The 108,052-nt window shown below is 44.4% G+C and overlaps 4 protein-coding genes and 3 non-coding genes across 7 annotated transcripts; 2 read left to right on the top strand and 5 right to left on the bottom strand.

Moving 5' to 3' along the window:
* Positions 1–13,195: 13,195 nt before the first annotated feature.
* MPZ (myelin protein zero) lies at positions 13,196–17,113 on the bottom strand. The gene is made up of 6 exons (XM_032397292.1): positions 17,017–17,113; positions 14,447–14,613; positions 13,980–14,193; positions 13,615–13,750; positions 13,415–13,475; positions 13,196–13,297 (listed from the first exon to the last, which is right to left on the bottom strand). Exons 1-6 carry the CDS (start codon positions 17,111–17,113, stop codon positions 13,196–13,198), a joined length of 777 nt encoding a protein of 258 aa, XP_032253183.1.
* Positions 17,114–21,602: 4,489 nt separating this feature from the next.
* Positions 21,603–57,322, top strand: SDHC (succinate dehydrogenase complex subunit C). Its single transcript, XM_032397238.1, has 6 exons — positions 21,603–21,661; positions 27,617–27,673; positions 29,478–29,579; positions 39,118–39,179; positions 52,050–52,213; positions 55,390–57,322. The coding sequence occupies exons 1-6, from the start codon at positions 21,642–21,644 to the stop codon at positions 55,492–55,494; spliced, it is 510 nt and encodes a 169-aa protein (XP_032253129.1). The 5' UTR covers positions 21,603–21,641; the 3' UTR covers positions 55,495–57,322.
* Positions 57,323–57,795: 473 nt separating this feature from the next.
* CFAP126 (cilia and flagella associated protein 126) lies at positions 57,796–60,980 on the bottom strand. Its single transcript, XM_032397244.1, has 5 exons — positions 60,797–60,980; positions 59,720–59,782; positions 59,435–59,515; positions 58,754–58,930; positions 57,796–58,443 (listed from the first exon to the last, which is right to left on the bottom strand). Exons 1-5 carry the CDS (start codon positions 60,821–60,823, stop codon positions 58,129–58,131), a joined length of 663 nt encoding a protein of 220 aa, XP_032253135.1. The 5' UTR covers positions 60,824–60,980; the 3' UTR covers positions 57,796–58,128.
* A 19,901-nt stretch (positions 60,981–80,881) lies between these two features.
* Positions 80,882–81,399, bottom strand: LOC116627480 (60S ribosomal protein L32-like). Its single transcript, XM_032397245.1, has one exon. It carries the CDS (start codon positions 81,347–81,349, stop codon positions 80,942–80,944), a length of 408 nt encoding a protein of 135 aa, XP_032253136.1. The 5' UTR covers positions 81,350–81,399; the 3' UTR covers positions 80,882–80,941.
* A 10,936-nt stretch (positions 81,400–92,335) lies between these two features.
* On the bottom strand, positions 92,336–92,408 carry TRNAV-CAC. Its single transcript has one exon. It is a non-coding gene; the product is annotated as a tRNA-Val (tRNA).
* Positions 92,409–97,262: 4,854 nt separating this feature from the next.
* On the top strand, positions 97,263–97,334 carry TRNAE-UUC. The gene has a single exon. It is a non-coding gene; the product is annotated as a tRNA-Glu (tRNA).
* An 801-nt stretch (positions 97,335–98,135) lies between these two features.
* Positions 98,136–98,207, bottom strand: TRNAE-UUC. The gene has a single exon. It is a non-coding gene; the product is annotated as a tRNA-Glu (tRNA).
* Positions 98,208–108,052: the final 9,845 nt, after the last annotated feature.

Genomic DNA, 108,052 nt, shown 5'->3' with positions numbered 1-108,052 from the left:
TAACAAAAAGAATGCAGAAGCTGAAACCATGTAGCAGCTGGGAGTAGGAAGCAAGGGACAATATCCCTGGAAGGCAACCTATATCCCAAAGTTGATCCTTGCCTAGCAAGCCCGGGGCTACAGGATATTCCATGGACATGAGATGGGTGTTGGCCGGGACTCAGCTTGGTCTGCCCCTGTGGACGTTGAGGTAAGACAGGTGCTCCCTGTTCCCGGTGATCTGGGCTTCCGAGAGCGGGGGGTGCTAAGCCAACGGCAGGGTTTGCCACCAGCCCTCTCCTATTGACTCCGCTGCTTGGACGGTTATCTGCCTATTGGTTTTTTTGCCACATTGATCTGGAGCACGGTGCTGAAATGTTTTTCCCCTTCACCATTTCTTGCTCTAGAAGCATTACACTTGCCCTCAGACGTCTTTTAAAAGAAAGGGCATTGTAGCAAAAATACCGTCTGTAGATTTGGGAAAGATGGTTCTAACCAGAAGCGTTTGGGCATCTTTCGCGGAGCCAGTGGTAGTTCTCAGTAAAGGTTCTCAAAGCTAGTTTCTCTCTGCCAGTCCTACTTCTACTGCGCGGCGCTCGAATTGACCCTCTTCTCCTGTAGCTCCTCCTTGGGACCCTGGGCTTGGGCTGGGATCTCTTGCTTAGGGCCCTAGAGCCCTGTTTCTCTTCCCTGTCCCTCTGGTTCCTGACGCTGGAGACACAATCCTGGAGTATTGGTCAGTAAGGAATTGTTCTTGGGTACTTTGTTTTGTGGAGCAAAGACTGCAAGTCTTTGGGGACTGGTGAGTGCTCTTCTAATACGTGGCTTAACAGAAGAGACAGGCAGAAACAGTCAAGGGGAAAAAAGCAAATTCAGTTATCACATGTCTATCACTGACATGCCTTTCGGTGCTTTTCCATCTGTGTAGGGAGGGGTGTCGAGCTGGGAGGATAGCCCTGATGAAAGTGGAAGAGGTCTGGAGATCTGAGCAGGGGAAATACTTCGGAATATGTTCCCAGAGCCCAGACTTGAGGGTGAAGGTTTTGGGAGAAATTCAGGCAGCTAAAGGGGACAAGGATTCTGCTTCCCAGGACAACCCACTTTCAGGGACTTGAAGTCCTTGCTGGGAAGGACTCTTGACCTCTCCTTGATCTGGCCCTAGTATAGAGGCAGCTTTCCCATGTCCGTCTCTTTCTCTTGCACTTGACTCCTGCTCTAATGTCCTTTTGGGGAGCTGCCCTTCCTGCCCACTTCTGCCTCTCTCTGCCCCTCTTCTCCTTGCTGTGTTTCCTTTATTTCTGGGGTTGTTTGTGGGGGTGGGGGGTGTGTGGCTATTCTTGGGAGCGACTTTGTTCCTGCTGTACTTGGTCCCTGAGACTCAGCCCTTACGGGAATCACTCTCCAGTGAGCTGTTCCTTCCTGTTCTTCACCATCTTCTCTCCAAATGCAGCACCTCTGCTTCCTGTGCCTCTGAAGACTGAGGGTTTGGAGGTCAGGAGGTTTGTTTCTTTTCTGGTTGTTCGGGTAGCAACTAGACTTGAGATCTACAAAGGCAGAGACTCACAGTCCATAGATGGTCAGAAAGTAAGCCCTTTCTCAAGGCTGCAGGAAACGCTTCCTTATTCCCTGCTTGACCACGTCCCTCCTCCATCCAGCATTGGCATCCACAGCCCTCCCTCTTCCATCCAGCATTCTATTTTTCGCTTAGTGTGATGATGATGATGATGGTGATGATGATGAGGATAGTAATTGGCCTTTCTTACCTAGTCACCTAGATCTTATCACCTAGATCTTACCTAGTCATCTAGGTCTTACCATCCTAAATCTTACCTAGTCACCTAGATCTTACCAGCCTAGATCTTACCAGTCACCTAGGTCTTACCAGCCTAGATCTTACCTAGTCACCTAGATCTTACCAGCCTAGATCTTACCAGTCACCTAGATCTTACCAGCCTAGATCTTACCAAGTCACCTAGATCTTACCAGCCTAGATCTTACCTAGTCACCTAGATCTTACCAGCCTAGACCTTACCAGTCACCTAGATCTTCAAGAATGAAACCAGGGAGCCATCTCTGCTAGATTAGCTGCAAGTATTCTTACTCACACGTAACTCTGTCAGCTTCAGTTTCATCATAGTGAGCGTCCTTAGGAATGCTCATCCCCCAACTTGGGGTAACTCCCTAACCTAATGCTCCCTCAAGGGCATGAATGGTGATGACTATAATCATATCTAAGATTTGCAAAATACTACATGCCAGACACTGTACTAAGCACTTTTATATAATTAACTCATTGAATTCTTAGAACCATATAACATAGATACTATTATCCCCATTTTACCCATGAAGAAACTGAGGCACAGAGAGATTAAATATCCTTCCCAAAGCAAAGTGAATGGTTGAGCAAGGACCGGAACCCAGGCAATCTGGCTTCAGAATCTGTGCTCCTTGTACCACCTTGATAAGGGACAGGATGAGTGAAGGCAGACAGCTTGGAAGGCACTGATGTTGTCCAGCCAAGTTTGAGAGCAGAGATTCCCTTAGCTGAGCTCAGGCATGCCTACTTGGTCTCCTGTGGCCCACACAGGTAAGATCTGGATCCTCTCTGGCCCCCCTCCTTCCAGGGAAGGACCAGATCTGGCTTGACCTGCCTGCTCTGCCAGACTCCTCCTAGAATTCTACTGGTGCCTGATCTCATCCACTGCCTCCCCTGGTGCTGGATGAAGTGGAATGGATAGAGAAGTGGGCCTCAGAACTTGGGAGGTAGGGTTGATATGTGGGCCTAGAGGGAGGGTCGATAGACTCACATGAGGTCTAAGGCTGAGTAGATGCGGGCATCATGAAAGGAAACCAAACTCTTCCTTAACTCATGGGAGGGTTCCTGGTCACATTTAGTCCCCTCAGCCACTTCTCAACAGGGAGACGTACTGCCCTCTAGGGGATGTTTTGGAAATCCGTGAGGGTAATTTTTGGTTATCTGCATACGTTGGGGGGTTGGGTGGGCATGGAGGAGGGTCTCCTGGTATTATTTCATGTCTTGGGGCCAAAGATGCTAGGCGTACTGCAATGATCAGGACAGTGTTGCACAAAATGTCCCACATCCTACATGTGTTTTCAAAAGTCCCACCGGATACCAATGTAGATGAAAAACCTCTTAATCAAGGGAGCCTAGGACTCCGCTTCATTTTACATACGAACACAAAGTATTTTTTGAACCATTTCAAACACTGAATCCCCCAGAAATGCAACTAACACGTAGATTGAAGGAACTTATCATTTGCTTTGTTCAGAACTTCCACCAAGAGTTGCTTACCATTTCAGAAACCCATGTCGTCAAAGACGCTGCTACTTGGGGTACCCGAGCTGCCGATACCCGTCCACGTGCAGCTCTTGCTGTTGCGCTCACAAGGATTCTGTACTAAGTTCAAGGCTCTGACTACTATATGATATGTGTAGTCGTACCTGACATTACATGTTAAAATGCTTTCCATTTTAGAGGTGCCTGGGTGGCTCAGTTGCTTAAAATACTTTCCATTTTATTACAAACTAATCTTTTATTTCACCTTTACAATATAGTTAGAGAGAGCATTAGATTCACTTTTCGAAAGTAGGTATCTAGTTTATATTGCATATGAATATTGTTCAGGAGGGAAAAAAGGGGCACTGGACTGAGGGCATTAGGAACTATTGCCCTAAGCCTTTGGAAAGCCAGGCCCAGCACTAGCCTGAAGATTCAGGACTCTTTCTTCTGCTTCCACACCTTTTCTCTCTAAAAGAGACCCCCAAAGCTTCCAGCTAAGCTTTAAGTCTTTACCATGTGCGGGGCACTCAGAGAGGGACCACAAGATAAATAGCAGGATTTGGGGGGGAGGGGGGCTCAGCTGGGAGCCACATTTAATGCCTAGGAAGGAAAGCCTTTGCAGGACAAAAGGACCATGTCTGCCTTGTGATGGTGTCTGAATTGTGAAGCAGACAGCGATAGACTGAGATCCAGACCAGCGCACAGTAAGTTAGGTCCTTCTCCCCGAGGGTGCTGGGGGAGAAGTTCCTCTACTTCCTTCAACTGAAAAGAGAGGAAAAGGGAGGGAGGTAGCGAATGATGAGGCACTGTCATGGATAGGACTTCTACTCTGTGCCAAGTGCCTAGTGACATGGCTTACACATATTCTCAATGTCTTCTTTGAAATGCACCATAGGTTAGATATTAACTTAACCAAACTCAAGGTTTTGAGGTCAGGTCATTTGTCCTAGTTCACAGAGAGCTACAGCAGGAATTAAAACCAGGTCTGGTTTGATGCCTGTTTTAGGTCTTGCCAAAAACAGGGGTGAGTTCCTTCTCCAGACCATTCCTAACTTGTGGTTCTTTTAGAATAAGCAAAGAGATTTAAGTGAGTCAGATTCTGCTGAATCATTGTTTTACCTTAAAGCAATACTAGACAACATTCACACGCGAGAATCAACCCTCTGCTTATGAGATTGCTCTCTGTCTCTCACTGTGTGTGTATGTGTGTGTGTGTGTGTACAGACACATTTGCTCAGTCCCAGACATCCTACTTTTGTGGGGGAAGCATACCCATTTGGCTTCTTCTACACTGGGTAACTGCTTCCTAAGGAAGTGTTCTGATCCCTTTTATTTCCTGAGCATGACTAACCAGGAGTGAGGAAAGCCAGTGAAAACTACTATCTTGATGGAGCCTGGCTCAATGGACAAGACACTGCTCTTTAGCTGTAATTTCTCACAAGGACTTTGCAAGCATTTCATGTTCCATTTATTTCAATACACAAAAACTGTCTTCTGGAAAGGAATATAGAACATAGATTTTGATTTAACTTCCTTTTTTCCAGCTTTTTTGGAGATATAATTGACCCATAACATTGTATAAGTTTATATAAGAGTATACAACCTGTTGATTTGAGACATTGCAAAGTGATGAGCACCATAGTATTGGCTACATCCTCTTCTCATTACATAGTTACCATTTCTTTTTTAATGGTGAGAACATTTAACATCTATTCTCTTAGAAACATGCAAGTATATGATTCAGTATTAGTAGCTATTATCACTATGCTGTACATTAGATCCCCAGACTTGTTAATCTTATCTTGGTATAATTTTTTTTTAAAGTAGGCTCCTTGCTCAGCATGGAGCCCAAAGTGGGCCTTGAACTCACAACCCTGAGATCAAGACCTGAGCTGAGATCAAGAGTCTGATGCCTAATGGACTGAACCACCTAGATACCCCAGTATAATTTCTTAATAGTCATTTTGTCAATTTCATTTTTCTAAGAGAAGAATACACTAAATTACATGGTGAGTATTAGGAGGGCTTCAGGACTAGAAAGAAAGATCTGATTTAAAATCTTCTAGATGACCCCAGGGGCACCTTGGTGGCTCAGTTGGTTAAGCATCCGACTCTCGATTTCGGCTCAGGTCACAGTCAGTGTTGTGAGATCGAGCCCTGCATCGGGCTCTAGCTCGGTATAGAGTTTGCTTAAGATTCTCTCTCCTTCTCCCTCTGCCCCTCCCCCACCTCTCTCTCTCTCCCCCTCTAAAAAAATTAATTAATTAATTATTTTAAAAAGGGGGTACCTGGGTGGTTCATTCAGTTAAGCCTCCAACTCTTGATTCCGGGTCAGATCTTGATCTCAGGGTCATGAGATCAAGCCCCATGTCAGGCTCTGCACTGGGCTCACGCCTGCTTAGGATTCTCTCTCTCCCTCTCCCTCTGCCCCCCACCTCCCGCATGCTCTCTCTCTAAGAAAAAAAAAAGTAAAATCTTCTAGATGACCCCAAAGCACTTTATAAGGGAGGAAGCTGTTATTGAAGGTTTTTCTGAATCAGCAATAACTCTTTTTATTCTAACTCCAATCTAATAATCTGACATTCAGTATTTCTCTTGTATGGGTTCAGCTCCTAATTCCAACTTGTTTGTGTTTGTGTGTATATGGTTTTCCCACACCACCAAGCAATTCTCTAACACTACATGGGTGTCCTACAATTCAACTCAATTCTAACACTTGGGGATAATGTCAGACCCCCCAGGTTAAGGGTTTAATCCTATAAGACTGCTCCCCACCCCCTTCAGATGTCCATTGCTGGTCCAGGTTTTCACTTGTGCTTCTGACCAACTTGCTATAGGTCATAGGTTTCAACCCCCTCCTTGGATTTGATTAAGTTGCTAGAGCAGCTGACAGAGAAACATTTTACCTACCAGATTACTGGCTCATTATGAAAGGATAGACCTTTAGCATGGCCAGATAGAATATAGAGGGCAATGTATGGGGAAAGGGCCAGGAGCTTCCACGCCCTCTCCAACTGCACCATTCTCCCCACATTTCCAAGTGTTTGCCAACCCAGAAGCTCTCTGAACCCCATCCTTTTAAGTTTTTATGGAGGCTTCATTACACAGGCATGATTGGTTAACTCATTGGCCATTGGTGATTGATCCAACCTCTAAGCCCCCCTCCCCTCCCTGGAGGTCAGGGGGATGGGACAGAAAGTTCCAAATCTCTAATCACACGGATGCTTCTCCTGGCATCCAGCACCATCTTTAGGTTATCTAGGGGCTTTCCACATGTCACCTCACTAACATATCAAATGACATCTTTATTGTTCTCATCAATTAGGAAATTCCAAGAGTTTTGGAGCTCTATGCCAGAAACAGGATGAAGACCAAAGATGTATTTCTTAATATAAATGTCAAGATCACACCTTGATTCTCATTAACAATTATACAATATCACACCCATTTAATAAATTGAGAGGGGTTCAGAGGGGTTAAAAAACTCCCTTAAAACTTTAGGCCCTTCTGACTCCCTAACTCACATTTTATTCTGCTCCCCTAATTTGTCTCCTGCCTTCAGAAATCATGTGTGATCCACAGCCCTGGCTTATGGGCCAGGGTGGAACGTTCAGCTCCCTTGAGTGAGCTAAGCAGGAAAAGATTAGAGAACATCAGGTGACTATGGGACCTGAGCTTCCCATCATGGACCAGCTGTTGTTTCATCCACCTAGCGATAAGACTGGGTATACACAACAGCATTTTACCGTTAATGGAAGCTGTATATAAAGAACCAAGCTTGAACAGGTCCAGAAGGTAACTTGTAAGAGCAGGTGGCCCAGGATCCTTTGACACTGCTCCAGTTGCATTGCCCCCTCTTCCTCGATGCACGACCAGTCAACGGAATTAGAAACAAACAAACAAACTTCAGTCTGGTTTATATGCTGGTACCACCCCAAAGTGAAGAGCTAAAGGGGCACCTGGCTGTCTCAATCGGAATAGCATGTGACTCTTGATCTTGGGGTTGTGAGTTCAAGCCCCACATTGGGTGCAAAGATTACTAAAAAAATAAATAGGGGCACCTGGGTGGCTCAGTCAGTTAAGTGTCAGACTCTTGATCTCAGCTCAGGTCTTGATCTCAGGGTTATGAGTTCAAGCCCAGTGTGGAGCCTACTTAAAAAAAATTCTTTTTAAATGAATCAATAAACAAACTTCAAAAGTGAAAAGCTATAGCATTATGGCTCCCTCAGGAGTGTCACTGAAGGACAATGGTGAAGGAAACTTCTCTCATTGAAGGAAAAAGACTAGTCTTAGTGGGTAGTACATTTGGTTGTCTACTCTTTGGAGTGAGAAATGGCCAGACGTACAGACTACCCTGCTTCAAGGGCAGTTACTAACGGTTTGGCTGGATGGTCAGAGACCAGAAAGAACAAGATTGGAAGACTGGTGGCAAGGAAGTCTGGGGAAGAGATGTGTGAACAAAATGCTGAGAATGGGCTCAGATGGTGAATGCCCACCAAAGGCCTCTTTCCCTGTTCACCCCAGTGCTTGCTCAATGGTCTCTTGAACCAAGTGGTCATGTTGGTAGGCCTGGAGGCTGTGAATGAGCTCAACAACATAGATTTCTCATCAAGGCCGATCTGGTTAATACAATTGCTGAATGCTAACATCTCAGCAGCAGAGCCCAACACTGAGTCCCTGATATGTACTATTCCCTGGGAGAACCAGCCAGACATCTGATGGCAGGTTCATTATATTGGACCTCTTTCATCACAGGGGGTGTATAGATTTGTCCTCCCTGGAATAGTCATATTCTGGACATGGATTTGCCTTCTTTTTTTTTTTTTAAAGATTTTATTTATTTATTTGACAGAGAGATAGACAGAAGAGCACAAGCAGAGGGAGTGGCAGAGGGAGAGGGAGAGGGAGAAGCAGGCTCTGCACTGAGCAGGGAACCCGATGCGGGACTCGATCCCAGGACCCTGAGATCATGACCTGAGCCGAAGGCAGACGCTTAACCATCTGAGCCACCCAGGCGCCCCATGGATTTGCCTTCTTTGCTCATAATACTTTGCCAGCACCACCTTTGGTGGATTCACAGAATGCCTTACCCATAGTTGTAGCATTCCCTATAGCATTGTCTAATCAAGGAACTTACTTCATAGCAAAGAAAGTGCAATAATGGGCTTGTGCTCATGGAATTAAGTGGTCTTACCATATACTCCATCACCTAGAAGCAGATGCCTATTTGAAACATGGAAGGGCTTACTGAAGACTCACAGCAACAGTTGGGAGACAACACTGGAAGAACGGAGCTCTGTCTTACCAGATGCCAATAGATGCTTTGAATCAGAGACCATTATATGGTGTCGTCTTCCCCACAGCCAGAGTATAGGATTCAGATGTCATGGGGTGGAAGTAGCGTGGCTCTTTCACTATTACACCTAATAACCCCCTCACAGAATTTTTGTTTCTCTCAGCAACTTTGAGCTCTGCTGGTTTGAAGGACTTATTTCCCAGAGGGAGAATGTTTCTACCAGCGAACACAATTGTTCCATTGAACTGGAAGATGAGACTATCACTTGGTCATCTGGGAACCAAGAGGTTCAAGGATTACTCAGCTGGCTGGTGTGATTGATCCTGATAACCTAGAGGAAATTTGGGCTGCTGGTGCACACTGGGATTGGAGAGCTATTTCTGGAACCCAGGGGATTCTCTGGGCACCACTTAGTACTTCCATGCCTTATAGTAAATGGTAATAGAAACATGTAGCACCAAAAAAAAGGTGGGGCAATTGAGAACTCAGACCTTGAGTCAGAAATGAAGTTTGGGTCACTTTACCAGGTAAAGAACCTTGACTATCTGAGATTCTGGCTAAGGGCAGGGGAAATACAGAATGAGTAGTGGAAGCAGTTCCTAAATATCAATTATGGCTTCTTGTCCAATTTCAGAAACAAGGACTGAATTGACATATTTTCTATTTGCTTGTTTTAGACAAACAATTATGGCTTCTTTTTTTCTTTTTTAAAGATTTTATTTATTTATTTGACAGACACACAGCGAGAGAGGGAACACAAGCAGGGGGAGCGGGAGAGGGAGAAGCAGGCTCCCCGCTGAGCAGGGAGCCTGATGCGGGGCTCGATCCCAGGACCCTGAGATCATGACCTGAGCTGAAGGCAGACGCGTAACGACAGAGCCATGCAGGCGCCCCTCTGGCTTCTTGACCAATCACAGAAACAAGGACTGAATTGACATATTTTCTATTTGTTTGTTTTAGATATGTTTATTTGTCTAAGTTAAGCATTTTATTCATCTCTTTCTTCTCATATTTATGTTATCATAGAAGTTGTTAGACATTAACTTCACAATGTAGTCTTTAGGTAACAGAGTATTCAGTGGGACTATGGCTGGGTTTGAGGAGTAAACAGTGTAGCCAGAGATGAGCACCATGACTTGTGGTCTGGTTGAGGAGCTGTGAGAGCTCTGTGTGTGTAGTCTGACCGTAGCCTCCCTACCCCAACCTCACTCCCACCCATAAATATTTGTCCAATTTCTTGGATGTTTTAAGGCAGGGTAGCAAATTCATACATTAAGAGTGGTCAGGCAGGTAAGGAAATGAGTAGTGAGAATGCAGGTCTCACCTGGACGGGGGAACAATATTCAGCTTAAGATGATTGCTGCCCTGTGACAATCAAATGTAGCTTTAATTTAAATAAACAAATACACATCATGTGGGACAAACAAAAGATGTCTTCTAGGTTGTTTCAATCTCTACTTTTTTTTTTAAGATTTTATTTTTAAGTAATCTATGTTCTCTGTCTCTCTCAAATAAATAAATAAATAAATAAAATCTTTTAAAAAGGGTGGGGGGAGGCTCCTGGGTGGCTCAGTCAGTTAAGTGTCTTCCCCCCCCCCAGCCCCTGGAAACCACCATTCTACTTTCTGTCTCTGTGATGTGACTACTCTAAGTACATCATATAAGTGGAATCATATAGTATTTGTCTTTTTGTGACTGGCTTATTTTACATGGCATAGTTTTCTCAAGTTCATTCATGTTGTAGCATAAGTCAGAATTTCCTTCCTTTCTGAATAATAGTCAATCATCCATTGATGAACATTTGGGTTGCTTCCACATTTTAATTATTGTGCATAATACTGCTCTGAACGGGGGTGTACAAATATCTCTTAAGATCTTGCTTTCTATTGTTTTGGGTATACATCCAAAAGTAGACTGCTGAATGATATGGTAATTCTATATTAAATTTTTTGAGGAGCTTCCATATTGCTTTCCACGGGGGCTGCGCCATTTTTACATTCCCACCAAGAGAGTACAGGGTTCTAATTTTTCTACATCCTTGTTTTGTTTTTTGATAGTAGCCATCCTAATGGGGGTGAAGCGGTAGCTCATTGTAGTTTGGATTTGCATTTACCCAGTGGAATCTATTAGCCTTTATATTAAAATGAATTTGGGTTAATTTTTCTTTTTTCTTTTTTTTAATTTTTCTTTTTAAGAAAGTGGAAGACACCTCTTGAAGTAAATGAAAGCACTCTGGTCTTTGGCAAAGCTGGTGTTTAAAATCTTATCTTTAGGGCACCTGGATGGCTCAGTCGGTTAAGCGTCTACCTTCAGCTCAGGTCCTGATCCCAGGGTCCTGGGATTGGGTCGGTGGCATCGGGGGCTCCCTGCTCAGCGGGGGGGGGCGGGGGGCGGGGGGCTGCTTCTCCTTCTACCCCTCCCCCCTGCTTGTGATCTCTCTCTCTCTCTCTCACTCTCTCAGGTAAATAAAATATTTTAAAAAAATAAAATCTTGGGGCGCCTGGGTGGCTCAGTCGTTAAGCGTCTGCTTTCTACTCGGGTCATGATCTCAAGGTCCTGGGATTGAGCCCCGCATCGGGCTCCCTGCTCCGCGGGAATCCTGCTTCTCCCTCTCCCACTCCCCCTGCTTGTGTTCCCTCTCTCGCTGTGTCTCTGTCAAATAAATAAATAAAATCTTTAAAAAAATTAATAAAATCTTATCTTTAACCTCTTAATAAGGTGAAGAGATGACTTGTGGGAGTCTTGTTTTTTGCCATCAGTGACCCCCCCGAACCCCCCAGGGAAAATGATATATATATACGTCTTTCCACAATCATCTAAGTATTTCAGGATATTAATGGTGTACCTAAATTAGCATACCAACAACCTAGGTAATGATTTATTAAGAGCATAGCTCAGATAGTGAACCAACTACAGTTGTATGTGTGTGTGTTTATAGGTCTGGGATTTATGCTAGTTTGTAAAGTGTAATCCTTTAGGCAGGATATAGAAACATCTCTAAAGGACTGATCCCTAATATCTTCATTGCACATCAGTTTATAGTTTACAAAGGTTTCTGTATACAGGATCTCATGTGGTTCTCATAAAAATCCAGGGAATTAAGCAGGGCAGGTATCATCTGAATTTACTAATGCAGAAACAGACTTACCAAAATCAAAGAACTAGCCATGGGCCACACAGCTAGTCATTGGCTGACATATTTTCAAAATTAAGATCCTGGCAAAGAGGGAGTCCGTGTTTTAACCCGTGTAATAGCACATAATGTAAGCTCACTGGGTATTTGTTGAATGTGTCTTGTCAGCTGATTTCAGAGTTTTTTTCCACTCTACTATGGAAGTCCATACCATAAAGCCAAATTCTTAACTGAAACCAGTAGATGAGGAAGAAGAGTGGGAGAAGGAAAGGATGGGAGAAGGTAGGAGGTTGGGGATGGAATAAGGGGCGGGGATATTCCCAGGAGAATGAGGAAATTGGAGATGGAGGCAGAACTTCTGGAAATGTCAGTGTTTATTAAACATTTAAGGACACTGGGAGTTTGTGAAGAAATATACAGAATGTAGAAAAATCCTAACAATCCCCTATGGCTGGGAGTGCAGCCTCTCCCCTCCCCCCCCCATTTCCCATTTGTTTCTCCTTTCTCTTTGGTTGTTTAAAAGCCATTTCTTAAGGGTTATTTGGCCCCTCTTCAATCCTCTGACCTGTGAGGATTCTTTGCCTCTCTCTGTCTCTCCTTCCCCATGACCTTGAGTCCCAGAACAGTGCTCCAAAGTGGTCAGGGGCACCAATCCTGTAGTTGAGGACTGAGCATCAGGGGCCCCTCTGCTTGGGCTGGCTCTCCATTAAGGATATAATGGGGAGTGGGGAATTGCAAAAACCACATGACGTCATTGGTACTCAGTCATGGGGGGAGGGTACAGGCAAACAAACAAAAAAGAATGGATTAAAAAATAAAAAATAACTAACAACCTAAATAAACCCTGAAGGAGAGTCTGATCTGGACGATCTGGATGTTAGCTAGCTGGGAGGACACAGTATGGAGCTGGGCCACCTGATGGAGGGGAGGGAGGGTCAGAAAGGAAAGCCGGAGGGAGGGACACGCTGGGTGGTGCACGGGATGGAAAGGCCAGGTGGCCTGGGGTTGAGGCACAGGGTATCAAGGTCCCTTTCTTCTCGGTGCCGGAGAGACAGGCACCAAACACACAGTCCTTGGGGCTGGTGAAGGGTAGGGTCAGGCCCTGGGCTCCCAGCAAGCCGGGGAAGGAAGGTGGGGGAAAATAGGAAGTGCGGGGGAATGAAGTTTGGAATGAAACTTACATCTCAAAGGCTGCTGAGGGCAGGGCGGGGGCTGGGGAGCTAAGGAGGAAAGCACCTAGACAGGGGCTAAGAGGAGCCCAGGTCCCCCTGCTCTGGCAGGGCCCGGGGGGTGGTCACTTGTCTGAGTCCAGGCCCATCATGTTCTTGAGGGCGTTCTTGAGGCTGGTTCTGCTGGGGGACTTGACCGCAGGCCGGAGTTCCGAGCTCTGCTCATCCTTCCGTAGCTCCATCTCAATGACCACCACCTGAGAACCTTTGGTGGACTCCGGACCTGCCCCCCGACCCCCCGCCCGGCCCGCTAACCGCTATTTCTTATCCTTGCGAGACTCCCCCAGCCCCTTGGACTTCTTTTCACTGGCCGCCTTGGTGCTTCTGCTGTGATCCAGCATGGCATACAGCACTGGCGTCTGCAGGGAGGGGTCGCGCGTCAGCGGCCGGGTCTGCTGGGGCCTGACTCCTCCCACCCCACCCCTCACTGCTGCCCCGCAGCGCCCCAGCTCGGCCGGGCCCCAGCTCCCACTCACCTGCCGGCCACGCTTCGACGAGTCTTTCGCGGCCTTATGCAATTTCCCCTTCTCCATGGCACTGCAGGGAAAGGGGTTGCTGTCGGTTTGCCCCCCTCCAGGCCGGAGCCCCCTCCAGGCCAGCTACAGCCTCCTCTTCCTTTTGCCCCCCCACCCCCACTGGAGTGTCTCTGTCCAGATGGGCAACAGGCTCCCCTTACCTGAGCCTCCTCTGCAGGGCCGCCTGTCTGCGTAGCCAGCAGAACCGAATCCCATAGAAAAGCAGGAGTACCAACAGCACGACCCCTATGACTCCCCCGATCACGGCTCCCAGGACTATCCCGTACCTGGTTGGCACTAGGAGGGGAGGGAAAAGAAGTAAAGGAGTGAGCAGGGTCATGCCCCTTTGGGTCTTAGCCCCACACCTGTCGCCTGCTGTTGGGGATGTACAGCTCTCAGCCAAGGCTGCCTTCCGCCCACCCTCCCAGAGCCTGAAGGACAATCGCCCAGGCATTTTGCCCCTTCCCCCAGCCCCCCAGTCCTCCTCGATACCCAGCCCATTGCGTATTCCCAGACCCCCTCACACCTTTTTCAAAGACATAGAGTGTGACCTGAGAAGTCTTGCCCACTATGTCTGGTGGGTTTTTGACGTCACAGGTGAAGGTGCCATTGTCACTGTAGTCCAGGTTGTGTATGACAATAGAGCCATCCTTCCAGCGAGGGTCCCCTACCCACTGGATGCGCTCTTTGAAGGTCCCCACCTCGTCAATGTAGGGTTGTCCCTTTGCGTAGTGGAAGATCTATGAGGAATGAGGAGAAGTATGTGAGTGTAGCCTCAGGGTAAGGGATCCTGAGCTGGAGAGGGTAGTTGGGGGTGGGGAGAGAGTGTAGATAGGCCCTAGTCAGATTGCCGCTGACCTTGCCAAACTTAGGGTTATGGCTCCTAAACGATTTCCCCTCCTTTGCCCAAGTGCTCTTTTCTATTGTTCTTCAAAGCCAGCCTTTCGTTATCCAATCCCGGGAACCCCCCCCCCCCCCCCGGCAGGCACTCACCGAGATGGCATCACGGCCCCCTTCGGGCTGGTAGCGCCAGGTAAAGGAGATGTCATCTGAGACCCACTCGCTGGACCAGAAGGAGCAGTGCAGGGTCACCCGGGAGCCCACAGCACCGTGGACCTCCCTGTCCGTGTAAACCACAATGGCCTGGGCTGGGGGGAGCACTGCAAGCAGAGAGGGGAATCAGATGCACAGGTGTGCTCAATGAGGCATATAGAGGAAGTGACACCAATAGGAAGTCAAGAGCTGAGTCAGAGGCCATAGCAAAGCTGGGGAAGCAATGATCAACTCTCAAGCCCAAATCTCTCTGGGCTGACCGAATAATTGGGTGGGAACACTTTGTTGGTTCAAGCTCTTTAGCATGTTCATTAAAGGAAATGAAATTAGCAGTAACAGACCTCTCTTGAGGACTTCCAGAAGTTGGATTCTGTCTCCACGTCTCACTTTCCCTTTGGGTCAGTATTTAACTCTTAAGTCACCCCTTAGATGTAGGCTTTAAGGTTTTTAAAATTTATTATAAGTTAAAAAAATAAAAAAAATTTATTATAAGTTATACAGTACTACATTTTGCATTCTTTTTATAAACTATTCAAACCATAGAGATAAAGCTAGAGTTCCTCTTAACACCCCCCCCCAACCAATTCCTTTCCTGTAGTCCCCTCTCCCAATTGACTGTTAATCAATTTAGTGCGTAACCGTTTTCTATGTATCAAGTGTAATATAAACTCAACAAACTCAAGATGTACATGTGCTTATATGAAATAGTTTTGTTTTATGGATCTTTCTTTTCTTTTGACATACATTGCATCATATTCTACTTGGTTTTTTTCACTTAAGAATATTTATATAGTATCTATCTATCTATCTATCATCTATCTATCTATCTATCTATCTATCTATCTATCTATCTATCGATCGGTTGGTCGATCGGAGCTTCCCATGTTGATTCATATAGATTAATCTTATTTTTAACAGCTGTATAGTATTTCACAGCATCACAAACTCAAATTTCTTGCAAAAAAATGAAAATAACTAAAGAATGTTTTTTCCTGGCTCAACTGTCCTCACTGCTGAATCCCTAGTTGCCATACAGCTTGCTATTGACTGGGAGGTCAGGGAGAGAAGGATCTTGTACCCCTCTCAGGGGAAGCTGGGTACAGAGGAAGACCCCTGAGCCCAGAGCTCAGATGACTCTGCATGTGAGCCCTCTGTGGTTTGACCCTCCTCACCCTCCTCTTGGCCATTCTGGCCCAGTGCCACTCCCAAGACTCACCCACACAAGGAAGGCCATTCCAGGGAGATTATGTGTGTGGGCTGGCCCTGGGTGGGGGCAACTGTAGACCCTTTTGTTCTATGGGAGGGGGAGGAAGCAACCAAACAAACAGGGACCCATTGTCTGACCAATGTTGGGGGCTTATGCCACCCCCTACCCCTTAGCCCCCCCACTCCTGCTCCATAGTCTCAAATCTCCCACCTCAGCATGCAATATCAGTGACTCACTTCTTAGAGCTCTCTTGGGAAACCCAAATGCAGCAACGAAAGTTATTCATTGGATCTAACTTCTATTCCTCCTGTTCTAACATCCACCACTGCCCTTCAGTTCTGCTCAACGGTTCTATGGGTGGGACAGGTTCTGGGACAGAACTCTCTTCCTTATTCTCCAAGACTGCCTCTCCCCATTTCCCTCACTATAACCTTCTCTAACTCCCTATCTTTAACATTTTCTCTGGGTGTCCCAGAGTAGTCCGGTACAACACCCAGAAGAGTATGGGTTCTGGGTTTAGGACTCAAAGAGCTGACAGCAGAGAACCTTGGATATTCTGAGCAGTTCTCTCTCACCCTCAGTTTGCCTACTGCTTATCTATGGTACTAGGCTTTGGGGCAGTTTGGAGAAGGGAAGCATCCATTCGAATAACCCTACTTTGACCTCCTCTTGCTCACCCAACATCTGCCATGGGGTAAGGAAGGGGTTGATCAACTTTTGAAGGAAGACAACTTTAGATGGACAAGATCTTAGAATCTCATAGAATCTCCCTTCTATTCCACTCACCCACATAATAGACAATGGATCCACAGGGAGAAATGCAGGCACCAAGAGACAAAGGATTGGAGGAGTTGGAACCACAAACCTTGGGCTCCTTCCTTAGATCACATTCCCTGACTTTTCTATTGAGGGAAACTAAGGTTAAGTACCTCACACACTACTAGGGAATGAGTAGGGACCAGAACCCAGGTGTCTGATCCTATTCCCTACCACGCGATAACACCGCTTCCCACCAGGCCCTCAGCATGGCTCTGGGGCCATGTTACTACTTTCCAGTCTGGGTCCAGTCAGGTCCACCTCAGGGAAGTTCTCTACACTCTTTTACCTTCTCCCTTCACAGAATACCTTTATTGCGTCCCTCCAAAATATATATATATATTTCCGCCACCCCCCTGAGTATAATATCACCTTCCTGCTCCTGCTCAATCTTTGGTTGCAGTGGGGACTGCAGCAAAGGCAGTGAGAAGGTTGCTGAGAGACATCCTGAGCCCCAGGGCCCCCAGCCTGGGGCGGCTCCACTTACCCAAAGAGGAGAAGAGCAGCGCAGCCAGGATAGGACTGGGGCTGGACGAAGGAGCCCCAGGAGCCATAGCTGGGCGAGGGGCTAGAGCCCGGAGCATCTGCGGGGTTGGGAGAGTGGGGGACAAGTAACTGAGCGGGGTGTTCCTGGAATCCGCTTAAAATCCCCTGGGGTGCCAGTATGAGGGGGCTGTCCTGAGCCAGTAACCAATTGCAGCCTGGCATGTGCAGTTAAGAGGTGGTGGGGAGGGGGGCAGAGCACAGGGAGCAGAAGGGGCATTGTGTCCTCTGGGTCGAGGGGTGGGGGGGACACATACCACCCCATACACAGAGGGCTTTGTGTCTGCTGGCCTCCCCCTGCCCTGGGCTGGAATGCTGGGGTGGGGGGGTTGAGAGGGAGAGGGACAGAAAGAGGGACATAAACACACTTCTCTGAGGGATAGATGGGCAGGGGAACCTAAATCCTAAGGCTCAGGGAAGGGATTCCTCTGTAGCTTCCTTACCAGAGAGTGGGTCCCCCAGAGGACTTGAAAATGGGATATCCCTTGTTTTTTTGTGTTTTGTTTTGTTTTGTTTTATGACTATGGGTTGCATTACAGGCTCCTTGAGATGACCAGGTCATTTGGGAGTCCATTTTTTTTTTTTTCCATTTCCCTGCATCCTGGGTGATTCTTCCCTGATAGAGCTTTTCCCCATTGGAAAATATCCAGGGAAGAATCCCCTGAGCTTTCCCTCTTCATCAGAGAATTTTTCAATGCCTCACACTGCAGTTTAAGTCCATGTCAATTTAGAACAAGGCAACAAAATTGTATTGAGTGCCGGCTGTATGTAAAGTATGGGTATGTGGGTAACAGAAAGAGGAATAAAAATTAAGTTTCTCCTTGAAAGAGTTTAAAATCTAGTTGGGAGGGTGCAGAGAAGGGAGGAGCAGAGGATGAACCCATCAATAACCCAATATGATAAACCATGATGCTTGCCATAGCAGAGAGAAGAACAAAATGCTGAGAATACCAAGGTGGGCTCAACCACGTCTGCTCGAATATGCCCAATACTTCACAAACGTCAGGGAGATTGTTATGTAACAGAGATTAAAAACAAAAGTAAACTGGGGCGCCTGGGTGGCTCAGTTGGTTAAATGTCTGACTCTTGATCTCAGCTCAGGTCTTGGTCTCAGGGTTGTGAGCTCAAGCCCTGTACTGGGCTCCACGCTGGGTGTGGAGCCCTAAATAAATAAGGAAATAAAATAAATGAAGTTCAGAGGAAGGGGGAGTTGTATGTAGAAGGCAATATTAGATATGGAATGGGTAGTGAAGGTATCTAGGCAGAATAGCAAAAGCAAAAACAAAGAAGTAGGAAAATGTGTGTGTGTGTGTGTGTGTGTGTTGTGTGTGTGTGTTGAGTAAGTTTGTGAAATATTGAGCATATTCAAGGCAGATCTTGTGCCCTCCACTTTGACTTGATTTGGGGGAACTTGAAACAAGTCTGTACAGGAGAATTGAAGCCAATTCGTTAAGGGCACTAAATGGCAGACAAAAGAGGGTGGGTTTAATTGGTATATCATAATGTTACATGATTTTTGTCCCCTTAGTGCTTGTGGTTCTTCATCATGCCACTTCAAAGAATGAAGAGGTAGACCAGATGAAGAGTGGTGGGCAGCAAAGCAAAATTTATTGAGCAGTAGTATAAAGCTCCCAAAGAGGGAGGGGGGCCCGAGAGGGTTGCCCTCGGAGTGTCTAAGTTTAGGGGTTTTTATGAGCTCTTTTGCAGAACTGTCTTAAGCAATCAGGGTGTGCTGAGTCATGCCAATCAGGGCCTTGGTCATGTATCTGTCTACCTATTAGGTTAACGTCTCTGTGCTGATGGTCTTTTTTTGCTGACATCTGGGGGTTTAATGTCTTAACTGCCCTTTGCCCTGTGATACTGACAAATGCTTTGTGGTTAATTGCCTTATTTTCAGACATTTTGCAGAAGTCATTTCTGCAAAGGCTTCAAAGCAGAACGTTAGTGTGGTCCTGTCTAAACTGCAAAACAGGGTGTTAGTGCTGTTTTATTTTAGCTGTCCTGACTCCATACTTTCTTGCTGGGGACCCTGGCCCTGACTACCTAACTGTCCAACTAACTCCTAACAATAAGAATTTCCTGAAGGAGTAATGTGTGGGGTTAGGGATGTCTACATGGTCAGAGCTGAGTTTTAAGACAAATCCAGCCAAAAAATCATTCAGACCAAAGCACTGCAGATTGCTGCCTCCTTTGTTTCCCTCCTTGGGATTATCTGAAATGATTTTTTTTTCACTGAAACTCTCATACTCCCATTTGAAATGTTTTCCCTTCTTTCTTCCCCTTTCTTTCTCTGACCTCAGGCCTTGGCTAGACTCTGCTTTTCCTCCTGCTTATTTTTAAGATAAACCCTGGTGATAAGGGGCTTGACTTAATGTCTTGTTTGAATTTCAATGTGATTAATTTCCATCAATTACGGGCCCTACAGGTTACTTTGAGGAGAGAGGCCACTGTTGTTCCCGCAGTGGGACCATTGCAGGTTCACCCGGAAAGCCCCAGGCTCCTGGTACCTACCTGTCATCTCCTTACATAGGGGATGGTGGGTTCTGTGATTGGTATTGGGTTTGGATTGTGGAACTCTAAATACGGGACTTGATCATAAACTCCACAGGCAAAATCATCAGTAAATGTTCACAGCATGTTGTTGTAGTCAATTACACCTCCCTAACCCCACCTCCCCAGCTGCAAATAATCACTTTCTACTTTCATCTACCCACCCGTTTTACCTATACTTTCTTTCATGGGATTGCTACTTTCTTTGTTGTATTTATTTATTTACTAATCCTGCTAAGGCTATAAGCTTCTTGAGGACAATTACATGTTTGTATCTTTGAATCCCCTATAGCACTTTCACATACTCTGGCAGAAGGTTATATATATATATATATATATATATATATATAAATATATATAACTATTTATATATAAAACTATATATATATAGTATATATTATATTTTGTTATATATATAACTTTAAAGTTTTATATATATATAAGTTATATATACAAAACACTTGTGACTTAAGGAAGAAAAAGGGAATGAGAATTAAATATTATATATATAAAAATATATATAAAATATAAAATATATATAATATATATAACTTATATACATATATAAAATGAAATTATTTAAAGAGCTAAGTGAAAGAGGCATTCATTGGATTTGTTAATGTGAAATGCCAGAGGGCCACAGTGGGATCAATGACGGGAAGTTCAATAGCAGAAAACTGTATTTTATTTTCTTACTTTTAAAGATTTTATTTGTAAATTGTCTCTACACCCAACGTGGGCCTTGAACCCACAACACTAAGATCCAGAGTCGCATGCTGCACTGACTGAGCCAGCCAGGTACCCCCAGAAAACTATATTTTAACATAACAACTTTCTAATGATTAAGCTGTTCACTAAATGAAACTTGAGTTTTGAGGTAACTATTACTGAATGTGTCACAGCAGAGTCTTGAACACTAGTGGCCCTAAGTGTTGCCGAGGAGATCCCTGCACTGGATAGAAAATCAGGTCTGAGGGCCTCTCTGGTCTCTTCCAGTCCAAAAGTCTATAAAAGTGCTTTCATTGTCAAGTATTATAGAAATGCAAAATAGTATTTTCATTTGATGAAGAAATAAGTGAATTTGTGCTATTTAAATCCTGAAAGAAGTGCAGGAGTGCTAAATATAAATGAGATCTGAATATTAATGTAGCTGAATGTTTTTTGTAGGAGTTGCTCTAGGCTGTCTCCTTCACTCCTACCCCCCACAAAAAAAGAGACTCAAGAACTTTTTCATTTTCTATTCCTTTCTCATTCCCTTTTTCTCCCTTAAGTCACAAGTGCTCTGCAATTGACTGCAGTGCTTGGGTTCCTCAAAACTATATATATGTACACACACACGTGTGTGTGTGTGTTTAAAAATCAAAGCGAGCTTTCCCCCACCCCGGGTTCTTCTAGCTGTGGGTGTCATCCACATAGCCTTGAAACAAGGAACAAAAGAGCGTTGTGTTTGACTAGTGGGCGTCCAGCTCAGGCGGCAGCTCAAGCCCAGGAACTGTAGGGCACAAAGCTAATCCAGGTGGTTAGAGGAGGCTTCCTGGTCTTGGGATGGTGGTCTGCATCGTTCTCACGCTCCTTCCTCAACTTGGGTCTCAACTTGTGTATCTCTGCATTGGCGAAGCTTCCCACTAGAACGGGATGGAGCCGTTTCCCTGGGTGCCTTGGCCGGCCTACGGGGGAAGGAGGTGGAGCGAAACTAGACTGAGGAGTGCCTGGTGAAGAATCAGGGCAAATCAGATGTTCAGTAGTGCGAAACAAAATGAATTATGTTCACAGGTAAAATGCACACTGTAAAGTCTGAGTCAGCGCCATTTATGCCGAACCCCTGGCAAATTCTGGTGGAAGCCAGCCGAAGGAGACCGGGCAGAGAGGAGTCGACCAGAGAAAACCAAGAGTCTGAACAAAGCTGCAACACAGCCACTCCCCATCCTTTATAAAGAGCTGGTGTTGTCACGTGATAGAGACCCCGCCCTAAGGCGGCGGGGACGTTGGGCGTCACTTCCGTCCAGACCGGAACTCAAGATGGCTGCGCTCTTGTTGAGGTGACTTTAGCCTGGGGCTGGGAGTCGGTGTCCGCGGCCCTCGGGAGGCCTGCGCTGCCCCTTACGTCTTGCTGACGGCTGTGTGTCCCGTGCCTGGGCAGGGAAAGGGCCCACGGGTGTGCGTGCCGCGCGCTGTGGAGTCCTAGGGCCCCTTCTCTTTCCCCAGTCGCTCCCGTACTCGGGGTCACTGGCCCGTTATCTCGTCCCTACTCCCTGCCGACGGGTCGCGCGGTTGTCGCCCTTTCCACTTCCCCCCACTTCCAGTACTTTCACCCCAGATGGCTCTCGGGGCCGCACCCAGAGCCAAGCTCCGAGAGAGGAAAGTTACGATTTCGAGGTCAGCGGATCATCCGCTAGGACTTCGAGGTCTTATTCAGGAATTGGGCCTCGGGGAGAGGGATCTTGGTGTGCTTTGTCTTTGCTTATAACTCCTGCAAACGCTAGTTGCTGGCAGTGAGTGTGCACTGAGTTCCTAACGGGCCCCGGGCGGACGGGATCCCTATCGCGCTGGCGATTAGCAATAGCGCTCGTAGCGGTCGCTCTAGTGCCCCACAGCAGCCCAGGGAATTCAAGTTTAGTTTCTCTTTTTACTTGGGGAGAGAAGGAAGGGGGAGCGGGTGTCTCAGTTTTCCTATACGAGGTCATTCACTGTCCGGAGAAGTACCCTAGATTTTCTTCCATTCTGAGCTGTCCTCTTTCTAGGCTCCATTCTCTATTCAGAGCCTTTCTAGACACAGCATCTTAAGTGACTTTAGACACTCCTGGTACAAATGCCGGCTTAGTTTCGTGCCAGGCCTATTTTTGGAAACTATTTGTTATGGAAAGTTAGTTTTAATGTTGTTGAGATTTAATTCCTGATTTCCCCAAATGTCTTCTCATTTCTCTTTCCACTTCAGTCACCCAGTATAAAAATAGAGGGACTTTATTTAGTTTTTCTCTGTGACAAAACGATCTCTCTTGGAGTTGAGATCAGGAATGGGTTATCTTAATCGATCATTTTTCTCCCTGTCCCTCCTTTTCTTTTTTTCCTAAGGTGAGCCAGGGCCAGTCTTGCCAGAACTGCATTTTTTATTCCAGGTAGTTTTACCATAATTGAATGATTTTGAATTCTTTGATATATCACATTTTGGTAGATGTCAGGGACTTTTGGTAGAATTAACATTTAGCTTGAAATGATCATATTGGTTCTAAACAGTTCATTTTAGGAGTTTCAGGATTATTGTTTAGAAGCTGACAATTATCGTACTCATTAAGTATGTCCAGACAGTGTCATTTTGAGACGTGTAGTATGGTCACCACTAGGATTCAATGCCAAGAAATAGACTTCTTTTTCATTAGAAGTAATCTGAAGCTCATGGGAAGGGTACCTCTCTCTTCTTGTCTCACAAGGGCTTTCTGAAGAGGGGACATAGGGAATTAATTTTTTTTTTTTTGTAAGATTGATTGATTTATTTTAGAGAGAGAGCAAGCACGTGCGCGGGAGGGGAGAAAATCTCAAGCAGACTCCCTGCTGAGCACAGAGCTGGTCGAAGTCCCAGGGCTCAGTCTAGATCATGACCTGAGCTGAAATCAGTTGGATGGGAGTTGGGAGTTAGACGCCCAACCCATTGAGCCACCTAGGCGCACCCCCCCCCCCCAATTTTTTTTTCTGAGTCAAATTCCATTTCACTACAGGGATTTGGAACTGTTCATAATGTGCTAATTTAGCCTCAAAGGAAAATGCCTTCTAGGCAATTCTAGGAGCTGGTTTCTAGTTCTGGCATTGTCACAAATTCCATTTATTTTGGACAAGTCAAGGTCACTGATTCCATAATTGTGGTTTCCTCATTTGTGAATGAAAATAGCAATAACTTGGGCCCACTTAAAAGAAGTATTGGTTAAACATTTTTAATGCTTGGCTAACTAAAAATTATTAGTTCTCAGAGTACTGTATGTCATGGCTTTTGAATAGTGCTCTATAATTTGTATACTCCCTAAACAGTTCACAGACTAGCCAGGAATAAATAACCTGCTGAGTAATGCAAGCTCTGTTGGCACTCACTCAAGGAATGACTTGCCAAAGCCAAGACAGATAGAGAACTGAGCTAAGAACAGCTAGGCTTCTGTCTAATAAAGTTCATGCTGCTTAAGCACAAAGTCACCAAAAGTCATTAACTATCTGCACGTTGCTCATCATATAAAATGCTACATGTGAAACACCTCTAAAAATAAGGTCTAACTTTAAATATATAAGACAGCTTTTTAAAATAAGCATATTCATTTACAAACCATTTTTTGGAGCCTCTTCTATGTGTCAGACATTATTATAGGTGTTCTAGACACAAAGCATTCCAGTCCTATCCTTGAAGAGCTCAGGCTAGCATAGGAGATAAGTAAATAGATTAATTATTAAGCAACATAATAGGTGTTGATATAGAGTTAGGAAGAAGTGGTGTAGAAGCAAGGCAGGTGCAAGTAAGGCTAAAGAAACGGTGAAGTCGCCATCTAGGAGTTGTTGGGTTTTGAAGGATGAGTTTATCAGAGAGGGAGGTTCCACTCTACAGCACAAGCAAAGGCATGTGGTCCTAAGAAGGCATCCTCAGTCTGGGTGTATGTAGTATAATACTGGGTGTGGTAGACATATAAGGGGCTGAAGGGAATTTGTGGGATAATGGGTCCAGAGAGTTGGTTTGGGCTGTGTTGAGAAAGGCCTTGTTTCGCTATCATATGGACCTTATACTGCAAGCAGCAGGGAACTGTTAAAAGACTTTGGGGTAGAAGAGCAATGAAATCAGCTTTATTTTTCAGTAAGTTAGCTTTGGTAATACTGAATGATAGGGAAGAGAGAGTTGCTAGGGAGATCAGTTGAGGAGCTCCTCTTATAGTCCTCTTCGTGAGAAATGAAAAGGATAAGGACTAAAACAATGGATCGAAGTTTCCTGGATAGTACTGATAGGATTGGGTGATGCCTCGCATATATATGGGGGGTGAGAGACAAGAAGAAATCAGGGTGTCTTCTGTTGTAGCTTGGGAGTAGGTTGGGTGCTAAGAGCCATTAATGAGAACTTTTGTATACAAAAGATTGCTCGTCATCCTGTCCTTCAAAGTTATACATCTATTTTAGTGTTGCTCTTACCCCAGTTCTTTCTTTCTTTTTTTTTTTTTTTAAGATTTTATTTATTTGACAGAGAGAGACAGCGAGAGCAGGAACACAAGCAAGGGGAGTGGGAGAGGGAGAAGCAGGCTTCCTGCCGAGCAGGGAGCCCGATGCGGGACTCAATCCCAGGACCCTGGGATCGTGACCTGAGCCAAAGGCAGACGCTTAACGACTGAGCCACCCAGGCGCCCTTACCCCAGTTATTTCTAAAACTTTTTTGGCATACCATCAGATCAAGTTTAGAGGTCGTATAAGAGAAACTCATTATATTGTAGTCACATCTTGTTTTGGACCAAAAATGGTTTTATTTAGTTTGATTACATAGACTTGGCTTTGAATAACTTCTGTTTTTTTCCAAAAGTCAAATCCATTTTCAGCAGATGAATATTTTTATCACCACTGAGGGTTTTAAAAAGAATATGATGTGAATTCTAAAGACCTTGGGGAGACCAATGAAATATTAGTAATATCTTATGTATATGGGCGATATTGCTGAGATAGTGAGAATGCCTTTCTGTACATATTCTTATGTAATCCTCCCAGCGACCAATCAGGTAGGTCTTATCAATCCCATTTCATAAATGAAAAAGCTGCAGCTCAGTGATTCTGTAAAGTTACACAACTTATGCAGAACTAGAACTCCAATCTGACTTTTTTATTTTAATGTTCTTTCTGCATCACTTGTTGCCCCAGTCCAGGGAAGAGTTTCAGAAATGATTTGAGCAGTGCTTACATTTTTGGGTAGACATGTGTATTGTATTTAGAAGGGAACAATACTAATGAGAATGATACATTCTGGCTTGTTATTTAAAAATAAAGTACTGTTACCTTGTAGCTATAACATATAAAGCCCAAGTCCTTGGTAGAACTTTTCAGAGTTCCTGGTTTCACATGAAAGGCAAGGATAGATACCTACTTTTGTCATGTTTCAAATAAGGCTATGGAGTTGGTGCAGCTAGTTTCTGTTAGGGCCTTGTGGAAAGCTTACATTGGTATTTGTCTGGGAAACAATAGAACTAGACAGAGAGTGCTGTAGATTCCAACCCACATCTGCAAACTCTTGCCGGGTAGCTGGGTGACTGGACCTAGCCTGGTGTGAGGAATGCATGCCCTGCAACTCCAGAGCCACAATTGCTTCAATTGATTGAAGACATTTGTTCCCACTTCTCCTTTCTGGGAGTCTTGGGTACACAATGTCAGTATTCACCTCTTGCCTCCAAAGCTGGAAAGAAGGAAGAGCTGAAGGAAGTGTTGATTGGATTATTTTGCCTTCAAATAGTGGACCCTTCTACTGTCCTAGTGTAAAGCATAGGGATTTTGAACTGTTTATGCATCTAGTATCAGTGGTGTGGGGGACACCATGAGCTTTTTTTAGAAGATCATTGGATCTCAAGGAGATTTTATATCGCACAGTGCCTTACATATAATAGATATATGTAAACTTTTGTATAATCGATGTATTTTTAATTTTAATCCCACTTGCGTAACTTTCTTAAATACTTTTGGAAAGATTTTATATAATAATGTGAATAAAGGGGTGTAGTGGTCGTTTTTTCATAATGCTGTGTGAACTCTGGATCAGTTAAATTCACTTTCCATAGAATGCCTGGGCACGTCTTAGTTTTAGACTTGAAAAGCAGTTTTGGTACTGATGTATATCTTTCAAAAATAGCAGCTTTTTGGTAGAAAACGTGTATCCTCCTCACGTAACTCTTCACTGGTCAGGGGAATCTTTGCGTTCCCATGCTTTTTGCATGATTAGAGACTTTTTTTTTTTTTTTAATTTATTTATTAGAGAGCGAGCGAGAGAGAAACAGCGTGAGAGGGGAGAGGGTCAGAGGGAGAAGCAGGCTCCCCGCTGAGCAGGGAGCCCGATGTGGGACTCGGTCCCGGGACTCCGGGATCATGACCCGAGCCGAAGGCAGTCGCTTAACCAACTGAGCCACCCAGGCGCCCCATGATTAGAGACTTTTTGACTTGAAGTTCATCCAGCTTGTCTGGAACTTGATGGTAGTTCCTAAAATGATAGCTTAATATTTAGAACCCTCTTTCCACAAACTCCTTATTCTTCTTAATTCATCCATTTGTAGCAGTTAACTAAGTGTATTCTTATTCTTGTTCTTATTTACCCCTGTCTTTTACTTATTTATTTATTTATTTTTAAAAGATTTTGTTTATTTATTTGACAGAGAGAGAGACAGCCAAAGAGGGAACACAAGCAGGGGGAGAGGGAGAGGGAGAAGCAGACTTCCCACCAAGCAGGGAGCCCGATGCGGGGCTTGATCCCAGGACCCTGGGATCATGACCCGAGCCGAAGGCAGACGCTTAACAACTGAGCCACCCAGGCGCCCCTACCCCTGTCCTTTAACCATCACCTAACTTTAAAAAAAATGACATTCTTTGTTGAACATTATCAACTGATTATTCTTTTATCTTGTATTATTCATGTTCAGCTAAAACGTTATTTTTATTTGTAGGTTATATATGTGATTATTCTCCAGTTATTTAAAGTTGTAGCTTTCCAGCTAAAAAATAATCTCAAGGACATTGATACTGTCCTTGTTTTCATCTCACTAATTTTTCCCTCCAATCCTAAATCTAACATGGTACAGAAATAGAGAAGTTGATAAACTGAGGTTGATCTCTAAATGTGTGTTGACTCTTCATTCTCTCTCTCTCTCTTTTTTAAAGATTTTATTTTTAAGTAATCTCTACACGCAACGTGGGGCTTGGGGGATACAACCCCGGGATTCAGGGTTGCAGGCTCTACCCACTGAGCCAGCCAGGCGCCCCCCCATTGACTCTTTATTCTCTTGCAGACATGTTGGCCGTCATTGCCTCCGTGCCCACCTTAGTCCTCGGCTCTCTATCAGAAAGTAAGTTTCTAAATTTGTGGAGGTCGTTATGACTTAACTTTTCTTCCCTCAGGGAACAGCAGTGGGTTGTTGGTTTGGATTTTGGGGGTACGTATGAAAGAAGGAAGTTGCAGATGGTTGGCTGAAAATTTAATGATTGTGGTCACTATTTTTCTCATCTGGTAATAGAAGGATGGATAAGAATATTAAACTTTAAATTTGAGAAATATTTTATACTTTCAGAAAAGTTGGAAGAATAGTACAATGGAGTTCTATATACATTTCACCTAGATTCATCGGTTTTTAACATTTTGCTGTGTTTGCTTAGAGTTTTATGTATTTTAGGTTGTGTCTTATGAAATTGTTATTTTTGTTGGTCAAACCTGGTCTAATATTGACAATTTAGTGTGGTCAAGGCTGATGTATATTTAATTACTGTTAGTATTTTCTCTGAATTCTTTGAGATGAAATTGCAGACACCATGATGCTTTACTTCTAAATACTTCTTCTAAGAACAAGAACATTATCTTATATAACAGTATAATTATACAAACACAATTATCAAATTCAGGAAATTTAACATTGAGGTACTTTTATCCAGCATACAGTTAGTTTTCAGATTTTCTTTTTGTCCAATATAATGTACTTTATTTTTTTTTTTCTTTTTTTTTTTTTTTTTTAAAGATTTTATTTATTTATTTGAGAGAGAGAGAATGAGAGAGAGAGCACATGAGGGGGGGAGGGTCAGAGGGAGGAGCAGACTCCCCGCCCAGCAGGGAGCCCGATGCGGGACTCGATCCCGGGACTCCAGGACCATGACCTGAGCCGAAGGCAGTCGCCCAACCAACTGAGCCACCCAGGCGCCCTATAATGTACTTTATAGAAATACAGTCTTCCTGTTCCCCATCCAGGAGCTAATTAGGCTCACACATTGTATTTATTTGTCATATTTCTTTAGTTTCCTTTAATCTGGAACTGCTTCTTAGCATTCCTTTGTCTTTTATGACACTGACATTTTGAAAAATACAGGCCAGTTTTTTGTAGAGTGTCTCAAGTTGGGTTTGTCTGACCATTTCCTATAATTAGAGTCAGTTTACCCATTTTTGTCAGGAGTAATACTTAAGTGATGTATATTCTCTGTTACATTCACATCAGGGGGCATGTGATCATTTGAATAAGGGAATGTCTGCTAGGTGTTTTTCTACTATGAAATTACTGTTCTTTTCTTTGTGTAATTAGTAAGTAATCTATGGGTAGGTTATATTTTCTTGAGGAGGATGGAGTCATGTTTAATATGGGTACATAATAAATTGTTGAACACAGCTGTTCAACACTTAGCTGCAACCCAACCCAGTGACAAGGGAAACCAAGAAACTGTTCAGAGGTACTGAGCTGATCCAGTTTTTGATTTTTGAGAACGTGAAAGGGAGTCCTGACAAAACAGATGAGAGCAGGTGGTGATGTAGGAGACAGCACCCGTGGCGTGGGGAAAGGGTGATCCATTTGTGTAAATGGTTTTGAAATATTGTCCTTGCTCTGCTGTGCAGCATGAAAGAAGCTGAGCTTCTGTTGCAGGACCTGTGTGTTTGGGGATTAGAAAGAAGAGTTCTCTCCTCTGATATGACCTCACTGGGTGATTGAGGTTATTAATAACTGAGTCAGACTTGGCATAGGGACAAGGGGAGTGGACGAACATGTTTTCCTTCTGCAGTGGGCTCATCCAGCCCAGCTTAGAGCTTAGCTTTTTTTATTTAACTTTTTGTTATGTAAAAACTTAAGCCAAGTTTACTTTTAATCATTTTAAAAGCTTCTCGTTTTATTTTAGTGCTGTTCCTTTGGGAACCACAGCCAAGGAAGAAATGGAGAGGTTCTGGAATAAGAACACTGAGTTAAACCGTCCTCTGTCTCCTCATATCACTATCTACAGGTAAGGTCTCTGGAACTGGGGAGTCTAGAAGTAATGGGTGAAGGTTCTGGAGGTTGGGCCATTGCGTCTCTGACTATTTCTATTTCCCTCAGGCCTTTTATATAAGAAGACTATTTTCTGTCTTCTGTCCTAGAGGGTAATTTATCCTGTAGAACTACCATTTGGAAAATTCTGGTGGGTCAAAATGTAATTCCCATTAATTGAAAAACATTATTTTGAAACAGTTTCAAATTTACATAAATGTTATAGAAACAATACATTGAATTCCTGTATAGCTTTATGCACATTCCCAACTTGTTAGCATGTCCAGATGATTTAAGATCAAGTGCAGAGATGATGTTCCATCAGTCCTATAATGCTGCTGTAACAAGTTAGCACAAACTTTGTAGCTTAAAACAACACACTTACTGTCTTATAGTTCCATAGGTCACAAGTCTGACACAGGTCTCACTGGGTTAAAATTAAGGTGTTGGTAGGGCTGCATTCCTTTCAGAAGGTTCAAGGGAAGAATCTGTTTCCTACCCTCTTCTAGCTTTTAGAGGCTACTCTGAGTTCCTTGGCTTGTGGCCTCCTTCCTCCATCTTCAAAACCAGCAATGATGGGTGGTGTTCTTCTCCCTCCCACCACTTCGACCCTGCTTCCATTGTCACATTTCTTCTCCATTCCCTCCTGTCAGCCTCTCCCACTTGTAAGGACCTTTGTGATTATGTTGGGACCATCCGGATAATCCAGGATAGTCTACTTAGCCTAAGGTGAGCTTATTAGCAAACTTAATTTCATCTGCAACTTTAAATTCCCCTTTGCCATTTAAGGTAAAATACTCACAGGTTCCAAGGAGTAGAATATGGACATCTTCAGGGAGGTCGTTATTCTGACTACCACAAACCCTTAATACTTGAGTGTGTGTTTCTTAAATTCAAGGACACTCTAGGGGCGCCTGAGTTGCTCAGTTGGTTAAATGCCAGACTTCTGATTTTGGCTCAGGTCCTGATCTCAGCCAGATTGTCAGTCAGGGTCGTCGCATCGGGCTGTGTGCTGAGCATGGAGGCTGCTTGGGATTCTCTCTCACCCTCTCCCTCTCCCTCTGCCCCTCCCTGCCCCCTCTCTCTCTCTTAAAAAAAAAAAAATTCAAGGACACTCTGTAGTACAACCATCACAATCAGAAAATTAACTTTGACCCAGTGTCACCATCTAATCCTCAGATCCCATTCAAATGTTGTCACTTGTCCTAATAATGTCCTTTATAGGTCCAGGATCCAAGCCAGGATCATGTATTGCATTTAGTTATCTCTTTAACTCTTTGATCTCTTTCAGTGTGGAACAGTTTTTCAGTCTTTCCTTATCTTTCATGACCTTAACATTTTTAGAATGTTCCTGTTTGGGTTTGCCTGACGTTTTCTTGTGATTTATTCATTTTTGGTAGGAATACCTCTGAGGTGATGCTGTGCTCTTTTCTGTGCATTGGGGCGGGGGGGGGAGGTAGCTACACATGATAATGATTTATATCCCATTACTGGCGATGTTGACTTTTATCATTAGTTAAGATGTGCCTGCTTAGGTTTCTTCATCTATAAAGTTAATGAATAAAGATACTGTGTTTATTAATTGTTAACTATTTTGTGGTGAGACTTCTGCCCCCCATCTGTTGATGATACTTACCATCAGCATTTATTAGTTATTACTAGGAGTCAGTTATTACTATGATGGTTGCCAGATTATATTTTTTCTAATTCCATCATACCCTCTAGATTTATTTATAAATTAATTAATTAATAAATAGGCTAAAGCTTGCTTTCTTTATCAGTACAGACTCAAGGATTCCTAAAAGGAAAAACTCATTTCTCCTCTACTCTTATGACACCAGCTAAAGGAAAAACAGCACTGTTTCCTCTCTGCTTTCAGTACTTCTAACACCAAATGTATGGAGGTTTTTCCCACACCAGCCAGTTTTCCAACTCTGTGGACACCAGTTGGGTGTGCAATAATTCATTTAGGACACTTACTATCTGGAGTTAGTGCAGGCCCCACAGGTTAGGGGCTCAGTCCCACAGGACTGCCCCCCACTCCAGATGCCAGTTTGCAAGTCCTGGGCTTTTGACTGACCAGCTATAAATCAAGGGTTCTTTCTACCCCCTCCTCAGGTTCAATAATTTGCTAGAATTGCTCACAGAACTTGGAAACATTTACTTACTTTACTAGTTCCTTATAAGGGATATTACAGCTGATACAGATCAACAACCAGGTACCCTTTTAGGTACCTCTGGGTCAGGAGTAGTTCCCAGCACAGCAGCTCTGTCCCCACGGAGTTGGGATACACCACCCTCTTGACATGTGCACATACTTACCGACCTGGAAACTGAATCCTTCACTTTTGGGATTTTTATGGAGGCTTAATCGGTAGGCATGATCAAATATTAACTCAATCTCTAGCCCCTCTTCCCTCCCTGGAAAAAGAGGGGTTGGACCTGAAAGCTCCAAGTTTCTAATCATGGCTCAGTCTTTCTGGTAACCAGCCCCCATCCAGAGTCACCTCATTAGAACAAAGGACACTCTTACCACCCAGGAAATTCCAAGGGATTTCGGAACTGTGTGTCAGGAATCAGGGTCAAAGACCAAATATTAGAACAAAAAATATACCTAACACTCCTATCACTCGGGAGATTTATAAGGGTTTTAGGAGCTCTGGTGTCAGGAACCAGGAACAGAGACAATGTATATACATATTTTTTATTATTTCACAGTTCCTATTTTTCCCAAAAGGTTACACTGTTACTCTCCTTTATTTTGACGTCCAAACTGTCCCACACTCAGCCAGTGGGAGTTCTTCAAGAATGCTCCTGTGCAGTCAAGATCTGGGTGCTGGATGTGCTCATTGCTACCAGGATGTCACGGCTTCCAGGCCTTTTCAGTAGCGAGAGCTGGGATGTGTATGTCCGCCGACGCCGGGGCGCACGTAGGTACGAGCGTACGCGCGGGCACCGACGCCGACGCCGGGGCGCACGTAGGTACGAGCGTACACGCGGGCACCGACGCCGACGCCGGGGCACACGTAGGTACGAGCGTACACGCGCGCGCATCGATGCCGACGCCGGGGCGCACGTAGGTACGAGCATACGCGCGGGCACCGACGCCGACGCCGGGGCGCACGTAGGCACGAGTGTACACGCGCTCGTCGATGCCGACGCCGGGGCGCACGTAGGTACGAGTGTACACGCGGGCACCGACGCCGGGGCGCACGTAGGTACGAGTGTACACGCGCTCGTCGATGCCGACGCCGGGGCGCACGTAGGTACAAGTGTACACACACGCGTCGACGCCGACGCCGGGGCGCACGTAGGTACAAGTGTACACACACGCATCGACGCCGACGCCGGGGCGCACGTAGGTGCGGGCGTACACGCGCGCATCGATGCGTCTGTAGCTGCTTCTCGGGTGTTCTCCGAGGTAACACTGATGGCGGCTGTGCTGGTGTTGGCAAAGAGAAACCCCTCTCGAGCTGCTCCTTGAGCTCCACTACCCGCTTTACTTGGGTTCTTGCCAGGGAGGCTGGCCATTTTTTGACCACCTCCACAAATACCGCAACGCTTCAGATTTTTTCCAAGCCAGATTCCAGAAATAATTCTGATTGTAGAAAGTGGACATTCTACTGAAACAGAAGGAGACTAATAAGTGATCTTAATCCTTGCAACTTTATGATAAAACTTTTTTTAAGAGAGAAAAGATTTGGGGAGATTATAATGGTGAAGAACTTACTATTATATTATTCTGAGTCTATATTTAAATCCCTGGCCTAGGGGCTCCTGGGTGGCTGCCTTCAGCTCAGGTCATGATCCCAGGGTCCTGGGATCGAACCCCATGTTGGGCTCCCTGCTCAGTGGGAAGCCTGCTTCTCCATCTGCCCACCCCCCTACTCATGCTCTCTCTCTGGCTCTCTCCCTCTCAAATAAATAAATAAAATCTTTAAAAATAATAATAATTAGCCCTGGCCTTTTTTCTTGAGTCACATAACGAATGGTAGTAAGCAGTGGGCTTGAGTCTTTCATTACCTTGTTTGCTCTTAGAGTTATGAAGCTCTAGACACACTTGTAGGGAAAAAAAAAAAAGCATCAGGGAGCACAGGGCTGTTTCCAAGGTGATATGTCCACGAAAGATGGCTGATTTATGTTTTATGGAATCATATTTTCTATTACTAACTTCTAGAGTTGTTTGGAGGAGGCATGAAAATAAGGTTAAGTTAGCACCATATGAGATACTCTTTATCTCTTTTTTTTTTTTTTTTAAAGATTTTATTTATTTATTTGAGACAGAGAGAATGAGAGAGAGAGAGCACATGAGAGGGGGGAGGGTCAGAGGGAGAAGCAGGCTCCTTGCTGAGCAGGGAGCCCGATGCGGGACTCGATCCAGGGACTCCAGGATCATGACCTGAGCCGAAGGCAGTCGCTTAACCAACTGAGCCACCCAGGCGCCCTGAGATACTCTTTATCTCTTAATAAATGGGGTCAGTTTATCAAAGCAAAAATGTATGCAGGGTTTAAGTTATCAGGAAAACAAGAGTCACTGAAAAGGATGTTAGAAAACTTTCAGGGGCGCCTGGGTGGCTCAGTCGTTAAGCGTCTGCCTTCGGCTCGGGTCACGATCTCAGGTTCCTGGGATCGAGCCCCACATCGGGCTCCCTGCTCAGCGGGAAGACTGCTTCTCCCTCTCCCACTCCCCCTGCTTGTGTTCCCTTTCTTGCGCTGTGTCTCTGTCAAATAAATAAATAAAATCTTTAAAAAAAAAGAAAAAAAAACTTTTTCAAGGGGCACCTGGGTGGCTCAGTCGGTTAAGTATCTGCCTTCGGCTCAGGTCATGATCCCAGGGTCCTGGGACCGAGTGTCGGGCTCCGGAGCGGGGAGCCTGCTTCTCCCTCTCCCTCTGCCATTCCCCCTGTTTGTGTGCTCTCTCTCTCATAAATAAAATCTTAAAAAAAAAAAAAATGAAAACTTTTTAAAACTTAAGAGTTGGAAGGGTCCATTAAATTTAATTTCATCATCAACTTCATTGGTTTTCAGAGTGCTCCCTGGGGCTTTGGATATTCCACTAAGCTCCTGTGGATAGTTGTCTGGGGGCTGGCCAACATGCAGGTGAAACTATAGGCCGCCGGCCCTGGGTAACCAAAGCAACTTTACTTTGATCTGTTTAATATATTGCGTTTTGCATTTCAAGAAAGGTGCTGCTCACACACACACACACACACGCACACGAAGTTAAAAGTCACGGTTGTACCTAATGAGTAAATATCTTATGCAGTATTTTCTTGTGGTTGTCTGCCTATGCTTGTATACTTCTAGTATACAAGGAACTCACTACCCCACTTTTCCAGTTTGGGAACTTCTCTTATCATCAGAAAGACCCTTCTTTTATTGAAGTTGCTGCAACTTATATTTTCTAGTCAATGGCTCTAATTTTAACTTGAATTGTATAAAATAAATGTAAGCGCACTGGTTCTCCGACATCTGTTTATTGATTTTGAATGTCTTTTCATGTGCTTATTGGCCATTTACATATCTTCTTTGGAGAAAGGAATATTCAAATCCTATGCTCATTTTTTAATTGGGTTGTCTTTTTACTTATTTTTTTTAACATTTTTTATTGTGGTGAAACGTGTAATATAAGACTTTCCATTTTAACCATTTTTAAGTGCACAATTCAGTGGCATTAAACATATTCACCTTGGGGCGCCTGGGTGGCTCAGTTGGTTAAGCGACTGCCTTCGGCTCAGGTCATGATCCTGGAGTCCCGGGATCGAGTCCCACAATGGGCTCCCTGCTTAGCAGGGAGTCTGCTTCTCCCTCTGACCCTCCTCCCTCTCGTGCTCTCTGTCTCTCATTCTCTCTCTCACAAATAAATAAAATCTTAAAAAAAAACAAAACATATTCACCTTGTACAAACCATCTCACCACTACCCATCTCCAGAATCCTTCATTAAACAATAATTCCCATTCTCCTCTGCCCCCAGCACCAGCCCCTAACCATTCGATTTTCTCTCTCTATAAATTTGACTACTCTGGGTATCTCATGAAATGGAATCATACAATGCTTGTCCTTTTGTGCCTGGCTTATTTCACTTGGCACAATGTCTTCAAGGTTCATCCATATATTTTTTTTTTTTTTAAGATTTTATTTATTTATTTGACAGAGAGAGAGAGAACAAGTAGGCAGAGAGGCAGGCAGAGGGAGAGGGAGAAGCAGGCTCCCCGCCGAGCAGGGAGCCCGATGCGGGGCTCGATCCCAGGACCCTGGGATCATGACCTGAGGCAAAGGCAGCCGCTTAACCGACTGAGCCACTCAGGCGCCCCAAGGTTCATTCATATTGTAGACAGTGTCAGAATTTCTTTCCTTTCTAAGGCTGAATAAATGCTCTGTTGTATGTGTACGTTACATTTTGCTTATCTATTCATCCACCCGTGGACGTTTGTGTTGCTTCCATCTTTCGGCTCTTGTGAGTAACGCTGTAGTGAGCATCGGTGTACAGGTACCTCTTTTCGGTTCTTTTGGGTATATATCCAGAAGTGGAACCGAACTGCTGGATCATATGGTAATTCTTTATTTAATATTTTGAGGAACCTGCCATACTGTTTTCCACAGGAGCTGCACTGTTTTATGTTCCCACCAACAGTGTACAAGGGTTCCAATTTCTCTACCTCCTCATCAACACTTGTCATTTGTTGGGTTTTTGGTTGTTTTTTTTTTTTTTTAGGTTTTATTTATTTATTTGACAGAGCGAGAGAGAACACAAGCAGTGGGGGGAGTGGCAGGCAGGGAGCCCAATGCGGGGCTCAATCCCAGGACCCTGGGATCATGACCTGAGCTGAAGGCAGTCACTTAACCAACTGAGCTACCCAGGCGCCCCATCATTTGTTGTTTTTGTTTGTTTTTAGTAACAGCCATCCTAAGGTTAGGTGTGAAGAGGTATCTTGTTCTAATTTTGATTTGCCTCTCCCTAGTGATTAGTGATGTTGAGCATCTTTTCATATACTAACTGGCCATTTGTATATCTTCCTTGGAGAAATGCTCTTTACTTTGTCGATAGTATTACTTGCAACATGGTTGTTAAATAACTTATTGAAATTCATATATCCTATGTCTCTAGCTTTCCTTGATTAACATTCCAGTAACAATCAAAAAGGAAATAAAATTAATACATTTCAAATCAGTGTATTTGTTGATTGCTTATAGTGTGCTTGATACTCTTTTATGAGTTGGAAATACAGAGATGAATAAGATCTAATCTGTGTTCAAAGGGATCTCATTATGTCCTGAAAAAAATTTTTCCTGAGGGAAAATTTTAGTGGCTCTTAGTGATTACCTTTTCTGCAAGTGAATTAAAACAGTCTTGATTTTCTATACTAGACTCTTACCTAATGTTCAAACAGGAAATAGTGGGAATAAAATAAAGGAAGGAAGGAGATAGTGGGAATGATTTGCCTTTGCTCTGTGATGTCTAGGCCTCCGCTAGAAAACACAAAGGCTGGGGCTGAATTAATCTGAAGATCCATTTACTCACATGACTTGGGTTGATTCTGGTTGTTAAGGGGCACCGTCCTTTTCTCCCCGCCTGAGCCTTACAACCTGAGCTCTCTGCTTCAGGTTCTATTTGGGCTTCCTCACAGCCTGAGAGAGTGTGATTTGGAAGTCATGCCGTATCAGTTCTGCTACATTCTCTTTCTTGAGGCCATCAATCATGAAGTTCTGCCCAGGTTCAAGGGGCTCAATACTTAACGTGCCTGATAAGGAGTGACAAGACTCTGGAAGGTCATGTGGGACTGGAAATAGTACTGTGGTTGTTTAGGAAATAAAATCTCCTTACCACCTCAGCACTCAGCTGACCCAGGCTGTGGTTGTAACCATATTTGAAAATTAGGGTCACATTTGACTCCAGCAGTTTCTCATCTCACCCCCATTTTCACTTCAGTATTTCTAAATATCCAGAGCTGTGCACGCGCTTCATCTGGTAGCTCTTCCAGTCATGGGATTTCATTCGCTGGCCACGAGCCCTAAGTCCATTTGGAATGCTAAGCAGTGTCTTACAATTTCCCCACCTCTGTTTTTTTCAGTTCTCTCAAATCAATATTTGTTCTTTTTCAGTCTGATAATCATTCTCTTTGACAAATAAAATAGTTGAGCAATCTGCTTTGTACTCTGTCATCTATTAACATAAAATTGTCCATCCTGGTTAGGAGGCTTTCTTTCCCTGAATACAATTTTAAAAGCCCCTTTTTGTTGTCCTTGACATTTTTTGCAAGCCTCAGCTTATTCTGGGTTTTAGTCTCCTCATTTATCTAACCAAATTATGTCATTGTTCTCTGCTTGTTCTTTGTTATGTGGCTCTTCTTCTGCCTTTTATATTTATCCTGTTAAGTCTGAGGTAAGCAGAGTGGGGTCTAGTCAGTTTTTTGGGTTTCTTTGGACATAACTCCTTTCTTACTGTGACCATTTTCATTACATAGTTAGAATTTCTTTTTGAGATTTTTTTCAGCCTACTTGAGTAGCTTGTTGAAAATATGGTCTGAGTAGAGTGTTGAAAATATGGTCTGATTATGCTCAGCTTTTCCTATCTAAGCAGACTTTCCGAGATGAATGTTAACTTTATCCATAGACTCCCGTTCTTTCCATTTCACTAACCAATCCTCTCGAGCACGAGAACTAGGTCCAGGGGTGCCTGGGTGGCTCAGTCGTTAAGCATCTGCCTTCGGCTCAGGTCTTGATCCCAGGGTCCTGGGATCGAGCCCCGCATTGGGCTCCCTGCTCGGCGGGAAGACTGCTTCTCCCTCTCCCACTCCCCCTGCTTGTGTTCCCTCTCTTGCGGTCTCTGTCAAATAAATAAATAAAAATCTCAAAAAAAAAAAAGAACTAGATCCAGAATATAGCAGTGTTAGTTGTCCTTCTACAGAAATGCTCTGGCAAATTAATGATTCAGAACATGATTTAGAAAGGGGTTTGATGACAAAGTATTTCGAAACGACCATGGATTAAACATTTACTAAATCCAGGAAAATTGGATTTAAAAATTTGGGATAGGTAGTTTATTAGGGAATAAATGGTATGCTCAATGTGAATATTTATGGGCACATAATAAGAAATAAAGAGTCCAAGGGTGACTGTATATTCTATGAAACTAGATCAACAAAACTCACTTCGTTTTCCTTTTACTTCAGTCTTGTGACTGGCACAAGGAAGGACCCAGGTGGTTGTATTCTAGTGATTATTTTCTATGTAGATGCAACTTTAATTGGTGTCTTTGACCCACTCACGTTGTTTCTTCTTATGAAAGGAGGAGTTTGAGTTGTGATTGATTCCTTCTGGTAAAAGGAGGGATGCTTCTCCTGAAATCAGTTTTCGTATATTCAAACTAGAAAGTGGAAACACAAGAATGCAAAAGCTGTTTTGTTTTTATGTGTAAATAGTGCCTATTTCCAAAGTGTATAAACCAAAATGGAGTCTCTCTTGTGGTGTCATATTTTCCTTTTTTTAATTGCCTTTGTGTATTTCTTTGCAGTTGGTCTCTTCCCATGGTGATGTCCATTTGCCACCGCGGTACTGGTGTGGCCTTGAGTGCAGGTACGTACATGTGTATTTATGTGCACGTATGTGTGTGCGTGCACGCACACACACCCCCTTTGAAGAACTTTGCTGTTTCTGTGGCTCTTAGCACCGCCTCCTCTACAAATCAGCAACTTGATGTAAAGAAAATGATGAGTCCTTTTAAGCTTATTGTTCATTCATTCCTTTAACAATTCATTCTGAGTTCCCAGTGTGCACACGTTCTTTTCTTAGACAGTTTTTTTTAAGTTTTTTTTAATTTAAGCAATCTCTACACCCCATGTGGGTGTTGAACTCACAACCCTGAGATTAAGAGTCGCATGCTCTTCCGACTGAGCCAGCCAGGTGCCCCTACTTAGCGAGATTTTACATCATCCCTAGCACATCCTGATGTTATATTTATTGAAATTACAGAGAGCAGAGGTAGAAATGTCATAAAGATGGGCTAGCTGACTAAATGTTGACCAAACATGGTCCAAGATTAGTCATCAACCTTATTCTTACAGAAACTCCGTTTTAGCACCCATTCTTTATCACCTAGAATTGATCAGGCCCACAAAGATTAAGTCAATCTCCAATCTCACAAAATCTTCATTTACAGCCCAGAATGTCTATTTATTTACTTATATAGTATGAATTGTATGCTGGTCCTAGATAGTGCGTCCATTTCAGGTAGTAAAGTTTATTACAGGTAGGAAGTGTGCAGATTATAATTAGGTTTTGGGATCTGATGCATCTTTCCACAATAGAGAGATGCTTCACAAGAGGATCAGCTGTATTTAAAAATTTTCCCTGGCTTGTCCTGGAAACATGGACATATATCTGTGTTCTCTAATATTTTTCAGGGCCCCCCTGGGCTCCTGTAGACTCTGTTTTTACTGAAGTGGTCATCAGCAGGACTGGTGGCTCAAGTGGAGGGACCCTGTATTTAGGGAGCTGCTGCTGAGACACTGGCAGAAATTATCTCACATCACGTCTTTGCCATTCAAAATCAGATTTGTTTTGTTGATAATCAAGTAGCGATAGGAACTCCTATCCAAGACCTGATGTTATCATTCCTGTATTATCATTCCTTTGGTTGGTAAAGGGATGATGGAATCCAGGTATAAGGATGATTGCTGTTGCCTGGGAGTGTGTGTCTACTTTCTGGTTTTTAACCCACTTGGACTGAAATAATACGATACATTTCAGGATTAGGCTCTTCTAGCTGTAAATTCATAGTTACTTTATTTCTGCTTACTTAGAATCTTATAATTGTTAGATTGATACTTTATGCTTAGTTTGGTGGTATTGATGAGCAGATTTAATCCTAAAAATCATTGAGATAACAAGAGTAGTTTATTAGGCTTTAGATTCCCCCCACCCTTTTTTTTTAAGATTTTATTTATTTGAGGGAGAGAGAATGGAGCAGGGGAAGGGGGAGAGGGAGAGGGAGAAGCAGACTCCCCACGGAGCAGGGAGCCCGACATGGGGCTCAATCCCGGGACTCCGGGATTGTGACCTCAGCCGAAGGCAGATGCTTAACGGACTGAGCCACCCAGGTGCCCCTAGATTCCTTTTTTATGTCCGTTTATTTATTACCACTGAATGAAAAAGGGGATATTGACTCTTTCATAGACTATAATGACAAAAAAGTATTAGTTTGCCAAACATAGCTGAAGTTGATATATTTTTTTTCACAAGTGTACTTAATAATCATTTATTTTTTCTATCTTAATCCCCTTGAATGACCTTGTATTCATCAGTGTTTATTCAGTTTTTCCCTAACCTTGTCCCCTAATCCTGTGATGGAACGTAGTGGCTGTTGTTTACATATGGTAGTAGTTCTCATGTTTCCCTCGAATGCTGAAGGTCCATTCAGAACTGGAAGGGAACCGGTTTTTGCTAGATGGCTGACATAGGCAACTTAGTCAACTCTCTGAACCTCGGCTTATTCCTTATAAAGTGAGCATATTAATAATGCCTATACCAGAATTGATGGAATTTCAAGAAAGTATATGTTGGATGTTGACTTATGAAAACAGGGATGAGAAGCACAATAAACTGAATGGCAGCAGTCTCTTAGAAGATTATGTGCACTGGACCAAATGGTGAGAAGAATTGGATCATTTGGCCTGAAATGAAGTCAATCCCAGCACCTGTGATCTTTGCATTCTTGCGGCTCTCCTCCAATCTCTTTTTCACATAACAGCAGGAAAAACAAAAACCTTATGAAAATAAATTGAATCATGTCACACTTAGAATCATCCTATTACTGTGTTTGCCTTTGCACTTAGATTACAATTCAAATCTCCATTGTGGCAGAAAGTGTGCTGCCTCTGATCTGGCCTGTTGAGCTCACCTCTGCTTTGCCTCCCCTTGCTTCCTGTGCTCTGCCGCCCTGGTCTTTGAATTCCTTTGAACGAGCAAAACTCTTTCTCACGCCAGAGCCATTGCATGTTTTAGTCCCTTAATCTGAAATGTCTACCCCTACCCTTTGCTGTGCCGTGCATGGTTACTTCCTTTTTATCCTTTAGATCAGAACAGAATTGTCAGCTTAAACAGTACTTTGCTTACCACCATCTCTGAAGAAGGAGTTTCTGGTTCTAGTTCTTTTGTTAATTTTCTGTGTCACAGCACTGTTCTTTCATTGTACATTCATCAGTTCTTATTGTACTGGTTGTTTATTTCAGAGCTTTTATTATATATTTATAATTGTTTGTTTATAAATCTGTCTCTTCTATGAGACTGCAAACTCTTCAGAGAGTGGGGACTGCATCTATCTTCTTTACTGTTCGTATCCTCTAGTGAGCACTCAGTAGGTACTTGGATCTCTGTTTACTAAATGAATATGCCCATCTAATTCATTTTGCTCATGGTGGTCATTTCAGAACTGTTCATTCTTCCTGCCTTCTAATTAGTTTCCTGCTATGCATTAAAAATTAGATAGTGATAGTAATAGCCTCTACCCTCGAGGGCAGAGGAGTCTAAGGAGTAAGACAAATAAATATTTATAATGCACTATGATAACTTTTTAAAAAGATTTATTTATTTATTTTAGAGAGGGAGAGAGAGAGAGTGTGTGTGCAGTGGGGAAGGGCAGAGGGAGAGGGATAGAGAATCCTAAACAGACTTTGCACTGAGCGTGGGGCTCAGCGTGGGGCTCGATCCCACGACCCTGAGATCACAAGCTGAGCCGAAATCAAGAGTTGGATGCCCAGCTGCACCACGCAGGCAGCCCTGTGATGACTTTTCACTAGAGGTGAGGGGTCCCTGAGGAGAGACCATCTCTGAAGGAGTTGGAGAGCTTGAAAGAAGGCTGAGTAGGAGAATTCATCAAGAGGAGGCAGAGGATGCATTCAACGGAGAAGCTGCCTTGTGCAAAGGCCTAGGGCTGGGAAGCGTCCAGAGTCGCTGGATAGTGATGACTGGGTCTGATTGTTTGAGAGTAGTATTTATGGGGACAATGGCAGAAGGTAAGGCTGAAAAGTGTGCCAAACAGTAAAGGACTTTGACTGCCCCACAGAGAAGTTGGAACTTGATCCTGTAGACCGTTGGACGTCATAAAAGGCTCCTGTTCCCAGGGTGCCTGGGTGGCTAAGTTGGTAGAGCACACGACTCTTGATCTTGGGGTCATGGTCATGGGTTCAAGCCCCACATTGGGCATAGAGATTACATTAAAAAAAAAAAAAAGTTCCTGTTCTTATTTGTTCCAGTAATAGGATAGGCTGCCAGGACAAATCCGTGACAAGGTATTTATCCAGACTGTAGAGATTTTGCAGCCAATATATAAATTCTGAAAAACATGTTGAACCAAAAAGTTTGATGACACTAGTTTGACTTTAAAATAGAATTTAATCAAAAAGAACTTTATAGAGGTGCCTGGGTGGCTCAGTTGGTTCAGCATCCGACTCTTGATTTTGTCTTAAGTCACCATGTCAGGGTTGTGAGATTGAGCCCTGCATCAGGCTCTGTGCTGGGTGTGGAGCCTGCTTAAGATTTTCTCTCTACCTCTGTCCCCCCCTCTAAAAAAAGAAAAAGAACTTTATGAACAGTCCTTTAAAACATGGAAAGAGATGGCCAGTAACACTCTTCCATTGCTTAGGGGCTGCAGGGATTAAAATACTCATGATTTTCCACTGTGACTAATGGTATAACAGTCTAAATGAAACCAGGTAATTACCTTCAGAAAGGCAGGGGACTAAGCTGCAGTGTGAGTGAGGCTGGGGCGGGGGGAGGAGGGGCAATGACCAAGATGCCCCGACATACAACAGTAAAAACAAGGAGTTTAGAAAAAGCACAGATGGATGCTAAATAGCAGGTATTTTAGAGGAATGCAGCTATAAATGAAGTGTACAGTGCCCTCGGGTATAAGAATGGTCCTGAATGTTTTGGATAGTCATTAAAAACAGGTCAGATTAGAGAATCAGCCCTTCAGTGAGAGATGGCCTGAATGCATAGGCAAACCTTCTGCTCAGGCAGTCAGCTTCTTTTCTAGAAAAGCCACAGGCCTTATAGATTTATAAAGGAACTAATGGAACTCTAGAGTAACTGCTTTTCTCTTCTGGGCTTGTCATGAGATGAGACATTAGTCACTGATTCTTAAATGTGTTAGAAATCCTGGTCACTGAGGCAGTGGAGAAAAAGTAACAAAGCAGACTTTGGAGTAAGGCAGATCTGAGTTCAGTTCCCACTCTGTCACTAATCAGCCACTGTATCCTCACTTCCTTTTGTGCTTATGATAATGCCTAGTTAGGATTGTGAGAATTAAATTAAATACTAGATCTGAAGTACCAGCTATAAATCACAGTTTTTATGACCCCTTCCTCAGGTTCAGTAATTTGCTAGAATAGCTCACCAGAGCTCATGAAAACACTTTACTTACATTTACTGATTTTTTAAATGAAGGATGCAACTCAGAACAGCCAAATGGAAGAGAAATGTAGGGCAAGGTATAGGGGAGGAGAGGGGGAGTATGCATGGAGCTTCCATGCCCTTTCTGGTGTTAAATAATACCAGAATGCAGCTGTGTAAATATGAAGATCTAATTGGTTTTATTCATTGATTCATGAATTGGCAGCATCCCATCTAGTGAGGAGAGAGATGCTCTGCTGAGCTAAACAAAAGAAGTTTTTAAAGGTAGAGAGAAGGCTTAACAACAATAACAACAACAACAACAAATAGGGGCACCTGGCTGGCTCAGTCATGTGGCTCTTGATCTTGAGGTTGTGAGTTGGAGGCCCACGTTGGGTGTAGCGATTAGTTAAAATCTTTAAAGAAAGAAGGAAGGAAGGAAAGAAGGAAAGAAAGGAATTTATTAGCAAGGAATGCATTGTTTAGGCAGGGTTGTCCTCCTAAGGGGAGTGGAAGATATCTATCAGTAAATGTCCTAGCATTGAACAGGAAGTTCCATGTTGACTGGTTAAAGGTTACACTCCTGGGGAGTTGAAACTGCAGTTAGGTTAGGCATTAAGTTAGGTTTGCTGATTTGGCCTAAGTGTCACCATGTTAGGCCTGTGATTTCTTTTAACACCACCCTGTCAGCACCTTGATGTGTTCCACAACTTGAAAGCTCTCCAAACCCTGTAGTTCAGGGGTTTTTATGGAGGTTTCATCACCTAGGCAAGATTGCTTAAGTCATTGACCATTAGCTCAATCACCAGCCACTCCTTTGCAGATATCTGGGGGGTGGGGCTGGGGAGGAGGGGATGGGGATGAAAGTTTCAACCCTCAATCATGCCTTGGTCTTTCTGGCGACAGGCCCCCATCCTGAAGCCATGCAGAGGCCCCCATCCACCAGTCATCCCAATAGCATACTAAAGGCATTCTTCATCACTCTAGAGGTTCCAAAGGTTTCAGGATCTGTGTGCCAGGAACTGGGGGAAAAGACCAAATATATATTTCTTATCGTATCACATCTTTGAACAAGGAATAGCAATCAGTTTATCCCATCAGAAGTGACTGGCCAAAGCTTTCCTCATTACAAGTGAAAAATATATGAGAGGAAACCAAATATGCGATTTCCTAAATTCTCCTCTGATGTCTAGGATACTGGGAAGCACGCAATAGCCTCTCCTACAACCTCAGCGCCTGAGGAGGGACCCCTCTAACAGCTAAACAACGTAAACTGGGAAAACAAAGTCAACGACCCTGTCCCGTCTAATTGCCAAGACAAATTAAATGGTGCTTTCACTTGGCTGCCAGGACGAGCTCCAGCCTCCTCCATGGCAGTGAAGTGCAGTATACACAGCACTGGGCGGGTTGTCGGGAAGCCCTGCGGCCACTTCCAGGAGCCGCCATCAGCTCTCTCAGACACTTCTTCCCAGCAAGCCCCTGCAGATGTCACTGCAAGTGAAAATGAAAACGTGAAAGAGCCTTGGTGGAGCTGTCCAAGTGATGATTAAAACTTGGGATGACGGCACCTGATTGCTCTTTTAGCTGAAGTGTCCTCACAGTAATCCCACCGTGTTAAGTCATGCCTGTGGCTTCCCTGCAGCCTCTGGGGGTGGGGGGGGAGTGGGGGGTGGGGGCGGGAGGGTTCCTGCTCTGAGAAGAAGTAGAACGGTTCTGAGACGCACTTTCTCTTCTGGCGACCGTCAGCCTTGCCAGGCCGTGTCATCTTGGTAATGCGAGGACGGAGCTGTCGTACTCGTGGAGCAGGAGAGGCTGAGAGCGAGATTTTCAACTACGAATGATCAGACATTTACTGAATGGTATAGAAGTAAATATTCCAAGCATTAATGTAAATCGTAATCACTACCAGGCCTGTATCAGGAACTTCATATCTAGGACTTAATTCTCACAGTCCGAACAAGGCATTATTAATATAAGCAGAAGAGGAAGTGAGGAAATAGTAGCTGGTTAGTGACAGAGGGGGAACTGAACTCACGTTGCCTTTCACCAGAGGTGGTGTTCTCACCACTTTCTCTACACCACCTCAGTGACCAGGATTCCTAATGTATACATAACACATCACAGTTGAGAATCAGTGACTAATGGCCCATCTCATGAAAAGTCCAGAAGAAAAACAGCCACTTCGGAGTTCCACTAGTTACCTTATAAGTCTGTATGGAAGGCCTTCAGCTTTTCCAGAAAAGACGCTGACAGCCTGAGCAACAGGTTTGCCTGTGCGTCCCCACAGGCTCTCACTGACGGGCCGATTCTTCAGCCTGGCCTGTATGAAAGTCAGTGTGGAACAGGGAATGATGCTGATGTTCAGTCTGATACTCAGGGTTGGATATGTTCTCTATCCAACAGTGTATACATCTCATTAGTAAATAATTGTGGTTATTTAAGAGTGAAATTTTAAAAATTTTTCTCTCTATTATGGGGATGATTTTTTCTTTCAAATGGCTACTAAATTGTTAGGACATAAATACTTGAGTTGCTTGAATCAAATTACTTAAGAAACAACCATTAGGTATTTCTTTTGGCTTAGGGGCACCCTGAAAAAAAATTACTGAAAACACTGAGGTACCATGAACTGAGCTAGTTTGAGAAGATTTAGGAAGAAGATATGACCCAAGAGGATTCAAGGATCTTTGACAGTCTGGACAGATAGGAGGTTAGGGGGCCCCTCCACTGTTCTTTGAATTTCAGTGCAAACCTGCAGCTCCGAAACTTCCAACAGCCACACATGTGCCTTAGATATCTGGACAGACTCAGCCCCCATCTATGCACCCAACGTGACAGCAGTCGGACCTCTGAGTCCCAGGGAGGGCCACTCATAGCAACACTAACCTCTTAGAAGACCAGACTGATAGGACTGCCTCATCTTAGAATAACACCACCTGCTCTCAGATAACCTTCCAGAGTCAAAACTAATGGAAATCCCGGGATGTGAACAGCAGTGTCTTCAGCCATTGCTTCTATGAATGTTATGGAATTTTGTCAGTTAAATCAATTCAAAAGCAAACGAATGTCTCAAAATAAATCAGATGTTCTTGACACCATTCTGCTACACCAGTTTTTTCAAGATCGGTATTTTTTTAAACGATGGAAACACAAGCAAGTCTAAAAGAACAATTATGAGTCAGGAGTTTATAGGTGCTTAAGAAAAAAGTGTGGTGTTAGTGGAAAGAATCTGAGTTTTGTGTTCGAATCCCAGCCCATTCACTTAATGCTCAGTAAACTTGGATACGCTTAATGTTTCTGAACCTCATTTCTTCAGCTGTTAATGAAATGAAGGTGCTACTAATTTTTCAGATTGTTAGGAAGATTAAATAATTATGTAAGTTTTAAGTAAGTGGTGACTGTAGCAATAAACATATTTGAAATAGGTAGTATTTTTCTGATCGGTTTGGTACTTAAAAACATAAAATGACACAGTGTCTCTGGATGTACACAAAATGGTTTATCTCTGAGCGGTGTGGGATTATGGAGAACTTTTCTAAACCATACATTTCTATAATGTTGTAGTTCTTTGCAGTGTTTTTATAATCTGAAAAAGTAAGTGATGTCTCTGGGAGGTCAAGGAGATCTGGGGATCATTACACAAATTCCAATCCAGATGTAATTAGAAGAGAGACCGTATTGGCTGCCCTGTTCTTTCAAAAAAGGCCCTTTTCTGAACTTTTTACTCAACACTTCTGACACCAAATGCATGTTTTTCCCATCAACAACAAATTTTCCAATTCTCCAGGCACCAACTGGGTGTCTCCAATTCGGTGCAGCGCTGATACTCACTACTCAGAGTTAGTGCAGACCCCACAGGTTAAAGGCACAGCCCCACAAGATGGCCCCCCACTTCAGTCTCCAGTCACAGGTCCCACGTTACCAGCTGTACTTCTTGACCCAGTAGCGTTGAGAACCTGTTTTGTGTTGCTCTCTGTGTGAACTGTGGTGCTTCCAGAAATGAGGAGCCATGGCCCTTGCCTTCGAGGACTTCACCTCTGCAGTTGCCCTATCCACACTTCAGACTTCACTCATCGCTTACATGCAGGTGGCCCTCAAATCTGTGTCTTTAAGCCAGAGCCCAGTTAGCTTTAGGCCTTTAGCCAGCTGCTTATTGCGTATCCTCCCGTGCTGTTCCTTAGGTACTTCCAACTTAGCGGTACTCTCGATTGATCAACATGCATCCTCAGACAAATCAAAACTGAAACTAAAAACAGCCTGCATTTCCTTCATTCCCTGTGTGGGTGAAGGGCATTATCTAGTCAGTAGCCCTTGCATACCACCATCCTTGACTTACCTCATTTACCCCAAATCCCCAAATTTTACCAAATTTTCCATTCTTTATTCTCCCTGTTACTGTCTTCAGTCAAGCCCTCACCTTCGTCCACTGGAGACTTGGAATTACCACAGCATCCTTTTCAGACTTTCTGCCTCCACTGACTCCTCTCATCTATCCCCCTGTTGATCCCAAGTTGACGTTTGCAAAGGGTGTATCTGACCATATCACTGTCCAGTTTAAAACTCTTAATGATTTATCAGTCCCATTAGGAATGGCAGTATTTGACCCAAGTAACCTTCCCCTCCTTCTGAGGCCAGGGCAGGTCATTGTTTTTGTATATGATACAGCCTAAGAATCCTTCCCACTATAACACCTTTTTTTTTTCTTTTAATTTCAGGTATACAGTATATTGATTTGACAACTGTATACATTACTCAGGGCTCAGGATAAGTGAAGTCACCACCTGTCACCATATAGTGTCTTTACAATATTACCAACTATATTCCCTATGCTGTACTTTTCATCTCTGTGATTTATTTCATAACTGGAAGTTTGTACCTCTTAATCTCCTTCATGTATTTTACCTGTTCCCCCACCCCCCTCCCCTCTGGCAACCATGAGTTTGTTCTCTGTATTTAAGCGTCCATTTATTTGTTTTGTTTTTTAGATTCCACATATAAGTGAAATCATATGGTATTTGTCTTTTTAAGGTTTTATTTTTGAGAGAGAACACGAGCACATGTGGGGGGCAGGGTAGAGGGAGAAGCAGATTCCCTGCTGAGCAGGGAGCCCAAGGTGGGACTTGATCCCAGGACCCTGGGATCATGACCTGAGCCGAAGGCAGACACTTAACTGACTGAACCACCCAGGCACCTGGCATTCGTCTTTTTCTAGCTAACTTATTTCTCTCTCGGCCCATCCGTGTTGTTGCAGATGGCCAGATCTCATTCTTTTTTATGCCTGAGTGATCTTCTACTGTGTACATATACCACATCTTTGTCCATTCATCTACTGATGGACGCTTGGGCTGCTTCCATATCTTCCATTGTAAATAATGTTGCCATAAACATAGGGGATTAGTGTTTTTGTTATTGTTGTTACTTATTTTTAGTAATCTCTACACCCAACATGGGGCTTGAACTCACGACCCTGAGATAAAGAGTCATGCTCCTCCGACTGAGCCAGCCAGGCGCCCTGAATTAGTGTTTTTGTTTTCTTTGGGTAAATATCCAGTAGTGGAATTACTGGATCATATGGTATTTCTGTTTTTAATTTTTTGAGGAACCTCCATATTGTTTCCCACAGTGTTTCCACCAATTTACATTCCCATCACCGGTGTGCAAGGGTTCCCTTTTCTCCATGTCCTTGCCAACACTTGGTATTTCTTCTCTTTTGGATACTAGCCATTCTGACTGGTGTGAGGTGATATCTCATAGTGGTTTTGATTTGCATTTCCCTCATGATTAATGATACTGTGCATCTTTTCATGTGTGTGTTGGCCATCTATATGTCTTACAAAAACACTTTAGATAGCCATTATTAATTGATATGGGTTGGCACTGAGATGAACTGTGTTTGATTGGCACCGGGGTGAAATCTGTCATCCTTGACTGGCAGGATCGAGTTTAAAATCTGTAGTTTAGCGTATCAGGCCCTCTTTGATGTATCTTGCCACTCACCACTTCTCTGCCCCCTCAGCTCTTTTCTCAAAACTTAGCTTAAATACACCTCTGAGAAAAAGCTTTTCAGGATACTCTCCCCCCTCCTGCCAGATGGATTTTGATTGTTCTGTGTGCTCCCGAGCACCCCATGCACACATATGCCTTTGTACAGTGCTAGTGCCCTCCAGCACCTTACCTTGGACTATAGATTGATTTACTTAAGTGTCTCCCCTACTAAACACCATAAGCTTCTTTTTTGTTTTAAATATTTATTTACTTCAGAGAGAGAAAGAGTGCACAAGAGGGGGGAGGGTCAGAGGGAAAAGCAAGCTCCCGGCTGAGTGGGGAGCCTGATGTGGAGCTCAGTCCCGGGACTCCAGGATCATGACCCAAGCTGAAGGCAGACACTTAACCCACTGAGCCACCCAGGCGTCTCTAATTCTGTCAACGTTTTGAGAAACTGCCAAATTGTTTTCCAGAGTGGCTGTACCATTTCACATGCCCACCAGCAATGTGTGAGATCCTAATTTCTCTACATCCTTGCCAACACTTGTTGTTATCTGTTTTTTTATATTTATGTTATTAAATATAAGTCAGACATATTTGAGGGGCATCTGGGTAGCTCGGTTGGTTATGTGTCTGGCTTCATTTAGCTCAGGTCATGAGCTCAGGAGTCCTGCACTGGGCTCCATGCTAGGCTTAAGATTCTCTCTTTCCTTCTCCCTCTGCCCCTCCCCCCTGCTCACTTGCTCTCACAGTCTCTCTCTGTCTAGGAAAAAAAATTAAACACACTGATATTTATATAAATGTGTATATTTTATATAAATGCACATAATTTTATATTTACATATTATAACATCCTAGTAGGTGTGAAGTAGCTTCTCATCATGGTTTTTTTTTTTTAAAGATTTTATTTATTAGAGAGATCGGGACAGCACAGAAGGAAAGTGAGAGGGAGAAGCTACTCCCCGCTGAGCAGAGAGCCTGTTGCAGGACTTGATCCCAGGACCCTGGGAAAATGACCTGAGCCGAAGGCAGATGCTCAACTGACTGAGCCACCCGGGCTCTCTCTCATTGAGGTTTTGATTTGCATTTCCCTAACGGCTAATGGTGTTGAGCATCTTTTCGCATACTTATTGGCCATTTAATTATCTATGTTTGGAGAGATACCTATTTAGATCCTTTGTCCATTTTTAAATTGGGTTGTCTTTTTATTATTGAGGTGTAAGAGTCTTTAGTATATTCTGGATATGTGTCCCTTACAGACATATGATCTGCAAATATTTTCTCTCACTCTGTGTTGTCTTTTTACTTTTTTTTCCAATTTGAGTATAGCGGCCTACCGTGTTACGTTGGTTTCAGGTGTCCAGCGTGCTGGGTCAGCTGCTCAGTACACCTGGCTGTGCTCAGCACAGTTGCAACCAGCATCTGTCCGCACGCGCCCTCGCGCACGACCATGGACTGTGTTCCCTGTGCCGGGCCTTCTGTTCATCTTGTTACTTTCTTAATGACATTGTTTGCAGCACAAAAATTTTTAATTTTGATAAAATCCAATTTATTCTTTTGTTACGATGGTTTTGGCACCGTATCTAAGAAACAGCGCCTAATATAGGGTCGTGAAGATGGACTCCTGTGGTTTCTTCTCAGAGTTTTAATGTTTTAGCTCTTACGTTCAGGTCTCCGATCCATTTTGCGTTACATTTTGTGTGTGTGTGGTAGAGATTTGAATGATTCTTTACCTTGGACTGAATTACTGTTTTTACTTTTTCTTACGGAGATGATAATGTAGGTACAGTCAGAAGGTGACTTCTAAAGTGGCAGGTGAAGTTTTTGTCGAGAGGAATGTTCGAAGGAGGAATAATCTGCTAACCTGTATGGCAAATTTAAGAGATTAGGGTCAGGTCCCAAGTGGCCTACCTCCCACTACAGACATGAACACTAGTTTAAATCTTCCCCATTTCACAGTGGGTCAGAATTGTATGAGGTGCCAGGGCCTGTCAGAGAACCCAGTTTCATGTGTTTCAGTAGTGGTAGCAGGTGGACAGCTATAATGGGCTTACTTGGTTTCCTCCTCAGGGGTCTCTCTCTTTGGCTTGTCGGCCCTGTTGATCCCTGGGAACTTTGAGTCTCATTTGGAACTTGTGAAGTCCCTGTGTCTGGGGCCATCACTGATCTACACGGCCAAGTTTGCACTTGTCTTCCCTCTCATGTATCACACCTGGAATGGGATCCGACACTTGGTAAGTTAATTGTTGGTTTATACATTTTCTGGGTGAAGGGAGCGTAGGGAAGTGTGGGATTCTCTCCTTCATTGCCGGGGTTTAGTGCTACCCCTAAAGTTAGTTGTCTGGACCTTTGCTCAGGGGCTCCTGGGGAGAGCTAAACCAGATCCGCGTGCACTCCTGGCAGCCCTGCTGGGGATCCCACTGAGCTCTGGGTGTCGGCCTGGCAGATACTTGCAGTGTCTCGGTGTGAACTGTTCTATTTTTAAGGGGTGTGTTGCTAAAAGAGACCCCTGAAGCCAGGTCATCCCTCTGATGTGTCAGGCCCTATTCTAGACCTTGGGGTTTCAATTCTGAGCTAGATGGTTGCTGCTTTCAGTCTAACATTCCTATCAACCCAGGGTGACAAGTTCACTTGGAGTTGAATATGTTAACTTTAGTTATCTTGACATTGGATTGCGTTAACTGTTTTTTGGTTTTTGTTGAGCTCTTGGAGAAAATGAGACCAACTTTAACAGTAACTGGATACCTAGGATCCCAGATTTTAATATTGGGGTTAGGAATCTTTTGATGGCCTGAAAACTGTCCATGCTTCCTCCTACATGACTTTTCTCCTTCTCTCTCTCTCTTTTTTTTAACTTTTGTTACTATTTTTTAGTTTATTTATTTGAGAGAGACAGAGTGCATGCACCTGTACTCAGGGCACACTCACGAGCCAGGGAAGAGCAGAGGGAGAGGGACAGGCAGGCTCTACTGAGTGCAGAGCCCAACATGGGGCTCGATCCCAGGACCCTGAGATCTGACCTAAGCCGAAACCAAGAGTCGGACACTTAATTGATTGAGCCACCCAGGAGCCCCTCCTTCTCTCTCTCTCTTTCTTTTTTTTTTTTAAGATTTTGTTTATTCATTAGAGAGAGAGAGCACATGCACAGGAGAGAGAATGAGAGAGAGCAGGAGCAGGGACGGGGGAGAGGGAGAAGCAGGGGGAGCCCGAGGTGGGGCTCGATCCCAGAACCCCGGGATCATGACCTGAGCTGAAGGCAGACGCTTAACCACTGAGCCACCCAGGCACCACCTCCTTCTCTTTATATAATGGAATTAAAGCTTAATCATGCCTGCCCCAGGTCAGAGATCAGTCCCTCCTCCAACATTTTAGGATTTCATGTTTTGTGGTCTCCCTACCCCTAGTATTGCTTTCTTTCCCAGGAAGACAATTATGATTCCATTCTTTCTTGTCTTCCAGTTCCTTCCTAACCTGAGCCATCTGTCAGATGGATATTCTTGCCTTAATCTGACCTTTATAATTTCCACATCAGAATCTAGAGGCACGCACTCTCTGAATTTCAATATGGTCCAATAGACAGTTTAATGGAATCAGAAAAGTGAGAGACTAAATGACCTATTAAGTGTATCTATCAACTGTTCCCTGGGGCAGTGTTCAGTTTGATTCACAATGAATTCACTTCCCTCCGGGAGGGGATAGAGAAGGAGGGCATTTCCATTAATGACTTCTTATTCCATAGAACCAATCTCTCTAATGAAAATCAGCTGATCAGCTTCCTCTGTTCACATCCGGGCTCTTAGCAGGGCTTACCATATATTTGCTTTTGTCTCAGTATGTGGGGAGGGAAGAGGAAGAGGTTTTGTAAAATCTCAGAACTCAGTCAAGGTTTTTCTGCCCTGGTTCCTGCCTGTAATGGTAAGCTCTTCGTTGAGAGAAGTGAGGAGCCTAAAGGCTTTTCTTACCCCTTAAATCTGCTTTTATTTTTTCTTGTAGAAAGTACTGGCTCTTGAGTGTGGGACAGGATTTGATCTGTTCTCCATGACAGACAGCCCTAGCTCTTGCCCTCTGAGCTTGATAGTTGCCTTTCCAGAAGATCTAATGGGGAGAGGGGAGTGGAATTGATAGAAAAGAGTGGGAAGTGACCAGGTCTCTGGCCTTCTAGAGAGTATCCCCCCGTCACCACCCGCCAGTAGGACTCCATTTTTTTTGGTAAAACACTGTACCTATATAAATAAAACAGCTCTGTGTGGGGACCTGCTCGATCCCTAATCTGATCTAAGTAGAGCCTCGATTCTCCCCCCCCCCCCCCCGCCCCCGCCGCCCCCTCCCCCTCTGGTTCTCTCTAACTTTTAAGTACTCCTAATTTAGTTTAACATTCAGAGTGTGGGCGTTTGTGTTAGATTGGGGCAGTCAAGTATGGAAAGTGTAGAACCTAAGAATTCTACCTTTGCCCTAGGGGATCTTTTAGTGACTTAGATTATAATACGGCAATATCCCTGGGGCACAGGAGAGGCTAGATCAGTGTTTTTAAAACCCTGGGTTTTGATGTAGTGGGTAGAAAACCAATTTAGTGGGTTATTACCAACACACCCAGAAATTTAGGGGCTCCTGGCTGGCTCAGTTGGTGGAGAGTGTGACTTTTGATCTTGGGGTTGTGGGTTTAAGCCCCACATTGGGTGTAGAGCTTACTTTAAAAACAAAAAACCAAAAAACCCCAGAAATTTAATAGCATATAATACATAGAATGCAGCACACATACTAATGGTAAATATTGCTTATTCTTTCATGAACTTGTGCTGTAAATATACTGGCAAACGAAATTGAGAAATAGTGTCTAGATCCCAGAGGGTTTTTTAGAATTCTAGTTCTCTGACTGGATGTTACTTCCCGAGGCAGGGGTGGGGGGAGGTGGTGGTGGTTCTGTGGTTGACCTTATCTAAGAAACCATGTATCTTATATCCCTGTTGGAGCTTCACGGTGTATGTTAATAAATTGTTTCAAAAGTCTTGCAGTTAAATGTTTACTAAATTTATTCGACCATGGAACTTTTCTCCCCCATGCAACACCTTTTAGCATTCTGAGGAACTGGTTTGTGGAGGAACACACTTTGGGAAACATTGATTTGGTTTTGTTCCATAAGGGAAAGTTTGATGTCTTTAGTCTGGAAGCTTTTGTACGTAGGGGCTATACTTCGTATATATGCCTTTTCTGTCACTGGGACAAGTGGGTGGTAGGTACCACGTTGTGGGTGTGAGAAAGGCGGGTCCAGGAGAAGTGCTTTTCCCTAGAACCACGCCAAGACCAGTTGCCCGTTCCATGAGGTGGAGCTCCTTTCTCAGAAAGGAGAGTACCCAGGGCCCTGATGGCTGAAATTCTTTCTTCTCTTTTTTTTCTTTTCTTTTTTCTGCAGATGTGGGACCTAGGGAAAGGCCTGAAGATTCCCCAGCTGGACCAGTCTGGAGTGGCTGTCTTGGTTCTTACTGTGTTGTCCTCTGTAGGGCTGGCAGCCATGTGAAGAGCTGAAGTTCCCAGCATTGTCTTCCCATAAATGAATCACTGACCTATCTTCCTGTTTGTCACTCTCTTCTCCAGCCAAGACAAAGTTCTCCCGATTTATTTAGACCCTTTTGTGCTTGCACATCCCCTCGGAGCTTAGCAATAGTAGAGTACCTCCTAGAACCCGAGCAGTGGAAGAGGGTCCGGTTTCCTCCCTTGTTTCTAAAGATGGAATGACTCAAAACTTCCCTTTTCCTGCCCCCAGCTTGCAGCCTTCTCTGGGCCTGGAAGCCCTCATTCTCTCTCCATATTGGGCCTTGATTTGTGCTGACGGTCAGCTTTTGGCTCCTTCTTCCCGAGACAGTGGAAACAGTGGAGGCTCTGTGGCCTCTGCCGTGGGGCTTTGGGTTCCATTGCCTGTGGGCTGCTAGCTTAAAGGACAGTTGTGTTCATTGGTCAGAGCCCAGGGTCTTCAGCACCCACACAGTATGACTGAAAGAAGAGGGATGGGGGTGGAGGGGAATTAGCCTGTCCCAGCTAGCTGGAGATAAAGAGGGTCAGTTGACTCTTAAAGCAGGTGCTTTGGGGAGAAGATATATAGCTTTTAATGCAAAAGGAAGATCCAGAAGATTACAATGAACCTATTAAGGGTTATTCCCCCCCCCCCCGCATTTCTGGAAAAACAAGCCTCTTTTCTAATCCAAATTCATGTGACGTCTGTTTCTGAAACTGAATTAAAATACTCATTTTGTCTTTGACTCTCCTTGAAATCTAGAGAAACCAAGAGAATGGCGGTTGGGGAGGAGCCAATTTCCTCCCTCTCCCTCTGGTCTCAGGCATTTACATCCCCCAATCTGACCTTTCTTGGGAGGGAAACAGCTTGTCCTGCGGCCGACCGTTGAAACAGTGTTTAGGGAATCAAATGCAAGTAGCCAGAGATGGAATATCGTGCAGAGGCCTCGGAGAAGGAAGGAGCAAGAGAAAGGAGGTTAAGCATGTGGAAGCTTTGCATTATCACAGGCTCCAGAATCCCACTGAGAACTGCTCATAAACCTCAGGGTACAGTTCAGCAAATGATGATCCAGTAAGGGAGCCCGAGGACCAGTGGAGGTGGCAGCTAAGGGATGATGAGCTAAGTATATAGACTGGGAGAGAAAGGAGAGCAGAGATAAGAGAGGAGGGATCATTGAAGACCTGGCAAAAATTTGTAATTTAATGGGAAAGCTTGCTGCTTTTAAAATCCATATGGGCCGGCCTCTTGAATCTCTCACTCCCTTGGCAGGAGTGCTGTTTTGATAGTCTTTGGAAACTCAAAGGTAGCAGATCTATCTTGTCTGAGTTGTTGGCCAGCCAGTTAAAGCGGTGGGTTGGAGAGGAGGAGCAATGACTGTAATTGGTGGCAGTTGGACAGGAAGACCTCACTGAAGCTAAGACAGTGGGGACCTGCCGCCTCAACAGTCTTCCTCCCAGCTCCCAAGTGGTCTTCTGCTTTACGTGATGATCACATCTCCTTTCTTGCTGGGCTAGCCCTGGGAAGCCTTTGTAGCCTTCCTCCAGCTTAAACCCTATGTCCTCTGTACTTGTCCTTGGAGTGGGGGACAGGGGTTCATGAGGGAACACTTTGGCATTGGAGCTGGGAAGGGTTTGGCAAGGGCATTACACTGAACAGCCATCGGCAGGAAGCCTGCAGAATAGGAGAATGATAAGCAGATGTTGAAAGCTGGGAAGTGGATAAGGAACTTCTTACCCTTTTTTGGTGGCTTCCTACCATTTGGATGATTGGGTTGGGGTACAGTAGTCCTCATGTTTGTTATTCTGCCCTAAATTTCTACTTACCATCTCTCTTTGTTTTTCTTCTCTGACTTCCAATCACTTTTGTGTTTTCCCTTTTCAAACTCTGTATGTACTTTTGCTTGAGTTTTACTTTTATAACTCTCTCTAGTTTGTCTTCTCCGTGTGTTCTGTCGTCAGATGTGAAGTCATAGACAAGGATAGTGTCTTCTACTCTAGCTTCCCTTCCCTTTACTTCCTCCATCTTCTCCAGATATGCATATGCATTCTCTACCAAACAATCGTATTTCTGACTTAGAAGTAGTTGTGCATGCTCAGGATGAAAAGTGAGGGGCTGGGGGTGAGAGACTGGTTCTTTGAGGTTTCTTTTTTTTTTAAGACTTTATTTATTTATTTGATAGAGAGAGACACAGTGAGAGAGGGAACACAAGCAGGGGGAGTGGGAGAGGGAGAAGCAGACTCCCCACTGAGGAGGGAGCCCAATGCAGGGCTCGATCCCAGGACCCAGAAGTCATGACCTGAGCTGAAGGCAGACGCTTAATGACTGAGCCACCCAGGCGCCCCTGAGGTTTCTTTTGCTACAGTTCAGACCAGCTTCCTCTTGGTCACTTTTGGAGGATAGCTGACTCAGTCCTTGTAAAAATGTGTTCCACCTCAAGCCACTGCCGTGTTCTTTTTCCTACTCTATTTCCTCCAACCCGCCTCCTAGTCATGGGTTACAAGAGGCAGCCATACCAGGAGGAAAAAAACATCCAAATCAGTAATAGATTCAACAAATGATGTTTATTTTCCAAGTTTGCCTTTATTCCCACCCTATAATTCCCCTGTTCTACGTCCCTCACTGGGGGTCCTGCTTACATCACTAAGTCTCTAGACAAGTTTTCTCAGTGTGGTCCCTTGGTGCCTCTGGAATTCCAGGTTTGTATTTCTGGACCGCAGCTGGATTAGGACCTGCCCAGTGTTCTAGCATGCATGGGCTCCCTGGTGGGCTCTTGAGAGAGTTGGCTGGGCTTTGGGGACCTGGAGTGTGACCTGCAGAGGGGTGTGAGCTTTGGGGTTGGTCTGGGGAATTGAGATTTACAGCTGGGGAGCTGGGAATTATGGTTGGACTCGAGGCTTGTTGTACAGTTTTTGTGGTAAGCTTCCCGAGTTTCCTCTGACTGTCTGGATCACGAGGCTGCCGGGTAGAATGGAAGAGACAATCATATTTCTGGTCAGGCCTAGATCATTCCCAATCCATCTTAAAATTCTCACTCCCTTTCTCCCTATACCATGGACAAAAGGTCAGATCAGATAATTTTGTACTGTGGGGGGGAATATGTCCTTAGCACGTCTCTTTAGGTGTCGGAAGACAAGGGACTAGATAGGGTAAGACAGAATTGGTTCAAGGTTCCCCCTGCTGGGATAGTGGTGGTATAACAGGCATTTTTGAGATTGAAAAGAAATGCAGATAATAGGATTTGAGGTTAGGTGGGAGGAATAGATACCTTGCCTAAGATTTCAGGACGCAGCCCATTGGAGGCCTTGAGCAAATCAGGATTTTTCTGTATCCATTTGGTGAGGGAGGCAGCACCAGCAACTGTACGGGAGGTCAGGGTCACCCGAGCAGGGGGTATCTTCAGAGGCATTTGCCAGGTACCCATGAAAGATCCCCAAGGACTTGCCTAAAAGGAAGAAGACGAGGTTCTTCAACAGGCTTCTCCCAGGACTACTGGCCTATTGGCAGGTCTGTTGTCTTCCTTCCACCCTTCACCCTTGGGATGCATGGTAATGAAATCAGAGTGGAAGCACAGTCTCCCAGTCTCCCCACTCATCCTTTACCCCCTTTCTCATTTAGGTTACCGTGATTTTTTCATCACATTAACTCTCATGGCTTAACTTAAATTCCATGTCCTTAGGCTAAGTCTAGCAGAGTACTCGCTGCGTAAGTGTCATCATGTGAAGGCGTTCATTCGTCAGTTTAAGGTGTTCCGGGTGCTAAGCACAGCTCTATCGTGTTGGATAAACTGGCTGGAAGTTTGGGGGCAGTCATGTTGCAGTGGGAATTAGATTGAACTTTAATTTCCAGATAGTGGCCGTGCTAGATTGCAAACCTCCCATCTCGGTTACTCCGGTTCTGTGCCGCAGTTCTTTACCTTCCTCAGTAGGAGTGGGGATCAGTATCTCACCTTGGAACGGGGCACCGAAGGCAACAGATGACCACGATCATTGGCGATAATCTGAGTGTAGCCTTCATGGGAAGAAATTCTCTGGGTAGAGGTGAGGAGAGAACTGCTTGTGAAAATGGAGTGGAAAAGAGACTGAAGGTATCCAAGGGGTTCAAGTTAAGGGCTGAGGGAGAGGAGGATATGGGAATTTAGAGGCGGCTAAAGGAATTAGGTGCCAGTGAGTTACAGAGAACGTGGTGGAAAGAATCAGAAACTGGTGCTTTGGGAGCACTGCACATGCAATACCTCTTTTGTTGGCTTGGCGGGAGACCAGTTCCGTAGATACTTGGGTGAGAAAGCTTTTTCGTACTGTGGAGAGAAAGATGAGAATCTCTCTGAGGCTCGAAGGCCCCGTGCCCAGGAAATGATGACGAGGCACAGTTCTTTAGAGTTGAGGACCAAAGACCTGAACAGCCAAGCTAGGCTTTAACTCACTATAGAAGGGATGTAATTTTTTGGTCTAAATGTATACTGTTCAACATGGCGCCGCTAGCCACGTGTGGTTATCGGACACTTGAAATGTGAGTAGTCCCAGTGGAGGTGCTTTGTAATTTCGGAGAGTTAGTACAAAAAAAGAGAATGTGAGCATCTTATTACACCTTTTTAAATATTGATTAAACATTGAAATAATATTTTAGACTTATCAGGTTAAATATATTATTAAGGTTAATTTTATTGCTTTTTAGTGTTTTTCATATAGCTACTAGAAAAGTTTAAATTACATTTGTGACTCGCATTATCTTTTTATTGGGCAGTCCTGGTCTAGACCAGGGGTGGGCAAATGTGGCCCATGGGCCCAATCCATCCTCCTGTCTGTCCTGGGATGACCTGAGAAAGCAAAGAATGGTTTTTACAGATGGGTATTTGCAATTGATTTGATAAAAGGGAACAGTAGCTTTGCTGTTCTACTCCATACTCCTCCCAATGAAGTAAAGTGTTTTCTCATCCCAAAAGAATTCTATTTTTTCATTAGTATTACAAAAAATTACGGTTACAATATTTTGAATTTTGTCAAAAAATTTATGGAAAAATATTTTCTCTTGCTATTGTTAAGTACCTACAGAACATCTCTGATTTTGCCACATGGCCCCCAAAATAAAATATTTACCCTTTGACCCTTTACAGAAAAAACGCTGCTGACCTCTTACGTAGATCCTGCAAACAACCCTTTTGCTTGTCCATGGGCCCTCACTACCCTGACGAGCTAAAGAAGTGAAAAATACCATCTCACCCCACGTTCAGCTATTCATTCAATAATCAGAATCCTCTGGGAGGGTCAGTCCAAACGCAAAATTCAATGTTAGAGATGGAAAAAGAGCTTACCTGGTTGGCACTGTAGTTAGTGGCCATGATCCTGCCACTTCGTGCTGTTTACATTTGTTGCTTGGCAACCGCGGAAGGCGGACCTTCTGGGCCTGCCTGCCCCTTCTACTTGTTACTCACTTTCTTGGATGACACTGCCCCAGCCTTTCCCCGGAAATTCAGGTTTGTTTTCATTTTAGAGATACGAGAGACTAAATAAATATGAAAAAATGAGCTGAAGAGCGGCCCTGTCTTTTTAATAGCATAACTTACCCTACTTGAGAGCTTCTGGATTGTCCTTGACTGTGGTCTTCAACCATCTTAACAAACCGTGGAACACCAAGCGCTGTGTTTTGGGGGCAGTGTGCTGGAATGTACCCTGGACTTGAGAGCCAGGCGCTGGGGTTGGAGTCCTCACTTGACATAGCATCATGGGAGCTGTGTGACGTTAAATGATTGGCTCCCCTTCTAAGTTGCTGTAGACTCATTTATATTGTGAAGATAACTTAGCTGCCTTTACAGGGTACATGGGATAAAGTGGGAGGTGGCCGGTCAGTATCACTGCATAGTAGGTGCTGGTGAGACTCAGGTTAGAGGGTCCACTTCTTCATTTTCTCAGAGTAACAGAGGAACAATGTTTTAAAAAGCGAGTCAGATTTATCCCCAGAAGGAAGAAGCGTATCTTGTCCTCTGTCCTTGAATGACTCCCGTCTCCTCCCTCCCTCTAGGATCGCAGGGCCTAAGACCACAGGTGCGTGGTGTTGGCAGGGGTGAGGTAGAATTGGGAGCCAGTGGCGGGAGACTGGGCAGGGATGGAGAAAGCGATGCTGTGGAAAGCGCCAGGTTTGGAGAGCTCAGTGGTGGTGCCAGGACACAAACCTAATATTGGTGGGACTAGGCAACCCCTCCGAGACTCGTCTAAAATGGCATTATTGTATCCATCTCCTGGGTTGTCAGAATTAATGAGAAAGTGAAACTGCTTTATGAGTTGTAAGTCTATTTATAACATGAGATGTGAAGATGAAAGGAAAAAACAAGTAAGTTGTTCAAAGAAATCATTGAGAACCAAGAGAGCATTATAGGGGGACAGTTGTCAGTCCTTGTTTTCCCCCCAAAGTCATCATCCCAACTGACACATCAAGTATAAGAGCACTCCTACACTTGGAGAGAGGGAGGTAAAACAGCCCTTGTTCGGTAGGCTCACGTGGGAAACAGCCGGAGAACGTGAGGTCTGGGAAGAGGACTTCTGGGTATCCCTGTGGTTCTCAGCACTCTAGAGTGATAACCTTCAGAACCAAGGACTTTGCTCTAGGACATCCACTGTGTCCTCAAAGCCAGGGATAGTCAAACAACCAGCATTTCTCTTAGAACTTCTGTCTTCAGCTGGTATGGTTTTCCGATAGAGTTGTAAGATTATCTGATGACTGCACTCTTATTTTTAAAAATCAACTAGCTTTTGTTTAATGGAAAAAGTAATGTACGTGGGGCGGATCATTCCATTTTTACAGAAGGATGTTTAATGAAAAGCAAATCTCCATCTGACTTCAACTCCCAGTCTTGCTCCTCAGAGGCGATTGCTGTTACTATTACGGTAGTAACTACTTTTACTATTTCTTGTGTCTCCTTCCAGAAATATTCTATGCATTCTAACACTAACAGTGGCAAAATCTCCACATTGTTCTGTGATTGTTTTTTTACTATCTTGGGGATGTTTTTTCATGACAGTATATTATTCCATTTGGATGATCAGTTAGGTTATTTCCAGTCTGTTGTTGTTATAGACATTCTTTTTAAGATTTGTTTATTTGAGAGAGAGAGTGCGTGAGCAGGGGGAGGGGCAGAGGAAGAGAGCGAGGGGAGGCAGATTCCTCGCTGAGTGGGGAGCTCGTCACGGGGCTTAATCTCCCGAAACTGAGACCATGACCTGAACGGAAACCGAGTTGGACACTTAACCAACTGAGCCACCCAGGCGCCCCTGTTATAGACAGTCGTGCAATGAAAAGCTATATATATATATGTATATCTTTATGAATATATATAGATAGGTTATAATTTTATGAACATGTGATCGATACGATACATTTCTAAAAGTGAATTGCGAAGTCAAATGGCTTGTGCAATTAGAATGCAAGTTGCCAAAGACATTGTGCCAGTTTATACATCTTCTGACCGTATCTGAGAGGCCCAGTCTTCTCTTTCCAACACTACTACTCATGTTTTTACTGTTTTTGTCAATCTGATAATAAGAATGAACATAATTACTATATGCCAGCCACGGTTCTAATTGCTTTTTATTACATTTTCTCATTTGGTTCTTATAACCACCCCAGCCAAGGAAACTGGGGCATACACAGTAAGGAGTAGAGCCAGCATTTAATCCCAAGTATTCTGACTCTAGAGCTATCAATTTTAACTATTACATTATATTGTCTCTTATGTTGGATGTAAAACATGGTGTAGCATTGTTTTAAATTTGCATTTCTTCAATTTTATGATTTTTTTCCATGTTTATGAGCCTTTTTATTTCTTTTATTATTATTTTTTCCTAAAAATAACTTTCTATGTCTTTTGCCATTTGCTGTTGGGCTGTTGATCATTTTTACTAATCTGTCTGACTTCTTTACATATTCAGGAAATTAGTCCTTTTGTCAGATATGTTGCAAATATTTCCTGCCAGTGTATCTGTCATTTAATTTGTTGGTAGCCACCGTTTGTTGTTGTTGTTGTTGTTGTTTTTTGCACCATGGACATGTTTTTAATATTTATGTAGTCAAATTTATTGCTCTTTCTTTGTATGCTTCTGGGTCTTATGCTTTGAATGGCTTTTTGTAAATTCCAATGTTTAAAAAAATAATTCACCCATAGTTTGTTTTTATATTTAAATTTTTGTTCCTCCTAGAATTTATTTTGGTGACTACACTAAGATCAGGCTCCAGATGCCTAACTAGTTGTCTCAGCATCATTCCTTAATTTATTTGGGTCTGTTTCTGGATCCTCTAACCCATTATTCTTGGGGGAGAGGTGCCCATTTTAGGTTATTTGTCTCTTTAAAATCCAATCCTGGGTTGGTCCTATGTGAATTCTCTAGTTAGAACTTCACAAACAGTAGGAAATTGTAAATAATAACAGGCAATTTCAAGCTTCTAATAAAATCGTACTGAAGTGTAGTCTTTCTTCGGATTGACGGGTTGCCTTCAGCCACAGGTGATGGTCTTTCATTGGATCAGATTTAACTCTTTCAAAGTTGGAAGGCCTCATTCACAAAATATGCCTCAAGGTATTCTCATCGTTTGCTTCAGTTCTCTGATGCCTGAAATTAGACCTCAGGAAATCTTTTATTTGGATTGCGATCATCTGCATTGAATTACAAGTGTACTTTGTTATCTACAGGTAATGGATAAATTGTACCTAATTGGGGGCAACCACCCACATGATTTGTGGAGTCAGACTGCCTGGCTTAAATTCTAGCTCTTCCGGAAGTGTGTGACCTTGGACAAGTGACTTAATCTTTCTCATCTCAGTTCCTTTAGAGCATGAAATGGGGATAGTCTTAGTTTTTGAGCAGTAAACATTTGTGACATTGCCCAGGAGGACACCGAGGCAAAGTGAGTGCTCAGTACGTTTGGCATCACTGCTGGCTCAAGACCCCCCAATAAAAAGAGGTACCTATTCAGGTTACCTTAAACAGAAAAGGGGGACATTTATTTATAAAGTTATAGGAGATATATAGCAGATCCCAAAAGTAGGAAGTATAGTTTGGGCCTTACGGAGTACAAGAATGTGGAAGGTAGATCATGGTCAGGAAGAGAGAGATTTTTTTTCCATCTGTTTTTCACCAGAGTGCTTTATTCTTACTTCTCCACAAGCCAGTCAGCATCCTCAGGTACGTTGGGCTTGTTATCTTTCTTGCAACCTAGTTAGAGTCTTACTAATGTAATAGGAGAGAAGGAGAAGGAGAAAAAGAATACTGGTCAGTTTCAGTGGCGAGAGACCATAGACGATAAAGATTTCCTGCTTTTGCTTTGAACCAGTAGATCTTTTTTTAAGAAAATAAGTGATAACTTTCCCATAGCCAGTTAGCAGTTTTTGTGTAGTTTGTCAAAGGTTGTGTGCCTATACAAGAAATAGAAATAATAAATAGAAACATGTATTTTATTCATCGCTGTTACATTTTACACAAATTATATCATATCATACTACTTACGTTAAGATTAAGAGATGTATTTTGGGGGCGCCTGGGTGACTCTGTAGAGTATGTGACTCTCAATCTCGGGGTTGTAAATTCGAGCCCCACGTTGGGTGTAGAGATGACTTAAAAATGAAATCTTAAAAAAAGAAAAAAAAATATTTCGAATACCATTACATATTAGTGCATAGAGCTTTCTTATAGCTGCTTAGTATTACACGGATGATGTGTTACACTTTATCTAATCAGTGTCCTATGCTGAACATTTAGTTCTGTTGCTGTTACAACAATGCAGAGATGAATAACTTTGTACAGGTGTTATTTTGCATCCTTGTGAGCATATTTGTGGGATAAACTTATAGAAATGAAATTATACAGTAAAAATACAAGGGTATTCCATTTTTTTTTTAAGATTTTAAGTCATCTCTATCCCCAGCGTGGGGCTCGAATTTACAACCCTGAGATCGAGAGTCGTAGGCTCCACCGACTGAGCCAGCCAGTTGCCCTGCTGCATTTTGATAGATATTGCCCAATTGTCTTCCAAAGAGGTTATACTCCATCCAACCATGTGTCAGATTCTCTGGCAAATTTTGGAGTCTTGATAGAATTGACTAGATATCTACGATGTTTGCTTTCATCCCATACTCCTTCCTAGATATTAAAGGGATCTAGAGCAACTTCTCCCTCAGAAATTTGCATTGTTGGATAAACTACCTTATTTGGTGCTTTCTAATTTATAACAGCCAAAAGTCAGCAACATGTACTTTCGATGTATTTTTCTTCCCATGGTAATTTTTATTTTATTTGTATTTTTTCCTCATGGTAATTTTAAAAACCAGAAATCGTTAGTAAACCGCGCCCCCCCCCATTAGTAAAACTTCGGGCATCTCATCTATTACAATTTGACCCCTGAATCTTTGTCTCTAGTCATACCATCAGCTCCCCAAGGTTTCTTCCAGATAGTTCCAAGGTACGCTGCATATTACTTCATTGGGGCAGGTGGCGGTGAATCTAGATTAGAACCTGGCTTGTGCCTATTTTCCTGGACTCACAGGATCTTATCTGACCAAGCTACTGGCTCACCCTTGAACTATCCATGTCCCATGGCTTCTGTCTATTCCCTTAGAATTCCACACACAGTACAGTTCTGTGCACAGTAAGCAGGGGAGAGATGGATGGCCGCAAATAAAGAGGTTACTTCAAAACTTCTCTATAGGTTACGAGTTTCTGATTCTATTTTCTTCCCCTCTATTGGAAACTGCTATTATATCTCCCCCCACACACCCTGAAAGAAGAATATTCTTGATCAGAACCCTTCCTGAGGAATCCAGAGAACAAGGTGTATACAACCAAAATGACTGGAAGGACAGCAGTATCTCTCGCTTGCGGTGAGAATGAAACGTATGTTTCCTTGGCTGTAATGGAGTCCGTAGCATATGATAGCTGTGTGCTTGGACAGCATGGGGGGTGGCCATAAAGTCTGAAAACAGATACTATTATTTTATCGTGTATTGACATACGATCTCAAACCATGAATATGTATTCTTTTATGTTCCCGGGTTTCTTGGCAACCCTGAAATCTAGTACAGCTGTCGATGAGAGTTCAGGGAGAGTATATGAGAAGTAGTCATTGTCAGGTACAGATGTTAACTAGGACTAGACAGATTTTGCCTCAGGTTAGCTGCTGGAGGAGAGCAAGAAGAGGGGGGTTAAGAGAGTTCTAGACTGGGGCACCTGGCTGGCTCAGTGGGTAGCATGGGACTCTTGCCCTAGGGGTTGTGAGTTCAAGCCCCAAGTTGAGCATAGAGCCCACTTTAAAAAAAAAAAAAAAAACTATAGAAAGTACTCAGCAAGACATTAAAAAAAGAGAGAGAGATTGCTAGATTGGTTTGATGTTTCTCCATATTAGGAGTCTTTCAAACATACTGCTGACACCAGACGTGGGGTGGGGGGTCCCACACCAAGCAGTTCGGTGACTCCAGCTGGGTGGCCTACAATGTAACTCCGTTCCAACACAGTCCACCTAGAGATGGTATCAGGTCCCTGAGGTGAGGGCTCAGTCCCACGAGACCGACCCCTCCTCCACCCCCGCCCCAGTTCAGGTGTCAGCTGCCAAGTCCAGATTGTCACCTGGGCTTCTGCCTGATGGCTGTAAGGGAGAGGTTCTCATGACCATCTCCTGGAGTTTAATTAATTTGCTAGAGTGGCTCACAGAACTCAGGAAAACTGTCCGTACTGCTTCCCAGCTTATTATAAATGGATGTGATTAAGGATACAGAGGAACACCCAGAGGAAAGAGATGCTTTGGGCAAGGTATGTGCGCTGGTGTGGTGCTTGCCCGCCCTCTCCAGGCATGCCCCTCACCCGCTCCTCCTCATGTTCACCCGCCGGGAAGCCCTCCAAACCCTGTATTATTGGGGTTTTTAGGGAGCCTGCATCACCTAGGCATGATCAATCATTAACTCCATTTCCAGCCCCTCCTCCCTCTCTGGAGAATGGGGGTGGGCCTGAAAATTCTAGGCTTCTAATCAGGTCTCCGGTCTTTCTGGTGACCGGCCCCCATCCACGAGCCCCCACAGAGTTGCCTCAGAACAAAGACTCTCCTATTACCCAGGAAATTCCAAGGGATTTAGGAGCTCTGTGTAAGGAACTAGGGTCAGAGACCAAATACCAGAGCAAAAGATCCTCCTAGTGCTCTTATCACTTAGAAATTAGAGGGGTTTTAGGAGCTCCGCCAGGAACAGGGATGGGAGGGGCAAAGACCAATATAGATATTCTCATGTGGTCACGTAGACAATAGCCAAAAAGAGAGAGAACTTAGGTATTGTATAAAAGTTTTAGGATAGGGTGCCTATGGTTAAGTGCCTTCAGCTCGGGTCTTGATCCCAGGGTCCTGGGATCGAGTCCCGCATCGGGCTCCCTGCTCCTTGGGAGCCTGCTTCTCCCTCAGCCTCTCTCTCTCTCTCATGAATAAATAAATAAAACCTTTTTAAAAAAAGTTTTAGGATAAAAGTAACCATTAGAATAAAAATACAAACTCTTCCTAAATGCCAGAAGGTATGTTAAAAAAAAGGGAGGTGAGGGGAGAGGAGGAAGCAAATGAAATAGATCACATGGTGAAAGACTTAAATATATAAAAATATAACATAGGGGCGCCTGGGTGGCTCAGTCGGTTAAGCTCTGACTTTGGCTCAGGTCACAATCTCGGGGTCCTCGGATGGAGCCCTATGTCAGGCTCCCTGCTCCGTGTGCAGTCTGCTTCTCCCTCTGCCCCTACCCGCACTCATTCTCTCTCTTTCTCTCAAATAAAATCTTTAAAATATATATATATAAAACAGGCAGATCAGAGGTCAAACATATTGATCACATCAATAAATATATTAAGGAGTCTACCACGTGCCTGTTAAAGAAAATGATTTTCACATCGACTGACAAAGCAAAACCCAGCACTGTGCTGTGTAAATGAAACACATCTGAAATGAGGAGACTCGGGAAGGCTAAAAATAAATGACTGAAACAAAAATGTACCAGAGGTATTTTTTTTTGTTTTTTTGTTTTTATTTTTTTAACTGAAGCAGGGATTGCAATTGTAATTATCCAAGAAAGGAGAATTCTGAGTAAAAAGTTTTACGAGATAAACTTTTACTGCAATTTGAAAAAAGAAGAGAATTACACTTAACACGGAGAAATAGAAGCCCACCAGTAATTGGAGACTGTTACAGATCTCTCAGATCTAGAAAGATGAAGTGAACACGAAATTAGTAAGGGCATAGAAAACCTAAACAATGTAATAAATAAGATAGATTTAATGTGTTTTAAACTCTGAACCTTGATAATAGAGAATACGCTTTTTTTCCCAAATGCATTTTTTTTAAAGATTTTATTTATTATTTATTTGAGAGAGAGACAGACAGAGATAGTGAGAGAAAGCACGAGCAGGGAGGAGAGGGAGAAGCAGGCTCCCAGCCAAGCAGGGAGCCCGACGCAGGGCTTGATCCCAGGACCCTGGGACCATGACCCAAGCCGAAGGCAGACGAAGGCAGACACTTAACGACTGAGCCACCCAGGCGCCGCCCAAATGCATTTTAAAGTATTCACAATATCACAAGAATGTAGCACATTCACATCTTAGACCTCAAAGAAAATTTCAGTAAATTCCAAGGGGAAAAAATAATAAAACAAATAGTATTCTCTGGCCACAATGTAATATAACTAGGTATTAACAACAACAAACCAAAAAGGCTCTTCTAACAGGAAATGTAAAAAACATGCTATTAAACCACTCTTGGGTCAAAGGGGAAATGCAACACAAGTTGTAGAATTTTTTGAACATAGTAATAATGGGGGTGTCCGGGTGGCTCAGTTGGTTAAGCATCTGCCTTGGGCTCAGGTCATGGTCCTGGGGTCCTGGGATTGAGCCCGCATCAGGCTCCTTGCTCAGCAGGGAGCCTGCTTCTCCCTCTCCCTCTGCCTGCCGCTCTGCCTACTTGTGCTTCCTCTCTCTCTGTCAGATAAATAAATAAAATCTTAAAAAAAAAACTCATTCATTAAAAAAAAAAGAAAATAGTGATAATGAAAACCAGAATCTATGAGAAATAGTTAAAACAGCTATCAGAGAAATATTTATGATACAGATACCTATATGAGGGGCGCCTGGGTGGCTCAGTCGTTAAGCGGCTGCCTTGGGCTCAGGTCTTGATCCCAGGGTCCTGGGATGAGTCCCGCATCGCATCGGGCTCCCTGCTCAGCGGGAAGCCTGCTTGTCCCTCTTCCGCTCCCCCTGCTTGTGTTCCCTCTCTCGCTGTGTCTCTCTCTGTCAAATAAATAAATAAAATCTTTAAAAAAAAAAACCTACATGAATTAAAGTAAAAATGAATGAACATTACACTCAAGAAACTAGAAAAAAAAAAGGTAAACCAATGACAGCAGAAAGAAGCAATAAGTAAAAAGAAAGGCAGAGATGAATGGGTTTGAAAACAACAGCAACAAAAAGTAACACTAACAAATCCCAGCCAGTCTGTTTGAAAAAATAAAATTAACTTCTTAGCTAAACTACTCAAAAATAAAAGGAGGGAGACAGCACAAATCCATGAAATTAGAAATGAAGAGACATAGGAGGGGAAATTTAAAAAATATTCTATGTAAATATATTTGAAAATCTACATTAAGTGGATAATTTTGTAGAAAAATCCAATTTAGGGGCGCCTGAGTGGCTCAGTTGGTTAGGCGTCTGCCTTCTGCTCAGGTCATGATTCCAGGGTCCTGGGATCGAGCCCCGCATCCGGCTCCCTGCTCCGCGGGAAGCCTGCTTCTCCCTCTCCCACTCACCCCCTTTGTGTTCCCTCTCTCACTGTCTCTCTCTCTCTGTCAAATAAATAAATAAATTCTTAAAAAAAAAAAAAATCCAGTTTAACACAATTGACCCCTGTGGAGACAGAAAGCCTAAACAGACCATTTAACATAAACAAAATTAAACTAGTTAGAGTTCCTACAAAACAAAACAGGCTCAGACAGTTTCACTAGGGGATTCTATCAAACTTTAAAAAAGCCTTCTTAGGGGCGCCTGCATGGCTCAGTCATTAAGCATCTGCCTTCAGCTCAGGTCATGATCCCAGCGTCCTGGGATCCAGCCCTGCATCGAGCCCCACATCGGGCTCCCTGCTCTGAGGGAAGCCTGCTTCCCCTCTCCCGCTCCCCCTGCTTGTGTTCCCTCTCCAGCTGTCTCTCTGTCAAATAAATAAATAAAATCTTATAAAATAAAATAAAAAAGCCTTCTTAAACTATTCTAGAGCATGGTGAAAGAAGGAAAACCCCCAAATGCGTGTTATGTAGTGAGTTATGAATTCCCAAACCTGAACTTTGGAACCATGACAAAAACTATAATAAAGAAGAACAGGGTAGGACATTTCACTTATTAATATTGATGCAAAAATCTTTTTAAAAAGTTTTATTTATTTAAATAATCTCTACACCCAACATGGGGCTTGAACACACGACCTCAAGATCAAGAGTCACGTGCTCTTCCAACCGAGCCAGCCAGGCTTCCCTATGCAAAAATTTTATATAAAACATTAGCAAGCAGAATCCAACAGCACATTAAAAAAATATTTATCATGACCAAGTGGATGATAACTCTGTGAATGCAAGAATGGACAGTCAGATTAGGAAACCCATTAATATCTATCATATTAATAGATCCAAAGTGAAACAGAATGTATGATTATCTCCATAGATGCAGACTGACAGATTTTAATACATAATAACAACAAAAGGCAAAGTGAAAAGACAACTGGAAAAAATGTTATAAATTATAGACAAAGAATATCACTGATTAAAAAAAAAACTAAAAATACAGAAGAAAAAAACCCTAGGGGCTCAGTTGTTAAGCATCTGCCTTTGGCTCAGGTCGTGGTCCCAGAGTCCTGGGATCGAGCCCCGCATCAGGCTCCCTGCTCAGCGGGAAGCCTGTTTCTCCCTCTCCCACTGCCCCTGCTTGTGTTCCCTCTCTTGCTGTCTCTCTCTCTCTGTCAAATAAATAAATAAAATCTTGGGGCGCCTGGGTGGCTCAGTCGTGAAGCATCTGCCTTCGGCTCAGGTCATGATCCCAGGGTCCTGGGATCGAGCCCCTCATCGGGCTCCCTGCTCTGCGGGAAGCCTGCTTCTCCCTCTCCCACTCCCCCTGCTTGTGTTCCCTCTCTCGCTGTGTCTCTCTCTGTCAAATAAATAAAATCTTTAATAAATAAATAAATACATAAATACATAAAATCTTTTTTAAAAATGCACGTTAAAATGACATGGAGATACATATCTCACCCTTGCGATTGGCATACATCTAAAATGTTGATAGCATACTCTGTTGGCCAGGCTGTGAGGAAACAGACACTCTGATATGCTGAGTACGGAAATGCAAACTGGGACAACCTCCACCATAGGAGATTTGGCAATATCTAGCTGGCACAAACGGCAATACCTTTTTATTACGCAATCCTGATGTCAGAAGTGGTTGGGGTTCGAAGCCGACGGCCAAGAAAGAATTCTTGAGACGTCTTCTTTTTTTTTTTTTTTTAAGATTTTATTTATTTATTTATTTGACAGAGAGAGACAAGTAGGCTCCCCGCTGAGCAGGGAAAAAAATAATGATCATGACCTGGCCGAAGGTAGATGCTTAACCACTGAGCCACCCAGGCGCCCCCAAAGGAATTTTTACATGTTAAAGTAGACTTACAGGATCCTAGGGGGTCGGGATAATGTTAAGCTATGATTGCCTTTTGCCCTTAGCAAAGCATTAACACGGAGGCAGCTGAGCTCCTGAAGGAATGTCCCTCTGCCTGTTTCAGGGACTTGTCAATGGGCTGCAAGTAGGAAGGACATTTTTCTTCTGCTTTTGCTCCCACATCAATCCCACTTTTAGAAATCTATCCCAAAGATACTCCAGCAAAAATATGAAAAGAAATATGTGCTATTAAACACAGAATTATCTGTAAAAGCTGGAACTGTCAATAAGACGGCAGCACCTCCACACAAAGTATTATGCAATTGTAAAGAGCAGTGAGGGGGCGCCCGGCTGGCTCAGTCCCTAGAGCATGCGACTCTTGATCTTGGAGTCTTGAGTTCAAGCCCCACCTTGGGCTTAGAGCTGACTTAAAAAAAAAAAAAGGAATGAGGAATATGCTACTATGGAATGATCGTCAAGAAATACTTTCAAGTGAATAAAGTGAGGTGTAGGACATGTGCATGTGAATAGTATGCTCTTGTTTATCTAAAAAAGGAGATGTAAATATATATATATATTTCTAACATAAAAATAATGGAAAAGGGGGCACCTTGGTGGCCCAGTTGGTTAAGTGTCTGCCTTTGGCTCAAGTCATGATCTCAGGGTCCTGGGATCAAGACTTGCATCAGGCTCCCTGCTCAGTGGAGAGTCTGCTTCTCCCTCTCCCTCCTCCCCCCTCCCCCCTGCTTATGCTCTGTCTCTGTGTCTCAAATAAATAAATAAATAAATAAATAAATAAAAAGATGGAAATATAAAATATAAACAGTATAATTAGGGAGAGGGAAGAATAAGGTGGAAAGGACAGGGATAGAAGATAAACTTTGAATATACCTTGTTTTGCAGAGTTGATTTTAGAACCATGTAAATATTTTAAATAATTATAAAATAAATTTAAAAGTAAAAGCAATTCAATTCCATTAAAAAACATTCATTAAATTCATTAAAATTCATTAAAATGAATTCTATTATTTTCAAAACAAAGGGTTTTTTTATTTTTTTTAAAGATTTTATTTATTTGTCAGAGAGAGAGAGAGAGCTCTGCCTGCTGCCCGCCCCCCCCCCGCCCAGGCAGAGGAACAAAGTTTTTTTTTAAAGAGAGAGTTGGCTACAATTAAAAAGCTACATAAATGAGTTAACACCTCTGCTTCCTCTCAGGCTAAGGTCTCATCTTTTCTTTCGTGAGATGAAGTCTCCCTCTAGCGGAGGCTAGTTTTAGAACTAGTGCCCGAAACCCTGAACCACAAAGGAAATCTTTTGCTCATTGTCTCCTGCCCCCATCCTTAAATTACATAAGTACTAGAGTCACCAGCGGGAGGTTGTGGTAGAAGATTCTGAGCAATGGGAGAGCAAAGAGTCAGGGACAGAGTCAAGCTTTAGATAGAAGCTGGGGGAATGAGAAACAGGACAGACTCTGAGAGCCTTGAAGACTAGGGGGAGGAATTTCAGCTTCCTGTGGGCGGAGCATTCCCACCGCCCGGGGCCGGAGCGAGGTGATTAACATGCTAATGTCACTGTGTCCTCGGGGGAACTAGGCAAGGCATTGCCTTAGGGGAAGCCCTGAGGAGAAGTGGAGGGGACGAATCGGGATTCTCAGGAATCAGCTAAAGTGTGATGGGGATGAATTCCAGGCATCCCTCCCATCCCTCAGGACTCTCCCAGAGCCTCGCTGACGTTGGGGTCGGACGCTGTGGTCCACTGGGTGAAAGTTTGGCCTTCCCCGAGACGGGTCAGGGGAAAAGCCCTGGCACAGGCTCTTCCGTTCCTGGTAGGGTGACCACAGCTTGGTCCACACTGAAAGTGGCCTCTGGGGAGAATGATGGCAGGAGGATCCTTGTGTTCTGGCCACTCCAGGTCTCATCTGACCTCACCTACTGGAAATGACTCAGTGGAAAACTCCCTTGGCAGGGAAACCTTTCAAGTGGAGCCTCTTCTAACAGCTAGTCCGGTCTCTAAGAGTATATGCCATGCTTCCCCATTGCATCACTCTGCAGTCTTACCCTCCGTCAACAATATTTGGGAGTTGCCAATTCAGTGTGTATCTGTAATCCCCTTTACCGTGTTCAGTAAGAATCAAAAAGAAATGAACACTAAGGGCGCCTGGGTGGCTCAGTTGGTTAAGCGACTGCCTTCGGCTCAGGTCATGATCCTGGAGTCCCGGGATCGAGTCCCGCATCGGGCTCCCTGCTCGGCAGGGAGTCTGCTTCTCCCTCTGACCCTCCCCCCTCTCATGTGCTTACTCTCTCTCATTCTCTCTCTCTCAAATAAATAAATAAATAAACTTAAAAAAAAAAAAAGAAATGAACACTAAAAACAGGCTAGTTTCCTAAGTTCATTTTCTGGTCCTATAAAATCTAACTCCTGAATTCAGCACTCTTTTGCTGTTTTACCCAGCGAGTGGGAGAAGGCCGTCCAGGAAATCGCACTCTGGAGTAATTATTTCCACCAATTCTCACACCTTTCTTTGTCCTGCCTTCACTTCTTCTCTTTAAAAGGTGAATTTCCAGACACACTGAAATTCTGTAGGGAAAACATTGGGCTAACTAGGTGTGGTAACCCTCCCCAGGTGCAAAATGCAACATTTCTCGAGGAGTCCAGGGAGGAGGAAGACAGCTGATGGAGAAAGCATGTCTCTTTCCCCAAACAGGTTGCTGAAGGGCAGCCCCCAGATCATAATGTTTTCAGACCCTAATTTTTAATATAAAAAAAGTATTATGAACTTTATGCAATGGAACGTTATTCAGCCTTAAAAAGGCAGGAAATTCTGGCATATGCCACAACATGGATGAACCTTGAGGACTTGATGCTCAGTGAAATAAGCCAGACACAGAAAGACAAGTAGTGAATGATCCCATTTCTTAGGAGTACTTAGTCAAAATCCTGGAGACAGGAAGTAGAATGGTGGTGGTCGGGGTGCCTGGATGGCTCAGTCGGTTAAGTTCCCGACTCTTGATTCCCCCTTGGGTCATGATCTCAGGGTCATGAGATGAACTCTGTGCCGGGCTCGTGCTGGATGCAAAGCCTGCTTAGGATTCTTTCTCCCTCTGCCTGCACCCCTCCTCCCCCGTCTATGATGGTTGCCCAGCAGTATGAATGTACTTAATACCGCTGAACTGTACGCTTAAAAACGGTTCAGACGGTAAGTTTTCTGTTACGTATTTTACCGCAATAAAAAAATTGAAGAAAAACAAGTAGTGCGCACTGTGCACTTCACCGAGGACTGCCAAGGAGGATGGGGCGGCCGTACCGGTGACCGGCGCTGGCCGAGGTGCTCTCGCCTCCCGCTCCCCGGCGCCCGCAGGAGCCCCTGGGTCCAGAGCTGCTGCCTTCCTCCCCCCGCACGCAGACCTGCCGCGATCGTCATTCAGGCCCACAGCACTCCTGACTTTCACCCTTGCCTTTTCCTTTTGTCAGGAACCAGGCACAGAGTCAGTAATTTCCTAAAAAGTCCGGATCAGGCGACTTTCATCATTATCATCATTTTTCGAGCCATTAAAATATACCAGTGTTTTAACTTACTTCCCCAGCAACCGCGTGTCAAACTGATGAGGGCTAGGAACAGAGAAACGTTCACCTTTAGCCCAGACGCTGACGAATAGCCTGCGTGGTTCTGATAAGAATCCAATACGTGCTGGGTGCTAAGTTCTTAAGATTTTTTTTAGAATTATTTTTTATCTATTTGAGAGAGAGAGTGAATGAGAGAGAGCACGAGCGGGGGGGGGGGAGCAGCAGGCAGAGGCAGAGGGAGAAGCAGGCTCCCCACTGAGCAGGGAGCCTGACATGGGGCTCGATCCCAGGACTCCAGGATCATGACCTGAGCGGAAGGCAGCCGCTTAACCAACTGAGCCACCCAGGCGCCCCTGGGTGCTGAGTTCTTACAGGGTCTCACGTCTGCCTGTACATCGCGCCCACAGTTACTACAGAAAGTAGTTTTGCCAGTGGACATTCAAAGAAACATTCATGATCGAACCCGCCCTGCACGTGTCCCGCCCCCTCCCCCCCCCCGCCCGTCCTGAGCACTAAGCTTGTCAGGCCAGCTTGACGAAGCCAAAGCTCAGCCCTTTCTGCCCCAGGGGTCCTGTCCCCGTGCTACTTAGATAAACTTGCTAAGTTGCAACCCTAAAACGTCTCAAGAATGCTTTCTTGTCCATCATGCTTGACGATCTCGCAACAAACTGAGAACAGCATTAGTACATTTTACGCAGAAGACGGAAGCACAGGAAGGTGAAACAGTCTGCCCACAGCTGCACAGCTGGGAAGTTGCGGAACCAGCTGTCACCATCCCAAACCGCCTGTTCCTCAAGGTCCAAGACTCTGAAATCCAAAGTCTCCAGCCCTCCTTTAATCTGATTGCCTTAATGGCGGTGAAACAGGCTTTTTTCCTAGGGGAATTCTCAGATGTTTAACGTCGTACGTGCGCGGAGAGCCCGAGAGTGGGAGAGGGAGGTGACAGCAGTATCTCCTCTACTTATTCGACTGCTGGACTTCTTTTGCACCAAGCATCTCAAGGAACTTTCTCAGCTGAAATGTTGCAAAACTTTGCATGTAATATGCAATGCTGCTTTGTCTCTTTCAACTACTTTAAAAGAGTATATGAGTTATTTTCTCTCATTTAGAAAAATTTAAAAATTGAGGTAGTGAGAAACCTAGTAATTTGTCCAAGGCCAGAACCAGCGAATTTTGGAGCTGAAATTAGAACCTAGGTCCTCTGGCCATAATTTCAGGGGTTTTTGTTTTGTTTTGTTTTGTTTAATTACAGAAGGAATATGATCTCACTCTAGCAAATCAAACAGAGATGTACAAAGAAAGCCACATGCAGGGCGCCTGGGTGGCTCAACTGGTTGAGCGCCCGACTTCTTGATCTCAGCTTGGGTCCTGAAATCAAGCCTCCATGCTGAGCATGGAGCCTGCTTAAGATTCTCTCTTGCCCTCTCCCTCTGCTCCTCCCCATCCCCCACTCATGCTCTCTTTCTTTCTCTAAAATAATAATAATAACAATATAAATTTTTAAAAAGAAGAAGAAAAAAGAAAGCCATACACAGCATTCCAATCTCATCTTCCTTTGGTAAAAAAACTGTTCTAGTTAGAATAGATTTGGCTGCAAGTGACAGCAAATCCAAAATAAGAATGGCTTAAAATATATAGAAGTCTATTTGCCCCTATATAAAAGCCCAGAGGTATGCGGTCCGGGGTTGTTCAGGGTCCTAGGCTCCTTCCAGCTCACTCTCATCCATCCCAAGGGCAGGACCCTGATCTTCGGGGCGCATAGCAGCTATTTTTGAAGGAATGATCCCTGAAACTCTCACACAGAGATATTTCCACTTACATCTCATTGCCTGAACTTCATCACATGGCCATGCTGCAAATATAACAGGCCAGGCCAGGAAATAAGAGTTTTTATTCCGAGAGGCTACATGCCCAACTAAAAATTATTACATTATTACATTATTAACTCTAGTCACTATGCTGTACACCACTTCCCTAGAACTTATTTTATAATGGAAAGTTTATGCTCTTTGACCTCCTTAACCCTTTTTGTCCACCCCCAACTTCTACCTCTGGCTACCACCAGGCTGTTCTCTGTATCTATGAGCTTGGATTGTTTGTTTTTTAGATTCTACATATAAGTGACATCCATGTTGTCACAAATGGCAAGATTTAATTCTTTTCTATGGCAAACTAATATTCCATTACACACACACACACACACACACACAATCTTCTTTATCCATTCATCCATCAAGGGACTTAGGTTGTTTTCCTGCCTTGGTTATTGGGAATAACACTGCAATGAACATGAAGGTGCATACATCTTTTCGAGTTAAGTGTTTTTGTTTTCTTTGGATAAATACCCAGAATGAATTGCTAGATGATATTGTAGTTCTATTTTTTTTTTAAGATTTTATTTATTTATTTGAGGGAGAGAGAGAGAGAGAGCATGAGTGGAGGGGGGTGGCAGGCAGAGGGAGAAGCAGGCTCCCCACTGAGCAGGAAACCCTCGTGGGGCTGGATCTCAGGACCCTGAGATCATGACCGGAGCTGAAGGCAGACGCTTAACCAACTGAGCCACCCGGGTGCCCCTGTAGTTCTATTTTTAATTTTTTGAGGAACCTCCACAGTGGCTGTACCAATTTACATTCCCACCAGCACTGCAAGTGCACGAAGAGGTTCCCTTTCCTCCACATGCTCACTAGCACTTGTTATCTCTTGTCTTCGTGATGATGGTCATTCTACCAGGTGCGAAGTGATATTTTATTGTGGTTTTGATTTGCCTTTCTCTGATGATCTGTGATGTTGAGCATCTTTTCATATACCTGATGGCCATCTGTATGTCTTCTTTGGAAAAATGTCTGTTCTCAGATCCTCTGCCCATTCTTTAATTAGAATGTTTGGTTTTTTGCTATTGAGTTGTATGAGTTCTTTATATATTTTGAATATTAACCCCTTGTCAGGTATATGATTTGGAAATATTTTCTCCCATTCGATAGGTTGCCTTTTCATTTTGTTGATGATTTCCTTTGTTGTGCAGAAGCTTTAGTCTGCTGTATTCCCACTTGTTTATTTTTGCTTTTCTTGCCTTTGCTTTTGGAATCAGATCCAAAAAGTTATCACCAAGCTTGATGTTAAGGAGTTTACCATTTATGTTTTCTTCTGGGAGTTTTACAGTTTCAGGTTGGCTAAATAACTGTCCTTGTTATGTATTCTTCCAAATTGTTAGGTCTTCTTGTACTATACACATTACTCTGCAACTTGCCTTTTTCATTTAACATATCTATGAGATATCAGAGTCCTTAGTTGAAAGAAACACAGACTAACTCTGGCCAATTCAGAAGAAAAGTAGCTTATTAAAGGACATTGTGTAGCTCATACATTTTCTGGGAAAGTTGGAGGATTAGACTTGAAGTTACTAGATTTTTTTTTTTTTTAAGATTTTATTTATTTATTTGACAGAGAGAGACACAGCGAAAGAGGGAACACAAGCAGGGGGAGTGGGAGAGGGAGAAGCAGGCTTTCCACGGAGCAGGGAGCCCGATGTGGGGCTCGATCCCAGGACCCTGGGATCATGACCTGAGCCCAAGGCAGACGCTTAACGACTGAGCCACTCAGGCGCCCCTTGAAGTTACTAGATTTTAAATCATTCCTCATCATCCTGCAAAATTGGTCCCCAGAACTGCCCCGTCACTGGGCACCCCACTGAGGCTTGCATGTGTGACTCGTCGGTGCGCTCCCGGCTGGCTCCGTGCACACGTGGGCTGTGCGGTTGCCCACGGCCCTGCACTTACAAAGGCCGTGCTCTTGGCTTCATATTCTGCTGTTTCCATCTTGAAATTCCCAATACTGTTTGAACAAGGGGCCCCGCATTTTCATTTCGCACTGGGCCCTACAAGTCAGGCGGTCAGTCCTGGTGCCGGACATCGGGTGCTGCTATCAGGGCCACTGTTGCTATGACTCTAGAAACTGGAAGAAGTTGTCCCTGTGGCCATTGACCCTCAACCAAGACTCATTCACCGTCCTCCCTGCCGCTCTCCCTCACCTGTTCCCAGTTCAAGATGTGGGATCACAGCATCTAGACTGCAGATTTTCCAGCTGCAATGGGAGCTAGAAAAATGAATAATATTTTTTGGTGGGAGGAAACTGCATCTTCTAAGGCGGAAGTGGGGGGTAGTCCCCCAAATACAGGAAGTAGGTTCAGAGGCTCAATAGCCAAATGGAAGCACAGATGCTCAATAGGGTAGAACCACGAGTATATATAGATTCGTCTCATTCTTTGGCATAACTGTCTACTACTCTATCGTGGAGACGTACTATAACTTAGTCATCACCCTGCTGATGGGCATTCACGATATTTCCATTTTTTTGCTACCACAGTGTTGTAACAGACATCGTTATACGTTTGTCCTTCTGTACTTAGGATTTGATTTCAGGAAGCTAGATTCTTAAGAGTGGAGTAGCTGGACAAAAGTGAGTATGTATGTCTATGTTTAGTATTTACTGCCAGATTACTTTTTAAAAAATATAGTAATTTATAGTCCCACCAGCAACATACAAAAGTGCCTTTTTCTTCCATCCTTTCTATCACTCTTTTCTTTTTATCAGCCTGATGAGTGAAAAGTATCTCAGTATTCTTTTCATTTCTGGTCTCTTGACTACTAGCACCTTTTCATGTGTTTATTAGCTACATGGAATTCCTTTTTTATAGATTACCTAGTCATATCCTTTCCTCATTTTTCTTTTGTTTTCTTCCTTTTTCTTATCAATTTATAGGTACTCTTTGTGTATTAGAGATACTCTATCAGTCATACATGTTAGATTATTTCTCAGAGCACGTTTCTAGTTTTTTTTTCCCATGGTATGCTATCTTTTGTCTTAATTTTTTTTAAAAGGTAGTTAAATATGTCTTTTCCTTTATGACTTCTCATTTTATTATTCTTGCTTAAGAAAGTTTCATCATACATTTCTGTGTTGATTGTTACAATAAGCATATATTTCCTTTGTAAAAAAAACATACTTTTTTTAAGAAGAAAAAAAATTTAAAGACCACAAAAGAGTATGCTGAAGACCTGTATTCTTAGGTCCAAATCTATTACCAACTAGTTATAACCTCAGGCGAGTCACCAAGCCTCTCAGTATCTCCTTGTCTTAGTTTTTTTTTTTTTTTTTGTAGTTTTATGGTTTTATTAACACAAATACGACGTGCACAACAAGCTGTCTATTCATTTTCTTCGCTGCTCAGCCTGGCGTTGGGATTGGTGACTCTGATTGCCAGCTGGGCTGCTCTTTCCACAATAGCTTTGCGGTTCTTGGAGGAGACATTGTGAGCAATCTCTGCACAGTAAGATTTGTTGCACATCAGCAGCACTTCAAGCTCCTTGACGTTGTGGACTAGGAACTTCCGGAAGCCACTGGGCAACATGTGCTTTGTTTTCTTGTTGCTCCCATAACCAATGTTGGGCATCAAGATCTGGCCCTTGAATCTTCTGCGCACCCTATTGTCAATGCCTCTGGGTTTCCGCCAGTTGCGCTTAATTTTGACATAGCGGTCTGACTGGTGCCGGATGAACTTCTTGGTCCTCTTTTTAACGATTTTGGGCTTCACCAGAGGTCTGAGGGCAGCCATGATGCCCAGTAACAGATGGCTGCCGCCTCCACAGGCAGCGCCGAGGAAGAGAGGGGCTCTCCTTGTCTTAGTTTTACAAGTGGGGGATAATAGCACCCGCCCTGCTGACTTCACAGAGTCCCCATAAAGATAAAATCAGATTTTAAAAAAGGAAAGGTTTGAAAAGTATAAATATGGGTTATAAAAATATAAGGTATTGGGGTGCCTGGTTGGTTCAGTCTGTGGAGTGTGCAACTCTTGATCTCAGGGTCATGAGTTCAAGCCGCATGTGGGGTGTAGAGATTACTTAAAACTTAAAAAAAATAAAAATGTAAGCTTTTAATGGGGCGCCTGGGTGGCTCTGTCGTTAAGCGTCTGCCTTCGGCTCAGGTCATGATCCCAGCATACTGGGATCGAGCCCCATGTCGGGGTCCCTGCTCAACAGGAAGCCTGCTTCTCCCTCTCCAGCTCCCCCTCTGCTTGTGTTCCCTCTCTCACTGTCTTTCTCTGTCAAGGAAATAAATAAAATCTTTAAAAAAAAAATAAGGTATTTTTATTATCATGTGTTTTCCCTCTTTACTTGAAAGGAAATGTGATGAGTAAAAAGACCACTAGATTAGGAAGTCATGTTCCATCTTATGCCAATTACTAAGCGGTGTGCTTCTGAGCAGCTCAGTTAGCTTCTGCGAGATTCACTTTCCTCGTCCTTAAAATAAAAGAGTTGGTCTCTAACTTTCCTTCCAGCTTTAAGCATCTGAAAATATTACAGCGAAATCTCTAACAAGAAAGTTATGTGAATTTTTTTGTATTAAAGGTATATTCTTGGGACGCCTGGGTGGCTCAGTCGGTTAAGCGTCTGCCTGCCTTCGGCTCAGGTCATGATCCCAGGGTCCTGGGATTGAGTCCCACATCGGGCTCCTTGCTCAGCGGGGAGCCTGCTTCTCCCTCTGCCTGCCTCTGTCTCTCTCTCTCTCTGATAAATAAATAAAATCTTAAAAAAAAAAGGTATATTCTTAGGATTAAGTGTTTAACGATGTATCTAAAAGATACGTAAATGGAGAATGGGTTGGCAGAGGACAACTGTGCATGCATGGACACTCGGTAGGAGTCGTCTGCAGTAGTTTGGGTGAGGGATGGTGGTGGACTGAAACAGGATGAGAGCAAAGGAAACAAGTGAATTAGGCTTAAAAGTCTCACCTGATCATTTGGTCCACCTTGAGGTGTTAAGTCACAGCAAGCACTGATATGATGGATAGATACAGGTACAAAAGCTTTAGAGCAAAACCAAAATTAATCTATTTCCCCTCCTGATCCAAATGTGTTCTCCAATTTTATTTCTTAATACCAAGGCTCTTTCTAGTGCAGTCTAATATTTTGACATAAGTAGTGGCTCACGATTTACTCTTTGTACTCAAATATGCGGGATGGGGGGAGGTAGCATATTTTATAACTGATCTAACTTTGTTCCTAAGCCTCTGTCCCACAAGATGGGGAGAAATAGGGGAAATTTTAACTGTCCAATTTAAGATCTCTCAGTTTCTTCTTGTTTTGCATAGTAGTGGTGATTGTGTCTCCAAAGAGACCACATCAGTATCTCCCATCCCATAAGCTCTTTTGCAGTGGGACCCAAGCATCTACCCTTCAAGAGCTGGAGTCTGTTTCCTTTCCCTTTGAATTCCTGTTCCCTTTCCCTGTGACTTGTTTCGACCTATAGAATGGGATGGAAGCACTAATATGTAGCTTCTGGGGTACAAGCCTTAACAGATCTGTGGCTTCTGTCTGCCTTGGTTGGAATGTTTCTTCTTGGAAGTCAGTTGCCTGTAAGAACTCCAGTCACCTTGCCAGAGACAGAGGCCATAGTGGAGAGAAGCCTAAAGCTATCTTGAATGTTCCAGCTCAAGCCAAGCTCCCATCAGAATAGCCCAGCTGAGCCCCAGCCAATCAAAAGAACCATGAGAAATAGTAAATTATTTTAAGCCACTAAACTTTGAAGTGGTTATATAGAAATAGATAACCAAAACATAGTGTTTTGGGGTTAACTCAGTCCCTCTTAGTAAATATTTGGTCTCTCGTCACTCCTCTTAATTTTTCATGAAGGTTGTAGCATGATATTCCACACCACCTGCCCTTTTTTTTTTCTCCGAAAGATTTTATTTATTCATTTGAGAGAGAGAGAGCACGAGTTGGGGGGTGGGGCACAGAGTGGGAGAAGCAACTCCTTGCTGAGCAGGGAGCCCAATGTGGGGCATGATTCCAGAACCCTGGGGGTCACGACCTTAGCCGGAGGCAGATGCCTAATTGACTGAGCCCCGCAGGCACCCCACCACATGCTCTTCTTAAATGTGATGTTGACACTCCTCCCATTGAGTGGTGGAGTCTATATTCTCTCTTGTATTGGGGTGGGCCTCTGACTAAGGTGTAAGTGAGACAGAGTTTTAAACAAAAAAAGATGATCTCCTCTGCTTGATGCTCTTGGGATGCTCTCTCTTGGAATCCAGCCACCCTGATGTGAGGAAGCAGACCCTATGGAGAGGCCACGTGTAAGTGCTCCTGCTGGAATGCAGCCAACAGCCAGCATAACCTCCCGGCATGTGAATGAGTGACTCCAGGTAATACCAGCAGCAGCCTGTTAAGTCACTGCTAAGCTCTGTCTTCCTGCTCAAGTCCCAGAGATTCTGGCACAGAAACTGTCCCCCTTCGACTCTTTCACAATTCTTTTTTTTGTTTTTTAAGATTTTATTTATTTATTTGACAGAGAGATAGAGAGCACAAGTAGGCAGAGTGGCAGGCAAAGAGGGAGAAGCAGACTCCCTGCTGAGCAGGGAGCCCCATGCGGGGCTCAACGCGGGGCTCAATCCCAGGACTCTGCGATCATGACCTGAGCCGAAGGCAGACACTTAACCGACTGAGCCACCCAGGCGCCCCTACTCTTTCCCAATTCTTGACCCTGGAGTGATTTGTTACACAGCAGTAATCAGAACACTCCGTCAAGGTGGCGTCTAGGTGAATGAGGAACTGCCATGGTAGCAGAGAAAGGCAGGCAACCTCAGCTCCCTATGGCTGGCCTCGGGGACCTTACTGTTCTTGGCTGTGTTGGCCTTGTCCCTGGGGAGTTTCTGCTGAGTTGCAGCTGTTCTGCTGGGCCTTTTGGAGTCTCATCCTGACAGTAACTAATTCACCCATTTTCCTCTAGTTGCAAAGTCCCTGCCCAACCAGCTGCTCTGTCTCATTCCCTCGTTTACAAAAGACGTTTGTTCTTATCTAGGTGTCTTCCTGTGGAAGGAGATAGGAGTCCAGTCTTCAGAAGCCATTCTTCTCTTCCTCCCCCCAAAACTCCCACTGTGGCTGGATTAGCTGGATAGCTGGGTGTTTTTTAATCCATTTCCTCAGGAGCAGGAGGACCTGATTCCTTCCAGCACCGGCCCCACCGCAGGGTTTCACGGGAATATTTGGGCATGTCCTGCGAGGGGTGTAGGAAGGAGCAGCAGCATGCATTGCTGGCACCCCGACCTCAGTCTCCTGCGGGTTTCCCCGCCGCCTCACCTTGAAGTCAGAAGGGGCGAGCCACCTCTTCCAGCGCGGGGCAGGGGCTCACATTCATTCCCTTGTCTTACTCGGACCTCACAGTTGCCCTCTCCAGGGACCCCAAGACAAAGTGCATTATTTGTAGGGCTGATCTCTCCTGATGCTCCAATTTATTTTTTATTTTATTTTTTTAAAGATATTTATTTATTTATTTGACGGAGAGAGAGACAGCGAGAGAGGGAACACAAGCAGGGGGAGTGGGAGAGGGAGAAGCAGGCTTCCTGCGGAGCAGGGAGCCTGATGCGGGGCTCAATCCCAGAACCCTGGGATCATGACCTGAGCCAAAGGCAGACGCTTAACGGCTGAGCCACCCAGGCGCCCCTCCTGATGCTCCAAATTAAAAGGGATTTTTGGACAATCAGTATAAATGACCAGAGTTTGGATCTTGCCCATGCATCGCTAGAATGGACCTCCTGCATGTCCCTTTACAACTTTATTATTTCTTCATCTGTTGCATTTTGATGGTGATTATCTCCTAAGATTGTTAAAATGATTAAATGACTTTGTAAATCACTTAGTCTGATACAAGGTAAATGTAAAACAAAAATTAGTCACTATGATTAAAAAATGTATATTAGCAAATTCAAGACTCTGCAAGCTGTTTAGAGAACTGCTGCACTCTCCTAAACCAGACTTTCCCCCCGTTGTTACGTCCACAGAATCCTTTTAAATAGCGCACCTATAACTGGGATCAGAGCGGTTTAGGGTGGAGACGGAGGAGCCGAGCGAACGGGACCGGGCGGAACGCGGCCACGCATGAGTGCCGGGGGTCCAGGTCTGTGGCCCGCCACTCCCCTCGGGACGAGCCGGGTCCTTCCCAGCGCCTGGGCCTGAGCCACGGACGCCTGAGGAGGCAGCGGGGCTGCGGACTGGGACCTGCCCCTTCTCCCCATCCCAGCCGCGACACCCGGCTCTGCTCCGCTTCCCTTCCGCGGCGCGTTGCCCGCTTCGCGTCACCCTGCTCTCACTGCCGGGAACCGACACCAGCCCTTCCCCACCTTCCGGTCGTGACTCAGCCTCCCTGACGGGAAGCCTACCGACCCGCGGGGGCGGGCACCCGAGTGCGAGCGGGGGTGTCCGCGGGCGACAGGCGGGCGGGGCACGGGCGTGAGCGGGGGCGGAGGGGCCGGGGCGTCCGCCGGTGGGAGGCGGGGCCGGATGTGACAAGGGGCGAGGGAGGCGGGACATCCGCGGTGGGAGGCGGGGCCGGACGTGCTAGGGGTGGGGAAACGGGGGCGTCCGGGGGCGGGGACGTCCCCGGGCTCCGGTCGCTGGGCCTTCTCGAGCTTCCGGGGAGCCCTGGGCTCACCTTTCTCGGGGCATCTCTGCTCGGGTTTGGGTTTTCCGGGATGTTCGGTTAGGCTGGCGAGGCTGGCCGATGTGCAGGGTCGATGTCCCAGGGACGACTCTCTCCCGTGTCCCTGGGTGTGACTCGCGCGCCGAAGGGGTCAGGGATTAGGCGTAACTTGGAAGGCCCGGGAGTAGGAAGGCGAAATCACCGTGTGACGAATTAATTTTGGGGAAATGAGCGCTAACGTGTCCCTATTTATCTTTGTAATGAAAATTTACCCATAATCTCGCCTTTACCTGACTAGGCTGCTCATTTTCCATGATACCTCATGTCTTTTTAATAATACTTGACGTTTATATTGCACTGACCTTTTATCTATTTTTATTTTAAAAACATTTGACATTTTTTGGTAGATAATATGTGAACGTAATAAAAACAATTCAACCATTAACATATATGCAAGGAAAAGTAAGTCTCCTTTCTGGCTCTGCCCTCAGTTCCCCATTCTCTCAGAAGCAACCACAGCTAGGTTTCTTGTAGGTACTTCATGGATAATTTATACATGTGGCTATTTATATGTGCATATGATACGGTTTGAAGTAGGGTTTGGGAGCCAACGGCCAAGAAAGAATTCTTGAGACAGTTTTGGTGCAAAAATTTGGTTTTATTACAGCACAGGGGCAGGAGTCTAGGGCAGAAAGAGCTATGCTGGGATTGTGAGAAGCAATTGATTTTATATTTTGGAGTTGGGGGAGGTAAAGACAAAGGGAAGTTTCAAAAGGATTTTTCATATGTTAAAGAAAACTCAGCGTCCTGGAGGCTGGCTATTGTCAAGCTAAGGTGGTTTTTCTCTGGAGCAAGGCATTAACAATAAGTTTGGGAGTTCCTGGGGTATGTTATCCTCTGCGGGTCTCAAGTATTGTCAATGTTACAAGGAAATGTAATTTTATCTACATTTCTTTTGCCTTTGTTCTCCACATCACATACATGTATTTTCTCCACTTTTCCTTACCCAAACACCACGCATTCTACACACTGCTCTGCGCCCAAGTCTTTTTCAATTAACATAACTTGGAGCCCCTGAATGAGTCCAGAAGTGAGGCGCTTTGCAGGATGCTATGGTTGGGCTTTAAGGTACTTCCAGCTTTTTGACCATTTAGGCAGAAGGCCCAACTATGGGAATTACAGATGCATTTCTGGCCTTTACCATGCACTGGCTGTTTCCAAACACAGGGGAAAAGTTTGTCTAGTCTTCTAACTTAAGTTGGGCAGGATCTTGACGCCTGAGACTCCTCACTCAGCCAGATGGAGCCCATTTCCCCAGCAGTGTGCGAAGCTCTTGCCTGCAGTACCGAAACTAGAGGAGAATTACTGGCTTGTGTAGCCTCTTTGAAAGCCAAGGCTGCTCCGGGGCCCTGAGGCCTCCACCCAGCCAGACCTGAAGGAATTGACAAAAATTCTTGGTTTTGTCACAAAAACGAATTCAAGGACAGACACGCAGCACAGTAGATGGGTAACAGAAGCAGGAAAGTTTATTAAGGCAAAAGTACATTCTCGAAGATAGGAGAACAGGGAAGCTCAAGAGAGCGAGCTGCGTGCCCTGGTGGTTGGGTTTCTATCTTTTATTAACAGTTGTTAACTAGGGGGCAGAATATTTATTACTTGGGGTGGGAAGCAGGGTTTCGCCCTTTTTCTTCCTTATTTTATCAGGGGTTTCCTGTCATGGCATCTGCCATCTTGGGCCTGTCTGGTTTGATCCGGCTTCTTGAGGAGGGCTGCCAGGACAGGCCTCTGACCTTCCCAATAGCTGGCCTGGACTTCCTCGCTGCTGGCTTCTGGGTCTCTTGTTGGAACTAACTGCCTATGCTAACGTGCAGACTACTCCTTTCAGGGCCCCAAACACATGTGACCCAGCCATTTTCTTATTTCCTAGGCAAGTCTCACTGATTCTATCCTGAAACGCTTCAGAAGGCTCATCATACTTTCCTGGGACCTGGGGTGACAGCAGCCTGGGTCCTGCGTCACAGCAGAGAAGGGAGCAGGGCGAGAAGACCACCGAGCTTCCTGCAAGTTACCTTACAACTTCCATAGGAAGCCGTGGACTTGTTTGCCCCCGGAAGCAAAGTCTGTCTCCCGTCCCTGGATTTCCCATTTGTGTCCGACCACGGATCAGACTTTGGAAGATCCTGGCCGGTCTGGGTGGTACAGGCCTGCCACCCTACTAATTCTTTGTACTCTTCATAAAGCCCTGAAATCTTCTGAGCAACAGGGAAGGGCTCTTTTCAAGGTCCACAAAGCTCTGAGGAATTTGCCAACCCTTCTCTTCCTCAACTGGCCCAGCTTTCTGGCATCTACTCAGAAAGGAGCTGGGGGAATGGGTAACCAAGGAATGCTAGAGTAGTTGGTCTGGAACAAGGGTGAGGGAGAGCCATCAATCACTTTGGGCTCCAGATAGAGACAAAAGCAGGGTCACCAGAGGAACTGTAGTTCTTCTTTCCTCGCTGCTATTTGGCTGTAGTGTCTCTTTCTCAGATGCATTCTCTGCCCTGTTGTGCGACGCAGGGAAATGCGTTTCCCCAGGCTTCCAGCTCTCAGCAAAGCGAAAGCCAAAACTTCTAGTATGTCTTACAAGGCACTCTACTGCCCTCTAGCTCTCTCTGATCCAGTCGCAGGGGCCTTTTTGCTATTTCTGGAATACAACAGCTCCTGCCATGGGACCTTTGCACTTGCTGCCCCTTGCTGCTGAGTGCCCAGATATCTACAGGGCTAGTTTCCTACTTCTTTCAGATTTTAACTCAAAAATCACTTTCTCAGGGGCCCTTCTTTGGCCGTGCTATCTAAAACTTCCTATACACGTCCCCCCCACATGCACGCACACCGCCAAACATTTCATATCCTGCTGCTCTCTCTTTCCCCTTAGTACGTATCATCACGGAATACACTATATATTTTATCTTGTTATTGTCTGTCTCACCCACTAGAATGTAAACTCCACGCGGCAGGGATTTGTTTTGTCTCTCTTTTTGTCATGACCTAATCCCCAGAGGTCAGAACAGTACCTGGCATTTAGGCTCTTTCTAAATATGTGTTTAATAGAGAATGTCTGATGGCATTGTTTCTGATAGCAGGGTGTGGTATCCTGACAGCCTGGTATCCATCAGAGGGGAAAGAAAAGTAAAGTGGGCGGGTGCTCACTATAAAATTATTTACAGCAGTTAGAAACAAAGGACTAAATGTGCAGACAACAACATGAGTAGACCATGAAGTCACAGTGCCAAGTGCAAAAATTGCACACGGAACAGCTGCACATTTTACAAGGATACATACACATCCAGGATACATATCAAACACATTAGCTGGGGGTGGGAGTAGGGAAAAGGGATAAAAGAAAAGAAATTAAGACCCCCCCCAAAATATTTTGTACTCATCCAGGTGGATAGAGGACAATGAATTGAGATTAACACACTACCTGAGGTCCACCTAAAAATTATTTAATGTTGTGAGTATATATTTTGTTTAATACAAACCTTTTTTAAAAAGATTTCTTAAAATTAAAAACAATTTTTTTAAGTAATCTCTACTCCCAATGTGGGGCTCAAACTCACAACCTCAAGATCAAGAGTCCCATGCTCTACCAACGGAGCCAGCCAGGCGCCCCTGGTACAAAGTTTTTAATAAAAAACTTAAAAATATATATTTCTATGAGTATCCAGAACAGGCTTCAAATATGTGTTTATTTTTTTCTGAGAAATACTAAAGCAGGGGCGCCTGGGTGGCTCAGTCGTTAAGCGTCTGCCTTCGGCTCAGGTCATGATCCCAGGGTCCAGGATCGAGCCCCGCATCGGGCTCCCTGCTCGGCGGAGAGCCTGCTTCTCTCTCTCCCCCTCCCCCTGCTTGTGTTCCCTCTCTCGCTGTGTCTCTCTCTGTCAAATAAATAAAATCTTAAAAAGAAAAAAAAAGAAATACTAAAGCAATTTTTAACAGCTATGTTAAGGCATGCTTGACAGGCAAGTGTATGTATTTAAAATGTACAAGTTGTTACGTTTTGACACATGTATTGACCTATGAAGCCATCTTTCAACTCCAGGGCTGACTTGCCCATTAAGCAACATAGTCAAACACCTATGAAAATGCTTTAGTTTATTGTAAATTTAAAAATGCTTTAATTCTTAAAAAATGCTTTTAAATTCAAAGAAAATAATGAATTTTTATGTTAAAGAAAATATTTTTACATATTGGTATTCATCCTTATACCAACACATTTGTAAAATATTTTGATATTGATATATTTTTAAAGGCTTTTAATATTTAAAAATATATATATATTTTTTTTAAGATTTTATTTATTTATTTGACAGAGAGAGACACAGCGAGAGAGGGAACACAAGCAGGGGGAGAGGGAGAAGCAGGCTTCCCACGGAGCAGGGAGCCCGATGCGGGGCTCGATGCAGGGCTCGATCCCAGGACCCTGGGATCATGACCCGAGCTGAAGGCAGACGCTTAACAACTGAACCACCCAGGCGCCCCTAAAAATATATTCTTATGAAGGAAGTGGCCCATGAAGGTCAAAGTGCCTATGATCAATGACAATCATAAGACAGCTGGCCACAATTAAGATAATGAACATATTCACCACCACCCCCCTCCCTTAAAATTTCTTTGGGCCCCTTTTTAATTCTTATCACCTGCCATTCTCCTCCCACTTCCAAAGCAACCTCTGATCTGCTCCTGTCATTACAGTTTTCATTTTCTATAATTTTATAATTTTCTTTTTTAAGATTTTATTTATTTATTTGAGAGAGAGACAGAGAAAGAGAGCAGGGGAGGAACAGAGGGAGAAGGACAAGCAGACTCCACGCTGAGTGCAGAGCTGGACTCCTGGGCTTGATCCTAGGACCTTGAGATCATGACTAGGCCGAAATCAAGAGTCAGGCACTTAACCGACTGAGCCATCCAGGGGCCCCCATTTTCTACAATTTTATATAAATGGAATCATACAGCACTCTTTTTTGGTTGGGCTTTCACTCAGCATCATTATTTCGAGATCCATGTTGTGTGTATCAATAGTTCATTCCCTTTTTGGGGGGTGGAGGGTTGAGGAGTATTCTGTTGCATGGGGATACCACAATTTACCTTCACCTGTTAATTGTCATTTTGGTTGTTGCTAGTTTCTGGCCCTTACCCATAAAGCTGCTATGAACTTTCGGGTACAAGTCTTCATACCTGCATTTGCTTTCTTTCCGCTTGGTAAATACCAAGGATTAGAATGGCAGAATCATATTGTAGTAGTTTAACTTTTAAAGAAACTGCAAAGTGGATTTTACGTTCATACCAGGAGTGAATGTGTGTATCCGTTCCTTCACATCCTTGACAGCCTGATACGGCAGGCATTTATAATAACGTGTAGTGGTATCTCATTGTTTTTAATTTGTCTTCCTCTAATAAGTAATGTTGAACACCTTTTCCTATGATCATTCGTTCATCTATCTTCTTTGGTGACATGTCTGTTCAAATTGTTTGCTTATTTTGGGGGAGGGAAGGGTTGGATTGTGAGAATAACTTTTTAATTGGAGGAAAACATATCGTTTCTACCTGATTGAGAACCGAGGGCCTTAGGATTCCCGGTGGGGAGAGACTGAGAAGAGGGAGGGAGAAAGGAGATCACGCCTGTTGACTGAGAACGGGCTGGATGGTGGGAGCTGAAATGGAGACGAGAAACCAGGAAAGGCAGGTTAGGTGGGGGACCCGGCTCCTCGGTCCTGCGGGCCATCCGCGGAAAGCCAGACGGTCGCCCCGCCCTGGCTGGGGCCCCGCACAGGTTGGCAGATTCCCCGGAGGAGGCGCTCCGACCGCGGCCAAGCCGGAGGCCGGCACCGGAGCAGAGCCTGACCGAGAGCCTGGTCCTCGGGGGTCCGGATCGGAACCGAGGGCTTCCTTCGCTGAGCGGCCATCCGGGGCCGGAAAAGGACACCGCAAAGGAGGCGGCGGAGGGCTGCGAAGGCGCCTGCTGCTCGGGGGTGGCGGGCCCAGCCCCCTGCCCACCCGCCTGCTGCCCGGGGCGGCGCGGCCGTCTCCCGCGGGCTTGGCCCATTGGGCCGCAGGGCCCCAGCGCAGCGCGCAAAAGGTACGTGTGTTTCCGCCCGGTTTCGAACCGGGGACCTTTCGCGTGTGAGGCGAACGTGATAACCACTACACTACGGAAACCGGCCGGCAAGCGGCGCCTGGAAAGCCGCCTTGCCGCTGGGCGGCTGCGAGCCGCTGGCGGGACTCGATGGCGCCCCCGCGGGGCAGCTCCGGGCCCACGCGGGCTGGGGGGGGCGGCGCTGCGGGGAGCCGCCGTCTGCCGCCCGGGCTCCCCGCGCGCGGGCCGCGCCCTTTCCCGGAGCCCGCGAGTCCCGCGGGGACGCGGGCGCCTGCAGCACGTGCGGGCGGGAAGAGCCCGGTGGCGGCGTGGCCGCCTCGCTCCGAAACGATAAACGCACACTTGACGTTCGCCCAGCACTGAATTTGGAAGGCCCTCGTAAAGGAGACACTCCGTGTTCTCTTTGCCGTGCCCTTCCTCCTGTGGGTCTCCTTTACTGCTGCCGCAGACGCGGCACCTCTGCCCACGCGAGGTGCGGGAGGCGCCCCCACCCCCGCCGGTCCCCGCCCGGGACGCCGGCTGGGCTCCTCCAGTTCAGCTCCGTTCTGACCCTGGGCACTCGGGTCGCGTCAGATCCCACAGGGGACGGGCTCGGTCCCACGTGGCACCCCTTCCCCCCTGCAGGCACCTGTCATGAGCGCAGGTTGTCACCTGTGCTTGGGACCAACCAGCTATAGATCAGAGGCTCCCATCACCTCCTCCTCCGGCTTGATAAAGTGCTAGAATGACTCCCTGAACGAAGGAAAACAGGTTACCTACCAGATTATCGGTTTGTTATAAAAGGATGCGACTCCGCAACAGCCAGACAGGAGATGCATAGGGCAGGGAAGGCGGGAAGGGGTTTCCACGGGTTCCCCAGCCTGGAAGCGGTGCGGACCCCCTACCTCAGGGATTTTGTGTGTGGAGGCATCTCCAAGGGGGCACGATCCATTATTAACTCGATCTCCAGCCTCTCTCCAGAGGAGGTGGGGGGTGTCACTGAACTTGCCAAGTTTCTAATCATAATGGTTTTTCTGGTGACTAGACCCCATCCTGAAGCTATCCAGGAGCCCACCTCATTAAATCATAACACACGCCTACCCAGGAAATTCCAAAGGATTTAGGAGGTCTGGGATAGGAACCAGGTCAAAGAAGAAATGTGAGAACAAAAGATCCTCCTACCATCTTTCTTTCTTAGGAAATTACAAAGGTTTTAGCTCTGGCCGGGGGCCTGAGATGAAGACCAAAGTACACATTTGTTGTTATATCTCAATATCACATTACCGATGCAGGGTCTCTCAGACACTTGGCATATTTGGGCTGGGCGCCATTATTTTACAAGTCCTAACGCTGTTTAGCCAGACAGACACCAGCATGTTCTCTTTCTGTTGGGGGAAGGGAGGAGTGGGGGCCCTCAGCAGAGACCAAAACTAAGACTTAGAAAGTTGGAGAACCAGTGAGGGCAAACTGAAACGTAGAGGGCAGCAGGATAGTCACCTCAGAAAAGGCTGTTCAGGAATTGGGATCAAACCACTGAACATTAATTAAAAGCTGAAGGTGGGGCGCATTAAGCGTCTGCCTTCAGCTCAGGTCATGATCCCAGGATCCTGGGATCGAGCCCCGCATCAGGCTCCCTGCTCGGCCGGAAGCCTGCTTCTCCCTCTCCCACTCCCCCTGCTTGTGTTCCCTCTCTTGCTGTGTCTCTCTCTGTCAAATAAATAAAAATAAAATTAAAAAAAAAGCTGAAGGTGGCAGCCAGCAGGACCCCATATGCTCAGTAGCGTGGCTCCCCAGGTAAGTCTTGTCCAGGTGCTTCCCACAGAGAGGTAAGGTTGTGCTTCGCGCTCAGCCCTGCTGGGCCCAGCACCCAGCGCTGTGATCCTGAGCCTGGCAGCAGGACAGACGCGGCTGATTCCAGAAGCCAGACATGGAAATCATCACTTCGTAACTTCGGGAGCCCAGAACTTCGCTTCATCAATCCCAACGCCCCGCTCCAGTGGAAAGCCACTGCTCCTTCACCCAGAGTTGAGACCCGAGTCGAGAATTGAAGTGGACCCTTTGCTTGGACTGAGGCAGGGGGCAGCTGGAGTGGGGCGGGGGGAAACTTCCATCTGCGGGCGCCTTAACCTGATGACGACAGCCTTTCAGCAGCCTCTTCAGTAAGCCAGTTTCATTACTTCTCACTGAAATATATTTTAAAGGTAAGAATGCTGATCATTTACTCAAAGGTGTAAATTAAGCGTGGCAGTGAGCTCCTAGTCCTTCTAGCTGTCAAGAGAGACAAAGGGCGGAGTCAAACACCCAGTTGCTAGGCTGGTCAGCACCCGAGGGGCGGGGAGGCTGTGAAGATTGAAGATGTCCACCCAGTAATTCCAAAATGCTTCCCCCACCCCACCGGGAAATCACTGATCTGTTATTAAAGTTTCACTTGGAAACATGCACAATATTTCAGATATCCGCTAAATCTAGAAAGGTTCTGTCAATAGAAGCACAGTATTAGTAATCATGAAACTTTCTCTCACTTTGAAATCCTAAAAATAGTTAAAATTAGAGTTCTAGGTGGCCCGGTAATTTTACCCTTTTGGCCTTTCCACCGGTGTTTAAAGTGCCCCGCAGGGCAGTCCAGCGCCATGCAAATACACGTACTGGGCTTGCAAGATCTGGAATGTCACACTTAATCCCTTTGGATTTCTTGTAAAACAGGAATGTATTTCTATATGGTAACTAACTGTTTGATTTTACTTGTAAGCTAGGAAATAAGAGGAGTTAAGCAAAAGTGATGTGGTAACAAATGAGTTAAATCGCTGGTGAATTAAATCCTAATCTCCCATGACAGATGGGAATAAATCACCACTATGCTAATGAGGAAGGAGATGGGGCTTTTCATCAAAGTCGGTTATCTCCCATTCTAGTTTGGGTCCAACTAGCTACAAGGCTTTGATTCCTCTTGTGACCTAGCTCCCGGGAGACCACCAGTGTCCAGTCCCCTGCCGCAGAGAGAGACCAGTATAGGAGTGGCAGAAGGTGGAAATGCCAGAAACATTGCCGGCTTTCCACCTCTCCCCCGCCCAAGTCCACGTGCACCCCGCAGGACTGTGGTAGGTGGTCAGAGACAGTCCCTCTTCCCACCTGGACGCAGAGGTTGCTGGGAGGTGTGAGGCTGCCATGCCCTGCGTGGGAATGGGCGAGCAGGGGTGAGGCTGGGCCTTGCAAAAGCAATAGGCCAGCAAAATCCAACTGCAGGCTCTGGAGAGATGTCTGTCCTGCTCAGCTCCTGCTGGATGAAAGGGCAGTAGGCGAGTGCAATGAATCAACTGTCGACCTGTATCCTACAGGAAAAGCAAAAGAGCAATCAACTGGGTCCAGGGCCCAGCTGGACACCTGCATGGGAGGTGTAGCCTGGGGTCCCCAAGGTCTTCGGCTGCTTGATCAAGCCCCAGAACAGTGAAGATGGGTAACAAAACCAAAACTCAAACTCCAGCTGGGACGTTTGAGAAAGAAGCCGTGAATCACGCTAATACAAATGTAGACCCGGAAACCCAACTTACCATCTGGTACTAGGATCATGAGTTGTGGGGCCCAGTGGGAGATAAGAACATGAGCCTCTTGTTCAGAAAGCAACAAGAAAAGTGCTGCTAGAGGTCGTGAAGTATAAAGCTTTTCCCCTTCTTCCGTGGCCTCCCTCCCAACTTGTTGTGGTGTTTTTTTATTTGCTATTTAATGTCATTCTATGTAAAGAAAAATTAAAATAATTAGGATGAATTTTGCCAGTCATCATTAGATTGTGCAAGGCCCAGTTTTCATCCTCTGCTTTAGCCTGAGCTACCTGGAGTCAAGCTTCTATCCTCCCCATAGGCCCTTGGACTTTGGCTTGTGTCCAAGATTGAGCAACTGCCAATATGCAGAACACGTCCCATTTACTAGCTTATCCTGTCAATCCGTTGACCAAAGGGAAACACATTTCCTGGGAAACTGCTCTCATCATGCTCTCTGTTCACTCTCCCTCGCTGCCTCAATTTCCCCTTAAAAGTTGCTGCTAAGCTCTGCTTACCCCTCCCTGTGAAAGAAACACCTTTTGCTGTTTGATGTTGAGATATTTGCAGATTTCTGAGATGGGAGCATCCTCTTCTATTGCAATCGTCTTTTTGAGAAGTCTCTCCTTATCTAAGTCCGGATTTGTTTTTAGTTGACAGTGCAAATATAAAAGCATTTAACTCATAGGCAGAATCACTGAAATCACACAATCCTAAGGGCACATGAATTTTTGTCCTTTCCAGAACAGTGGAAATGTTGCACAGAATTAACTCAACTGTTCTTAGTTTACTTCTAAATACACACATTCTACCATTTTCTACCTTCAGCTTGCTGGGAAGGAAGGAAGGCGTGAAAGGAAAAGGAATTCTGGGTTGTGCTGTCTTTGCCTTTCCTTCTGTGTCATTGTTTCCACCATAAGTGGTTGGTTAATACCAGAAGTTACGTAAGACAGGATATGATAGGATTTCTTGGTCGTTGGTTTTTCTTAGAACACCATTGTCTTCTTTTTCCATTTGAAGCAAATTCTGCTTGGAATGGAAAGTGTGGCCTCTGGGCTGGAAGTTTATTCCGTGACAGAGGCAAAGTGCTTACTTTAGACTCACCTTAAGTCTCTGAACTCCCACTGCGTGGTGGGTCCATCCGGAATTCTGTGTTCATGGGAGGTAGCAAATACTGTATACAAATGGGCAACAAGGAAGGTGAACAAGAATATTGCTCGCATCTTCTCTGCTCATACGGAGGCTCCATTGTTCCATTGGACTCCAGTTACAAAACACACCTTCAAAAATTATTTACAATTTCCAGGACGTTTTTCAGACATTCCCCCAAATTCCTAATGTATGTTTGAATCAGTCCCAAGCTCTTTTGTCAGGAGGTGCTGCCCAGCCCTGCTCAGCACCCCCTCCCTGGTGGTCTAGTGGTTAAGATTCGGCGCTTTCACCGCCGCGGCCCGGGTTCGATTCCCGGTCAGGGAAGTCTGTTTTCTTTCTCATCACCACTGGGGTTCTACTGTTGCTCGGAGCAACTCCATTTTCACCGAGGCTCGTTTCTGCGCATCCCACCGGTCATCTGGTCCTGAGGTATATCAATATGGAGGGAACAAGGTACGTGTGAAGAATGAGACATTCCCCTATGTGGATTCAAACTCACCTCTGCCTCCCTCTATTGGAAATTACGGATTAATTCTTGTCCCTATGAGAAAATTTCTACATGAAACAAGTGAGTTATATCAAATGACTCTTACATCTGTTAAGGTTTGCTTGGCCTAGGCACGGTTTCAATAATGGATGTAATGTTTCCCCCATTCATTGAAACCCTGTTATACTCCAGAGGTGTAGACAACTCAGGTAATTTTACCAGATCCTCTGCCTTTTGGTCTTTTGTAAAAACAAGAATGTTATTTCTATATGGTAATTAGTTCACTTTACCTGTAAGACAGGAACTATCACAAATAGATGAGGACTGATCCTATTAAAATAGTAAATTACATGACACCAGTCTTTGGCTCCCCAGTGACTTCGTCCTGAGGTTCTCAAAACTGATTTCAGGATCACCCGGGAAAAGCTTGAGAGGCCTGTGGGCTGCGCGAGCCACCGTCTTCATCTGAGGATCCCCGAGCTTGGCCTTGGCGGGCAAGAGTCAGCAGCCACGCGGGCACTTGGCGGCCTGGGAGACTGAGCGCCCTGCGCCTTGACCATGTAGCCAGGCGGCAGGAGTCGCAGCAACTACAGAGTATTGGTGGTGGTCAGAAGGGGAAAGAAAAACGGAAAACCTGCTTCCCTGACCGGGAATCAAACCCGGGCCACAGCAGTGAAAGCGCTAAATCCTAACCACTAGACCACCAGGGAATGGCACGGGGGACCCCCGGGGAGCATCTCCCAGAGGAGTAAGATCTTAAGAATGATGCAGGCACCTGTTAGAGACCTTTAGAAGTGTCTGGAGAATGTTGTGAAGGGGTTTGAGCAGCTGGATGCAGTGACTGCCGCTTGGGTCGGGGGGGGGGAGGAGACTTCAGGGGCAGAAAAGTTGCAACAAATGTCACAGGTCCAGCCAAGGAAGAGGACGATTTTTCCTACATTTTGTCATTGCTTCCCTCTGACTGCAAGCGTTTCTCATATTTTTCTTTTTTGCCCCCCTCATTCCTAAAATTTTTGTGCCTGTCCCACTTCTATAGTTTCCCCATGGTTGACGCAGGAAGACATGTCTCTCTTTTGCTCCCTCCCCTCCCACAAAAGCATCTTATTCCTCATCTCCTCCCACTAGGGTCCTCTGCGATCAGAGGGAGGAATATTCAGGGCCAATGGGACAGGCCCACCTGGAGCTGCACCCCTCTTTTGGCCCCGCTCTGTCATTTGGGACCTGGAGTGACCTGCACAGATGCCTGAAGTTTGGTTAGGGCTCTCTGCCCATCAGTGTGGCGGAGGTGATTAGGCCTCCCGTGTGTGCAGGTGAGGATCAACAGGTGGCCAAAGGAAGGCTGTTTGCAGGGGTTTGAGCAGCTCCTGGTAGTGGGAGGTGAGGTGCCCACACACCTGCACTAGACCCCTCTCCGTGCAGGAAGGAGCTAGAATTGAGAGGAGAGGGTCCTCCCTGAGCCACTGTCCTCAGGCACAGAGCTCTGAGGAGTCCCACAATTCTAAATGCAAATCTGGCCTCATCGGTCCTTAAGAAGGTCTTTTTGTCAAGGTAGGTGGAAAGATCTTACTGTATTTTACTCTTTATTAGCTTAATGGATAAATTTAAAATATTTAGACATATGGTATGTGGCCCTCCATTCGTGCTATTCCCCACAGCTACAAATACTAGGCACAGCTACTTCTCTGAGCTTCCAGGCCTACCCCTGTATAGAGCTGTCAGCTCCTCACCCCACCACTTGGATCTAAGGTCATGCTCTCCCAAACTGAGTCATCTTTCTCCATTCCCCCGCCCAGGAACCTTTCCCCAGGCCCCACCCCTGGTGAATCACAGCACCCTTGGAAATAAACTCAGAACCTTTGCCATCCACCATATCCGTTAAGCATACAGTCCTTTCTGTTTGGACCTCTAGGAAGGATACTGCCAAGTTCTTTGGGGAGTGTTTTCACCTCAGCAGCTCAAGCAGCTCCCATGTGGTTTGAAGGCAGTGGGCTAATAGGTATGCATTTTCTCCTTCAAATTGCACTCAGTAGCATGTTTCCAGTTAAAAAAAGAAAATATAAAGCTGTTTCTGTTTCCTGTCATTTGAGGAGCCCTCAGATTTTCTGCTAGGAGTTAATGAGAGGAGGGAGAAGGGACATGCATGGAAGATGTATTAGAGTTCTCCAGAGAAATGGAACCAATAGGAGATTTACATCTATAGCTCTATCTGTCTCTAAGGGTCACGTGGTTATGGAGTCCCAAGACCGGCAGAGTGAGCTGGCAGGCTGGAGACCCAGGAGAGGTGATGGTTTAGTTCCAGTTGGAGTCTGAAGGCCTGAGAACCAGGGGAGCTGCTTGCTGGTGCAGGTCAAGTCCAAAGACCAAGGCCAGCAGGCTTGAGAACCCAGAAAAGTAGATGGTCCAGTCCAAGCCCAAAAGCAGGAAAAACCTGATGTCCTAGTTCAAAGGCAGTCAAGCAGGAGGAGTTCTCTCTCACTAGAGGGAGGCCATGCAGTTTTTTTTTTTGTTTTTTTTTTTTTTGTGGAAGAGAATTTTTTTCTTTCTTTTTTTCTTTCTTTCTCTTTCTTTCTTTCTTTCTTTCTTCTTCTTTCTTTTTTTCTTTCTTTCTTTCTTCTTTCTGTTTTTTTTTACTTATTTGACAGAGAGAGACACAGTGAGAGAGGGAGCACAACCAGGGGGAGTGGGAGAGGGAGAAGCAGGCTTCCCACCGAGCAGGGAGCCCGATGTGGGGCTCCATCCCAGGACCCTGGGATCATGACCTGAGCCGAAGGCAGACGCTTAACGACTGAGCCACCCAGGCACCCCGCATGCAGTATTTTTATTCTATTCAGGCCTCCATCCGATTGGATGAGGCTCCCCGATATTAGGGAGGGCAATATGCTTTATTCAGTCTACTGATTTGAATGTTAATCCCACCCAAAAACATCCTCGCAGAAACACCCCAAATAATGTTTGACCAAATATCTGGGCATCCCATGGCCCAGTCAAATTGACCCATAAAATTAACCATCCCAGAAGGGGACACCTTATACTAAGCACACAGAAGAGAAAACCGCCTTGGTTAGGCTTCAGTTTAGGATCATTGCTTTTTCAGAGCTTCTGCCTCTCTGGGTATGGTACGAAGATGCTTTCATCTGGTCACATAACAGGGATGAATTAAGAAAGAAAAAGTCCCTCTGGCAGAGAAGCAGCAGGGCTGGGGAAGAGTAGGTTAGCAACACACCTCCCCTGGGGGACTTGAACCACCAATATACTGATTTATGGATCAAACCTGCTGACCATCGGACTTCAGGGACCATGCTGGGTTGGTTTTTTTTTTTTTAATGTAATGCATATAACATAAGTTTAGCTATTTTAAAGTGAACAATTCAGTGGCATTTAGTACATTCTTAAGGTTGTGTGACTACCTTCACTATCTAGTTCCAAAACACGTTCATCATCCCAAAATAAAGCCCCACATCCATCCCCAGTGAGCAATTATTCCTCAATACATGCTCCTCCCAGCTCCTGGAAGCCATCAGCTTGCTTTCTATTCCTATGGACTTGCCTCTTCTAGATATTTCATATGCATGGAATCACACACTAATAAGTCATTAGCAATGCAGATTCCCAGACGACAACAGATGACCATTAACTGCTATACAGCCGACATTGGGTTGTTAGATTCTCTTTCCAGAATATTCACAATATCTTGCCTGCCTTCTACCCCAACAAAGCCCTTTCACCATTTCAGATACCCATATATTTCTGTTACTGAGATCTATTTGTCTCTGGCTTCTTTCGCTTAGCTTATTGCTGGAGTTCATTCAAGCTGTAGTGTGGATATCTCACCGTATGTATACACACGTGTTGTTCATGCATTCATTGGTTGATGGACATTTGGGTTGTTTCCATCTTTTGGCTGCTGTGAATAGTGCAGCTATGAACATTCATGTGCAAGGACTCATTTTGAGTATCTGGTTTTAATTATATTGGGTACATACCTAGTAGTGAAATCGCTGGGTCATTTGCATTCTCACCAGCAACGTTTGGTGGTTCTAATTTCTCCTTCCTGCCAACACTTTTTATTTTCTATTGTTGTTGTTGTTTTTAAAATGATAGCAATCCTAGCAGGTATGAACATAACACTACACATGTACTAGAATGACTAAAATTAAAAAGACTCATGATACCAAACAAAAAAGAGGAATTCCTATATGACTCCATTTACGTAAAACTCTAGAAAATCCCAACTAATCTGCAGTGACTATAAGCAGATCAGTATTTGCTTGAGATGCACAGGTCAGTGGGGGCATGACTTAGTGAGGGGCAGAAGGGAGGCGTTATCGAGGGCTATAAGGAAATTTCTGGGGGTGATGGATATATTTATTATTTTGATTATAATGATGGCTTTACCAGTGCATACATATGTCAAAATATCATACTTTATATTTTAAATATGGGCAGGTTGTTGTATGTTAAATAATAAACTGTTAAAAAAGAAACAAGGTGAAACAATTTCTTATATCCCTTTTGGAGGTCACTGAAGTCTCTTCATTTTAACCTGTGCCATAAATTGAAAATGTAGGGGACTGATTACACCATTCTCTTTTAAGGAGACTTTCTAAGTCTAAATTTCTCACATCTGTCATGAAGTCCCAAGTCATTAGCAATGCAGATTCCCAGACGACAACAGATGACCATTAACTGCTATACAGCCGACATTGGGTTGTTAGATTCTCTTTCCAGAATATTCACAATATCTTGCCTGCCTTCTACCCCAACAAAGCCCTTTAACCATTTCAGATACCCATATATTTCTGTTACTGAGATCTAAATTTTAGTGGTCTTGGATATAAACAGCATAAATAAAATTAGCAAATTAAGCAGAAAAAGAATTAATTGAGAGGTTATTAGTGAGTCATAGATTTATGAGAATTAACAACCAGACTCAGATAAAGGGAATAGCCAAAGGGGAGCTAGGAGGCCAGAAATAGAGCCAAACTCATGCCAAAGAAAGAGTCTGGTAAGGAAACCATAGGAACAGTCAAGACTAGATATTGACTTTGACTTTCTGCATAAATGAATTCTAAACTGTTTATGATTCTACATATGATTGGCCCTTGAATCAGAATCTAGGGAAGTAACTTATAGCCCATTGAACTAAGATCACATATTAAAGTAGAAAATGCCTCCACTTTATCTTCTTTAGAGGAAAGAGGGTTCCCGACCTCATTCATACTCAAATTCATATTCCCCAAGAATTGAGGTCCACACAATAAGAAAGATCTACTGCCACTGGTTTTGATCTGGGGACTAGATTCCCTTGAGTTGTTTCCCTTAGTAGGTGATATAATCCCATCTTATATTTATTGGTGTTACGGATACTTAAGTTTGCTCATTTCAGTGTAAGATAACTTTTATATAATTATATTATTTAAAAATATTTTACTATGTGGTCTGTTTTCTTTGTTGTATTTTCTTTCTGTAAATTCAAAGGTTTAGCATCTCTTTTTATCTCGTCCAGTGTTTATATATGAAAATTATGATACCATATAGATCTTTAACTCTATTTTTTTTTTTGACAGTGTGGGTTGACTTCTGACAAAGCCTCTTTCCTTGACTGAACTGTAGTCAGATTCCTCTAAGTCCTCTTCTTAACTCGGCTTTGACCTTGGCTTCAGTCTTTGTCCTTGTCAAGTCTGCATTGCCCAGTTTTTAGCAATAATCCTGGGAGGTCCATTTAGAGAAAATCCCCCACTCTTGATATCTGATCACATTGGCCAACCTTGAGCAAGAATTCATTTAGGTCAGTTTAGCCAGAATCCCCCCTTAGCTGATATTTTCTTTTAGTAATTTTGCATCTACTAACACCCACTCTACTCTTTGGCTCTAAGTCCCTACTTGTTGGAATCGAGCCCAGTTCTATCCTGAGGTTCTCTTTTCCCCTGTTGCAGTAGTTCCTGAATACAATCTGCTCTTGCTGCTTTGACCACTGTTCAGGTCTGGTTTTTCTTTGACACTTCCCAACCTGAACTATGAAGAAATTAACACACTGCCACTTCCCCCAGAGCTCCTCTCTTCCCCCGGCACACTTCAGATGAGCTTTAATATGATGGTAATTGTATGAGTTTGTTGGGGCTGCCATAACCAAGTACGACAGGCTTAATACAACAGAAATGTATCTGCTCACAGTTCTAGAGGCCAGAAGTCCACAACCAAGGTGCTGCAGGGTCATACTCTCCTTGACACCCATAGGGGAGAATCCTTCTTTGCCTCTTCCTGACTTCCCTGCAACCCTTGGCATTCCTTGGTTCATAGCTGTAACATTCCAATCTCTGCCTCTGTATTCACAAGACCTTCTTCCCTGTGTCTCTGTATATCCTCTTCTTTTCTTATAAAGACAGTAGTCATTGGATTAGAGTTCACTCTAATAAAATATGACCTCATTTTAACTTAATTGCATCTGTAAAGATCCTATTTCCAAATAAGGTCCCATTCGTAGGTACTGGCTGTTTGGAATTGAACATATCTTTTTGGGGAATACATTTCAATTCACTATAGTCATAATCATACATTTTAATTTTTTTAGTTTTTGTTTTCTATTTTATTGTATTTAAAATATACATATTGGCAGTCAGCAATGAAAAGTGAGGAAATCACTGTACTTATCCCCATCAACTCTCTTGATCCACCAAACTTAAATGAAATGGAACCTAGTATAAATCTAAACCTATAGGTAACACAAATGCACAGTACAAAAGAGTATTTAAAAAAGAACCCAAATGTTTCGTAGACCTTAATATGGGATATAATAATACCAGGGCCTTTGAAATCAAATGATTCCCCTCATTTCCCCCAAAGGTAACTACTATACCTGTATTTTTCTCTTTCTCTCTGTGCTTGAGTGGCTTTTGACCAGGTTCTATTAACTGCCTAGAATGAGACGGGAAGTAGTCTTCCCCTTTTTTTTTCTAGTCTCTCAGAGATTTTGTGTAACATGGAAGTTCTGTTTCTTGAATGGCTGGTGGGAATTACACCTGAACCCTGACTTGTAGAGTCCATGAGCATAACACAGTTGACACTGTTTTCTGCCACTGCAGTTAGTGTGGTTTTTATATACAGCCCTAGGTAATCAGAATGGAATTTGGTGCTTGGAAACGGAATGCTGCCGTAACCATAGCTGAAACATATGGCGCTGTTTGGAGCACTGGCTGGCGGTCAGGATCCTGACGGCCCTCAAGAAGGCTGACAGTGATGACTTCAGGTGAAATAAGGAGTATATTATTGGAAACCAGACAAAGAGGCACCCTTGTTTTGTACTATCGGAAAGTACCTCTGCACTGTTTCCCGTAGTAATGTGAAGAATAGAAAATGTACCTAGTGAATCCAGGGATTAGCTAAGTAATTTTCCATAGAGAGTGCTGAGGAGCTGTTTGGATTCTTTTAGATGCTGTAGGGGACCAGAATATGCCACCCCAAAATATGCCACTTTGGCATAAAGATTATTTTTTTAAGGATTATTTTAAGCTGGAGACAAATGAGCATCAACAGATGCAGAAAGATAGGTTTCCCAGAGTTCCCTTATCTGACTAAAAGCAGAAACTTCTGAAAATTGAGGACTCCCGTAAGTCCCCTCTCCTGGGGAGGTTTTATAGCCATGAAGAAGACATAAAGTGGGGCACCTGGCTGGCTCAGTTGGTAGATCACATGGCTCAATCTTGGGGTTGTGAGTTCGAGCCCCATGTTGAGGGTAGAGATTGCTTAAATAAACTTAAGAAAATCTTAAGAAAAGAAGAAGACATAAAGTCAGTTCCAAGAGGAACCTGCACAAGCAAACCTTACTCTATTAATAAATTTGCTCATAGATTTACCATCCCCCAGTTTGCTGCCCTTGAAAAGGAAAACCCCTTTCCTTTGTCTTCTCATTTCTGTACACATTTATTTTTCTTTTGTTAAGATGCTATATAAGCCCAAGTTCTAACCACCCCTTTGAGTTACTCATCATGAGGTTTCTCCTGTGTGATGTAAGCTGCATGCATTGATAAACTGTTTTTCTCTTGATAACCTGTCCTTTGCCAGTCTTGATCTTACCGGGCCCCAGCCAGAGAACCAAGAGGGTATAAGGAAAAAGCATTTTTCCTCCCCTGCACTGCATATAACAAAACACTAGAAAAGAGAGATGAGCTAAAGGACTAATTACTCAGTTTTCAATTGGAATTTGGAGGAAATTTCAAGGCTTGGGACAGTTTCCATCCAGAAAATGCTTCAGAAAGAAAGGGTGGGCCGAAGAGATAAAACCCAGGTACTGTCAGCAAAACATGGTTCCAGGGGAAAGATGAAGCTAAAGCTGTATCTGTAGAACTCTTTGTTAAGACCTCAAGAAGACTGAAGTAGTGCCTCATAGACTCTTTCAGACAGAAAGGAGGCATTCCTTTTATTTCATTTAATTTCATTTTCTTTAAAATCAATTACCCTATAGTGTATTATTAATTTCAGAAGTAGAGTTTAGTGATTCATCAGTTGCATATAACACCCAGTGCTCATTACATCACGTGCCCTCCTTAATGCCCATCACCCAGTTACCCCATCCCCCCACCCACCTCCCCTCCAGCAACCCTCAGTTTGTTTCCTAAAGTTAAGAGTTTCTTATGGTTTGTCTCCCTCTCTGCTTTTGTCTTATCTTAGTTTTCCCTCCCTTCTATGTTCATCTGTTTTGTTTCCTAAATTCCACATATGAGTGAAATCATATGATGTTTGTCTTTCTCTGACTTATTTCACTTAGCATAATACCCTCTAGCTCCATGCATGTCATTGCAAATGATAAGATTTCATTTTTTGATGGCTGAGTAATATTCTATTGCACGCGCGCATGTGTGTGCATCATTTAAAGATAGATAGATAGATGATAGATGATAGATATCTTTACCCATTCATGTGCCAATGGACTTCTGGGCTCAGAAAGGAGGCAGTCTATCAATCTTAAGGGCATGCCTCAGAGACCTTTCCTGTTAAGGAGCCTTTAAGGATCTTAAGGACATTGACCCACAGCAACCTTACCAGGGTCCCAATGTAGAAAAGGGCTGATCTCTAAGAGATCTGTGAGTTGGCTTTTGCCTAATAATTGGAGTATATATTGATACATTTATAAGAAACTCTTCAAGCTTTTAAAGGAAGTATATCAGCTTGGACTGAAAGGGACAGAGACAGTACAAAATTGAAAGAAGCCTTTGGACCTCCAAATTCCTATGGTCAGGAAGCAGACTGAGAAAATGATCAGCCACGAACACTGACTATTCTTATGAAAAAGTAAGGCCAATTCAGGAGGTAGAAGTGAGAGCCATAGAGAATCATTCCGAGAGAGTAATAATGGGGCTTCATCAGGGAACTGGCAACATGTACCTGACTGGATGTCAGAATTGCTGTGGACCAGTGACTGCCGTGTGCCTTCAATTTACCCCTTTCAAATGGGAGTGTCAATAGCAGTTGACCCACGCCTTTCCCAACACTGTATATTAGAGATGTGGGAGTCAGATAACTTATTCTTTTACTCAAAAGCCTTTTGGCCAGTTTTAGTATATGTGCTGCCGAAGAGAGCACAAAAGTCTTTTGACCAAGAAGAAACTGCCCAAGCTCAGTCGGCTGAGCGTCTGACTTGATTTCGGTTCAGGTCATGATCTCAGGGACGTGAGCTTGAGGTCTGAGTCGTTGGGCTCCACGCTAGGCATGGAGTCTGCTTAAGATTAAAAAAAGAAAAAAAAAACTGCCCAAGGAGCCTCATGTATACCAGGAACAATTGAGAAATGAGGTAAGTAGCTTATGAAGAGATGGACAACTTGGAGTTCTGGGGGCAAAGGAAGGATGTTTGTGGCTCAAAGGATAGCAATATCTGGGTGCACTGTGAACCACCAAGCTTTAACCTAACAGCAGAAAGTCTAACTCATTACACTACAAAGATCAGGTAGAGTCCATGGGCTGGCAGTTCCTACTGAATAATTTGTGGCCAAACACCAGGGTATACCCTGGGTTAACTGCCAGCCCCCAGGTCCAGCACTTCGGGGAGCTCAACTCTATGCAGCCAAAGACCCTGCTCTGTTATCCTGAGCCTGAAAACCTGGTAACACAGCAGATTTGGATGATTCCAAAAGCCAATTTCCTTCAGCCAATATGGGGCAAGTGCATGGCATAGCCTTGTAGCCTCCATAGGTTTGTAAATGGCACACAAAAGAATTAGGGACGATGGTGCACCATTTGTCCTGGAAATTCCCCCAGAGAGCACAATTGGATCACCCTGTTCATGTTGTCAGGAATTACAGGAAGTAGTTTATGAACTGAATAAGTATGATAACTATATCTGTTTTCTTGCTCATCATTGTATCTGTAGCTCCCTGCAGAGTGCCTGGCACATAACAGTTGTCAATTTATGTTTGACAAATGAATGCTTGTGTGCATAAATGAATAAATGAATAACAGGTACATATTCAGAGACTAGGGAAAAGCCAGGATTTTGCTTTTTTAAAAGCCTTCAGGAAGAGAGTTTCCTCTCTGTGGTCCTCCTGTCCTGACTCCTGAGCTA

This window comes from Phoca vitulina, unplaced genomic scaffold (assembly GCF_004348235.1).
Source record: "Phoca vitulina isolate PV1807 unplaced genomic scaffold, GSC_HSeal_1.0 scaffold97, whole genome shotgun sequence".
Taxonomy (NCBI): Eukaryota; Metazoa; Chordata; class Mammalia; order Carnivora; family Phocidae; genus Phoca; species Phoca vitulina.
Note: the sequence above shows the minus strand (reverse complement) of the source record. Positions and strands in the feature narration are given on the sequence as shown.

Excerpts from the sequence above, each read along its gene's own strand:
- MPZ (XM_032397292.1), bottom strand. The coding sequence starts at position 17,113 with ATGCTCCGGGCTCTAGCCCCTCGCCCAGCTATGGCTCCTGGGGCTCCT. Across the intron at positions 14,614-17,016 it reads GCTGCTCTTCTCCTCTTTGG|TGCTCCCCCCAGCCCAGGCC; the intron begins GTAAGTGGAGCC and ends CTCTGCTTGCAG. Across the intron at positions 13,751-13,979 it reads ACTCTATGTCTTTGAAAAAG|TGCCAACCAGGTACGGGATA; the intron begins GTGTGAGGGGGT and ends CTCCCCTCCTAG.
- SDHC (XM_032397238.1), top strand. The coding sequence starts at position 21,642 with ATGGCTGCGCTCTTGTTGAG. Across the intron at positions 29,580-39,117 it reads CCTCATATCACTATCTACAG|TTGGTCTCTTCCCATGGTGA; the intron begins GTAAGGTCTCTG and ends ATTTCTTTGCAG. Across the intron at positions 52,214-55,389 it reads GGAATGGGATCCGACACTTG|ATGTGGGACCTAGGGAAAGG; the intron begins GTAAGTTAATTG and ends TTTTTTCTGCAG.
- CFAP126 (XM_032397244.1), bottom strand. The coding sequence starts at position 60,823 with ATGGCCACTAACTACAGTGCCAACCAG. Across the intron at positions 59,783-60,796 it reads CTAACTACAGTGCCAACCAG|TACGAAAAAGCTTTCTCACC; the intron begins GTAAGCTCTTTT and ends TTCTCTCCACAG. Across the intron at positions 59,516-59,719 it reads CCGCCAAGCCAACAAAAGAG|AGAATTTCTTCCCATGAAGG; the intron begins GTATTGCATGTG and ends ACCTCTACCCAG.
- LOC116627480 (XM_032397245.1), bottom strand. The coding sequence starts at position 81,349 with ATGGCTGCCCTCAGACCTCTGGTGAAGCCCAAAATCGTTAAAAAGAGG.